General features: G+C 46.1%; 3 protein-coding genes across 3 annotated transcripts; 1 reads left to right on the top strand and 2 right to left on the bottom strand.

Moving 5' to 3' along the window:
* The first annotated feature begins 7,908 nt into the window (after positions 1 to 7,908).
* On the top strand, positions 7,909 to 9,494 carry RXFP3 (relaxin family peptide receptor 3). Its single transcript, XM_075262363.1, has one exon. It carries the CDS (start codon positions 8,247 to 8,249, stop codon positions 9,492 to 9,494), a length of 1,248 nt encoding a protein of 415 aa, XP_075118464.1. The 5' UTR covers positions 7,909 to 8,246.
* A 32,599-nt stretch (positions 9,495 to 42,093) lies between these two features.
* Positions 42,094 to 89,851, bottom strand: SLC45A2 (solute carrier family 45 member 2). Its single transcript, XM_075268025.1, has 7 exons — positions 89,375 to 89,851; positions 86,451 to 86,633; positions 75,933 to 76,252; positions 56,658 to 56,801; positions 55,578 to 55,701; positions 52,611 to 52,816; positions 42,094 to 42,328 (listed from the first exon to the last, which is right to left on the bottom strand). Exons 1-7 carry the CDS (start codon positions 89,817 to 89,819, stop codon positions 42,107 to 42,109), a joined length of 1,644 nt encoding a protein of 547 aa, XP_075124126.1. The 5' UTR covers positions 89,820 to 89,851; the 3' UTR covers positions 42,094 to 42,106.
* A 4,627-nt stretch (positions 89,852 to 94,478) lies between these two features.
* Positions 94,479 to 117,449, bottom strand: AMACR (alpha-methylacyl-CoA racemase). Its single transcript, XM_075268140.1, has 6 exons — positions 117,358 to 117,449; positions 115,374 to 115,622; positions 114,594 to 114,737; positions 111,877 to 112,037; positions 103,854 to 104,040; positions 94,479 to 94,983 (listed from the first exon to the last, which is right to left on the bottom strand). The coding sequence occupies exons 2-6, from the start codon at positions 115,618 to 115,620 to the stop codon at positions 94,574 to 94,576; spliced, it is 1,149 nt and encodes a 382-aa protein (XP_075124241.1). The 5' UTR covers positions 115,621 to 115,622; positions 117,358 to 117,449; the 3' UTR covers positions 94,479 to 94,573.
* Between the last annotated feature and the right edge of the window lie 26,730 nt (positions 117,450 to 144,179).

Genomic DNA, 144,179 nt, shown 5'->3' with positions numbered 1-144,179 from the left:
CCCCGCAGCCTCTCCTACCTACACCTGCTGTCCCTCTCCCTGCTCCTCCTTACTTCTGGAGACATATCTCCTAACCCTGGACCTCCACAGCAAATCTCCACTGTCAGCCGTTTCCCCACAACTGGCGCTAGAGCACGGAACCCCCGAAATCTCAAACCAATCTCACTCACTCCTACCCCTCCCCCTGCCCTCCCCGGTGTACTATGGAATACCCGCTCTGTATGTAATAAACTTACCTACATCCACGACCTTTTCATTCTCAATGATTTTACATTTCTTGGTCTCACTGAAACATGGCTGACACCCTCAGACACAGCCTCCCCCGCTGCACTCGCCTATGGAGGTCTGCAATTCTCACATACTCCCCGCCCCAACAACAAACCTAGCGGAGGCGTAGGCATCCTCCTGTCAGACAAGTGTTCATTTGCCCCTATCCAGGCGCTACCTGCCCTTAGCCCCCCCCTCCTTTGAAGTGCATTCTGTTCGTATCTACTAACCCTCCAACCTCCAACTGGCCGTCATATACCAACCGCCAGGACCTACCGCTGCCTTTATCGACCACTTCACCACCTGGCTTACACACTTCCTCTCCACAGACACCCCCACCATCATCATGGGGGATTTCAACATCCCCATTAACACAGACCACCCTTCCGCCTCCAGTCTCTTGTCCCTCACCACGTCCTTTGGTCTCTCCCTCTGGTCCTCTTCTGCCACCCACACAAAGGGGGGCACACTAGACCTAATATTCACCCGCCTCTGCTCCATATGCAACCTCTCTAACTCTCCATCCACGCTCTCTGACCACAACCTGCTAACGTTCTCTGCCCTCTCTTCTCCAACGGACCCCCCACTCTCTAAACCACCACGCCCCCGCAGGAACCTCAACCGCCTTGACACCTGCACCCTCTCAGACTCTCTCCTACCACTCGCTGACATATCCTCACTCCAGGACACAGATGCCGCTGCTGCCTTCTATAATACCACCATTACCTCAGCCCTTGATTCTGTAGCCCCCTACACAAACTCCAGAGCCCGACCAACCAATAGACAACCCTGGCACACTGACCAGACTAAAAAACTGAGACGTGCCTCGCGGGTTGCAGAACGCCTCTGGAAGAAAAGCCACTCCCAGGAGGAGTTCCTCAGGTACAAAGAAGCAGTTCTCACATTTAAGAACGCACTTACCGCCGCCAAGCAGGTCTACTTCACCACACTCATATCCGCACTCTCTCGCAACCCCAATCAACTATTCTCCACCTTCAACTCCCTCCTCCGTCCTCCCGCCCCCCCTCCGACATCACTTATCTCAGCTGACGAATTCGCCTCCTACTTTAAAACTAAAATTGACACCATCAGAGACAGCCTCACCCTACTCCCCCGACAATCCATCCACCCAACTACTCGCTGCTCCCCATCCCTGACCTGTTTCTCCTCCATCACTGATGAAAAACTCTCCTCCCTTATCTCCAAATCCCACCTCACCTCCTGCGCGCTCGACCCGATTCAGTCACATCTCATCCCCAAGCTCACTGAAGTTATCACTCCAGCCCTAATCCATCTCTTCAATCTATCCCTAACCAATGGATCCTTCCCCTCAGCCTTCAAACACGCCACTGTCACTCCTATACTTAAGAAACCATCCCTTGACCCGTCCTCTCCTGCCAACTATCGTCCCATCTCTCTGCTCCCGTTCGGCTCAAAACTTCTTGAGCAACACGTCCACTCAGAACTCTCCTCCTATCTCTCGTCCAACCTGCTCTTTGACAGACTTCAGTCAGGCTTCAGACCCCAGCACTCCCCTGAAACTGCCCTAACAAAAGTCACTAACGACCTGCTAACCGCCAAAGCCAAGCGCCATTACTCTGTCCTCCTCCTCCTCGACCTCTCCTCTGCCTTTGACACAGTTGACCACTCCCTCCTGTTAGAAATTCTCTCATCCCTTGGTATCTCAGACCTGGCCCATTCCTGGATCTCCTCATACCTCACCGACCTCACATTCAGCGTCTCCCACTCGCACACCACCTCCTCACCTCGCCCTCTCTGTAGGTGTCCCCCAGGGCTCCGTCCTAGGACCCCTCCTGTTCTCCATCTACACCCTTGGCCTGGTCCAACTCATAGAATCTTATGGCTTTCAGTACCACTGCTATGCCGACGACACCCAAATATATATCTCTGGACCAGACATTACCTCCCTGCTGGCCAGAATTCCAGATTGTTTAGCAGCCGTAGCCTCCTTCCTCTCCTCCCGCTTTCTCAAACTCAACATGGAGAAAACAGAGTTTATCATCTTCAGCCCATCCTGTATGGCCCCACCACCTGACCCATCTATCAAAGTTAATGGAACCACAATTACCCCTGTCCCACAGGCCCGATGCCTTGGGGTAACCCTGGATTCCGACTTATCCTTCAAACCACATATTCAAACCCTCAACACTTCCTGCCGCCTCCAACTCAAGAACATCCACCGAATCCGCTCCTTCCTCACCCCAGAAACTACCAAGATGCTCGTCCAGGCCCTCATAATCTCCCGCCTAGATTACTGCAACACCCTTCTCCATGGACTCCCAGCTAACACCCTCGCCCCCCCTCCAGTCCACCTTAAACTGCGCTGCTCGCTTAATCCACCTCTCCCCCCGCTCCTCATCGGCCGCTCCCCTCTGCCAGTCCCTCCACTGGCTACCTATAGCCCAGCGAATTAAGTTCAAGCTACTAACGCTAACATACAAAGCCATCCACAACCTGTCCCCTCCGTATATCTCTGACCTCATCTCTCGCTACCTGCCCACACGTAACCTCAGATCCTCCAATGACCTCCTACTCCGCTCTGCTCTCATCCGCTCCTCACACAACCGTCTCCAAGATTTCTCCCGTACATCCCCCATACTCTGGAACTCCTTACCAAGACACATAAGACTGACCCCCACAATCACAGGATTCAAGAAGGCCCTGAAGACTCCCCTATTCAGGAAGGCCTACAACCCCCAATAACACTATCACCGCACCCCCATCTGTACAGTCTCCCCCTCTCCTTCTGTCTCTACCCCCTTCCCTCATAGATTGTAAGCCCTCGCGGGCAGGGCCCTCTACCCCACTGTGCCAGCCGATCACTGTTAGTATTATATCTACCTGTATATTCTGTGTATTGTATGTAACCCCCAAATGTAAAGCACCATGGAATTAATGGCGCTATACACTCACCGGCCACTTTATTAGGTACACCTGTCCAACTGCTCGTTAACACTTAATTTCTAATCAGCCAATCACATGGCGGCAACTCAGTGCATTTCAGCATGTAGACATGGTCAAGACAATCTCCTGCAGTTCAAACCGAGCATCAGTATGGGGAAGAAAGGTGATTTGAGTGCCTTTGAACGTGGCATGGTTGTTGGTGCCAGAAGGGCTGGTCTGAGTATTTCAGAAACTGCTGATCTACTGGGATTTTCACGCACAACCATCTCTAGGGTTTACAGAGAATGGTCCAAAAAAGAAAAAACATCCAGTGAGCGGCAGTTCTGTGGGCGGAAATGCGTTGTTGATGCCAGAGGTCAGAGGAGAATGGCCAGACTGGTTCGAGCTGATAGAAAGGCAACAGTGACTCAAATAGCCACCCGTTACAACCAAGGTAGCCAGAAGAGCATCTCTGAACGCCGCACAGTACATCGAACTTTGAGGCAGATGGGCTACAGCAGCAGAAGACCACACCGGGTGCCACTCCTTTCAGCTAAGAACAGGAAACTGAGGCTACAATTTGCACAAGCTCATCGAAATTGGACAATTGAAGATTGGAAAAACGTTGCCTGGTCTGATGAGTCTCGATTTCTGCTGCGACATTCGGATGGTAGGGTCAGAATTTGGCGTCAACAACATGAAAGCATGGATCCATTGTGCCTTGTATCAACGGTTCAGGCTGGTGGTGGTGGTGTCATGGTGTGGGGAATATTTTCTTGGCACTCTTTGGGCCCCTTGGTACCAATTGAGCATCGTTGCAACGCCAAAGCCTACCTGAGTATTGTTGCTGACCATGTCCATCCCTTTCTGACCACAATGTACCCAACATCTGATGGCTACTTTCAGCAGGATAATGCAATGCCATGTCATAAAGCTGGAATCATCTCAGACTGGTTTCTTGAACATGACAATGAGTTCACTGTACTCCAATGGCCTCCACAGTCACCAGATCTCAATCCAATAGAGGAGCATCTTTGGGATGTGGTGGAACGGGAGATTCGCATCATGGATGTGCAGCCGACAAATCTGCGACTGCAACTGTGTGATGCCATCATGTCAATATGGACCAAAATCTCTGAGGAATGCTTCCAGCACCTTGTTGTATCTATGCCACGAAGAATTGAGGCAGTTCTGAAGGCAAAAGGGGGTCCAACCCGTTACTAGCACGGTGTACCTAATAAAGTGGCCGGTGAGTGTATAAATAAACAATAATAATAATAATAATAATCGGGCGCAGAAAGTCGGACAATGGGAGCAATGGGTGATGGGATATGTAGCGAATCCATTGGTCAGGCTTCCCTACACGTCACCACTTCATGGATTCGCTGCATATACCTTACCTACAATACCCGGAGGGCCAGCCCAAATCCTTCTACTATACTGAGGCTGTTTTTGGGGTGTGTGGTCAGCCCCCCATGGTGATCGTGCACCCTCAGTGCCGTCCTAAACATGTAGAAGTAGATCTAGAGTATTACATTGATTCGTGGGGGGTGAATCCCAAAAATTTAAAGGGATTGTCCACTTACAGAGCAATGTTGAGACAAATATTACTGCTTGTAAAATAACAAGTTGTACAATATCCCAATATACTTTCTGTATCCATTCCTCACAGTTCTCTAGATCTCGGCTCGCTGTCAGTCATTCTGCTACTTTCAGTGGATAAAAATCAGTCCATGGTCATGTGATATACAGTCTATGGTCATGTGATATACAGTCTATGGTCATGTGATATACAGTCCATGGTCATGTGATGTACAGTCTATGGTCATGTGATGTACAGTCTATGGTCATGTGATATACAGTCCACGGTCATGTGATATACAGTCCACGGTCATGTGATGTACAGTCTATGGTCATGTGATGTACAGTCCATGGTCATGTGATGTACAGTCCATGGTCATGTGATATACAGTCCATGGTCATGTGATGTACAGTCTATGGTCATGTGATATACAGTCCATGGTCATGTGATGTAAAGTCTATGGTCATGTGATATACAGTTCATGGTCATGTGATGTACAGTCCATGGTCATGTGATGTACAGTCTATGGTCATGTGATATACAGTCTATGGTCATGTGATGTATAGTCCATGGTCATGTGATTGGCAGTCCATGGTCATGTGATGTAAAGTCTATAGTCATGTGATATACAGTCTATGGTCATGTGATGTATAGTCCATGGTCATGTGATATACAGTCCATGGTCATGTGATGTAAAGTCTATGGTCATGTGATATACAGTTCATGGTCATGTGATGTACAGTCCATGGTCATGTGATTGGCAGTCCATGGTCATGTGATGAACAGTCCATGGTCATGTGATGTACAGTCTATGGTCATGTGATGTACAGTCTATGGTCATGTGATGTACAGTCTATGGTCATGTGATGTACAGTCCATGGTCATGTGATGTACAGTCTATGGTCATGTGATATACAGTCTATGGTCATGTGATATACAGTCCATGGTCATGTGATGTACAGTCCATGGTCATGTGATGTACAGTCTATGGTCATGTGATATACAGTCCATGGTCATGTGATGTACAGTCTATGGTAATGTGATATACAGTCCATGGTCATGTGATGTAAAGTCTATGGTCATGTGATATACAGTTCATGGTCATGTGATGTACAGTCCATGGTCATGTGATTGGCAGTCCATGGTCATGTGATGTACAGTCTATAGTCATGTGATATACAGTCTATGGTCATGTGATGTATAGTCCATGGTCATGTGATTATACAGTCCATGGTCATGTGATGTAAAGTCTATGGTCATGTGATATACAGTTCATGGTCATGTGATGTACAGTCCATGGTCATGTGATTGGCAGTCCATGGTCATGTGATGTACAGTCCATGGTCATGTGATGTACAGTCTATGGTCATGTGATATACAGTCTATGGTCATGTGATATACAGTCCATGGTCATGTGATGTACAGTCTATGGTCATGTGATATACAGTCTATGGTCATGTGATATACAGTCCATGGTCATGTGATGTATAGTCCATGGTCATGTGATGTACAGTCTATGGTCATGTGATGTACAGTCTATGGTCATGTGATGTGCAGTGCATGGTCATGTGATGTGCAGTGCATGGTCATGTGATGTACAGTCCATGGTCATGTGATGTACAGTCCAAGGTCATGTGATGTACAGTCCATGGTCATGTGATATACAGTACATGCTCATGTGATGTACAGTCTATGGTCATGTGATGTACAGTCCATGGTCATGTGATATACAGTTCATGGTCATGTGATGTACAGTCTATGGTCATGTGATGGACGGTTTATGGTCATGTGATATACAGTCCATGGTCATGTGATATACAGTCTATAAGGCCCAGGCCATACATGTTCTAGGTCATAGTAAGGGTGGTCAGAGCTGTGATCTACTGGACATCATCATAGCGGAGGGGACTCGGCACAATCCTGTTATATGGCGGCCACTTCATTAGAATGGGTGCCATGCAGGACCATATTGTGGGTGAGCCCTACAGGACCTGTAGTAACCATTGCTTTCAATGGGGAGCTGGTTGGGCAATCTGTGCCCCTCCATTCATTTGAATGGGACCACTGGAGATGGTGAAAACACAGCATTTGGCTATATCCTAAGGCCCCTTGAAATAATTGGGGTATCACAGGTCACCCACCCAACTCTCCATTGAAAGCACCCCAGTTCTTGTTTCTTGTCATGTGACTGCATTGTTACTGTTTTGCTTCCAATAGCTCATAGACTAGTGTTTAAGTATATTGGGCGCAATCTCAGATTGCAAAATAAACACAAGGCAAAAAACATAGTGTGAACTCCGTCCTAGTGACTGCTCATCCTGACTCAGAGAAGGAAATTCCAAAGATGTCCGTATAATATCCATCTAGATAGGGGCTCTCATATATCCAAACACCTGGAGAAATCAGAGACAGGAGCTGAGTCTTGTACACAGATGTAGCAGAGCTGAGTATGTTATCTGCCCTGATTGATGCCAATCTATTTACAGCACAGTGGAATAGGTTGGCGCTATAACGTATGCTATAAATCATGGGGCTTGTTCATCTATAACCATTCACCAAGCCATTTTATGATCTCGCCTCTTATGGACTTTCCGATACGATCGTAAAAGCGCGCAGCGTTCGCCGTCCCGGATTATTATTCCAGCAATGATCAATTCCAAACAATCATAAAACTTGACATAACAGCAAAAAAAATAAATAGATTTACAGTCCAAAAATTCCTAGATCCCCCCCCCCCCCCCCAACACACACTATTTCGAGGAACTTACAACAAGATCTCCCCCTAGTGGCCATTTGAGATTTTGTTTCTTTTTTTTCTTCTGTTTTGTCTAAACTATCTCAAGCTTCTGCATTTGCAAATCTGCACTAAATCTTTTGCCTGCCCCCTATTACCTAGCACGATGCATCCCCCACCCAGAGAGGGCAGCCTACTCCAGCCATAGACCCTCCCCATAACATGCAATGGCTGTTATGTAGGATCTCCTAGCCACTCACCATGGCTTTTTACTTTGCACCACCTCCAGCCTCCCCTCCTTGCTTGCACATAGACAGTGCTCAGTGCAGGTTAGTACCTAGGAGGCTGCAGTCAGCACCTTGGAAAGCACCTGTCACATCTGCTCAGCACCCTGGACAGCTCCTACCACGTCTGCTCAGCACCCTGGACAGCTCCTGCATCTACTGCGCATGCTCCGGTCCAGAGCTAGACCTGAATGAGGAGGGTTCAATGTGCAATATAAGTTGGAGACATGAAGAAGTCATGCAGACTTTGTGCATAGACACATATGGCTGTGCAGCTGCTGGAGGATTGATCACAGGGACTCCCACAGCTCTCCCCATTGACTTTGATGGACTCTCTCCAGCCTAGGAAGGATCTTGCACACATTGGATAATTCCATTGCTACAACCTAAGATTTGGAGATGCCCTGGGAAGTGAGGATCCATCCTTGCCTGTGCAGATGAGACCTGTAAACCTTCCAAACATTGGTACCATGGAATGGGTTTCAACTGCTCAGTAGCAGGCACCATGCAGGAGGCAGAGCAGAGGATGTTCCCCTTGTTCTTTGAGGAGAGACAACTCAACAGGAGCAATGATTCCTTCCAAGACTTCTTCTGGGGCTTCAACTTTGAGAAATCTGAGATCATAGGAGACAGCTCTGCCATAGTCAGGATCATGATCTCCATTGTGTACTCCGTGGTGTGTGCTCTTGGGTTGGTGGGCAATGTCCTTGTGCTGTACCTCATGAAGACCAAGCAAGGGTGGAAGAAGTCTTCTATTAACCTCTTTGTCACCAGCCTGGCAGTGACAGATTTCCAGTTTGTGTTGACTTTACCCTTCTGGGCAGTGGAAAATGCTTTAGACTTCAGCTGGTTGTTTGGCAAAGCCATGTGCAAAATAGTGTCCTACGTGACCGCCATGAACATGTACGCCAGCGTCTTCTTCCTCACGGCCATGAGCGTGGCCAGGTACTACTCCGTGGCTTCGGCGCTGAAGTCTAAGCGCAGACCTATAGGATGCTCCGCCAAGTGGGTGAGTGTCTTGATCTGGGTCTCGGCCATTGTCGCCTCTTTGCCCAATGCCATCTTCTCCACCACCGCCACCGTCTCCAGTGAGGTCCTCTGCTTGGTCAGGTTTCCGGTCAATAATGGCAATGCCCAGTTCTGGTTGGGGCTCTACCATGCGCAGAAGGTTCTGGTGGGCTTTGTCATCCCCTTGGCTATCATCACCATATGTTACTTACTTCTGCTTAGGTTTATCAGTGATCGAAACGTAAGTTCTTCCAGCACCAAGAGGAGGTCTAAGGTGACCAAGTCGGTGACCATTGTGGTCCTGTCCTTCTTTCTATGCTGGTTGCCCAACCAAGCCTTGACTACTTGGGGGATCTTGATCAAGCTGAACGTTGTCCAGTTTGGCTACGAGTACTTCACCACCCAGGCTTACATCTTCCCCATCACGGTTTGCTTGGCGCACTCCAATAGTTGCCTGAACCCCATTCTCTATTGCTTGATGCGCAGGGAATTTCGGAAAGCTTTGAAGAACCTCTTCTGGAGGATGACCTCTCCATCCTTGACCAACATGAGACCTTTCACTGCCACCACCAAGCCAGAGCAGGACGAGCAAGGGCATGGCTTAGTGCCCCTCAACCCGGTGGAGCCCGATGTTATCTGCTACCCTCCCGGAGCTGTGATATACAATGGCAGATATGACCTCCTACCCAGCAGCTCCACCGGGCTGCGCTACTGACCCCCCATCTACGACGTGGAACCTTCAACCAGTAGGATGTATAGAGGACCCTCAATATCTTACTATAGAATCTATCATTTATGCTGAAAGGATATTGCAAATTGTCTATACAGATATAGCAGAGCTGAGTTTGCAAACCAATGTATAGAATAACAAAATGCAAAAAAAAAAAATACAAGGTTTAGGTGACAAACTCAGCTCAGCTACATCTGTATCCAAGATCTAGATCGCCAAGGAGCCGGAGACAAGCGATTATTTCCGATATTTCTTGTACAAAGTCGTTTTTATCGCCTTCTTTTGGATACGATCAATGTCACTGGGTATAACATTGTATTTATCACCTTTTAGCTTTTTATATTTGTGTTTATTTTTTTGCATAAAAATGGGAGAGGGGCTTCTAAAAATATATGACTAGAGCTATGACTGATGATGAATGTTTGGGTTTAGATGTAGCAGAGCTGACTGTGTTCTACGTTCACTCTGCAATCTTATGTCAAACGCAGATGTCGCCATGATTTGAACATACTGAGCTCTGCTACATCTGTGTCAGGACAATGTAAAAACACTTCACAAGATTACACAGCAGAGCTATCATGTTGAACGTTTAGATGTAGTAGAGCTGTGTGTGTGTCAAACCTCTGGTGATGTATAAGATGTGGTTAAATAGACAAGATACATGATGGATAAGGTTAGATGACATACTCAGCTCTGCTACATCTGTGTCAGGACAATGTAAAAACACTTTGCAAGATTACACAGCAGAGCTATCACGTTGAACCTTTAGATGTAGTAGAGCTGTGTATGTGTCAAACCTCTGGTGATGTATGAGACGTGGTTGATACATGATGGATAAGGTTAGATGACATACTCAGCTCTACTACATCTCTATCCAAGACGTTTTGTCTTCGATGTTACTGGATATAAAGTTGCAGGTATTGTGGTTTTTGCATAAAAATGGGGGAAAGGGCTTGTAAAAAACAAAAAAAACTCAACGATATGGAACCAGAGATCGCTGCGACTCCAGCTATTCGCTTCCATGCATGATTGATTGGATTGATAGATGTAGCAGAGCTCACTGTGTCATTCACCAGTATGTACTGTATGATATGCCCTGTATACAAGTATATCACTATGATTTGTGCTAAATAACACACTCAGCTCTGCTACATCTGTCTTAGAACAAGGTTAGATACCTGTAGAAACAGGGCAACAGCATTGTGAAAGCCCGACATATGACATTGCCCACCATGCTGAGCTTCATATAATGTACAGATGTAGCAGTGCTGAGTTTGTCACGTGGCACAAGGTGATGTTATTCTTATACCACAATTCTACCTTTGTGTAGCTACTGTGGCGAAGGGTGAAGCCCAATGACTCGCTCTGCTCTGCTACATATATATATACGCTCATGTTCCATATATACCGTGTGCACGCACTGACAACAGGAACGCTTTTCTTCTGACCCCGGGATGTGCAGTGTAAATACTCAGTTTATGTGCCATCTGCTCATTGCCTTTTATGACCCATTCAGCCGTATAGCAACCTCTTAAAGGCGCGGCGCAGCGTGCGGTGGATTTATGTACGGCCCATTCTCCGTCATCTTCGGAGGTTTTCTAATGATTTCACTTTTGTTTAAATAAAGAAATATTATTTTGTTAATGAAGATGCAATAAATTGTCATTTTTGGTACAAACGTCTCAAGGCTGTGTGTGTCCGTGTAGCGGAGCTGGGTTTGTCGCACATGGCGTTGTGATATCCGAATATGTTACCGGTGACTTTATGAAGAAATCTTACTGCGATCTATAATTCAGCGACACAACCGATTCAGCTCTGCTACATCTAAATAATCGTTGAGGAATCTCACATTCAAGAATCCTGGAAGGGAATTTCTGGTTAATAGGGGTTGGGGGTCCACCATTCCGGACCCCTCCCCATTATTATGCAGAGCTCCCAATCTATTCACTAACATAAAGGGGTATGTAGACTTTTGCAACCAAAGTTTGATTCTTCTAATGCATATAGAAAATGCTGCCGCCTTGCAAATAGTATTAAATAAAACCTGTTTTGTGTTCACAGCTCCTATGCAGACCTATGTGTCTCCACATTTACAATGAACCCTGTATAGTCTAGATGGGAAGTATTTGATGCCTCCTTCTATTTTAAGGTGCAGAGTAACACTGCGGAATCTGACTACACAGGGTCTGTTTGTAGTCTGTTTCCATTTAGATATAACACAGATACAAACTGTTTATTTTCTATATTAGATACATTGAAACAATAAGTATGACTCTGAGCCCTCCAGGACATATATATATATATATATATATATATATATATATATATATATATATAGGATGGGTCCTGTCACATGACGTGTCGGTATATTATGGTTTATGGTATAGATTGTCATCTACAAGTATTAATTTAGATTTCAGCGTTTGTAAAGGGTAGACCAAAGACTAGGGGTGTCCAAACCTCGCCTCGCACGTTTCGTTTAGTTTCGTACAGTTTAACTAATACCATTTAAATAGTTACATGGGTTCCCTCTGTCACCCCATCAGCTCCTCCTGTGATGGCATGGGAAATGAAGGGTTAACATGGCAATTTGGGGTCTAAAGAAGGTTCCCGGGTCTGTCACATATGGAAGCCTACTAGGCCCCAAATAGTCCAATGTACTCCAAAATGATTCCTATAAAACTGCAACCTGTCCTGCAAAAGTCAAGCCCGTGCCCAGCTCAGATGATGGTAAAAAGGAGAAATTCTGATAGATAGATAGATAGATAGATAGATAGATAGATAGATAGGAGATAGATAGATAGATAGATAGATAGATAGATAGATAGATAGATAGACTCCCCCTATGGCTCACCATGCAGAAGAGGGCGCTATCATTCTGGACACACATACAGGGCAGCAGTCCTGGCTCTTACCACCACCAAGCATGGCTGAGCCACAGAGCCCTGAGCAAACCCGATACCCCCAACCAAGCATCAGCCATCTGCCAAGCCAAAACCCCCAACATGCCCTGAACAAGGCTCAAATAAGGAGTCATTGAGAGAGACAGAGAGCGGTACATGGAGGAATGGAGAAGCGCAATAAATAACTCCAAGAAATACTCACCGTGTACCAGTCACTGCAAAGAGACTACACCATGGCCACCTACCTGGAGAGAATACGCCACCCCAAACACAGACAGACCCTGAGCCGGTACAGACTGAGCGCCCACAACCTAGAGATAGAGACGGGGCGATACAGGCAGACGTACAAGCCACGGGAGAACAGACTGTGCCAGCACTGTGACCAGGGGGCCCTAGAAGACGAGACCCACTTCCTGCTACACTGCACCAAATACTCAGCTGTGAGGGCCGTCTACTACCAAAGACTCTCTGCCCACATCCCAGACTTCATATCTGCAGACGAGAAGAGGAAACTCTACATCCTACTGGGAGAAGAAGAGGCCACTGTGGAGATCGCTGCCCAATACGTGTCCAGCTGTCACCAAACAAGAGGAAGATGAGACTCCACGGACTGTTATACCCCAAACGACCAACCCCACCCCCCCATACCCACCGCTCTTTCCCCCCCCCCAACCCCCAACTCTCCCCCCGTCTCCAACTCCCATCCACACTTTATTAGCTTTGGCAATGCCAAATATCTATTCAAACGTGCCAATAAAGCTTGTTTGATTTGATAGATAGACAGACAGACAGACAGATAGATAGATAGATAGATAGATAGATAGATAGATAGATAGATGGATAGTGTGAGAGAGTAAAGGGTGTGGTCTGGGAAGACAGGTACATTCCAGCCAGGAAGCTAAAGAGTGTTTGGTAAAGACTCACACCAGGGAGGTCAGCTGACTAATCAGGAGCAGGGTGGCACCACACTGACAGAGCTGATCTCTCCATACCAAACCTACAGAGCAGGTACTGTGCCACCCATTGTTGTTGCCAAGGTGGGAGACTGGTAGCCAGTCCCCTGTATAGTCAGGGAAAAGTGTTCCTATGTTCAAGTCAGTTCTCAGCCAAGAAGGTGTTTGTTTTTGTTATTTGGTGCCTTTGCAAAGACAGTTAATGCACTACAAGTGAATAAAGACTGAACCTGTGTGCAACCCAGTGTCTGTGTCCTTGTTTCCTGCACTGCTACAAGCATCTACCTGAGCGAATCCCCACAATAGAGATAGATAGATAGATAGATAGATAGATGATAGATAGATAGATAGATAGATAGATAGATAGATAGGAGATAGATAGATAGATAGATAGATAGATAGATAGAAGGATAGATAGATAAATAGATAGGAGATAGATAGATAGATAGATAGATAGGATATAGATAGATAGATAGATAGATAGATAGATAGATGATAGATAGATAGATAGATAGATAGATAGATAGATAGGAGATAGATAGATAGATAGATAGATAGATAGATAGATAGATAGATAGATAGGAGATAGATAGATGATAGATAGATAAGAGATAGATAGATAGATAGATAGATAGATAGATAGATGATAGATAGATAGATAGATAGATAGATAGATAGATAGGAGATAGATAGATAGATAGATAGATAGATAGATAGGAGACAGATAGATAGATAGATAGATAGATAGATAGATGATAGATAGATAGATAGATAGATAGATAGATGATAGATAGATAGGAGATAGATAGATAGATAGATAGATAGATAGATAGATGATAGATAGATAGATAGATAGATAGATAGATAGATAGATAGATAGATAGATAGATAGGAGATAGATAGATAGATAGATAGATAGATAGGAGATAGATAGATAGATAGATAGATAGATAGATAGATAGATAGATGATAGATAGATAGATAGATAGATAGATAGATAGATAGATAGGAGATAGATAGATAGATAGATAGATAGATAGATAGATAGATAGGAGATAGATAGATAGATAGATAGATAGATAGATAGATAGGAGATAGATAGATAGATAGATAGATAGATAGATAGATAGATAGATAGGAGATAGATAGATAGATAGATAGATAGATAGATAGATAGATAGATACTGTAGATAGATAATTTGGTATTGCAATAATCGTCCAGGATGTTTTACAATACATAATACTAATGTACGTAAAATAATATAGGAAATAAAAATATAACTTGTCCCACAAAACACAAGCCCCCTCTGTCTATTTATTGGTGACAGAATTGTAGATTAACTTTTTTTTGCTACATTTTTTGTGACATAATATTTAACTTACGTTTCGATTGACCCGGAAACCTCTTCACTTTCCGCCTCCATCACTGCGGAGATCACACGGATTACGCACGAAATGATCAAAGAGCTTTGAAGATTTTTCTACATTGCAATTTCCCCTTTAATATCCAGAACAAACCTTTCCAAGCGTCAGGAAATTGATGACCGTGAGGGAGCCCAGGTGAGGGATAGTGGGAATCCAGAGTATAGTAGGGAATACTGGTGAGTCAACCCCAACAATTTCATGTTCTGTAGAGCCCCAAATTTTTTAATACTTTGTAATGGATTCCGTTTTTTACGCACTGGTTCACTAATCTTTAGTTTTAGCTTGTTTTTGTGTTATGATCTTATTAGAGATGAAATGTCTCATTGACTTGTATTGGAGATACTGTGCAGGGAGAGGGAGGAGGGAGATGGAGCTGCACCATCACTTACTGACAGCTGTGTGACAGAGGTGGCGAGGTCTCCTCAACTGGAGCAAAGCTTCAATTCACTGCAGGATAAGTGATAATTGACTCCTGGACCCCCAACTGATCACAAAAACAGGGGTCCTCAAAGGCGCTGTAGTGTATGTGCCTGACCAAAGAAGAGAGTCTGTGGCCCCGGGGGCCCCGTGGCAAACTTTTGACATGGGGCCCCCTCCAAGAGGGGTACATGGGCGTGTAGGCTGTATGTGAATACGAGGTTGACGTGGGGTGCAGGGTGTGTATAAGCAAGAGGGGAAATGGGGGTGCAAGCTGTGTGGGAGCAAGAGGGTGATGTGGAGATGAGAACCCCCCATTCCACCACACTCTTGCTCATCCACAGCCTACACCCCCATTCCCCCTTCTTTCTCACACACAGCCTGCGCCCCCAGGTCACCCTCTTTGCTCACATGCAGCCTGCACCCCCATGTACCCCTCTTGCTCACACATAGCCTACACAATGGGGGGTGCAGACTTTGAGAGGGGTGCATGTTAGTAGATTAAAGGACCTTTGATGACGTCATGTCTTAGGTCCTTTAATCTACTAGTATAGATGCCAGCACAGGGCTTGGTCGCAGCCTTGTGTATCTTTATCTTATTACATGGGTCTATTTTGGAGGTCATTTTTAGCCCTGAGTTAGGAAATAAAACTATGTCCCATAGTACAATGCACCCGAAAATACAAAGACACATATGTGGATACTCTATGCATACACTTCTCAAAAACATAAAGGGACCCCTCCAATAACACCTCCTAGATCTGAATGAATGAAATCTTCTCATTGAATACTTTGTTCTGTACTAAGTTGAATGTGATGATAACAAAATCACACAAAAACCATCAATGGAAATCACATTTATAAACCAATGCAGGCCTAGATGTGGAGTCTCCCCAAAATTAAAGTGGAAAAACCCACTACAGGCTGATCCAACACATTGCATGGTCCTGATGAGGTTGCGGATGTTCTCCTGAGGGATCTCCTCCCAGACCTGGACTAAAGCATCTGCCAACTCCTGGACAGTCTGTGGTGCAACGTGACGTTGGTGGATGGAGCGAGACATGATGTCCCAGATGTGCTCAATTGGATTCAGGACTGGGGAACGGGCGGGCCAGTCCATAGCTTCACTGCCTTCATCTTGCAGGAACTGCTGACATACTCCAGCCACATGAGGTCGGGCATTGTCCAGCATTAGGAGGAACCCAGGGCCAACCGCACCAGCCTATGGTCTCACAAGGGTCTGAGGATCTCACCTCGGTACCTAATGGCAGTCAGGCTACCTCTAGCAGCACATGGAGGGCTGTGCGGCCCTCCAAAGAAATGCCAAGCCACACCATTACTGACCCATGCCAAACCGGTCATGCTGAAGGATGTTGTAGGCAGCAAATCGCTCTCCACGGCGTCTCCAGACTCTGTCACGTCTGTCACATGTGCTCAGTGTGAACCTGCTTTCATCTGTGAAGAGCACAGGGCACCAGTGGCAACGTTGACAATCCTGGTGTTCTGTGGCAAATGCCAAGTGTCCTGTATGTTGTGGGACTGTGAGCACAACCCCCATCTGTGGACACCGGGCCCTCATACCATCCTCATGGAGTTGCTTTCTAACCATTTGTGCAGACACATGCACATTTGTGGCCTGCTGGAGGTCATTTTGCAGGGCTCTGACAGTGCTCCTCCTGTTCCTCCTTGCACAAAGGCAGAGGTAACGGTCCTGCTGCTGGGTTGTTGCCCTCCTATGGCCTCTCCACTTCTCCTGGCCTGTCACCTGGTAGCGCCTCCAGCGTGTTATGTTGCACCACAGACTGTGAAGGAGTTGGCAGATGCTTTAGTCCAGGTCTGGGAGGACATCCCTCAGGAGACCATCCGCAACTTCATCAGGAGCATGCCCAGGCATTGTAGGGAGGTCATACAGGCACGTGGAGGCCACGCACACTACTGAGGTTTCTGGTCTTCTTCTGGATGAGCACTTCAGTAGGATATGATGGTTTTCTAACTATCACCATGACCATGACCATGACCTCTCTGTATTGGTAGATCACTTTCGGAGTCTTATGATACACAATTGTAGACTTCACTGACATAGAGAATTGGTTCAGGATAATATACAAAGGATCCGGTGTCCGCTTATCTGCACCCCGGGAAGCTGGGTGCTGTAGGTATGTAAGTGAGACCAGAGCCACAATGTCTGTTTATCTGTGTCCTGGGAAAACCAGATACAGTATCTACTGTACAGAGTCTTGCGTATTATGAAGGGCACCAGATGTGATCGTGACGAGAAATGTTCCCAGTATATGACCGGTTCCGATCCTTCAGTTTTGCCTCACTATAAGCAGCGTTCTCAGTTCAGTAATTTCCTATGATCATTTTTGTCCGCAGAACATAGCGCCTCATAAAAGTAAGACAAACTGAAATATAAGACACAATATGGATGTGCAGGAGAGCGTACCAGACAAGGCGGCGTTATCGGATACGGCAATTGTTTATTTCCAGCTTTTATTGGCCTTTATTTCGCCTTCTTTATGGTCTGCTGGACTTTTACTGGGATTTTAAAGCCTGGAGGTGACACATCAGGATAGTCTGCCGTGTGTGTACATGAGAAGTAACACTATACTGGGCAATATGTGACTTATTGAAAAATTTTTAAAGAGGACCTTTCACCATCTTCCAATTCCAACTGTGGAGCTGCACCTATAAAGAGATGCTAAGTTCTAGAGTTGGTGGAGGTGGTGAAAGGTCCTCTTTAAAATGTTACCAAAAAAATTTCCTTAAGAAAGGATTGTTCGCTAACAAGACTGTCAGTAAAACGTATGATCAAACTCAAGGTGAAACTGCTCTACTGCACAACAGCCTTAGACAAAATTAGATTATTAGTAGTGAAAGGGTTAAACTATCCTTTGTCTGTATATTACTGCAGGCTTCTATTGTCAGGCTCACACAGCACAGATATTCTCCCTCATGCCTAATATCTAATATGCCGCGCTACAGACGTGTCAACCGCTACCTTAGCGCAAGGTGGGTTAAAGACTTAACATGAAACCAATTCAATGGCTGCAGGCGGCTGCTGCATCTTCTTGTCAAGCATTAACAACCTAAAAGCCATCCTTGTAGTGTACGGACAAGACCCTTCCTGAGATAGATCCCCATTACAAAGCCTCTGCTCCATCTAATGTCGGTGAGACCCCAATATATGTGACCTAACAGGACGACCCCCCTCAATACTCGTCCTACTGTCTCAGTGAAGCCCGAGGATAAACCCGCAGAATACCGTGACGGTATAATAGTAGCACGCAGGTTCATTATTTAGATGCCGCAAAGCTCCAGGGAAAGTCATGGAAATTAATCAGAAGAGTAAACAGAAAACCGCAGCATCCTCTCCGCGGTCCGAGCAGCGTGCAGAGGGAATGTCTATAGACTGTGCACACACAGTGATAATCCCTCTGATCTCTACATATTTACAAGACATATATGTGTGACTATTATATTGGTGAAAATGATGCGACTGCTCCATCCTCGGCACCATCTGTTGCTACGCACAGCGACTGCAAGGTGTTCACTGTAATATGCAGTAGGTGACGAGCCCCGCAACGGTGCTGACTACACTAATGGTAATGGAGCCGCACATAACCTGTATACAGGAGGGGCGCTGTTCATGTATGGAGGCAGCTATACTTTTCTAATCTTATATAACCACTTTAATGTTGTTGGAGGGGCTATGTACCACTCATGCAGGTGGTTGGGGGCTTACCTGTACCCCTGTTACTCAGGTTACTTGCAGTTTGTATCTTTCCCTCCGTGCCTTTCACATCCTCCTTTCTCCTGTGTATCCGCTCTTTATGTCTATAGGGTATGCACTTGCCTATGCTAAGATCAGTGCATGTGCAAGCAAAGGTCCGTGTCTGACCCCGGCTTGTTCCTGACTAGAGATGACTGTGTCTGACCCCGGCTTGTTCCTGACTAGAGATGACCGTGTCTGACCCCGGCTTGTTCCTGACTAGAGATGACTGTGTCTGACCCCGGCTTGTTCCTGACTAGAGATGACTGTGTCTGACCCCGGCTTGTTCCTGACTAGAGATGACCGTGTCTGACCCCGGCTTGTTCCTGACTAGAGATGACTGTGTCTGACCCTGGCTTGTTCCTGACTAGAGATGACCGTGTCTGACCCCGGCTTGTTCCTGACTAGAGATGACTGTGTCTGACCCCGGCTTGTTCCTGACTAGAGATGACTGTGTCTGACCCCGGCTTGTTCCTGACTAGAGATGACTGTGTCTGACCCCGGCTTGTTCCTGACTAGAGATGACTGTGTCTGACCCCGGCTTGTTCCTGACTAGAGATGACTAAGGGGGCATTCACAAGGAGTAACGCGGTGCTGATTCTGCCACGATAACTCGCGGCAGAATCAGCGCTGATAAAAAGACTCCGTTAAACGGAACCCATTGAAGTCAATGGGATTCTGTTTTGAAGTGCTGACTCTAACATGTGTTTGAGCGCCGCGTTACATCGTGGGAATGGGCCCCTAGGGGATCAGCACACGACCAGTGACATACTGTCCCGCACTGTAATTGATAGGGGGCAGTATGTTGCTAGGAGGCCAGGACTCCTATTATTATAGATGACTATACTGCCAGGAGTCCCACTCTCAGCATGAAGTGCATGCTTGTAAATCTGGCTGTCATACAGACCGTGTGTCACATGTCGTGTGCTGCACCTCTTAAGCCTCCCACACAAAACATGGCACCGATGTAGTTTTCTCTGACTTATACATGACAAATGAATTGGCAGGGCTGCAAATGCAGACACATACAGGACAGGTATAGGACACGTATAGGACACATATAGGACACATATAGGACACGTATAGGGTACATACAGGACACATACAGGACAGCTATAGGACACGTATAGGACACATATAGGACAGCTATAGGACACGTATAGGACACATATAGGACAGCTATAGGACACATACAGGACAGCTATAGGACACGTATAGGGCACATACAGGACACATACAGGACAGGTATAGGACAGCTATAGGACACATATAGGACAGCTATAGGACACGTATAGGACACATATAGGACACATACAGGACAGCTATAGGACACGTATAGGACACATATAGGACAGCTATAGGACACGTATAGGACACATATAGGACAGCTATAGGACACATACAGGACAGCTATAGGACACGTATAGGGCACATACAGGACACATACAGGACAGGTATAGGACAGCTATAGGACACATACAGGACAGCTATAGGACACGTATAGGACACATATAGGACAGCTATAGGACACATACAGGACAGCTATAGGACACGTATAGGACACATATAGGACACATACAGGACAGCTATAGGACACATATAGGACCTGCACCATCATTTGCAGCTCTTCAATTTTGGCCCAGACACACGGCAGTAAAAACATCAGCTGTGTGTACATTACCTCCATATGTCTTATATATTAGTAACCCTTATGTGAAGCACACAGGGGTTAATATGAAAGACATGATGGGGTTAATTGCTATTAATGGGAGGCACATGGAGTTAGTAAAACTAAATTAATAGCCCAAAATGCCTGACAGTACTAAGAATAGTAATAGGCATAGCGCAGCATGTACCTGGTGTGTTTGTTTTTTATACTTTCACTTTGCTCCGAGCTTCTTTCACCAGTGGCGGATTCAGGCTTTGCGGGGCCCTGGGCAATTGCCTTTGACAGGGCCCTCCTTACCGGGGGGTCTGGGGGTCCTCCCCAGGATTTTTTGAAAAAATTAGCCCTAAAAATGCATTCTATGTTCAATTCGAATTTAGGCCCAGGAGGGCTCTACAAAAAAAATAATAACAATAAATACCAGATTGTGGTTTTATTTAAGTATTTCACATTGATTCACTCTTTGCTTGCTTATGGGGCTGGTTAAGGGGTCGCGCTTCTAACCGACCTGCGTTTTTCGGTTAGGTCTGGACAGCGCCGTGGGGCTGCGGGCGGTTGCCCTACACTTTCTTTCTTTCCTACACTTTCTTCATACACCAGATTGGCTGTTACCTGCACCAATCTACTCCCTACAAGTTGCAACCAGATGGTCTCCTGCAGCAAAGACCAGGTCCCTGTATAATGTTTAAAGACTAAAAATCAGGGGACTGGCCTTTAGGTGTAACCCAAAGACAAACAGTTTAGGTGGCACAGCAAGTGCACCTCATGGCAAAATAGGAGCAATGGTCGAGGGTTTGTCAGCACGTCCTGGCATTGTATTGAATTTGTACTGCAGAAATTGGAGTATTTAAAGGTGTTTTCCAAGGGATAGGGGAAAAGAGTCCAATCACAAGGGGGTGGCTGTTGGTTCCTCTAGTAATCTGGGTAACGAGTGACTGAAAATCCTCCTAAAGCATCATTGCACTTCATTCACGTCTATGGGGTTTCCAGGACTGTAATCTCTGAATGGAGCACCGGTCAAGCAAGTGCATTCCATCACCCGTCCTCGATCGCGGAGTTGGGCCCCCAGCGATTGGACTCTTATCCCCTGTCCAAGGGATAGGGGATAAGAGTCCTTAATGGCACAATTTAGGTAAAGGGAAGAGGGGATACATCAGTAGGCGGGGCCCGGACCACCACCCTTTAGTAAACATTCACTTAAGCCGGGTTCACACGGAGTTACGTGCCGCGAGATTTGGCACGTAGACGCCGCGTGACCCTTTGCGTGCCGTACACGCTCCCATTCATTTCAATGGGAGCGGGGAGCATATGCGCCGCGCTAGTTTGCGGCCGTGAATAAATGCACGGCCGCAAACTAGCGCGGCGCATACGCTCCCTGCTCCCATTGAAATGAATGGGAGCGTGTACGGCACGCAAAGGGTCACGCGGCGTCTACGTGCCAAATCTCGCGGCACGTAACTCCGTGTGAACCCGGCCTTAGTATATCAATCTTGGGACCGTCCAACGCATTTCGTTGACTGCTACCAGCCCCATCCTCGCCGCCAGCCATTGTCTCTATGATCGGTTATTCCTTATTGTTGTTTTCTAACATGTTAAACCCATTAACTTTAATTATCATCTTCTTTCTCTTCCATCCGTCTCGCCTGTTGCTGTTTATGAGAAAATCACACTTGTGTAGCCGAGGCTGAAATGACAAGATGTGCAGCGAAATAAACTGCAACGAGAAGATGGAAACAATAATTAACTGGGATTCCAGTAATAGACGTGATGAGCGGCAACCCTCGGCGGCGCGCACAATGGCTGCTCGGGAGGGACATGCAATGTTGTCGTAGTCTGGCTCGCTACCAAGTCTAGTGTTTTTGTATCTTTCGTAATCGTCCCAAATCACTCAGTAAATGGCCGTCCATTCGTACCTACTGATGTGAACGTCTTTAAGTCAATTCCAAAGACGCATCAAGAATAGCCTTGGCCAGAGACGAATCGAGGAGGTTGTTGCTAAGAAACTGATGGGATGATGAGCGCTCATGGATGTATTGGGTGCTGTCACCTTCATCATGGATGTGTTCCATGTGATTTTTTCCATGTACTTGGATGCATGTGGTTGTACTGTATAGGATCTTCACCACAGTTGCGTTTGCACAATGTTCCTCCAAAATGTTGGAAGTTCACCACCCACGATTATACTCTAGGGTCTACAAAGATAAGAGGAGGCCCAAAATGTAATAACCAGTTATACTCCCCTTCCTTCACCTCACCTGGGCTCAATGCAAGGTCTGGTGGTTTAGCCAATGTCCTCCAGACTCCTTGATAACAGATAAACAGCCCCAGGGTCCTCTGAGGCCAGAGACTGGGCCTCAGGAGCAACACACCCACATGACCATTGAGACTGACCCAATCACAGGCCTCAATAGTCCTCCAAGGCTGGAGTCATCACTCAAGAGGCCAGAAGACATCTGGAAGAGAACGTCCAATGCCTCCAGAGTGCCCAAGAGAGCTGAGGGAAGGTGAGTATTGGTGTTTATTAGGTTTCCGCTCATCTTCCAGTGTGGGACGAAACAAAGGCTGGGAGTTGTAGTATTTGCAGTGATCACAGTAGCTATAAACCCTAGGATTTCCTCCAGCTCTTCTCCCAGGCTGGTGCAATGTTGAGGGGGCCTACAGGGTAACTGATGGTGTTGGCAATGTTTCACTTGGGGTTGTTCTTAATCTTCCTGATCCTGATGGAGGTCGGAGTGGCCATGATGATTCTGAAGGAATAAGACTCTGGAGAAAAGAGGTTTGCGGTACAGGGTAACTTCAAGGGCAACCAATTTCAGGAGATACCCTTAGGGTGCATTCAGACTACGTAACGCCGGGCGTGTATGAGAGCCGTACACGCCGGCATTACGGCAGACTGCCGAACACTTCCCATTCACTTCAATGGGAGCACTCGTAAACGCCGCTGTTACGAGCGCTCTCATTGAAGTGAATGGGAAGTGTTCGGCAGTCTGCCGTAATGCCGGCGTGTACGGCTCTCATACACGCCCGGCGTTACGTAGTCTGAATGCACCCTTATAGTGTTACCACTGGAGGCTATTGGTGCACCCATCTCAATGTCCACATCTCCTTTCACTTAAAGGGGTTGTCCGGGATTCAAGAATATGTCTACTCTATGCTAAACAACCTTCCCCTGCCTACTGTCTAACTTCTTTAGTGTACAAAATTGTATATTTACCCAGATCGCCGTGACCGCCCCAGGCACATTTTCAGATTTTGGAAACAGAACGTCACCTATACTGGGGCCACACAGTGGCTCAGTGGTTAGCACTGCAGCCTTGCAGCACTGGAGTCCTGGTGTTCAAATCCCACCATGGGCAAAAAACCATCTGCAAGGAGTTTGTATGTTCTCCCCGTGCTTGCATGGATTTCCATCCCATATTCCAAAAAAATACATACTGATAGGGAAAAATGTACATTGGGAGCTCTATGTGGGGCTCACAATCTACATTTAAAAAAAAAAAAAGAACGTCACCTATACTAACCCCTACATCACCCACCACTCTATACTTACCTGTCTTATGGTCCAGATCTTCGGGGCATGGGACATCACTTCTTTTAGGGGAGCCGGCTCCTACTCTTTTTGAGGTCTGCTGGTTACAGTGCATGTTGTCAAGAAGAAGAGGAGCTGGCCTCGGGATCTAGGTTAATCCTCTCTAGGTTCTGGCTCGGTCTCTCCTCACATTCTACAATTCCTTCTTCCAGACCCCTCTACCTCTGGGTTGTACCATCTATCATCTCCAGGTCCAGGAGTAAGTTACACAGCATACATACAATAGTGCAAACAGACCCCTCAAAGCCATGGTCATGCATTGGACAGGTTGTCTTCTCCTACAAAGAACTTTACTTCCACTTTATCCTTTCCTTCCAGTTGGGTGTACTGAGACATGTTCCACATTGCTCCTGAATCTTCAGAATCCAAGTCCATCAGTCTTTCTCAATCTACAGAAATGAAAGGCTGCAATACACAATACAACCACTGGGAGGCCACATAAACACATATAGGATAGATATCTTTGGACGAAATCATGTTGTTCTGACAAGCTGGTCATCTCATGCGACACATACAGTATCAGGGTGGAAATACGACACATCTATATGTCATCTTGCAAACCAAAACAAAACAGGGCACACCAGGATTGGTTTTCTTGTCTAATCCTCAGTAAACCCTACTTATAAATGTCACCCTACCCTACAAGAAGATGCCTGAGCAATATAGGATCCTAGCATGCTAACCTTCTTAGGTTTGTGTTCTACTTGTATCTGACAACCCGCTTTGTTCCTGCTACCTGATCTCTGATCTGCTATATATCTGTGTCTGACCCTGGCTTGTTCCTGACCACTGATCGTGTTGCCTGGACCTCTAACATGGAATGATCTCTACCAGCCCTGACCTTGTTCACAAACTCCTTTAGATGTCTTCAATACTCTTTTTGCCTCATGAATGACATCGGCAGCCCCAGGGAACTGATCAAAGGTCTAAGTGCTTCCCCAGGACCATGAAGGTCATCAGGCGGCCAGACAGAAGAGGACTGAAGATTCCCTATGAAGAAGCACTGGAGCCCAGGAGAGGTGAGGCGAGTATAAGTGTGTATTATTTTTACTCACCTCCCCTGGGTTCCCACTTATTATACTCCAGGTCTGAAGACAGCAGGGCCCACGCAATGCAGAAATAATCACAAACTCTTTTGGCAACGTTTCAGCCCCGTTCATGAATACAGGAGTGAAATGAAAACATGAATGGAGGACTGATATTATAAATAACAGTGAATAGAAAAGCAAAATTACCTAAAGCCAGAAGCGTCCGACGTGCCTGGGCTCTGGCTCCGCAGGATCGCAGATATGGAGAGCGCTGCTGATGTTCTGTTCCCAATCTATCAGCTCAGGTTAGTCTTGTTTTGTAAAAATTAATCCTCCCAGAAATACAGCAGCAGAGATTAGGATTTGTTTCTCAGGAGCAGGACAGAAGATTTATAGAATTTCTCTTATTAAACAGAACATTTTGCTAAAATATAAATGAGGATAAATATGCAAGAAATCTGGGAACCGAGCCTGCAAAAACTCATGTCCTAGCCTGATAGGAATACACACACTCCATAGTGAGAAGAAGCAAGAGAGAAAGACAAGGATTCATGGGAAGAATATGTGTGCTGTAGTATATAGAGGACCTGTCCTGTGTGGTATAGTATATAGAGGATCTGTCCTGTGTGGTGTAGTATATAGAGGACCTGTCCTGTGTGCTGTAGTATATAGAGGACCTGTCCTGTGTGGTATAGTGTATAAAGGATCTGTCCTGTGTGGTGTAGTATATAGAGGATCTCTCCTGTGTGGTGTAGTATATAGAGGATCTGTCCTGTGTGGTGTAGTATATAGAGGACCTCTCCTGTGTGGTGTAGTATATAGAGGATCTGTCCTGTGTGGTGTAGTATATAGAGGATCTGTCCTGTGTGGTGTAGTATATAGAGGACCTGTCCTGTGTGCTGTAGTATATAGAGGACCTGTCCTGTGTGGTATAGTGTATAAAGGATCTGTCCTGTGTGGTGTAGTATATAGAGGATCTCTCCTGTGTGGTGTAGTATATAGAGGATCTGTCCTGTGTGGTGTAGTATATAGAGGACCTGTCCTGTGTGGTGTAGTATATAGAGGATCTGTCCTGTGTGGTGTAGTATATAGAGGACCTGTCCTGTGTGGTGTAGTATATACAGGATCTGTCCTGTGTGGTGTAGTATATAGAGGACCTGTCCTGTGTGGTGTAGTATATAGAGGATCTGTCCTGTGTGGTGTAGTATATACAGGATCTCTCCTGTGTGGTGTAGTATATAGAGGACCTGTCCTGTGTGGCGTAGTATATAGAGGATCTGTCCTGTGTTGTGTAGTATATAGAGGACCTGTCCTGTGCGGTGTAGTATATAGAGGATCTGTCCTGTGTGGTGTAGTATATAGAGGACCTGTCCTGTGTGGTGTAGTATATAGAGGATCTCTCCTGTGTGGTGTAGTATATAGAGGATCTGTCCTGTGTGGTGTAGTATATAGAGGATGTGTCCTGTGTGGTGTAGTATATAGAGGACCTGTCCTGTGCGGTGTAGTATATAGAGGATCTGTCCTGTGTGGTGTAGTATATAGAGGACCTGTCCTGTGTGGTGTAGTATATAGAGGATCTCTCCTGTGTGGTGTAGTATATAGAGGATCTGTCCTGTGTGGTGTAGTATATAGAGGACCTGTCCTGTGTGGTGTAGTATATAGAGGATCTCTCCTGTGTGGTGTAGTATATAGAGGCTCTGTCCTGTGTGGTGTAGTATATAGAGGACCTGTCCTGTGTGGTGTAGTATATAGAGGACCTGTCCTGTGTGGTGTAGTATATAGAGGACCTGTCCTGTGTGGTGTAGTATATAGAGGATCTGTCCTGTGTGGTGTAGTATATAGAGGATCTGTCCTGTGTGGTGTAGTATATAGAGGATCTCTCCTGTGTGGTGTAGTATATAGAGGACCTGTCCTGTGTGGTGTAGTATATAGAGGACCTGTCCTGTGTGGTGTAGTATATAGAGGATCTGTCCTGTGCGGTGTAGTCTATAGAGGACCTGTCCTGTGTGGTGTAGTATATAGAGGACCTGTCCTGTGTGGTGTAGTATATAGAGGACCTATCCTGTGTGGTGTAGTATATAGAGGATCTGTCCTGTGTGGTGTAGTACATACAGGATCTCTCCTGTGTGGTGTAGTATATAGAGGACCTGTCCTGTGTGGTGTAGTATATAGAGGATCTGTCCTGTGTGGTGTAGTACATACAGGATCTCTCCTGTGTGGTGTAGTATATAGAGGACCTGTCCTGTGTGGTGTAGTATATAGAGGATCTGTCCTGTGTGGTGGAGTATATAGAGGACCTGTCCTGTGCGGTGTAGTATATAGAGGACCTGTCCTGTGCGGTGTAGTATATAGAGGATCTGTCCTGTGTGGTGTAGTATATAGAGGACCTGTCCTGTGTGGTGTAGTATATACAGGATCTCTCCTGTGTGGTGTAGTATATAGAGGATCTTTCCTGTGTGGTGTAGTATATAGAAGATCTCTCCTGTGTGGTGTAGTATATAGAGGATCTGTCCTGTGTGGTGTAGTATATAGAGGACCTGTCCTGTGTAGTGTAGTATATAGAGGATCTGTCCTGTGTGGTGTAGTATATAGAGGATCTGTCCTGTGTGGTGTAGTATATAGAGGATCTCTCCTGTGTGGTGTAGTATATAGAGGGATCTGTCCTGTGTGGTGTAGTATATAGAGGACCTGTCCTGTGTGGTGTAGTATATAGAGGATCTGTCCTGTGTGGTGTAGTATATAGAGGATCTCTCCTGTGTGGTGTAGTATATAGAGGACCTGTCCTGTGTGGTGTAGTATATAGAGGACCTGTCCTGTGTGGTGCAGTATATAGAGGATCTGTCCTGTGTGGTGTAGTATATAGAGGACCTCTCCTGTGTGGTGTAGTATATAGAGGACCTATCCTGTGTGGTGTAGTATATAGAGGGATCTGTCCTGTGTGGTGTAGTATATAGAGGACCTGTCCTGTGTGGTGTAGTATATAGAGGATCTGTCCTGTGTGGTGTAGTATATAGAGGATCTCTCCTGTGTGGTGTAGTATATAGAGGACCTGTCCTGTGTGGTGTAGTATATAGAGGACCTGTCCTGTGTGGTGCAGTATATAGAGGATCTGTCCTGTGTGGTGTAGTATATAGAGGACCTGTCCTGTGTGGTGTAGTATATAGAGGACCTGTCCTGTGTGGTGTAGTATATAGAGGATCTGTCCTGTGTGGTGTAGTATATAGAGGACCTCTCCTGTGTGGTGTAGTATATAGAGGGCCTGTCCTGTGTGGTGTAGTATATAGAGGACCTGTCCTGTGTGGTGTAGTATATAGAGGATCTGTCCTGTGTGGTGTAGTATATAGAGGACCTGTCCTGTGTGGTGTAGTATATAGAGGATCTGTCCTGTGTGGTGTAGTATATAGAGGATCTTTCCTGTGTGGTGTGGTATATAGAGGACCTGTCCTGTGTGGTGTAGTATATAGAGGAGCTCTCCTGTGTGGTGTAGTATATAGAGGACCTGTCCTGTGTGGTGTAGTATATAGAGGATCTGTCCTGTGTGGTGTAGTATATAGAGGATCTGTCCTGTGCGGTGTAGTATATAGAGGACCTGTCCTATGTGGTGTAGTATATAGAGGACCTGTCCTGTGTGGTGTAGTATATAGAGGACCTGTCCTGTGTGGTGTAGTATATAGAGGACCTGTCCTGTGTGGTGTAGTATATAGAGGACCTGTCCTGTGTGGTGTAGTATATAGAGGATCTGTCCTGTGTGGTGTAGTATATAGAGGACCTGTCCTGTGCGGTGTAGTATATAGAGGATCTGTCCTGTGTGGTGTAGTATAAAGAGGATCTGTCCTGTGCGGTGTAGTATATAGAGGACCTGTCCTGTGTGGTGTAGTATATAGAGGATCTGTCCTGTGTGGTGTAGTATATACAGGATCTCTCCTGTGTGGTGTAGTATATAGAGGACCTGTCCTGTGTGGTGTAGTATATAGAGGATCTGTCCTGTGTGGTGTAGTATATAGAGGACCTGTCCTGTGCGGTGTAGTATATAGAGGATCTGTCCTGTGTGGTGTAGTATATAGAGGACCTGTCCTGTGTGGTGTAGTATATACAGGATCTCTCCTGTGTGGTGTAGTATATAGAGGACCTGTCCTGTGTGGTGTAGTATATAGAGGATCTCTCCTGTGTGGTGTAGTATATAGAGGATCTGTCCTGTGTGGTGTATTATATAGAGGATGTGTCCTGTGTGGTGTAGTATATAGAGGATCTGTCCTGTGTGGTGTAGTATATAGAGGACCTGTCCTGTGTGGTGTAGTATATAGAGGACCTGTCCTGTGTGGTGTAGTATATAGAGGATCTCTCCTGTGCGGTGTAGTATATAGAGGCTCTGTCCTGTGTGGTGTAGTATATAGAGGACCTGTCCTGTGTGGTGTAGTATATAGAGGATCTGTCCTGTGTGGTGTAGTATATAGAGGATCTGTCCTGTATGGTGTAGTATATAGAGGACCTGTCCTGTGTGGTGTAGTATAAAGAGGATCTGTCCTGTGTAGTGTAGTACATACAGGATCTCTCCTGTGTGGTGTAGTATATAGAGGACCTGTCCTGTGTGGTGTAGTATATAGAGGATCTGTCCTGTGTGGTGTAGTATATAGAGGACCTGTCCTGTGCGGTGTAGTATATAGAGGATCTGTCCTGTGTGGTGTAGTATATAGAGGACCTGTCCTGTGTGGTGTAGTATATACAGGATCTGTCCTGTGTGGTGTAGTATATAGAGGACCTGTCCTGTGTAGTGTAGTATATAGAGGATCTGTCCTGTGTGGTGTAGTATATAGAGGATCTGTCCTGTGTGGTGTAGTATATAGAGGATCTCTCCTGTGTGGTGTAGTATATAGAGGGATCTGTCCTGTGTGGTGTAGTATATAGAGGACCTATCCTGTGTGGTGTAGTATATAGAGGATCTGTCCTGTGTGGTGTAGTATATAGAGGACTTCTCCTGTGTGGTGTAGTATATAGAGGGCCTGTCCTGTGTGGTGTAGTATATAGAGGACCTGTCCTGTGTGGTGTAGTATATAGAGGATCTGTCCTGTGTGGTGTAGTATATAGAGGACCTGTCCTGTGTGGTGTAGTATATAGAGGATCTGTCCTGTGTGGTGTAGTATATAGAGGATCTCTCCTGTGTGGTGTAGTATATAGAGGACCTGTCCTGTGTGGTGTAGTATATAGAGGAGCTCTCCTGTGTGGTGTAGTATATAGAGGATCTGTCCTGTGTGGTGTAGTATATAGAGGATCTGTCCTGTGTGGTGTAGTATATAGAGGATCTGTCCTGTGTGGTGTAGTATATAGAGGATCTGTCCTGTGTGGTGTAGTAGAGGATCTGTCCTGTGCGGTGTAGTATATAGAGGATCTGTCCTGTGCGGTGTAGTATATAGAGGACCTGTCCTGTGTGGTGTAGTATATAGAGGACCTGTCCTGTGTGGTGTAGTATATAGAGGACCTGTCCTGTGTGGTGTAGTATATAGAGGATCTGTCCTGTGTGGTGTAGTATATAGAGGACCTGTCCTGTGCGGTGTAGTATATAGAGGATCTGTCCTGTGTGGTGTAGTATATAGAGGACCTGTCCTGTGCGGTGTAGTATATAGAGGATCTGTCCTGTGTGGTGTAGTATATAGAGGACCTGTCCTGTGCGGTGTAGTATATAGAGGATCTGTCCTGTGTGGTGTAGTATATAGAGGACCTGTCCTGTGTGGTGTAGTATATACAGGATCTCTCCTGTGTGGTGTAGTATATAGAGGACCTGTCCTGTGTGGTGTAGTATATAGAGGATCTCTCCTGTGTGGTGTAGTATATAGAGGATCTGTCCTGTGTGGTGTAGTATATAGAGGATGTGTCCTGTGTGGTGTAGTATATAGAGGATCTGTCCTGTGTGGTGTAGTATATAGAGGACCTGTCCTGTGTGGTGTAGTATATAGAGGATCTGTCCTGTGTGGTGTAGTATATAGAGGATCTGTCCTGTGTGGTGTAGTATATAGAGGACCTGTCCTGTGTGGTGTAGTATATACAGGATCTCTCCTGTGTGGTGTAGTATATAGAGGACCTGTCCTGTGTGGTGTAGTATATAGAGGATCTCTCCTGTGTGGTGTAGTATATAGAGGATCTGTCCTGTGTGGTGTAGTATATAGAGGATGTGTCCTGTGTGGTGTAGTATATAGAGGATCTGTCCTTTGTGGTGTAGTATATAGAGGACCTGTCCTGTGTGGTGTAGTATATAGAAGACCTGTCCTGTGTGGTGTAGTATATAGAGGATCTCTCCTGTGTGGTGTAGTATATAGAGGCTCTGTCCTGTGTGGTGTAGTATATAGAGGACCTGTCCTGTGTGGTGTAGTATATAGAGGACCTGTCCTGTGTGGTGTAGTATATAGAGGACCTGTCCTGTGTGGTGTAGTATTTAGAGGATCTGTCCTGTGTGGTGTAGTATATAGAGGATCTGTCCTGTATGGTGTAGTATATAGAGGATCTCTCCTGTGTGGTGTAGTATATAGAGGACCTGTCCTGTGTGGTGTAGTATATAGAGGACCTGTCCTGTGCGGTGTAGTATATAGAGGATCTGTCCTGTGCGGTGTAGTCTATAGAGGACCTGTCCTGTGTGGTGTAGTATATAGAGGACCTGTCCTATGTGGTGTAGTATATAGAGGATCTGTCCTGTGTGGTGTAGTACATACAGGATCTCTCCTGTGTGGTGTAGTATATAGAGGACCTGTCCTGTGTGGTGTAGTATATAGAGGATCTGTCCTGTGTGGTGTAGTATATAGAGGACCTGTCCTGTGCGGTGTAGTATATAGAGGATCTGTACTGTGTGGTGTAGTATATAGAGGACCTGTCCTGTGTGGTGTAGTATATACAGGATCTCTCCTGTGTGGTGTAGTATATAGAGGACCTGTCCTGTGTGGTGTAGTATATAGAGGATCTCTCCTGTGTGGTGTAGTATATAGAGGATCTTTCCTGTGTGCTGTAGTATATAGAGGATCTCTCCTGTGTGGTGTAGTATATAGAGGCTCTGTCCTGTGTGGTGTAGTATATAGTGGACCTGTCCTGTGTAGTGTAGTATATAGAGGATCTGTCCTGTGTGGTGTAGTATATAGAGGATCTGTCCTGTGTGGTGTAGTATATAGAGGATCTCTCCTGTGTGGTGTAGTATATAGAGGACCTGTCCTGTGTGGTGTAGTATATAGAGGATCTGTCCTGTGTGGTGTAGTATATAGAGGATCTGTCCTGTGTGGTGTAGTATATAGAGGACCTATCCTGTGTGGTGTAGTATATAGAGGATCTGTCCTGTGTGGTGTAGTATATAGAGGACCTCTCCTGTGTGGTGTAGTATATAGAGGGCCTGTCCTGTGTGGTGTAGTATATAGAGGACCTGTCCTGTGTGGTGTAGTATATAGAGGATCTGTCCTGTGTGGTGTAGTATATAGAGGACCTGTCCTGTGTGGTGTAGTATATAGAGGATCTGTCCTGTGTGGTGTAGTATATAGAGGATCTCTCCTGTGTGGTGTAGTATATAGAGGACCTGTCCTGTGTGGTGTAGTATATAGAGGATCTGTCCTGTGTGGTGTAGTATATAGAGGATCTGTCCTGTGCGGTGTAGTATATAGAGGACCTGTCCTGTGTGGTGTAATATATAGAGGACCTGTCCTGTGTGGTGTAGTATATAGAGGACCTGTCCTGTGCGGTGTAGTATATAGAGGATCTGTCCTGTGTGGTGTAGTATATAGAGGACCTGTCCTGTGCGGTGTAGTATATAGAGGATCTGTCCTGTGTGGTGTAGTATATAGAGGACCTGTCCGGTGCGGTGTAGTATATAGAGGATCTGTCCTGTGTGGTGTAGTATATAGAGGACCTGTCCTGTGTGGTGTAGTATATACAGGATCTCTCCTGTGTGGTGTAGTATATAGAGGACCTGTCCTGTGTGGTGTAGTATATAGAGGATCTCTCCTGTGTGGTGTAGTATATAGAGGATCTGTCCTGTGTGGTGTAGTATATAGAGGATGTGTCCTGTGTGGTGTAGTATATAGAGGATCTGTCCTGTGTGGTGTAGTATATAGAGGACCTGTCCTGTGTGGTGTAGTATATAGAGGACCTGTCCTGTGTGGTGTAGTATATAGAGGATCTGTCCTGTGTGGTGTAGTATATAGAGGACCTGTCCTGTGTAGTGTAGTATATAGAGGATCTGTCCTGTGTGGTGTAGTATATAGAGGACCTGTCCTGTGTGGTGTAGTATATAGAGGATCTGTCCTGTGTGGTGTAGTATATAGAGGATCTGTCCTGTGTGGTGTAGTATATAGAGGATCTGTCCTGTGTGGTGTAGTATATAGAGGATGTGTCCTGTGTGGTGTAGTATATAGAGGATCTGTCCTGTGTGGTGTAGTATATAGAGGACCTGTCCTGTGTGGTGTAGTATATAGAGGATCTGTCCTGTGTGGTGTAGTATATACAGGATCTGTCCTGTGTGGTGTAGTATATAGAGGATCTGTCCTGTGTGGTGTAGTATATAGAGGATCTGTCCTGTGTGGTGTAGTATATAGAGGACCTGTCTTGTGTGGTGTAGTATATAGAGGATATCTCCTGTGTGGTGTAGTATATAGAGGACCTGTCCTGTGTGGTGTAGTATATAGAGGATCTGTCCTGTGTGGTGTAGTATATAGAGGATCTCTCCTGTGTGGTGTAGTATATAGAGGATCTGTCCTGTGTGGTGTAGTATATAGAGGACCTGTCCTGTGTGGTGTAGTATATAGAGGATCTGTCCTGTGTGGTGTAGTATATAGAGGATCTGTCCTGTGAGGTGTAGTATATAGAGGATCTGTCCTGTGTGGTGTAGTGTATATAGAGGATCTGTCCTGTGCGGTGTAGTATATAGAGGATCTGTCCTGTGTAGTGTAGTATATAGAGGATCTGTCCTGTGTGGTGTAGTATATAGAGGATCTGTCCTGTGTGGTGTAGTATATAGAGGATCTGTCCTGTGTGGTGTAGTATATAGAGGACCTGTCCTGTGTGGTGTAGTATATAGAGGAACTGTCCTGTGTGGTGTAGTATATAGAGGATCTGTCCTGTGTGGTGTATTATATAGAGGATCTGTCCTGTGTGGTGTAGTATATAGAGGATCTGTCCTCTCTCCTGTGTGGTGTAGTATATAGAGGATCTGTCCTCTCTCCTGTGTGGTGTAGTATATAGAGGCTCTGTCCTGTGTGGTGTAGTATATAGAGGACCTGTCCTGTGTGGTGTAGTATATAGAGGACCTGTCCTGTGTGGTGTAGTATATAGAGGACCTGTCCTGTGTGGTGTAGTATATAGAGGATCTGTCCTGTGTGGTGTAGTATATAGAGGACCTGTCCTGTGCGGTGTAGTATATAGAGGATCTGTCCTGTGTGGTGTAGTATATAGAGGACCTGTCCTGTGTGGTGTAGTATATAGAGGACCTGTCCTGTGTGGTGTAGTATATACAGGATCTCTCCTGTGTGGTGTAGTATATAGAGGACCTGTCCTGTGTGGTGTAGTATATAGAGGATCTGTCCTGTGTGGTGTAGTATATACAGGATCTCTCCTGTGTGGTGTAGTATATAGAGGACCTGTCCTGTGTGGTGTAGTATATAGAGGATCTCTCCTGTGTGGTGTAGTATATAGAGGATCTGTCCTGTGTGGTGTAGTATATAGATGACCTGTCCTGTGTGGTGTAGTATATAGAGGATCTGTCCTGTGTGGTGTAGTATATAGAGGATCTGTCCTGTGTGGTGTAGTATATAGAGGACCTGTCCTGTGTGGTGTAGTATATAGAGGACCTGTCCTGTGTGGTGTAGTATATAGAGGATCTGTCCTGTGTGGTGTAGTATATAGAGGTCCTGTCCTGTGTGGTGTAGTATATATAGGATCTGTCCTGTGTGGTGTAGTATATAGAGGACCTGTCCTGTGTGGTGTAGTATATAGAGGATCTGTCCTGTGTGGTGTAGTATATAGAGGATCTGTCCTGTGTGGTGTAGTATATAGAGGATCTGTCCTGTGTGGTGTAGTATATAGAGGATGTGTCCTGTGTGGTGTAGTATATAGAGGATCTGTCCTGTGTGGTGTAGTATATAGAGGACCTGTCCTGTGTGGTGTAGAATATAGAGGATCTGTCCTGTGTGGTGTAGTATATACAGGATCTGTCCTGTGTGGTGTAGTATATAGAGGATCTGTCCTGTGTGGTGTAGTATATAGAGGATCTGTCCTGTGTGGTGTAGTATATAGAGGACCTGTCCTGTGTGGTGTAGTATATAGAGGATATCTCCTGTGTGGTGTAGTATATAGAGGACCTGTCCTGTGTGGTGTAGTATATAGAGGATCTGTCCTGTGTGGTGTAGTATATAGAGGATCTCTCCTGTGTGGTGTAGTATATAGAGGATCTGTCCTGTGTAGTGTAGTATATAGAGGATCTGCCCTGTGTGGTGTAGTATATAGAGGACCTGTCCTGTGTGGTGTAGTATATAGAGGATCTGTCCTGTGTGGTGTAGTATATAGAGGATCTGTCCTGTGTGGTGTAGTGTATATAGAGGATCTGTCCTGTGCGGTGTAGTATATAGAGGATCTGTCCTGTGTGGTGTAGTATATAGAGGATCTGTCCTGTGTGGTGTAGTATATAGAGGATCTGTCCTGTGTGGTGTAGTATATAGAGGATCTGTCCTGTGTGGTGTAGTATATAGAGGACCTGTCCTGTGTGGTGTAGTATATAGAGGATCTGTCCTGTGTGGTGTAGTATATAGAGGATCTGTCCTGTGTGGTGTATTATATAGAGAATCTGTCCTGTGTGGTGTAGTATATAGAGGATCTGTCCTCTCTCCTGTTTGGTGTAGTATATAGAGGATCTGTCCTCTCTCCTGTGTGGTGTAGTATATAGAGGCTCTGTCCTGTGTGGTGTAGTATATAGAGGACCTGTCCTGTGTGGTGTAGTATATAGAGGACCTGTCCTGTGTGGTGTAGTATATAGAGGACCTGTCCTGTGTGGTGTAGTATATAGAGGATCTGTCCTGTGTGGTGTAGTATATAGAGGATCTGTCCTGTGTGGTGTAGTATATAGAGGATCTCTCCTGTGTGGTGTAGTATATAGAGGACCTGTCCTGTGTGGTGTAGTATATAGAGGACCTGTCCTGTGCGGTGTAGTATATAGAGGATCTGTCCTGTGCGGTGTAGTATATAGAGGACCTGTCCTGTGTGGTGTAGTATATAGAGGACCTGTCCTGTGCGGTGTAGTATATAGAGGATCTGTCCTGTGCGGTGTAGTATATAGAGGACCTGTCCTGTGTGGTGTAGTATATAGAGGATCTGTCCTGTGTGATGTAGTATATAGAGGATCTCTCCTGTGTGGTGTAGTATATAGAGGACCTGTCCTGTGTGGTGTAGTATATAGAGGACCTGTCCTGTGTGGTGTAGTATATAGAGGACCTCTCCTGTGCGGTGTAGTATATAGAGGATCTGTCCTGTGTGGTGTAGTATATAGAGGACCTGTCCTGTGTGGTGTAGTATATACAGGATCTCTCCTGTGTGGTGTAGTATATAGAGGACCTGTCCTGTGTGGTGTAGTATATAGAGGATCTCTCCTGTGTGGTGTAGTATATAGAGGACCTGTCCTGTGTAGTGTAGTATATAGAGGATCTGTCCTGTGTGGTGTAGTATATAGAGGATCTGTCCTGTGTGGTGTAGTATATAGAGGATCTCTCCTGTGTGGTGTAGTATATAGAGGGATCTGTCCTGTGTGGTGTAGTATATAGAGGACCTGTCCTGTGTGGTGTAGTATATAGAGGACCTGTCCTGTGTGGTGTAGTATATAGAGGATCTGTCCTGTGTGGTGTAGTATATAGAGGACCTGTCCTGTGTGGTGTAGTATATAGAGGATCTGTCCTGTGTGGTGTAGTATATAGAGGACCTGTCCTGTGTGGTGTAGTATATAGAGGATCTGTCCTGTGTGGTGTAGTATATAGAGGATCTCTCCTGTGTGGTGTAGTATATAGAGGACCTGTCCTGTGTGGTGTAGTATATAGAGGAGCTCTCCTGTGTGGTGTAGTATATAGAGGACCTGTCCTGTGTGGTGTAGTATATAGAGGATCTGTCCTGTGTGGTGTAGTATATAGAGGATCTGTCCTGTGTGGTGTAGTATATAGAGGACCTGTCCTGTGCGGTGTAGTATATAGAGGACCTGTCCTGTGTGGTGTAGTATATAGAGGACCTGTCCTGTGTGGTGTAGTATATAGAGGACCTGTCCTGTGCGGTGTAGTATATAGAGGACCTGTCCTGTGTGGTGTAGTATATAGAGGACCTGTCCTGTGTGGTGTAGTATATAGAGGATCTGTCCTGTGTGGTGTAGTATATAGAGGATCTCTCCTGTGTGGTGTAGTATATAGAGGATCTGTCCTGTGTGGTGTAGTATATAGAGGATCTCTCCTGTGTGGTGTAGTATATAGAGGATCTCTCCTGTGTGTTGTAGTATATAGAGGATCTGTCCTGTGTGGTGTAGTATATAGAGGGTCTTTCCTGTGTGGTGTAGTATATAGAGGATCTCTCCTGTGTGGTGTAGTATATAGACGATCTGTCCTGTGTGGTGTAGTATATAGGGGATCTGTCCTGTGTGGTGTAGTATATAGAGGACCTGTCCTGTGTGGTGTAGTATATAGAGGATCTGTCTTGTGTGGTGTAGTATATAGAGGATCTCTCCTGTGTGGTGTAGTATATAGAGGATCTGTCCTGTGTGGTGTAGTATATAGAGGATCTGTCCTGTGTGGTGTAGTATATAGAGGATCTGTCCTGTGTGGTGTAGTATATAGAGGACCTGTCCTGTGTGGTGTAGTATATAGAGGATCTCTCCTGTGTGGTGTAGTATATAGAGGATCTGTCCTGTGTGGTGTAGTATATAGAGGATCTGTCCTGTGTGGTGTAGTATATAGAGGATCTCTCCTGTGTGGTGTAGTATATAGAGGACCTGTCCTGTGTGGTGTAGTATATAGAGGATCTGTCCTGTGTGGTGTAGTATATAGAGGATCTCTCCTGTGTGGTGTAGTATATAGAGGATCTGTCCTGTGTGGTGTAGTATATAGAGGATCTGTCCTGTGTGGTGTAGTATATAGAGGACCTGTCCTGTGTGGTGTAGTATATAGAGGATCTGTCCTGTGTGGTGTAGTATATAGAGGATCTGTCCTGTGTGGTGTAGTATATAGAGGATCTCTCCTGTGTGGTGTAGTATATAGAGGATCTGTCCTGTGTGGTGTAGTATATAGAGGATCTGTCCTGTGTGGTGTAGTATATAGAGGATCTGTCCTGTGTGGTGTAGTATATAGAGGATCTGTCCTGTGTGGTGTAGTATATAGAGGATCTGTCCTGTGTGGTGTAGTATATAGAGGATCTCTCCTGTGTGGTGTAGTATATAGAGGATCTGTCCTGTGTGGTGTAGTATATAGAGGATCTGTCCTGTGTGGTGTAGTATATAGAGGACCTGTCCTGTGTGGTGTAGTATATAGAGGACCTGTCCTGTGTGGTGTAGTATATAGAGGATCTCTCCTGTGTGGTGTAGTATATAGAGGATCTGTCCTGTGTGGTGTAGTATATAGAGGATCTGTCCTGTGTGGTGTAGTATATAGAGGATCTCTCCTGTGTGGTGTAGTATATAGAGGATCTGTCCTGTGTGGTGTAGTATATAGAGGACCTGTCCTGTGTGGTGTAGTATATAGAGGACCTGTCCTGTGTGGTGTAGTATATAGAGGATCTCTCCTGTGTGGTGTAGTATATAGAGGATCTGTCCTGTGTGGTGTAGTATATAGAGGATCTGTCCTGTGTGGTGTAGTATATAGAGGATCTCTCCTGTGTGGTGTAGTATATAGAGGATCTCTCCTGTGTGGTGTAGTATATAGAGGATCTGTCCTGTGTGGTGTAGTATATAGAGGATCTGTCCTGTGTGGTGTAGTATATAGAGGATCTGTCCTGTGTGGTGTAGTATATAGAGGATCTGTCCTGTGTGGTGTAGTATATAGAGGATCTGTCCTGTGTGGTGTAGTATATAGAGGATCTGTCCTGTGTGGTTTAGTATATAGAGGACCTGTCCTGTGTGGTTTAGTATATAGAGGATCTGTCCTCTCTCCTGTGTGGTGTAGTATATAGAGGATCTGTCCTGTGTGGTGTAGTATATAGAGGACCTGTCCTGTGTGGTGTAGTATATAGAGGATCTGTCCTGTGTGGTTTAGTATATAGAGGATCTGTCCTCTCTCCTGTGTGGTGTAGTATATAGAGGATCTTTAAGATACATGAGGATGAATCCACTTGCTGCTATAACTTGCCTGTCTCTATCTCTTCTGTGTCTGATAATATATATATGACGTATTCACCCCTCCCTATAGGTGATTATCACATTACTTGCTGACGCTACAGATTCCCTGTAATTTAATGCATTCGCTCCTTATAGAAGGAGACCTGGTATAATCCAATTCCAGTATTGACTCTTCAGCCGGGCGATAACAATCTGCAGGCGATATTCTTTAATGATATGGAGGTAAGTGAATTATTTCTTCTTATTCCTCCGCCCAGACCTACAGGATATTTCATTTTCCAAGTAACAATCCATCAGGTTCTATATTAAATATATTTCACACCAACAATTTTTTTTTCCTAAAGGAAATAAGTTCGCGGTCCGGTATTAATAAGCTGTGGGAGAGTCACAGGGGAGGGACAATATAGAATATGGAAGGATTTTCCAATCAATGGATCATAACATAAGCCACGGAGCGGCGAGGTAAGCCAAGTCCGTCAATACTGCCACGAGATTGTGTGCGTGTTATCCATGGCCGCCATAGTGCAGGATACACCTACAACAAGGGGAGTAGATATCATGGCGCAGAGGTGGCAGGAACCTAACCAATCGAGATGGCCCACCCTCACAAGATACATTTCTTTAATATTCGCCATGTCCGTTTGCCTGTTTCCAAAGTGCTATTACTATTCTCCTCGGTCCGAACGAGCAAGATGGAGGATTTCAGGTGGAATTCGAGGCCGATTCAGAGTCAAAATCTGTGTCAAATACAGTGCCAAATTCCTACTTGTGAGTTTACCCCAAAGAGTAGTTGCAGGTGCACCCAGCAATTCCCAACAGGGGGCCCTTGGAGACCTCACCAATTGGCTGTGACACTCAAGTTGGAATCCTTGGTAAGTTTTTGGTATTTTCCTTTAAATTATTTGGTAGAGGTTCCCCAAGGAAATTCTGTTTTCCGGGGTGCCCTGCATCTGAAAAGCTTGGGAAACTTTGCCCTTTTTGGGGGCGCCAAAAGCGTCTATGAGTCCTGGGGGGGTCCAAAAAGTCCCTTTGACATACAGTAAAATCCAAAAGTTTTAGATAGGTGTGGAACCCATGCTGCAAAGTTAGAATACTTCCAGAAATAGAAGTGTGAAAAATGTTGTCAATTGACAAAAATAATCTACTAGCTTTTACCCGCGACTTCGTCCGCGGAACTCTGACCCCCTGCGGACCCACCTGGTACGGTGAGCAGGTTTGTTCCTTTGCCTTGTGTCCTCCTCTCCCTCCTGGCGCCCGCCAAACCCCTTTCTCCCTACCCGCTTCCCTATGTGATCACTCCTTCCACCTACCCCGTGCCCCTTTGCCCCCCAGGAACGTGCCCCCTTCCCCCCCCCTAACCCCATGCCCCCTTCTCCCGTGTTACCTACTCCGTGCCCCCTTTTCCCCCTACCCCATGCCCCCCTCTCCCGTCTAACCTACCCCGTGCCCCCCCACCGTGCGGCCCGCTGGAACTCTTTACCTGGTCTCCCTCCTGGCGCCCGCCACCCCCCTTTGTCCCTACCTGCTTCCCCATGTGGTCACTCCTTCCTCCTACCCCATGCCCCCTTCCCCCATCTTACCTACCCCGTGCCCCCTTTTCCCCCCACCAGACCCTGCTGACCGTGTGTCACCTTTCCCCCTACCAACCTGTGGCCCCATCCTCACCACACCCTGGGCTTCCTGTGCACCGATGTTCCTACTTGCAGTGCCCAGAGACGGCAGACGCTGCGGGACAGCAGGCCGAACCGGCGTTCCAGAGCATGGCGCAAGCAACCCCCTGTCCGGCCGCGGCAGAGTACTGCGGTCCCGTGGTGAGGCCACACAGGTGGGGCAGCGTATGGACTTGTCGCTGCCCCAGAGTAGAGGCCCTTGTGCAGGACGCTCCAGACCTCTCAGAGACGTCATGTTGGTGTGGACGGCGGCCGGACGATAACTCCGCCCACATAGAGAAGCGGCACCCAATCAGGTGAGCTGCTGAAAGGGCTGGGATGACGTCATCCCAGGTCCTACAGCGTGCCAGGTCCTGCAGCGAATTGAACCCTGAGAATCCCCGGGCACGGGAGTGAATTGCGGTGGTGTACGGGAATTTCATGTAGCCTATCGTTCAATCCGGGACCCAAGGTATGTATGTGCGCATTTTCAGACAAATCCATTCTCCCGTGTAGGTGTGATTGAGGAACAAACATCCAAACATACAAACATCCAAACACACAAACATCCAAACACACAAACATCCAAACACACATACATTCACCTTTATAATATTAGTAGGATGATTAACCCTTCTATTTCTGAAAGCATTCTTACTTTGCAGCATTTTCCCCACACCTGCCTAAAACATTTGCACAGACTGAGGAGACAAACCATATAATCGAGCATGATAGCTGTGGGACAGATGTTGCAATGGCAAAGTTGCACTTTTTGGAAAAGTTGGAAATTTTGTAACTTTTTTTATTTTTTAACAAAAATTTTTGAATCGATTTTTAAAATGACAAATAAGCAGCTGGAGGGACATCAGGGCTTCGGTTTATTCAACGTATCTGACAAACACAGCAACAAAGCAGCAGCCAACCAGGGACACAGCCGAAGCAGAAATGACGACCACCACCACGCTCCCGGCGAGACTGACCAAGAATCCGAGACCACCGCCCACAAGGATCTGAGCCAGCTGAACCATGCAGGTAAGAGCCGCACAGTCGATTCCTTTCCCTCGGTGAACTTTGCTCTTCCCATCCAGCGAGGCTTCATTCTGAAAGATCAAGCAGCAGGGAATCAGGATGAGCGAGTCTGTTGTAGGGTCAGGGGGCCGCGGGTTATGGAAAACAAGTCGTATTACATCACATAACTCCGAGGCTCCCTGCCAGTCCCAGAGATTGTGCATTAGGCGCCTCATCTTTTTGCCCAGTTGGGTGCAACCTGCGTTCTTACAATTATAGTTAACCCTTCCCATTGGGGAGAATTTTTTCTTTTCCTCCCTGCCTTCTGTAACCCATAACTTTTTTTATGGATTTGTTTTTACGTTGAGACAATTTTACTTCCTGATGGAACCTCTTATAATTCCATATCATGGTGTGCCATGTTCTTGTGGGATTTGTTATTATGGTTCTCGCTGTATGATAAAATATTTCACATTACCTTTGTTCAGTAAAATAATAGAAATCATGGTCTCTTTCTATAAGAGCTTATACTCTACAGGAGAGAGGACCCTGCCCATAAGAGCTTATACTGTACAGGAAAGAGGACCCTGCCCATAAGAGCTTATACTGTACAGGAGAGAGGACCCTGCCCGTAAGAGCTTACACTCTACAGGAGAGAGGACCCTGCCCATAAGAGCTTACACTCTACAGGAGAGAGGACCCTGCCCGTAAGAGCTTACACTCTACAGGAGAGAGGACCCTGCCCGTAAGAGCTTACACTCTACAGGAGAGAGGTCCCTGCCCATAAGAGCTTATACTCTACAGGAGAAAGGACCCTGCCCATAAGAACTTACACTCTACAGGAGAAAGGACCCTGCCCATAAGAGCTTATACTCTACAGGAGAAAGGACCCTGCCCATAAGAGCTTACACTCTACAGGAGAGAGGACCCTGCCCATAAGAGCTTATACTCTACAGGAGAGAGGACCCTGCCCATAAGAGCTTACACTCTACAGGAGAGAGGACCATGCCCATAAGAGCTTATACTCTACAGGAGAAAGGACCCTGCCCTTAAGAACTTACACTCTACAGGAGAAAGGACCCTGCCCATAAGAGCTTACACTCTACAGGATAGAGGACTCTGACCATAAGAGCTTACACTCTACAGGATAGAGGACTCTGACCATAAGAGCTTACACTCTACAGGAGAGAGGACCCTGCCCAACAATTTGACAGAATGGGTGTAGCACAAAAGTGATAGGATTTAATAAGTGAAGATGAAAAACCTAGATCATTGGATAAGTGAAGGGTCTGATATCCAAGGAGGATATTTGTGTTACAGATGGTGGTGGAGATGGAGGAGGTGGAGGTTTAGGTGAAGGAGATGGTGGAGAACATAGAAACAGCATGGTACATCCTAGATTTCTCAGGCGTCAGGTCACCAGTGAAGCTACTATAAATATATTCTGGACATCAGGGATGGCCTGGAGAAAGATTTGAGTGTGTATATACTGGCTACTTAAAAGTCAGCAAGGGGGATGTGGAATGAAGTTTGTGTACGGGCCCGCGAGGGGGTGGTTTGGATGAATCAGTTGGTCGGGGTTGGGGGGTCCCCATATCAAATGTTTGCCTTGGGGCCCAGTCATTTCTAGTTAATCCACTGGAACACTATACCGGGGAAGAGGAGAAGCCCCTTAGCGTTCGTTCTGCCTTCGGGCAGGAGGTGCTGACATTACAAGCAGGGCAGGATTCCACCAGTGACCATAGGTATCTTAGCGTTACAATCCCATGACTTTACCAGTCTTTGTAGCAGCTGCCTGGCATTGGTTGCCACCATATATCCATTATCTTCTTATATTGAACTCCTTCTCCAGGTCAGTTCTCCTCACCATACATCACAATCTCTCCCCCGAACAACCTAGAACAAAGTTTATCTGAATCCTTGAGAACTTTTTCTTACCAATTGTGCGGATTATGGATCTATTTTTTACCGCAATGACTTCTCCGCAACCTGACCTAAATAAAGTCCTCGCGCACTTCCCAGGTGAGATTACAATTACGTAATATAATAAACCATAAAAGCAACAAGAACACGTTTGATATCACAGAGGCGTTCAGACAAGAGGTGCCGGGTAATGGGATAATGGAGACCATTCCACCTCAGCGACTACAATAATTCCGCTCATGTTGTTTTCCGCCAAAAACATTCATTTCCAGATCAATTTAAAAACCCATAAGGCCGGCGATATGAAAAAGCGAGTTGGGCTCGGCGTCGGAGATGGAAATACATGCAGCTTAAATTAAAACCCTGTTTGCCAGAAATGCGCGAACGGAGATCGCTAATAACAGGCTTGGCAGGAGCGCGGCTGGGAGGGAGAGGAGGACACCCAGGGAGAGACAAGAGGAGGATGGAGAGGAGGACACCCAGGGAGAGACAAGGGGAGGATGGAGAGGAGGACACCCAGGGAGAGACAAGGGGAGGAATGGAGAGGAGGACACCCAGGGAGAGACAATGGAAAGAGGGAGAGGAGGACACCCAGGGAGAGACAAGGGGAGGATGGAGAGGAGGACACCCTGGGAGAGGCGAGAGGAGGACACCCAGGGAGAGACAAGGAGAGGATGGAGAGGAGGACACCCAGGGAGAGGCGAGAGGAGGACACCCAGGGAGAGACAAGGGGAGGATGGAGAGGAGGACACCCAGGGAGAGACAAGAAGAGGACACCCAGGGATAGGCGAGAGGAGGACACCCACGGAGAGACAAGGGGAATAGAGAGAGGAGGACACCCAGGGAGAGACAAGGGGAAGAATGGAGAGGAGGACACCTAGGGAGAGACAAGGGGAAGAATGGAGAGGAGGACACTCAGGGAGAGACAAGGGGAAGAATGGAGAGGAGGACACCCAGGGAGAAACAAGGGGAGGATGGAGAATAGGACACCCAGGGAGAGACGAGAGGAGGACACCCAGGGAGAGACAAGGGGAAGGATGGAGAGGAGGACACCCAGGGAGAGACAATGGAAAGAGGGAGAGGAGGACACCCAGGGAGAGACAAGGGGAAGGATGGAGAGGAGGACACCCAAGGAGAGACAAGGGGAGGATGGAGAGGAAGACACCCAGGAAGAGACAAGGGGAGGAATGGAGAGGAGGACACCCAGGGAGAGACAAGGGGAGGAATGGAGAGGAGGACACCCAGGGAGAGACGAGAGGAGGACACCCAGGGAGAGACAAGGGATGAGGGAGAGGAGGACACCCAGGGAGAGACAAGGGGAGGAATGAAGAGGAGGACACCCAGGGAGAGACAAGGGGAGGAATGGAGAGGAGGACACCCAGAGAGAGACAAGGGGAGGAATGGAGAGGAATGGAGAGGAGGACATCCAGGGAGAGACAAGGGGAAGAATGGAGAACAGGACTCCCAGGGAGAGACAAGGGGAAGAATGGATAGGAGGACACCCAGGGAGAGACAATGGAAAGAGGGAGAGGAGGACACCCAGGGAGAGACAAGGGGAAGAATGGAGAGGAGGACACCCAGGGAGAGACAAGGGGAGAAATGGAGAGGAGGACACCCAGGGAGAGACAAGGGGAGAAATGGAGAGGAGGACACCCAGGGAGAGACAAGGAGAAAAATGGAGAGGAGGACACCCAGGGAGAGACAAGGGGAAGAATGGAGAGGAGGACACCCAAGGAGAGACAAGGAGAAGAATGGAGAGGAGGACACCCAGGAAGAGACAAAGGGAAGACTAAAGAGGAGGATACCTGGGGCAACACAGTGGCTCAGTGGTTATCACTGCAGCCTTGCAGCACTGGAGTCCTGGGTTAGAATCCCACCAGGAACAACACCTGCAAGGAGTTTGTATGTTTTCCCCGTGTTTGTGTGGATTTCCTCCCATTCTTCAAAGACATATTGATAGCAAAAAAAAAATAAAAATGTACATTGTGATCCCCATATGGAGCTCAAAAAATGACTGCAGATGTTGAAACATAGGGGGAAAAGGGCTTTAGAGAAAGACACTAAGAGGGGCCAAGTGGAAGGCTGAAGAGGCAGATGACAACCAGATGACACAAAGGCTCGCGTAAGCGGCCACAAAAAAAATGGCCATGGCCATGGCCATGCTCATGTGCAGTCGGCTCTGCCCGAGGCCCAATGGCAGAGCCGACTGCGCATGCTTAGAAGTTTGACCCCTCGCACCGGAAGAAGATGCGGGGAGACGCCGTTCCAGAAGAAGATGGAGGCGGCGCTGGGGAGTTCTCGCAGCATTGGGGACGCCTCCAGTGCTGTTTGAGCGCTGACGATCGCTCCCAGTGCTGCGAGAGAGCTCATTTACATACCAAAGAAAACCTGGATTTCTACCGAACGGTGGCGCGGAGAAGACTTCTAAAGGTAGGAGAAGAATAGCCTTTCTTAAGGCTATTCCTACGTGCTAGTCAGAAAAAAAAAAAAAAAAAAACATTTTAATGATAGGATCCCTTTAAGAGCCAAGGGAAAAAAGCCCCATATGGCAGCAGATGTATTGCTTATGGCTCTGTAGTACGGGATGCAGTATGGGACGTCATATGGCATCGTACAGCTTCCATGCCTAATTTTGTATAGGTGGTAGCACTTACTGAGTTCTTTCCTATGGCAATATACATACAGTATAAAAGGACTTATCAGTTCATTTCACTTCATCGATCCTTCCAATATTTGCTATACATCTAATCCCATAGGATTCTCATCTGCACCGCTAATGTGACCCCTTGTGATGAGCGGGTTTGGAGAGTTCCCATGGGTCCACTCTCTAGAATTACCTTATTAGAGGAAAGTGGTCTCCCCCCTTCCCCTTCTTCATGCCGCAGCCAGTGGACGCCCCTACCCATTACATCGATTGTCTTCTGGTCTCTTACAATCTATTCAGCAGATCCATTGTCGTGTGGAACAATGAACCCGATTTACTTCCCTTTTGTTGATCTTTATTCTCTCCCGTTCTGTCTGCTCACATTGTCATACGGTTACAGAATCTCTCGTTACATGAACATTATCATCTATTCGTGATCCTCATCCACAATGTGACCATAAATAAAATATAATAAAAAATAAATAAATAATAATAATAAATAATAATAATAGGGTCCAAAAGTCCCCCATTCGCCATTCACTTCTATGGGGCTGCTGAAACTGCAAATACTGAAAGCCCCGTAAAAGTGAATGGAGGGCAGGTGTGGGTCGCAAGGTAGAAAATGCCTAAATGATGCCCCCTTCTCTGACATCACTTCCTGCTCTCCAGCTATTGGCTGAGGCTGCACCTCACAGACTTCCTGTTCTGCCCGCCCTCTGCATGTACCAAAGAATGAACTCACTGGTCAGATATAGCTACCAATACACACACTCCCAAAGACTCCCCACCGTAATCTTTAAGCCCTGGGCAACTATTTTAAGAAAAATTATAGGGACTCTGTACCTTCAAACTTTACAGCCCATTCCTATTCACCCCATAAGTAGGTGATCAGTGAAGGCCTGAACACTGGAGATCGACCCTATAGATAAAAAAAAAGGAATCTTCTTAGGTAGGGTTGAGCCGATTTTGAGATTTCAGGATCGATTTTAAAATCCGAATTCCGATCATTTTCCAGCCGATCCCGATCGTGAAATTTGCTCGATCGACGATCGGGATCCGATCCTTCCCGATCGCTCAACCCTATTCTTAGCTCCTCCCAGGCCAAGTTATTCATCAACATTTAATCTATAAGGGTTTATTAAATAGACTCCTACCAATCGTAACAGAAGGGGCTTCGATCCTCCACCTCTCACTCATGATTTACCAGCCACAGCACCCTACTTTGGGTAGTGGTCATTTCTGGTACTGCACCCGTCTCAAATTCAACTGAACTGCAATACCAGGCACATCCACTACTAGCATATGGCACTGTAACTGGTAAACAATGAAGATCACACCTTCAGTAAGTAGGGATGCTAAGGATTGGGATCTACAGTCTGTATATTTACTTCCAGATAGTCCCTTTAACTCCATTTTAAGGTGATGTTAGATCCTTGCATTAGGCAAAACAAGTTTTAGGAGTTTTCTGGTCTAATAATAGGTCATCAATATAATTTTGGTGGGGGCATGACACTTAAGGCCCCAATTTCATTAGTTGTTCTCAATAGCTGAGACATAGAGAATGGAGCAGGAAGTAGACAGTGCTGTTCTCTATGTAGTGGCCAGACAAGGTACTGCAGATCAGCTCCCATTCTATTCTATGGGATCCATGCAAGCTGCAATGACTCATTTCTGCCACTACATAGAGACCAGTGCTGTCTACTTCCTGCTCCATTCTCTGTGTATCAGTTACTGAGAACAACCAATCAATTAGGGTCTTGAGCATCAGATTCCCACTAATCTGATACTGATGAGCTATTGGTATCAATATTTTTAGCCCAGAAAGCCCCTTTAAGAAAGAAAATCAGCAGAACAATAATGCACAATGGAGGATTACTCCCTATCGGAGTATTAGACGCTGCTTTGCTTACGTTAGACAGTCAGCATGTCCATGTATTATAAGGACGGTCCATTCATTTCGGTCTGAGCTGTGAAAGTCTTCATTTTCCCTGCAGAGTCACAGCGGGATACCCCGGGGAAGGGATGTGAATGTGAACAGGAGCTCATTAAAGCAAATAACACCCTGCAAAGACCTGATATTACCGCCATATAGTAGACACAATCTATGTGATGTTTGCTAAGCCACAAAGCAACCCTGCACTAAGGTGGTCTCCGGCTGCTGAAAAACTAAGACCCCGGTAAGCCCTATCATCTGCGCGACATTGGAGTAAATAGGTTTTTGGCTAAACCCTCAATAGTCACATCGCCCAGGATCTCCTAGAAGTAGGATTCAGCTCCATAGGAACATTCCCGCAGTTCCATGTATTACACTACGTCTTTGACACCTATGTCTCTAGACTAAACACAGTCAATACCGTCATTATGTCTAAACGCCATATGTGCGCTCTGAGAAGAAAAAAAACATTATGAATGATTTATAAGCTGGAAGCCAAAACATGACCTAGTTCCCCTGATTTAACAGGCACTACCTGGCAGCCATGCTGTCTAGATAGCAGTGGATTGATAGTCTGTCGTAGAGGGGGAGATATTATAGTATTAGTAGCGAGACCACACACTCCAACGATGGAAGGAGGAAGACAGAATACATCTTTTATATAGAAAAATGAGTTTGTCTGTTCTCTATGCGCAAACAAACCACTGGTCCGATCCTCACCAAATTTGGCACACAGGTGCATCAGGTGTCCGGGAAGGTTTTAGACCGGGTTTCAGCTTTCTAGGACGTACTGTTCCTGAGATACAGTATTCCAAAAAAATTGGGGGGTTATTAAGTTTTTTCCTCAATATATTTCTATGGAAAGTGTGAAAACCGCAGCAAAAACGCATGTGTTGCCGAAACTCTGCAGAAACGCCGTGGAAAAGCATCAGAATCCACAGACAAAAACTCACTGTTTTGCTTGGTTGAGACTAAGGCCCCAAGGGCCGGAACGCCGCGCTAAAGCGCTGAGGGAACAACCGCGGCGTGAACGCATTGTGGTTCTTCCCACTGCGCTTTGAACAGAAAGTTCACAGAGTTTTCCTCCGCGGACTTTCTGTTACAATTATATCTATGGGAAAGCCGCCGGCGTTTCCGTAGATATAATTGACTTGCTGCGGTTTTCAAAACCGCTACGGTTTTGGAAATCGCAGTGTGTCCGCACAGCAATTTTTTCCGCAATGTGGGCATGGGGTTCACATGAATCCCATCCACTTTGCAAGTACTGTAAAACACCGCGATTTTTCCCACGGCGTTTCCACCCTGGCCTAAATAGCAGAGGACCATAATTCCTTAGGATTTTCAACATGTCATTCAATCACCTTTATTGCACATGAGAAAGTTGAGAAAAAATGCAATGAAAAGCCCAACAGAAAACTCATATGAATTTTCGCAGCACAAAACTGCAAAACGCAACGAAAAACGCATGTACATGCCCGTTTTTTTCCGCTGCGGTTTTCTGCTGCGTTTCTGCCCAGTGGTGCCTTAGCCTAAGTTCAGATGGGGTTTTTTGGACCGAAACCTGAGGCAGAGGCTGGCTCCTGAAAAAACTCCTGAGCGGCTCCCAATGATTTCAATGGGAGCCGTCTTTTTGGTCAAAAATCTCCGTGTGGACTTACCCTAAGGCTGAGTTCACACGGGGTATTTTGGTCAGTTCTTTTTTCCGGGAGCGGTTTGTTCCGGCTCCTGGAAAAAAAAGAAGCGACATGTTCATTCTTCGGGTGGATTTGCCTTGCGACATCCGCCTGAAGACACTCCTGACTAGGTCCATTCATTTGGGCCTATTCCAGAGCAGAGTGCCGCGACTGGATGCCGATGCATTGCAGCTACCGTTTATTTGGCCTCCACCTCAAATTCCGGACCAATAAACCCCGGGCAAACTCAGCCTTATAGTGAACCTGGTGGAGAAAAGCACCCCTGCCCCGGCCCACACCACCCACTATCTAAAAAAGTGGCAAATGGGCAACGGGGGTTGAGTGTGCCAAGAATGTATCATGCGAGCCATATTTATGGCCACCTCCTATGCACATTTGCCTTTGTGTGGGCCACTGTATAGCGTCAGTTGCATAGATCAGGTTTCATGATAGTTTGCATTTTTTCTACTTTATTGTATTTTAGTTTTTTGGGTTCTTACACTTCTGTTTTAGCTATTTCTTTAGCACATTTTTTTGCATCTTGCAAGTTTCCAATATAAATGGGGTATCTATCAGAGCCGTCAGGGGACAGACCTAGCACCTCTGCCACGCCAGGAAGGATTCCCGGGTCCCATAATGTCCCTGATTCTTTTCACAATATACCGCTCATCAAATGCTATATAGACTGCAACAGTGACCATCTAAACATCTCCTATTGGGCACCGGGCCTCCTATGACCCTGCAGTTCGGCCATACATATATGGTGCCTACTGTTATTAACCCTGAGGTTTCCAGCACGTTCCGGCTAACGTCCTCTGCAGTGACGGCACCTTCTTCCCATAAGACGACAAAGGCTTCCAATTTGCTATTCTGCCCATCCCCCTGCCGATTATCCCTCATTTGCATGTTTTTGTTAGCCGGCCATTATAATAGCTCTGGCCATATGTTCTGAAAAGGGAACAGGACAAGCATTAAAAGCAGCTGCCATAACAAATGCGCCGCTTTTGGGGTCATTTTAGAGGCGGATTCTCTTCCCGCAAAATTTGGCATTTATTCCAAGCTAATAAAACGTTTTGCGATAACGTCCATTGTTACCGTCCAAGGACACTGAATGCATTAGCGAGCCGCGACCGGCATCAAAGACGACAGACGCAGGTAACCTTATCTGTACAATGGCGCGCATCGAGCCTTCACGAAAGCTTTACAGAGGAAAGAAAGTCTCTAAAAGAAGAGAACCGGAGACAGCGGTCTGCTGGAGCCGACGCTAATAGTAACTGGCTCATGACCAGAAGTCGGCCGTAGATCCTAAATCGCCGTCAGCTGAATACTTACTTGGTTGACAGCTATTCCTTCCATCTCCTCCGTACACATGCATGCTGGGTTTGGCCGAGTATGCATGTGTCTTCAATAGAGATAGTTATAATTTACTATGTCAGCTCAGATTAGCGGGGAATATGTGCTATATACATCCCCAGCCGTCCCCGTATACAGACTGCAGAGCGCTCTGTATCCATCATAACTGGATTAAACAGAATTACTCGATTTCCAGGCCTGTAAATGTTAATCTCCTCTCCGGACCTGTCTGTAGCCTCCTGGTATTGAGCGTAAGATGAAAGGAAGGAGAAGGAGCATGGCTAATGGAAGGAGATGGCTTTACCCCGATGCCTGCGCACTTCTTGTAACCAATTCACATATAGCGCCACTGGGGAACCTGACACTCAGAAAATGGAACAAAAAGTGATCAAAAAACTGTACCCTGCACCGAAAAACGAAAAACACACTTGACAGCAGCGTGACATAAAATGTAAAAATATGATAAAATATCCCCTGAATCCGACTCCACTCGCTTCATTCCACACAGAGCAATGAGAGAATCTTAGAAGACGTCACACAATGAAGTGTTACCAAGATAATGGTGCCATAATATTGTATTGTAGTGATATAGTGGGTAACTAGAAATTTTCTAATATTACCATCCTCCATACCATAATCCAAAAAGTTTAGAAGTTCACAGACACCCACCAGTGTTCCCCCTCACCCCACCATCTATGTAAGCATCCTCACATATCAGATTTGGACCAGATAATGGTTGTACCCATAAGTAGAAGGTCTATGGATGACCCAGTAGACCAGTTCATAGCCATAGGTATCTGAGATGATACAGTATATGAGGGGTTAATGAATACATCCTGGTAACTCACCTCTTCTTCTCTATGGTACTCGGAGATGAGATTAAATGGCACAGTATACAGCGTACTTGACATCACCCCAAAGAGGGAACACAGGACCAGAGTGGAGTAAACATTGGGGAACAATCCTATAAAGCCTGTTCCTAGTCCAAATAGGAGGTAGCCGATAAAATAGAGACCCTTTAATCCAATGTATGGAAGGAGCGCCTTCTGGAGGTCTGCAAAAGAAAAAAACCACTTAATAGTAGGACATACAGAGATATCCAATAGACACAGTCCTAGGGCTGGTGCAGCACACATAGGGTGGTCTGGATGTGGCAGCCATATTAAGACTTTAAAATAAAAATAAAATAATAATAATTCAAGTTCGAAAGGTTTATTCTTATTATTACCCTAGAATATAGTCTCATGTGCGCCCCCACTCTGAATCATACAGCTCTCTCTGCCTTGTCTAAGATCATTGCTGATGTCTTTCCTCCTTTCCACCTGAATGTTCCAGACCAGTAAACTGCCAAAACTGCTTTTAGAGAGGTGGTCACACTTACTGAGGATCACTAAAAGGCATTTGCTTAACCTGAAGAATTTAGTGGAATAGGTCAGTCTAGTTTGGATGGGGTTACCCAACTCTTTCCAGTTTGGGAACGCATCGGGCATGTTGGATTTTAACATTACTCGAGCTCATAGAGAGGTTTTGGATCAGGTAGTGTCATTCCTGTGCGCTCTATTATGCCTCATAGTGGCACCTGCACTTAATATTATGCCTCGTAGTGGCCCCTGCACATACTATTAAGCCCCATAGTGGCCCCTGCACTTAATATTACGCCCCATAGTGGCCCCTATACACAGTATTTTGCTTTATTGTGAACAGCCATGAACAATTGTTATACTCTGAGGTCTTTTCAGGCCCCGGAGTATAATAATTGGAGACCGGGGGGGGGGGGGAGGACAACATAAAAAACACTGTCACTTACCTATCTCCTACTCCTCGATGGTGTCGGCCACCTTCAATGACGTCAGGGACGTCACACAACTAGGCTTGAAGCCTGCCCGGATTGGTAGGTACTACTATTTTTTATGTTCTCTTACCTCTCCTGGGCCTCCAATCATTATACTCGGGAGTATAATGATAGTGTTTGTGGGGCACCCACGGCGTGACTTACCAGGCCCCTGTCTGTCAGTAAATAGGGCCCGTTACTGGCTGGAGTAACTATTAAGGGAAAAAAATGGAGCAGTAGCGGCTGTCGCTGGGCCCCCTACTGTCCCGGGCCCTGTGGCAGGTGCTACCCCTGCTACCCCAGTAGTTACGCCCCTGACTCTACCCAACTGCAAAAATCCTGCATGAATGGTCTGAGGAGTGTGAGAAAGAGTTCAGGGTGGGTGTTAGAGGGGGACCTAATATTTGGCAGGGCCCGGGACATTAGGGGGCCCAATGGGTCTTTGAAGGTTTTCTTTCTAATAGGCCTTGGGGCCCAGCCATTCCTTAGTTATGCCACAGCTGGGGCCCAATTACAATATGTACCCGCATGTTTTAAAAATAGTCAGTTCCTATGAAGGAAACATCTTAAGACGAGTCTATCAGACCTTCCGGAGACATCTTAAGAGTCCATCAAACCTTCCCACTCCGTCAGGAGAGATCACTTATCTGGCAGAGATTAAAAGCTCGCCTTCACTCCTAGTCAAGATCAAATCTTTTGATCCATGTGGTCTCTCAGGAATGGATATTAAATGGATGAAAAAAAAACATCAAGAGCAAATGAAGGACATGGAAGAAGCGTCCTAACTTGTAGAAGTGCAGGCCTCAATGTTAAACAGGGATGACAATGTTTAGTGCTTGTGAATCAAAAAATTACAAAAAGTTTTGGAATTGTCTGAATTGATCGGACATGAAATATTTGCTAAAAAAACCCCTTAAAATTAGTCTAATTGTGATATACAAACCCATCATCACATTATAAGGAGAAATTGCTTAGGGTTCTTCTCCCCTATAGAAACTTCCACCCCACAATTCCCACCACCAATTTCTAGACATGGGGTTTACTATTAAGCACTAAGGGTCGGAGCTCCAGTCTCTTGCCGGAGTTGAGGGTCAGCCATGTATATTGATTGCCATAGACCTTGTACATGCTGCCTAACAATCGGCAGATCACCATTTACTCTGCAGTGGCCTCTATGGGAGAAACGTGGTATTACATGTTGTCCATCGAAATTAGAAAGTGACCATACAGTACCAGAGTGGGTCAAGTCAAGAGCCAAAAGTCATTCTGGAGTCCATATCCAACCCAAAAAGTTAACGTCTATTCACCATATATATTAAACATACCTACCGGCCATTAGAGTTTGTTTTTGGCAGCTCTTGGAAGACATTAGTTCTCCTTGTGGAGATCTTACAGGTAATACTTCCAGGCAAAAATACGCAAATTACCCATCTTATAAGTCAAAGTACTGTTGGCCGACAATCAAGCAGCTTGGCATGTTTTTTTGGAAAGTGTAATCATCTACAGCAATGAGCTGTAATCTGGGATGGAGCTCAGCAAAAAGTGTTCAGTTCTTCTGCAGCACCCCCACAGGAGGGATTAAGCATTACACCGATTCCTTTGAAATCTATTGGTTGTCCATAAACAACAATCTCTGAAGAGAGATGTGGAGGCATGGCCTCACTAGACAGGGGATAAGATGTGCTCCTATAGCACCCCCACAGGGGAAATGAAGTATTACATGGTCCTATTTGAAATCAATGGGTTGTCCATATGTATAACTCTCTAAAGAGACATGAAGAAGTAGCCTGGCTAGGTATGTAAGTGGAGATAAGAGCTTCTAATATGTAGAGACAACCTCAATAGGTTCCAATGAAGGTATATGATAATGGGGTACATCCAAGAGACCGTATAAAAAAAAAACCTTCCAAAGCGAAACCCTTCCTTCCCGTAACAAGACATCTTCATATTTATAATCAGAGAAGACTTACAACACATCACTTACAAGAGTACAAGGAGGACGAGATGGCATTAATACACATGCCCCAGCACCCGACTTCCACCCCGCGCTCATAGATCAGGTACGCCGTAGAGTTATGCGGTGCGTAGGGATTCCCATGGTAAACAATCTGCGGATTAAAAAAACAAAAAGAATCATCGAGACGTTTCCAATAAAAGAAAAATATTCATCTGCATTCGTTGTACAAAGTCTGTTCTATTCCCGCACCTCTACCTTGTTTTTTATTTCCTTAAAGGGGTTGATGCATTAAGGACACTTATCCTTTATCCACAGGTTGGGGCCAAAGTGATCAGGACAAAGTCCCCGTAAAACCTCCTTGTGAATGAAGCACCGGTGCGCGTTGCTGTACGACACTCCATTAACTTCTATGGGTCTGCTGGAGATTACAGTCCTGGTGTTGGACCCCAGCGATCTTCAGTTGATGACCTTTCTTTAGGATAGGTCGTTAATAGGGTTGAGCGATCGGGATCGGAAAAGATTGGATTCCTATTGGTGATCGAGTAAATTTCACGATCGCGATCAGAATTCCGATCCCGATCTTTTCCGGCAGGATCAAGGTCGGAGGTTATCTCAAGATTGGCTCAACCCTATTCCTGTATATATCATTAATAGGGTTGACCTATCGGGATCGGATCCTAATCGGTGATCAAGCAAATTTCACAATTGGGATCGGCTGGAAAATGATCGAAAATCGGATTTTAAAAACGATCCTGAAATCTCAAGATCGGCTCAACCCTAGTGATTAAGTGTTGTAAAACTCATTTAAAGGAATTGTCCACTTTTGTTAAAAGAACCCCCAAAAATCAGATGTTCACAGGGTATTCCTCCGCTTCCACCCTAACAATCAGCTGTAATTTACTACGGATTTGGGAAGTTCTATTTCTATTCCTGGTTCTGTCCCACACACCCAGCTCTGCTACATCTCTAGCACCATACCCTGCATTGTCTTATTACTCTCCAATACTAATTCTGTCCCACACATCCAGCTCTGCTACATCTCCATTAACCTACCCAACATTGCCTGACTACTCTCCTACCACTTCTGACTTGGTTGTCAGAACTCACCTGTCCCATATAATCCGTAAAGAAAAGCATATTTGAGAGAAAAGCCGTCCATCCGATGAGGTGGCTGACACACAGGTATCGGTAATGTGCAGGCATGGTCAGGAGAGTGCCGATCAGAGACTTCAGGGTCATTCGCTTCTGTGTCTGAAACATAGAAACAATACAGAGCTGAAAAAGCACAAAACAGGTGTAAACAATGTAGTTTTACTTCAGACTGGGGGGGGAGGCTCCTGCTGCAGCCAGTTGTCTTACAGCAGCCAAAGTGACATGTCACCTGTATTCTATGGGTTGGTACGATTTGAGAGATAACAAATGTATGTAGTTTATATAATTTTTTAAAACCTTAAAGAATATCCCAAAAATTCCTTGGATTTACCATATACTGACACCAGTAACTTCTTTCTATTTCCATTTTTCCATATTTTTGGTTTTTTTGCAGAGGCTGGAAGTGGAGCTGCATCATGGCGGCTACCATGGCTGTACACAGGCTATAAGAAACAGCATCGACATCTTACAACTGCTCAACTTTACAAGGACATATAAAGTCAACGGGCAGAACAAATAAAGCTGTCATGTTTTCGAAGTTCTGCACAACCTGATTAAGAATGTATTCACATGGTGCTGCTAAAACTGTGCTGGAAGAAACTGAATGCAGAGTGGTAGTGGTTATTGGTGCAGTTCTGTAATAGTAAAAGAAAAACACATTTCACCTATAAAAACATAAATGGCAACAAAAAAGACATAAAATGCACCAGAACCAGCATATCACCTCAGCCCTGCAGATAGATAGGTTACTGTCACCAGACCCAGCATATCACCCCAGCCCTGCAGATAGATAGGTTACTGTCACCAGACCCAGCATATCACCCCAGCCCTGCAGATAGATAGGTTACTGTCACCAGACCCAGCATATCACCCCAGCCCTGCAGATAGATAGGTTACTGTCACCAGACCCAGCATATCACCCCAGCCCTGCAGATAGATAGGTTACTGTCACCAGACCCAGCATATCACCCCAGCCCTGCAGATAGATAGGCTAGTGTCACCAGAACCAGCATATCACCCCAGCCCTGCAGATAGATAGGTTACTGTCACCAGACCCAGCATATCACCCCAGCCCTGCAGATAGATAGGTTACTGTCACCAGACCCAGCATATCACCCCAGCCCTGCAGATAGATAGGTTACTGTCACCAGAACCAGCATATCACCCCAGCCCTGCAGATAGATAGGTTACTGTCACCAGAACCAGTATATCACCCCAGCCCTACAGATAGATAGGTTACTGTCACCAGAACCAGCATATCACCCCAGCCCTGCAGATAGATAGGTTAGTGTCACCAGAACCAGCATATCACCCCAGCCCTGCAGATAGATAGGTTACTGTCACCAGAACCAGCATATCACCCCAGCCCTGCAGATAGATAGGTTAGTGTCACCAGACCCAGCATATCACCCCAGTCCTGCAGATAGATAGGTTAGTGTCACCAGAACCAGCATATCACCCCAGCCCTGCAGATAGATAGGTTAGTGTCACCAGAACCAGCATACTCCCCAGTCCTGCAGATAGATAGATTACTGTCACCAGAACCAGCATATCACCCCAGCCCTGCAGATAGATAGGTTAGTGTCACCAGACCCAGCATATCACCCCAGCCCTGCAGATAGATAGGTTAGTGTCACCAGAACCAGCATATCACCCCAGCCCTGCAGATAGATAGGTTACTGTCACCAGAACCAGCATATCACCCCAGCCCTGCAGATAGATAGGTTACTGTCACCAGACCCAGCATATCACCCCAGCCCTGCAGATAGATAGGTTACTGTCACCAGACCCAGCATATCACCCCGGCCCTGCAGATAGATAGGTTAGTGTCACCAGACCCAGCATATCACCCCAGCCCTGCAGATAGATAGGTTAGTGTCACCAGAACCAGCATATCACCCCAGCCCTGCAGATAGATAGGTTAGTGTCACCAGACCCAGCATATCACCCCGGCCCTGCAGATAGATAGGTTAGTGTCACCAGACCCAGCATATCACCCCGGCCCTGCAGATAGATAGGTTAGTGTCACCAGACCCAGCATATCACCCCGGCCCTGCAGATAGATAGGTTAGTGTCACCAGAACCAGCATATCACCCCAGCGATGCAGATAGATAGGTTAGTGTCACCAGACCCAGCATATCACCCCAGTCCTGCAGATAGATAGGTTACTGTCACCAGAACCAGAATATCAACCCAGCCCTGCAGATAGATAGGTTAGTGTCACCAGACCCAGCATATCACCTCAGCCCTGCAGATAGATAGGTTACTGTCACCAGACCCAGCATATCACCCCGGCCCTGCAGATAGATAGGTTACTGTCACCAGAACCAGCATATCACCCCAGCCCTGCAGATAGATAGGCTAGTGACTCTCTCTTCTCCTTGTGAATTACTTCCTCCATCGTAGAGATATCACTGTTTTGTCACTATGCAAATACATTCTTTGAGGTAACAAAAGCATAACTGCTTTCTAGAAATGCTGCAATCCTCGTTGCTTTAAAGAAGTCATTTGCATATTGACAAAGCCATAATATCTCAGTTATGGAGGTAGTGATGCACAAGGAGAAAACGGAGGTTAGGGTCACCTAAAGCAAACAATCTGCAGGGCTGGGGTGATATGCTGGAGTCTGGTGACACTAACCTATCTACAGTGTTGGCCAAAAGTATTGGCGCCCTCAGCCTAATACTTGGTAGCACAACCTTTAGACACAATAACTGCGCACAACCGCTTCCGGTAACCAGCAATGAGTTTCTTACAAGGCTCTGCTGGAATCTTAGACCCTTCTTCTTTGGCTCCTGCTCCAGGTCCCCCCTGAGATGTGAAGGGGGCCTTCTCCAAACTGCCACCAAGAGATCTCTCCCCCTCCCCCACAGGTGTTCTATGGGATTCAGGGCTGGACTCATTGCTGCCACTTTACAAGTCTCCAGGGCTTTCTCTCACCACCATTTTCTAGTGCTGACCTGAAGTGTGTTTTGGGTCCTTGTCCTGCTGGAAGACCCCTGACCTCTGAGGGAGACCCGGCTTTCTCACACTGGGCCCTACATGATGCTGCACAATGTGTTGGTCGTCTTCAGACTTCATAATGCCATGCACACGGCCAAGCAGTCCAGTGCCAGAGGCAGCAAAGCAACCCCAAAACATCAAGGACCTCCGCCATGTCTGACTGTAGGGGGCGTCTTCTTTTCTTTGAAGGTCTCTTTTTTTCCTGTAAACTCTATGTTGAGGCCTTTTCCTACTTTTGTCTCATCTGACCAGAGAACATTCTTCCAGAACGGTTTTGGCTTTCTCAGGTAAGTTTTGGCAAACTCCAGCCTGGCTTTATGTCTCTGGGTAAGAAGTGGGGTCTTCCTGGGTCTCCTACCATACAGTCCCTTCTCATTCAGACGCCCCCGGATAGTACGGGGTGACACTGTTGTACCCTCGGACTGCAGGGCAGCTTGGACTTGTTTGGATGTTAGTCGAGGTTCTTTATCCGCCATCCGCACAATCTTGCGTTGAAATCTCTCGTCAATTTTTCTTTTGCGTCCACATCTAGGGAGGTTAGCCACAGTGCCATGGGCTTTACACTTCTTGATGACACTGCGCACAGTAGACACAGGAACATTCAGGTCTTTGGAGATGGACTTGTAGCCTTGAGATTGCTCATGCTTCCTCACAATTTTGCTTCTCAAGTCCTCAGACAGTTCTTTGGTCTTCTTTCTTTTCTCCATGCTCAATGTGGTCACACAAGGACACAGGACAGAGGTGGAGTCAACTTTAATCCACTTCAACTGGCTGCAAGTGTGATTTAGTTATTGTCACCACCTGTTAGGTGCCTCAGGTAAGTAACAGGTGCTGTTAATTATACAAATTGGAGAAGCATCACATGATTTTCAAACAGTGCCAATACTTTTGTTCACCCCCTTTTTTATGTTTGCTGTTGAATTATATCCAATTCGGCTTTTTGACAATTCTTTTTGTGGTTTTCCATTGAAGACAAATTAAATGAAGATAATAATACCAAAGAATTTGTGATTGCAATCATTTTCTGGAAGAACATGAGTATTATCTGACAGAATTGCAGGGGTGCTGATACTCTTGGCCAACACTGTATCTGCAGGACTGGGGTGATATGCTGATCCCTTCCACTGCTCCATGTGAATGCACTCACAGAGTCAATTCTTCTACAATGCTGTGTATGGACAGATCTGCCTATTGTCTAACACTTCTGCAGTACATTTCTCATCGCGCACCATGTTTAGAGCTAGTCCTTTTGTTGTCCTATTGTTCTATTCTTCGCTACATGTGCTCCATTACTTTTATCCTCAGCTCTCTGATATGAAGACGTCTCCATATTGGGCTTTTATCCTCTCTGTACGCTGTATGATCTGGCGCCACTTATTGCTGTATAGCGGCAACTATCAGGACTTCATCCTTAATGTCTATTCAGTGTAATCTCCATTCAGACCTTAGAAAACAGAACACTTGAGAGCCATAAGGAATATACATGTATGCATAGAAATGGGAGACATTGTCTGTCTATTATAGGAAGCCTATGGAGAAGAGATTAGAACAGTCCAATGGTTATTGTAACTATTACAAAGAGACGATACAAGAAGCGACGTTCATTCCCCATTACCTTGGGGGAAGTTTATAGTGTCCTATAATGGGAGACATATATACTGTACATGTGCAGGTCTATAGCTGCACATATACGTTCAGCGCCAGTATTCAGACCTATAGCCTGAGATGTATACAGCCCTGCTCAATATCTCTCATTTGCTACACCCAAGGCCATAAATCAGATTTAGGAATGAATTAGAACCACAAAAAGGAGTAAGAGAGCAGGGACTGTGCAAGTCTATAGATCCCAGGGAATGAGGATATGTATTACACAGTGTTTTTGGTAATTCGCAAGCACAGCGCCATCCATTGAACTGTGGTTAAGCTTGGTATTGCAGCTCAGCACCATTCAATTGAATGGGACTGAGCTGCAGCATGGCCATGTGACCAATGACCTGAGAAGAGGAAGCGGAGCTCGATATCATAGTCCTTTGAGTGATCAGGGCTCACCCATAAGGTTAGGGGCTCGTGCACATGACAAAGGGATGCGTTCTGAGTCTGCACCACAGTGCACAGAGCAGCACAGCCTCTGTTTGCTGCTGTAAAGGCTCCATCAGGGGGTCGTATATTCTATAGAAATTAGTATAAGGAATGTAGACGGCTCATACTGAACTCTGCAATAGTTGTGCAAATTTCTGAAAATTATAAGCTCCCCCTAGTGGCCACAACAGGCAGAAAAATCACTTGACTAGCACTACGACTTTTGCATCCCTCTTGAAGGCCAGGGCTCTGCACCTAAAATGAAGATCAATGTTCTCATGGGCTCAGGTTATTTTGGGACATTGTTTTCTTGACACAATGCAGAACAGTACATTTCAGGGGGTGCTGTGAACACAGAACGAGGCAAGCGCAGCGGCTGCTAATACAGAACAAGTCTGGCTTTTTACACTTTCTGGACTTTTTCACAGCCTCGGGCCTGGGATTTTTCCATTTCACACTGCTGTACCCTCAGACACCTTGGGATTTACACGCAAACTTCTGATAAAACGTGTTCTGCAGAGTATCGCGCCTCAGGCGTTGCAGGAAAGAAAACCTGAAAAGTAAGTGACCCTGCGATAATCTGTCATTAGTCGCCCGCTCAGCCCATCCACCCCCATTCCCGGCTCCCCTGAGCTTTTACTAGAACTCTTCTCTGCTCACGAAGTGTTAGGGTGAATTCACACTGAGTAAACGCTAGCTTATTCTGAACGTAAAACACGTTCAGAATAAGCGGCGTCTAAAGCAGCTCCATTCATTTCTATGGGAGCGGGGATACGAGCGCTCCCCATAGAAATGAATGGGCTGCTTCTTTCACTCCGTGCAGTCCCATTGAAGTGAATGGGGAGTGCCGGCGTATACGGCAAGCTCTGCTCATGCCGGAGCGTACACGCCAGCACTCCCCATTCACTTCAATGGGACTGCATGGAGTGAAAGAAGCAGCCCATTCATTTCTATGGGGAGCGCTCGTATCCCCGCTCCCATAGAAATGAATGGAGCTGCTTTAGACGCCGCTTATTCTGAACGTGTTTTACGTTCAGAATAAGCTAGCGTTTACTCAGTGTGAATGCACCCTTAAGTGTTGGAAACTCAAGATTGTGGCCGAAGTCTAAGAATGACAGGAGATGCCAGAAATAGCAGAGTGGAGTTTGTCACCTGTCACCATGTGCTGTGATATTATACAGTATGTTATCTTGGGCCTGTATATATAGCGTGACCTGCCTCTATACACTTATCTCAATGAGCGCAGCTCTGGGGTATAATACAGGATAAGTAATGTAATGTATGTACACAGTGACTGCACCAGCAGAATAGTGAGCGCAGCTCTGGAGTATAATACAGGATAAGTAATGTAATGTAATGTATGTACACAGTGACTGCACCAGCAGAATAGTGAGTGCAGCTCTGGAGTATAATACAGGATGTAACTCAGGATCAGTACAGGATAAGTAATGTAATGTATGTACACAGTGACTGCACCAGCAGAATAGTGAGCGCAGCTCTGGAGTATAATACAGGATAAGTAATGTAATGTATGTACACAGTGACTGTACCAGCAGAATAGTGAGTGCAGCTCTGGAGTATAATACAGGATGTAACTCAGGATCAGTACAGGATAAGTAATGTAATGTATGTACACAGTGACTGTACCAGCAGAATAGTGAGCGCAGCTCTGGAGTATAATACAGGATAAGTAATGTAATGTATGTACACAGTGACTGTACCAGCAGAATAGTGAGCGCAGCTCTGGAGTATAATACAGGATAAGTAATGTAATGTATGTACACAGTGACTGTACCAGCAGAATAGTGAGCGCAGCTCTGGAGTATAATACAGGATAAGTAATGTAATGTATGTACACAGTGACTGTACCAGCAGAATAGTGAGCGCAGCTCTGGAGTATAATACAGGATAAGTAATGTAATGTATGTACACAGTGACTGTACCAGCAGAATAGTGAGCACAGCTCTGGAGTATAATACAGGATAAGTAATGTAATGTATGTACACAGTGACTGTACCAGCAGAATAGTGAGTGCAGCTCTGGAGTATAATACAGGATGTAACTCAGGATCAGTACAGGATAAGTAATGTAATGTATGTACAGAGTGACTGTACAGGCAGAATAGTGAGCGCAGCTCTGGAGTATAATACAGGATAAGTAATGTAATGTATGTACACAGTGACTGTACCAGCAGAATAGTGAGTGCAGCTCTGGAGTATAATACAGGATAAGTAATGTAATGTATGTACACAGTGACTGTACCAGCAGAATAGTGAGCGCAGCTCTGGAATATAATACAGGATAAGTAATGTAATGTATGTACACAGTGACTGCACCAGCAGAATAGTGAGTGCAGCTCTGGAGTATAATACAGGATAAGTAATGTAATGTATGTACACAGTGACTGTACCAGCAGAATAGTGAGTGCAGCTCTGGAGTATAATACAGGATGTAACTCAGGATCAGTACAGGATAAGTAATGTAATGTATGTACACAGTGACTGTACCAGCAGAATAGTGAGCGCAGCTCTGGAGTATAATACAGGATAAGTAATGTAATGTATGTACACAGTGACTGTACCAGCAGAATAGTGAGCACAGCTCTGGAGTATAATACAGGATAAGTAATGTAATGTATGTACACAGTGACTGTACCAGCAGAATAGTGAGCACAGCTCTGGAGTATAATACAGGATAAGGTATGTAATGTATGTACACAGTGACTGTACCGGCAGAATAGTGAGCGCAGCTCTGGAGTATAATACAGGATAAGTAATGTAATGTATGTACACAGTGACTGTACCAGCAGAATAGTGAGTGCAGCTCTGGAGTATAATACAGGATGTAACTCAGGATCAGTACAGGATAAGTAATGTAATGTATGTACAGAGTGACTGTACAGGCAGAATAGTGAGCGCAGCTCTGGAGTATAATACAGGATAAGTAATGTAATGTATGTACACAGTGACTGTACCAGCAGAATAGTGAGTGCAGCTCTGGAGTATAATACAGGATAAGTAATGTAATGTATGTACACAGTGACTGTACCAGCAGAATAGTGAGCACAGCTCTGGAGTATAATACAGGATAAGTAATGTAATGTATGTACACAGTGACTGTACCAGCAGAATAGTGAGCGCAGCTCTGGAGTATAATACAGGATAAGTAATGTAATGTATGTACACAGTGACTGCACCAGCAGAATAGTGAGTGCAGCTCTGGAGTATAATACAGGATAAGTAATGTAATGTATGTACACAGTGACTGTACCAGCAGAATAGTGAGTGCAGCTCTGGAGTATAATACAGGATGTAACTCAGGATCAGTACAGGATAAGTAATGTAATGTATGTACACAGTGACTGTACCAGCAGAATAGTGAGCGCAGCTCTGGAGTATAATACAGGATAAGTAATGTAATGTATGTACACAGTGACTGTACCAGCAGAATAGTGAGCACAGCTCTGGAGTATAATACAGGATAAGTAATGTAATGTATGTACACAGTGACTGCACCAGCAGAATAGTGAGTGCAGCTCTGGAGTATAATACAGGATAAGTAATGTAATGTATGTACACAGTGACTGCACCAGCAGAATAGTGAGTGTAGCTCTGGAGTATAATACAGGATAAGTAATGTAATGTATGTACACAGTGACTGCACCAGCAGAATAGTGAGTGTAGCTCTGGAGTATAATACAGGATAAGTAATGTAATGTATGTACACAGTGACTGCACCAGCAGAATAGTGAGCGCAGCTCTGGAGTATAATACAGGATAAGTAATGTAATGTATGTACACAGTGACTACACCAGCAGAATAGTGAGCGCAGTTCTGGAGTATAATACAGGATAAGTAATGTAATGTATGTACACAGTGACTACACCAGCAGAATAGTGAGCGCAGCTCTGGAGTATAATACAGGATAAGTAATGTAATGTATGTACACAGTGACTGTACCAGCAGAATAGTGAGCGCAGCTCTGGAGTATAATACAGGATAAGTAATGTAATGTATGTACACAGTGACTGTACCAGCAGAATAGTGAGCACAGCTCTGGAGTATAATACAGGATAAGTAATGTAATGTATGTACACAGTGACTGTACCAGCAGAATAGTGAGCGCAGCTCTGGAGTATAATACAGGATGTAACTCAGGATCAGTACAGGATAAGTAATGTAATGTATGTACACAGTGACTGTACCAGCAGAATAGTGAGCGCAGCTCTGGAGTATAATACAGGATAAGTAATGTAATGTATGTACACAGTGACTGCACCAGCAGAATAGTGAGCGCAGCTCTGGAGTATAATACAGGATAAGTAATGTAATGTATGTACACAGTGACTGCAGCAGCAGAATAGTGAGCGCAGCTCTGGAGTATAATACAGGATAAGTAATGTAATGTATGTACACAGTGACTGTACCAGCAGAATAGTGAGTGCAGCTCTGGAGTATAATACAGGATGTAACTCAGGATCAGTACAGGATAAGTAATGTAATGCATGTACACAGTGACTGTACCAGCAAAATAGTGAGCGCAGCTCTGGAGTATAATACAGGATAAGTAATGTAATGTATGTACACAGTGACTGTACCAGCAGAATAGTGAGCGCAGCTCTGGAGTATAATACAGGATAAGTAATGTAAAGTATGTACACAGTGACTGTACCAGCAGAATAGTGAGTGCAGCTCTGGAGTATAACACAGGATGTAACTCAGGATCAGTACAGGATAAGTAATGTAATGTATGTACACAGTGACTACACCAGCAGAATAGTGAGCGCAGCTCTGGAGTATAATACAGGATAAGTAATGTAATGTATGTACACAGTGACTGTACCAGCAGAATAGTGAGCGCAGCTCTGGAGTATAATACAGGATAAGTAATGTAATGTATGTACACAGTGACTGTACCAGCAGAATAGTGAGCACAGCTCTGGAGTATAATACAGGATAAGTAATGTAATGTATGTACACAGTGACTGTACCAGCAGAATAGTGAGCGCAGCTCTGGAGTATAATACAGGATGTAACTCAGGATCAGTACAGGATAAGTAATGTAATGTATGTACACAGTGACTGTACCAGCAGAATAGTGAGCGCAGCTCTGGAGTATAATACAGGATAAGTAATGTAATGTATGTACACAGTGACTGCACCAGCAGAATAGTGAGCGCAGCTCTGGAGTATAATACAGGATAAGTAATGTAATGTATGTACACAGTGACTGTAGCAGCAGAATAGTGAGCGCAGCTCTGGAGTATAATACAGGATAAGTAATTTAAAGTATGTACACAGTGACTGTACCAGCAGAATAGTGAGTGCAGCTCTGGAGTATAACACAGGATGTAACTCAGGATCAGTACAGGATAAGTAATGTAATGTATGTACACAGTGACTGTACCAGCAGAATAGTGAGTGTAGCTCTGGAGTATAATACAGGATAAGTAATGTAATGTATGTACACAGTGACTGTACCAGCAGAATAGTGAGCGCAGCTCTGGAGTATAATACAGGATAAGTAATGTAATGTATGTACACAGTGACTGTACCAGCAGAATAGTGAGCACAGCTCTGGAGTATAATACAGGATAAGTAATGTAATGTATGTACACAGTGACTGTACCAGCAGAATAGTGAGCGCAGCTCTGGAGTATAATACAGGATGTAACTCAGGATCAGTACAGGATAAGTAATGTAATGTATGTACACAGTGACTGTACCAGCAGAATAGTGAGCGCAGCTCTGGAGTATAATACAGGATAAGTAATGTAATGTATGTACACAGTGACTGTAGCAGCAGAATAGTGAGCGCAGCTCTGGAGTATAATACAGGATAAGTAATGTAAAGTATGTACACAGTGACTGTACCAGCAGAATAGTGAGTGCAGCTCTGGAGTATAACACAGGATGTAACTCAGGATCAGTACAGGATAAGTAATGTAATGTATGTACACAGTGACTGCACCAGCAGAATAGTGAGTGCAGCTCTGGAGTATAATACAGGATAAGTAATGTAATGTATGTACACAGTGACTGTACCAGCAGAATAGTGAGTGTAGCTCTGGAGTATAATACAGGATATAACTCAGGATCAGTACAGGATAAGTAATGTAATGTATGTACACAGTGACTGTACCAGCAGAATAGTGAGTGTAGCTCTGGAGTATAATACAGGATAAGTAATGTAATGTATGTACACAGTGACTGTACCAGCAGAATAGTGAGCGCAGCTCTGGAGTATAATACAGGATGTAACTCAGGATCAGTACAGGATAAGTAATGTAATGTATGTACACAGTGACTGTACCAGCAGAATAGTGAGCGCAGCTCTGGAGTATAATACAGGATAAGTAATGTAATGTATGTACACAGTGACTGCACCAGCAGAATAGTGAGCGCAGCTCTGGAGTATAATACAGGATAAGTAATGTAATGTATGTACACAGTGACTGTAGCAGCAGAATAGTGAGCGCAGCTCTGGAGTATAATACAGGATAAGTAATTTAAAGTATGTACACAGTGACTGTACCAGCAGAATAGTGAGTGCAGCTCTGGAGTATAACACAGGATGTAACTCAGGATCAGTACAGGATAAGTAATGTAATGTATGTACACAGTGACTGCACCAGCAGAATAGTGAGTGCAGCTCTGGAGTATAATACAGGATAAGTAATGTAATGTATGTACACAGTGACTGTACCAGCAGAATAGTGAGTGTAGCTCTGGAGTATAATACAGGATATAACTCAGGATCAGTACAGGATAAGTAATGTAATGTATGTACACAGTGACTGTACCAGCAGAATAGTGAGTGTAGCTCTGGAGTATAATACAGGATAAGTAATGTAATGTATGTACACAGTGACTGTACCAGCAGAATAGTGAGCGCAGCTCTGGAGTATAATACAGGATGTAACTCAGGATCAGTACAGGATAAGTAATGTAATGTATGTACACAGTGACTGTACCAGCAGAATAGTGAGTGTAGCTCTGGAGTATAATACAGGATATAACTCAGGATCAGTACAGGATAAGTAATGTAATGTATGTACACAGTGACTGTACCAGCAGAATAGTGAGTGTAGCTCTGGAGTATAATACAGGATAAGTAATGTAATGTATGTACACAGTGACTGTACCAGCAGAATAGTGAGCGCAGCTCTGGAGTATAATACAGGATAAGTAATGTAATGTATGTACACAGTGACTGTACCAGCAGAATAGTGAGCACAGCTCTGGAGTATAATACAGGATAAGTAATGTAATGTATGTACACAGTGACTGTACCAGCAGAATAGTGAGCGCAGCTCTGGAGTATAATACAGGATGTAACTCAGGATCAGTACAGGATAAGTAATGTAATGTATGTACACAGTGACTGTACCAGCAGAATAGTGAGCGCAGCTCTGGAGTATAATACAGGATAAGTAATGTAATGTATGTACACAGTGACTGTAGCAGCAGAATAGTGAGCGCAGCTCTGGAGTATAATACAGGATAAGTAATGTAAAGTATGTACACAGTGACTGTACCAGCAGAATAGTGAGTGCAGCTCTGGAGTATAACACAGGATGTAACTCAGGATCAGTACAGGATAAGTAATGTAATGTATGTACACAGTGACTGCACCAGCAGAATAGTGAGTGCAGCTCTGGAGTATAATACAGGATAAGTAATGTAATGTATGTACACAGTGACTGTACCAGCAGAATAGTGAGTGTAGCTCTGGAGTATAATACAGGATATAACTCAGGATCAGTACAGGATAAGTAATGTAATGTATGTACACAGTGACTGTACCAGCAGAATAGTGAGTGTAGCTCTGGAGTATAATACAGGATAAGTAATGTAATGTATGTACACAGTGACTGTACCAGCAGAATAGTGAGCGCAGCTCTGGAGTATAATACAGGATAAGTAATGTAATGTATGTACACAGTGACTGTACCAGCAGAATAGTGAGCACAGCTCTGGAGTATAATACAGGATAAGTAATGTAATGTATGTACACAGTGACTGTACCAGCAGAATAGTGAGCGCAGCTCTGGAGTATAATACAGGATGTAACTCAGGATCAGTACAGGATAAGTAATGTAATGTATGTACACAGTGACTGTACCAGCAGAATAGTGAGCGCAGCTCTGGAGTATAATACAGGATAAGTAATGTAATGTATGTACACAGTGACTGTAGCAGCAGAATAGTGAGCGCAGCTCTGGAGTATAATACAGGATAAGTAATGTAAAGTATGTACACAGTGACTGTACCAGCAGAATAGTGAGTGCAGCTCTGGAGTATAATACAGGATGTAACTCAGGATCAGTACAGGATAAGTAATGTAATGTATGTACACAGTGACTGCACCAGCAGAATAGTGAGTGCAGCTCTGGAGTATAATACAGGATAAGTAATGTAATGTATGTACACAGTGACTGTACCAGCAGAATAGTGAGTGTAGCTCTGGAGTATAATACAGGATATAACTCAGGATCAGTACAGGATAAGTAATGTAATGTATGTACACAGTGACTGTACCAGCAGAATAGTGAGTGTAGCTCTGGAGTATAATACAGGATAAGTAATGTAATGTATGTACACAGTGACTGTACCAGCAGAATAGTGAGCGCAGCTCTGGAGTATAATACAGGATGTAACTCAGGATCAGTACAGGATAAGTAATGTAATGTATGTACACAGTGACTGTACCAGCAGAATAGTGAGTGTAGCTCTGGAGTATAATACAGGATATAACTCAGGATCAGTACAGGATAAGTAATGTAATGTATGTACACAGTGACTGCACCAGCAGAATAGTGAGCGCAGCTCTGGGGTATAATACAGGATAAGTAATGCAATGTATGTACACAGTGACTGTACCAGCAGAATAGTGAGTGTAGCTCTGGAGTATAATACAGGATAAGTAATGTAATGTATGTACACAGTGACTGCATCAGCAGAATAGTGAGCACAGCTCTGGAGTGTAATACAGGATCAGTGGCGTAACTAGGAATGGCAGGGCCCCATGGAAAACTTTTGACTTTTTTTTTTTTTTTTTTTTTTTTTTGGGGGGGGGGGGGGTCTCCATGATGAATATCGCTGCACCCCCCACCCAGCTTTATTATGACTGGGTAGGCTCCCATTCCCGGGCTCATCTCATCCTGCACTATAACAATACAGTCCCGTCCCCTAGATCAGCTAAATATTACTGCACACCACGGCACATGTGGAGACAGTAGACATATACGTGTGCTGCAGATGATATCAGGATGACCAGATCTAGGGGGAAGTACCTACGGTATGTTCTCTGAAAATTCTGATTACACCTGCAACAGATACAAACCTGTAGGGTAGGGACTACTCCCTCCCTATCTGATTGACATCAGTATCAGATTGGTGAAAATCTGACACCCAGCAAGACCCAGGATCTGTTGTTGGTTTCCCAGTGAGCACCATATCTGCACAACAGGAGAGTAACATCGCCTTCATCTGTCACATGGCCTGTATACAGCTCAGTCCCATTCAAACAAATGGTGCTGAGCTGTTATACCAAGCATGGCCACTATACAATGTAAGGCGCTTTTCTTGGTAAGTAGCAAAGGGGCCGCGGCGCTCACCTGAACAACTGATAGGTTGGTGTGTCCGACCGCAGCACCCTTTGGCGTCATGGTGTAGACGTGCCCCATGTGAAACTTAATCACGGGCCTAAGTGGTGCAAGAAATTCCCCAATAGGCCAGAAGAGGATCCAGAGGAAGTGGGTTTGTGTATTGTGTAAGTGTGTACGTGTGTGTACATGCATCACAATGTTTAGACGTGTGTGACTCTGCTCCATCACATGTTCCATCATTTTATAATAGGTGGCCTCAGATCTTGTTTGAAATCCTAGAAATAGATCAAGGGGGATTTATCTAGGGCAGACGCCCTCCATATATGTAATACTGACGATGCAATGGCGGATTTTCTACAGTTCATGGACATTACTTATCATAGCAGCCACGCTCTGTTTACTACTGCTCAGAAGATGAATGATAAGACGCAAGTAAACACATGAAATATCAATTGTACTTATATGGATGATTGTGAAACGGAGCCAGAACCCAACATATCAATCCAGCCGTGCAGATAGTTCTGGTATGATTCAGGTGACCCTAACCGGTTTTCCACTTGTGAATCTCTGAATCTTAGCAGGAGAGATAGTGATTCACAAGGGGCAAACATCACCTGACGCCGGTGACCCTAACCTATCTATCTGCAGGGCTGGGGTGATATACTGGGTCTGGTGACACTAACCTATCTATCTGCAGGACTGGGGTGATATGCTGGTTCTGGTGACACTAACCTATCTATCTGCAGGGCTGGGGTGATATCCTGGTTCTGGTGACACTAACCTATCTATCTGCAGGGCTGGGGTGATATACTGGTTCTGGTGACACTAACCTATCTATCTGCAGGGCTGGGGTGATATGCTGGTCCTGGTGACAGTAACCTATCTATCTGCAGGGCTGGGGTGATATTCTGGTTCTGGTGACAGTAACCTATCTATCTGCAGGGCTGGGGGGATATCCTGGGTCTGGTGACACTAACCTATCTATCTGCAGGGCTGGGGTGATATGCTGGGTCTGGTGACAGTAACCTATCTATCTGCAGGGCTGGGGTGATATGCTGGTCCTGGTGACACTAACCTATCTATCTGCAGGGCTGGGGTGATATGCTGGTTCTGGTGACACTAACCTATCTATCTGCAGGGCTGGGGTGATATACTGGATTATGGTGACACTAACCTATCTATCTGCAGGGCTGGGGTGATATGCTGGGTCTGATGATACTAACCTATCTATCTGCAGGGCTGGGGTGATATACTGGATTATGGTGACAGTAACCTATCTATCTGCAGGGCTGGGGTGATATGCTGGTTCTGGTGACACTAACCTATCTATCTGCAGGGCTGGGGTGATATACTGGTTCTGGTGACACTAATCTATCTATCTGCAGGGCTGGGGTGATATGCTGGTTCTGGTGACACTAACCTATCTATCTGCAGGGCTGGGGTGATATGCTGGGTCCGGTGACACTAACCTATCTATCTGCAGGGATGGGGTGATATGCTGGGGTCTGGTGACACTCCCTTTAAGGCGAGTTAGTCAATAGTGCTTATTGGTTAGTCAATAGCTATCCCCCACCCCATTTACTTGCACATCCACTTACCAAATATGTCAAGTCATTCTAAAATGGTGTTAATAAAAAATACAGCTCATGCCACAAATAATGAGCCCCAAATTGCTCTGTTAATGGAACAATTGGGAAAAAAAAGGTTGACATCTTTTCCCCACCGATCCCCCAGTCCCATTTCCTTCCAACCCCATATTCTCCCCACATGAGCAGTTCTTGAGGCCAAGATGGCGGCCAGCCTGCCATACCTGTATTGTAGAGTCTACTTCTACTCCTTTCCCAGCTCCCTCCTCAATAGCTGTCCAAGGCAGCAGCCTACATTGCCCAGCCCTGGCTCACCACGTAAACTCAAAATCTGCTGTGAATTTCCAATGTGAATGGATGTTAAAGCTAAAGATAAACTTCAGTTTCCTGTGTAGGAGTATTGCAAGCGTCTACTTACCCGGGCCAGGGAGACGACGTTCTATCTCCATTGTGTAGAGGCAAATACGGCGTGTTCTTTTTAGGCTTCGCCTCAGTCTTTTTTTGTGCAGAGTAAGAAACTCTGTTATTATGTGAAAGTGAATAGACAATGGACAAAACTGCTCATTTTGTCTCCGAGACGCAACCTTCTCGTACCCATGACTCACACTGCGGCAAATTACACAATGGTATATCCTTTCATTTTAATATACTACATTACACATGAGGGAATCTTCATATGAAAGCTCATAATATGTTTAGCGTGGGCATCCAATTGCATAGGGATCCATAAACCTTATGAAGATTGAGAGATTGTCTCCTTGGCATCCCCTGGTCAGGTATACCTTGTCTATTGTATACAGAAGTATATCTACCCGGCCTTCTCCTATACAGTGGGCCCTAGTTACATGGGAAACATTCAGCACATACTTCGGGAGATGAACAGAGCCCAACATGATCATTTAGTGACTGTACTTCCAATGAGCAGCGGGTTGGGACCCTCGCTTTGGGTCACCCCAAGGGCATTGTCCAAGTAGTCTCCAATAGCCCCTTAAGAACCATAGGGGAATGTGGACTTCACTGCAGATAGACCACCAGGCAGGTCAGAGACTACAGTGCAGAGCACCAAGAGATCAGGCCAAGGCAAAATATGAATACTGGTCGAGGTCAGGGCTGGCAGTGCGTGTGAGAGGTCAGAGGATAGGCATATAGTCTGAACTGGCAGAATTAGTGCAAAGAATGGAAACAAGCAACTGGTCAAGGTCAGGGATGGCAGTGCGTGTGAGAGGTCAGAGGATAGGTCTATAGTCTGAACTGGCAGAATTAGTGCAAAGAGAGGAATCAAGCAACTGGTCAAGGTCAGGGCTGGCAGTGCGTGTGAGAGGTCAGAGGATAGGTATATAGTCTGAACTGGCAGAATTAGTGCAAAGAGAGCAAACAAGCAACTGGTCGAGGTCAGGGCTGGCAGTGCATGTGAGAGGTCAGAGGATAGGCATATAGTCTGGATTGGCCGAATTGGTGCAGAGAGGAAACAAGCAAGAGGTCAAGGCTGGCAGTGCGTGTGAGAGGTCAGAGGATAGGCATATAGTCTGGATTGGCCGAATTGGTGCAGAGAGGAAACAAGCAAGAGGTCAGGGCTGGCAGTGCGTGTGAGAGGTCAGAGGATAGGTATATAGTCTGGATTGGCCAAATTGGTGCAGAGAGGAAACAAGCAAGAGGTCAGGGCTGGCAGCACAAGTTCAGTGGTCAGGAGCAGTTAGTCAGAGGTCTGAAACAAAGGCAAGGAACAAGCCGAGGTCAAACACAGTACATCAAGTAGTACACAGAAACATCTTAGATGAATTATAGAAAGATAGGAGCCCCGTGCTCAGACAAGGTGTGGCAGGTGAAATAGACTTTTATTCCTGCACACTGACAGAGATAGTGTAGGCTGGAGAAGGCTTGTGCAGCCCCATCAGGTGTACCCTCAAAGCAGTGTATACTTACAGGTAACAGACCACATGGCATGAGTCCATGAAAGACAAGGCCATGACACGAGTTGGTCGTGTGACTAGAGCATTACCACCTAAGCTTCTTATGTATGGTGTCCAGAAGGTGTCCTCCAGACAACAACACATTAAGTTCCCGATGTTTACGTTCCAATATTACATTACGTGATTTATCAGGGGTCAGCGATGAGCAAATACTCCTGTCTGGGTAATAATTAAACATACCGTACCTTGTTGCTATAGATCCTAATGCAAAGGTAAATATTAAAACACGAGGGACGTGCCTATGGCCATGTATAGAACACGCATACGCAGCCTGTGTAAAATACTAATATTTATGGGATTTGTCGTAATCCCATGACGACAGGGTCAAAATAGACTTCTACCAACTCCAAAGAAAATCAAGGAGCCGCTGCTGGGTCAGAGCAGATCTCAATGGAAATCATAAGAACTGGGGATGGACAAACCTTGCAAAATTTGTACACAAGGTTACCCAACCTATACACAGTCATACTCACTTTCCCTCGCTGATCCTGGGCTCCCTCACGGACATCTTTGGTCTTCTTCTGGCCTCCTGAGATGACATCAAAGTCTCTCGTGGACCGCTAAAGCCTCAGCAGCCATGTGGGACGTGCAGATGTCACGAGGCTTTCTTGCAAGCGTCATAAGGTGGTGCACCCCAAGTGACCGCAGAGGTATTTGAGATTACCCAGGAAGCTGGAAGAAGACAGAAGACACCTGCAAAAGAGCACCGGATGCCACGATAGAGCCCCTCCACCTAATATACTCTGAAGTGAACCCAGAGTATAAGAAGGATTCCAAAAAATTCAGGTTCAGAACCCAAAATTTCCATCACAGGTCTACTGGACCACATCGTCTGTAGCTTTCAGATTGGCACTAGTGTATGTTATGGTCATAGGGTGAGGGGTGACTTTGGGTTTGGTCATCCCATCACAGCCATCCTAAAATTTGGCTTATAAATGGGAACAATAGATAACATAACATCATACGTTGCAACTTTCGTACCTCTGTCTCATCATCTTCATCGCCTTCTACATAGGACAAGGATCTTAATTTGGGTTCTTTCTTCTCGACATTGTTATTCTGGGTGTTGTCTATAGATCCATAAGCCTTAATCCCTTCATGTTTCAGGAGGAGTTTGGTATCGGACGTTTCATCTCTTAGCGGAGTTTCCGGAATGCTGCACAAGTGGACGGCAAGGAACAGAAGGAAGACCGAAGCCGAGAAGAAAAACATGACTTGAAATTCTGAACCCATCCATCTTCCGAGGAACGTAGACCCCCAGTCTATCGCTCCAGTGAGGTAACCCAACGCCCCGCCAAGGCCTGAAGGACAAAAGCAGAGATATGTGAAGGTTACATTTACCAGATGGTTTCAGTCCACATGAGAAAGATGGTCACAATCAACTGATCGCTGCAGATCTGGCTCTATGGTCTGCTAGCCGTTCCTTTTCCTGCAGCAGCCTCTACAGGTGAATTGCGGTATTACCAGTAACCAATCTATTGGCCCTCCATGGACAAGAATGGGCACTGATTCTGAATCAAGGAGGGGGGGGGGCAGCCTTTCATTTTCGTTACGAGTTACTTATAAGTGGATATAAGAAGGTTCTGGCAAGTGAGATTATCGAAAGTTAAAAAAATAAATAAATGTAAAAAAAGAACTCAAAAGTGTTTCCAAGGGAATTTGTGCAGGATTGAATAATGATATTTTTATCTTTACATTTCAAGACAGCTTATAGTCTGGTGACGCAGCGTGAGTCGGCGTCGCTGAAATTCTGAAATTATATATTGTGAAGACCGGGGGTGGAAAACCGAGAAGAGCTGGAAACTGGAAAATGAAAGGAGGAGTATGAGGATAAGGAGTAGTATGGAGTAGGATAAGGAGGAATATAAGGATAAGGAGGAATACGGAGTAGGATAAAGAGGAGTATGAGGATAAGGAGTAGTATGGAGTAAGATAAGGAAGAGTATGAGGATAAGGAGGAATATGGAGTAGGATAAGGAGTATAAGGATAAGGAGGAGTATGGAGTAGGATAAGGAGAAGTATGAGGATAAGGAGGAATATGAGGATAAGGAGGAGTATGAGGATAAGGAGGAATATGGAGTAGGATAAGGAGGAGTATGAGGATAAGGAGGAATATGGAGTAAGATAAGGAGGAGTGTAAGGATAAGGAGGAATATGGAGTAGGATAAGGAGGAGTATGAGGATAAGGAGTAGTATGGAGTAGGATAAGGAGGAGTATGAGGATAAGGAGTAGGATAAGGAGGAGTATGAGGATAAGGAGGAGTATGGAGTAAGATAAGGAGAAGTATAAGGATAAGGAGGAGTATGGAGTAGGATAAGGAGGAGTATGAGGATAAGGAGGAGTATGGAGTAGGATAGGGAGGAGTATGAGGATAAGGAGGAATATGGAGTAGGATAAGGAGGAGTATGAGGATAAGGAGTAGTATGGAGTAGGATAAGGAGTATAAGGATAAGGAGGAATATGGAGTAGGATAAGGAGGAGTATGAGGATAAGGAGGAATATGGAGTAAGATAAGGAGGAGTGTAAGGATAAGGAGGAATATGGAGTAGGATAAGGAGGAGTATGAGGATAAGGAGTAGTATGGAGTAGGATAAGGAGGAGTATGAGGATAAGGAGGAGTATGGAGTAAGATAAGGAGAAGTATAAGGATAAGGAGGAGTATGGAGTAGGATAAGGAGGAGTATGAGGATAAGGAGGAGTATGGAGTAGGATAGGGAGGAGTATGAGGATAAGGAGGAATATGGAGTAGGATAAGGAGGAGTATGAGGATAAGGAGTAGTATGGAGTAGGATAAGGAGGAGTATGAGGATAAGGAGGGATATGGAGTAGGATAAGGAGGAGTATGAGGATAAGGAGTAGTATGGAGTAAGATAAGGAGGAGTATGAGAATAAGGAGTAGTATGGAGTAGGATAAGGAGGAATATAAGGATAAGGAGGAATACGGAGTAGGATAAGGAGGAGTATGAGGATAAGGAGTAGTATGGAGTAAGATAAGGAAGAGTATGAGGATAAGGAGTAGTATGGAGTAGGATAAGGAGGAGTATGAGGATAAGGAGGAGTATGGAGTAGGATTAGGAGGAGTATGAGGATAAGGAGGAGTATGGAGTAGGATAGGGAGGAGTATGAGGATAAGGAGGAATATGGAGTAGGATAAGGAGGAGTATGGAGTATGAGGATAAGGAGGAATATGGAGTAGGATAAGGAGGCGTATGAGGATAAGGAGGAATATGGAGTAGGATAAGGAGGAGTGTGAGGATAAGGAGGAATATGGAGTAGGATAAGGAGGAGTATGAAGATAAGACGGAATATGGAGTAGGATAAGGAGGAGTATGATAGTGGGGGAGTATGAGGATTAGGAGGAGTATGATAGTGGGGGAGTATGAGGATAAGGAGGAGCATGATAGTGGGGGAGTATGAGGATTAGGAGGAGTATGATAGTGGGGGAGTATGAGGATAAGGAGGAGCATGATAGTGGGGGAGTATGAGGATAAGGAGGAGCATGATAGTGGGGGAGTATGAGGATTAGGAGGAGTATGATAGTGGGGGAGTATGAGGATAAGGAGGAGCATGATAGTGGGGGAGTATGAGGATAAGGAGGAGTATGATAGTGGGGGAGTATGAGGATAAGGAGGAGCATGATAGTGGGGGAGTAGATCATGGTGGTTATTTAAGAAAAGCTACAGTGGAATGTCCCATAGACTTATAATGGACTCCATTTGGATTTCATTACGGTTTCTGATCTTTGATGTCTAAGCTACGAGGTGACAGAGGGGCCAATACAAGGGTGAACATATAATCACAACGTTACATCCTCAACATATCTATGGATTTAAAGACAACTTCCTGACTACCTATAGCCACCACTAGAGGGAGCTCTCTGCACAAAACTCACACTTAAAGGGGTTGTCCCATTAACACTGTTTAGCAATTAATCCATAGGATAGGGGATAAGTGATAAATAAATGGAAATCCAACAGCTGTACTATGGCCGCCATACTATTTTTTTAACATCTATCACTTTTTTGTTCTATTTCCTGTACGATGATGGGGGCGGCCATCTTGCCTGAGCTACGTCTCTGCTGTGTTAGCAGCATTTAGTGATCTGCTTTACTGCATAGTCAAGGCCAAAGGCAGGTATAGTTTGGAGTGAACTAGGTGAGGTCTATAGGTGAGTTTTCTCAGGGAGGGGGGGAGGGTGAGATAAACTGTGACATCGTCTATTGTCAGTACTGGATGTAATGTTGAGTCAGTGGTGTTATCTTCTATTGTAATCCTGTCTGTGATAAATGAGGTAACTGCTGCAAAGAAAACTTGTACAGAATCTGCAAATGTAGCTCTATTATTAGGCTTTGTGGCCAGAGTGAAAGTTTCAGGTACTAAAAAAATATTATATGTATAGTGAACTGAAATTTTAACAAAAAAAATTATCTTAAATGTTCTTTAAAAAATGTTTGTTTAAAAATGAGGCCATTGTCCGTTGACACTTTCCCTTTAAGAAAGCATTTTATACAGACATTTCCTTTAACGTCTCTGCGTCTTTTCGTATTTCAGCTCTATCAATGATGGCGCTCCACATCCTTTCCCCGGTCCCTCCTTACAATAGGCAGCCACCATGACACATTACACAATTACTTGCAGACCATCACCCTAATAAGCCTCATTTGTCAGGTGCGTATTCTTTGTATTAGCCGGTCCCTGCGGAGCATCAATCATAGTTCAGCCACGATTTACTGTTATACTACATTATGCAAATGCCACACTGAAAAAATAAATCAAGGTGAAAACAAGTGGCGGAGAGACCGATCCATCAATGAGATAATGCCTGTGTTATGTAAGGAGGGTTTCTAACACGGTCAGTCCTGGCTTGCGTTGCTTTTTTGGGGCTCACACTTGCAGCAGATGCATATAGGTCAAAGTGTCCAGTGTTCAGACTGGTGATGTGCTGCAGACGGCCCATGTCTCACTATAATATAATATGGCGGGACTCCTGCAGTGTTATTACCCAGTCATGGTATGGCGGTATTCTTCACTTACATTATGGAATATACAGGAGCCCGGCTCATCTCTGCTCAGTCACTATTGTCTGCGCCAGACACTTCCTATAGAAAACCATTCACACTTCTCACTGTCACCCACAGTACTGCAATAAGGAAAACATTCCTGCAAGTCTGCTCTCATCTCTGTCAAGGCTTTCTATTCTGCCAAGGAAAAAAAATCTAACAATCCTCTCCTCATAGATTGTAAACTCTTGTGATCAGGGCTCTCACTCCTCTTGTATCCTCTCCTATCTCCTCATAGATTGTAAGCTCTTGTGATCAGGGCCCTCACTCCTCTTGTGTCCTCCTATCCCCTCATAGATTGTAAGCTCTTGTGATCAGGGCCCTCACTCCTCTTGTGTCCTCCTATCCCCTCATAGATTGTAAGCTCTTGTGATCAGGGCCCTCACTCCTCTTGTGTCCTCTCCTATCCCCTAATAGATTGTAAGCTCTTGTGATCAGGGCCCTCACTCCTCTTGAGTCCTCCCATCTCCTCATAGATTGTAAGCTCTTGTGATCAGGGCCCTCACTCCTCTTGTGTCCTCCTCCTATCTCCTCATAGATTGTAAGCTCTTGTGATCAGGACCCTCACTCCTCTTGTGTCCTCCTATCTCCTCATAGATTGTAAGCTCTTGTGATCAGGGCCCTCACTCCTCTTGTGTCCTCCTATCTCCTCATAGATTGTAAGCTCTTGTGATCAGGACCCTCACTCCTCTTGTGTCCTCCTATCTCCTCATAGATTGTAAGCTCTTGTGATCAGGGCCCTCACTCCTCTTGTGTCCTCCTATCTCCTCATAGATTGTAAGCTCTTGTGATCAGGGCCCTCACTCCTCTTGTGCCCTCTCCTATCTCCTCATAGATTGTAAGCTCTTGTGATCAGGGCCCTCACTGCTCTTGTGTCCTCCTATCTCCTCATAGATTGTAAGCTCTTGTGATCAGGGCCCTCACTCCTCTTGTGTCCTCCTCCTATCTCCTCATAGATTGTAAGCTCTTGTGATCAGGGCCCTCACTCCTCTTGTGTCCTCCTATCTCCTCATAGATTGTAAGCTCTTGTGATCAGGGCCCTCACTCCTCTTGTGCCCTCTCCTATCTCCTCATAGATTGTAAGCTCTTGTGATCAGGGCCCTCACTCCTCTTGTGTCCCCCTATCTCCTCATAGATTGTAAGCTCTTGTGATCAGGGCCCTCACTCCTCTTGTATCCTCTCCTATCCCCTCATAGACTGTAAGCTCTTGTGATCAGGGCCCTCACTCCTCTTGTATCCTCTCCTATCTCCTCATAGACTGTAAGCTCTTGTGATCAGGGCCCTCACTCCTCTTGTGTCCTCCTATCCCCTCATAGATTGTAAGCTCTTGTGATCAGGGCCCTCACTCCTCTTGTGTCCTCCTATCTCCTCATAGATTGTAAGCTCTTGTGATCAGGGTCCTCACTCCTCTTGTGTCCTCCTATCTCCTCATAGATTGTAAGCTCTTGTGATCAGGGCCCTCACTCCTCTTGTGTCCTCCTATCCCCTCATAGATTGTAAGCTCTTGTGATCAGGGCCCTCACTCCTCTTGTGTCCTCCTATCTCCTCATAGATTGTAAGCTCTTGTGATCAGGGCCCTCACTCCTCTTGTGTCCTCTCCTATCTCCTCATAGATTGTAAGCTCTTGTGATCAGGGCCCTCACTCCTCTTGTATCCTCTCCTATCCCCTCATAGATTGTAAGCTCTTGTGATCAGGGCCCTCACTCCTCTTGTGTCCTCTCCTATCTCCTCATAGATTGTAAGCTCTTGTGATCAGGGCCCTCACTCCTCTTGTGTCCTCCTATCTCCTCATAGATTGTAAGCTCTTGTGATCAGGGCCCTCACTCCTCTTGTGTCCTCTCCTATCTCCTCATAGATTGTAAGCTCTTGTGATCAGGGCCCTCACTCCTCTTGTGTCCTCCTATCCCCTCATAGATTGTAAGCTCTTGTGATCAGGGCCCTCACTCCTCTTGTGCCCTCTCCTATCTCCTCATAGATTGTAAGCTCTTGTGATCAGGGCCCTCACTGATCTTGTGTCCTCCTCCTATCTCCTCATAGATTGTAAGCTCTTGTGATCAGGGCCCTCACTCCTCTTGTGTCCTCCTATCCCCTCATAGATTGTAAGCTCTTGTGATCAGGGCCCTCACTCCTCTTGTGTCCTCCTATCCCCTCATAGATTGTAAGCTCTTGTGATCAGGGCCCTCACTCCTCTTGTGTCCTCCTATCCCCTCATAGATTGTAAGCTCTTGTGATCAGGGCCCTCACTCCTCTTGTGTCCTCCTATCCCCTCATAGATTGTAAGCTCTTGTGATCAGGGCCCTCACTCCTCTTGTGTCCTCCTATCCCCTCATAGATTGTAAGCTCTTGTGATCAGGGCCCTCACTCCTCTTGTGTCCTCCTATCCCCTCATAGATTGTAAGCTCTTGTGATCAGGGCCCTCACTCCTCTTGTGTCCTCCTATCTCCTCATAGATTGTAAGCTCTTGTGATCAGGGCCCTCACTCCTCTTGTGTCCTCCTATCTCCTCATAGATTGTAAGCTCTTGTGATCAGGGTCCTCACTCCTCTTGTGTCCTCTCCTATCTCCTCATAGACTGTAAGCTCTTGTGATCAGGGCCCTCACTCCTCTTGTGTCCTCCTATCCCCTCATAGATTGTAAGCTCTTGTGATCAGGGCCCTCACTCCTCATGTGTCCTCTCCTATCTCCTCATAGATTGTAAGCTCTTGTGATCAGGGCCCTCACTCCTCTTGTGTCCTCCTATCTCCTCATAGATTGTAAGCTCTTGTGATCAGGGCCCTCACTCCTCTTGTGTCCTCCTATCTCCTCATAGATTGTAAGCTCTTGTGATCAGGGCCCTCACTCCTCTTGTGCCCTCTCCTATCTCCTCATAGATTGTAAGCTCTTGTGATCAGGGCCCTCACTGCTCTTGTGTCCTCCTATCTCCTCATAGATTGTAAGCTCTTGTGATCAGGGCCCTCACTCCTCTTGTGTCCTCCTATCTCCTCATAGATTGTAAGCTCTTGTGATCAGGGCCCTCACTCCTCTTGTGCCCTCTCCTATCTCCTCATAGATTGTAAGCTCTTGTGATCAGGGCCCTCACTGCTCTTGTGTCCTCCTATCTCCTCATAGATTGTAAGCTCTTGTGATCAGGGCCCTCACTCCTCTTGTGTCCTCCTATCCCCTCATAGATTGTAAGCTCTTGTGATCAGGGCCCTCACTCCTCTTGTGTCCCCCTATCTCCTCATAGATTGTAAGCTCTTGTGATCAGGGCCCTCACTCCTCTTGTGCCCTCTCCTATCTCCTCATAGATTGTAAGCTCTTGTGATCAGGGCCCTCACTGCTCTTGTGTCCTCCTATCTCCTCATAGATTGTAAGCTCTTGTGATCAGGGCCCTCACTCCTCTTGTGTCCTCCTCCTATCTCCTCATAGATTGTAAGCTCTTGTGATCAGGGCCCTCACTCCACTTGTGCCCTCTCCTATCTCCTCATAGATTGTAAGCTCTTGTGATCAGGGCCCTCACTCCTCTTGTGTCCTCTCCTATCTCCTCATAGATTGTAAGCTCTTGTGATCAGGGCCCTCACTCCTCTTGTGTCCTCCTATCTCCTCATAGATTGTAAGCTCTTGTGATCAGGGCCCTCACTCCTCTTGTGTCCTCCTATCTCCTCATAGATTGTAAGCTCTTGTGATCAGGGCCCTCACTCCTCTTGTGCCCTCTCCTATCTCCTCATAGATTGTAAGCTCTTGTGATCAGGGCCCTCACTCCTCTTGTGTCCTCCTATCCCCTCATAGATTGTAAGCTCTTGTGATCAGGGTCCTCACTCCTCTTGTATCCTCTCCTATCTCCTCATAGATTGTAAGCTCTTGTGATCAGGGCCCTCACTCCTCTTGTGTCCTCCTATCTCCTCATAGATTGTAAGCTCTTGTGATCAGGGTCCTCACTCCTCTTGTGTCCTCCTATCTCCTCATAGATTGTAAGCTCTTGTGATCAGGGCCCTCACTCCTCTTGTGTCCTCCTCCTATCTCCTCATAGATTGTAAGCTCTTGTGATCAGGGCCCTCACTCCTCTTGTGCCCTCTCCTATCTCCTCATAGATTGTAAGCTCTTGTGATCAGGGCCCTCACTCCTCTTGTGTCCTCCTATCTCCTCATAGATTGTAAGCTCTTGTGATCATGGCCTTCACTCCTCTTGTGTCCTCCTCCTATCTCCTCATAGATTGTAAGCTCTTGTGATCAGGGCCCTCACTCCACTTGTGCCCTCTCCTATCTCCTCATAGATTGTAAGCTCTTGTGATCAGGGCCCTCACTCCTCTTGTGTCCTCTCCTATCTCCTCATAGATTGTAAGCTCTTGTGATCAGGGCCCTCACTCCTCTTGTGTCCTCCTATCTCCTCATAGATTGTAAGCTCTTGTGATCAGGGCCCTCACTCCTCTTGTGTCCTCCTATCTCCTCATAGATTGTAAGCTCTTGTGATCAGGGCCCTCACTCCTCTTGTGCCCTCTCCTATCTCCTCATAGATTGTAAGCTCTTGTGATCAGGGCCCTCACTCCTCTTGTGTCCTCCTATCCCCTCATAGATTGTAAGCTCTTGTGATCAGGGTCCTCACTCCTCTTGTATCCTCTCCTATCTCCTCATAGATTGTAAGCTCTTGTGATCAGGGCCCTCACTCCTCTTGTGTCCTCCTATCTCCTCATAGATTGTAAGCTCTTGTGATCAGGGTCCTCACTCCTCTTGTGTCCTCCTATCTCCTCATAGATTGTAAGCTCTTGTGATCAGGGCCCTCACTCCTCTTGTGCCCTCTCCTATCTCCTCATAGATTGTAAGCTCTTGTGATCAGGGCCCTCACTCCTCTTGTGTCCTCCTATCCCCTCATAGATTGTAAGCTCTTGTGATCAGGGTCCTCACTCCTCTTGTGTCCTCCTCCTATCTCCTCATAGATTGTAAGCTCTTGTGATCAGGGTCCTCACTCCTCTTGTGTCCTCCTCTCTCCTCATAGATTGTAAGCTCTTGTGATCAGGGCCCTCACTCCTCTTGTATCCTCTCCTATCCCCTCATAGATTGTAAGCTCTTGTGATCAGGCCCCTCACTCCTCTTGTGTCCTCCTATCTCCTCATAGATTGTAAGCTCTTGTGATCAGGGCCCTCACTCCTCTTGTATCCTCTCCTATCCCCTCATAGATTGTAAGCTCTTGTGATCAGGGCCCTCACTCCTCTTGTGTCCTCCTATCTCCTCATAGATTGTAAGCTCTTGTGATCAGGCCCCTCACTCCTCTTGTGTCCTCCTATCTCCTCATAGATTGTAAGCTCTTGTGATCAGGGCCCTCACTCCTCTTGTGTCCTCCTATCTCCTCATAGATTGTAAGCTCTTGTGATCAGGGCCCTCACTCCTCTTGTATCCTCCTCCTATCTCCTCATAGATTGTAAGCTCTTGTGATCAGGGCCCTCACTCGTCCCATTATCTCCTCCTAAGTAGTAATATTAGTATTCATCTATATTATTGTGATATTATTTAGTCACTATATGGCGGTATTATTCAGTCACACTGGTGGTATTATTTAATTATAGAATGGCTAAGTACCATGGTTGTGTTATTTAGTAATGTATGGGGTTATTATTCAGTCATTGTATGGCGGTATTATTTAGTAATGGTATAGGGATATAGTTAAGTCACTGTATAGAGGTATTATTTACTGATGGTACAGCTGTATCATTCAGTCATAGTATTGTGGTATTATTCAGTCATCGCATGGGGGTAATGTTTTGTGATGTACTGTATAGTAGTATTACTCAGTCATGGTATGGCAGTATTATTTAGTTATGGTATGGTGGCATACTTCAGTCACTGTATGGCGGTATTATTCAGTCACTTTATGCTGGTAATATTTCATTGTTTTGTGGTAATATTGTTCAGTCATTCTATAGCGGTATTTCTCAGTCTTTGTATGGTGGTATAGTTTGATGACACTGTATAGTATTATTCAGTTACGTTATGGCGATATGATTTGGTGATAATTCAGTACCTCTATGCTGATACTATATGGCAGTATTACTTAGCTCCATCTTTTATTCCTTACAGGTAGGGTTATTCTCTGTATACAGGTTGCAGACTGGTACAGTATAGCGTGCCCTGTATTTCCCAGTATAGTATATATAGGAGTCTTGGGGCGCACAGTCTGCCCCACTGACCACCAGGATTGGGCTGTGCCTTAGGCAGTGATACGTTATATATTACGCCATTGAGCGAGTGTAATATTAGTGTGGACCATCTCCTCTGTTGTGTCTTATAGAAGATTTATTCACATGTGTAGTTGGCAGCAGACAGGAAGATCAGACAGCAGTGGTGCCGCTACGTTGCGCAGCCTGCAGGTCAGAGGTCAGAGTAGTCTCGGTTGCGTTGGTGTGAATACAATCATAAGCTGAACATGTGCGACCCCATCATATGATGAGAAGAGGGAAGCTCTTACCAGTGAGCAGCGCGTGGTAGTGCAGACCTCTCTCTTTATCCTGGTGTGAACACACATCAAACAGATAGGCTTTGATCGGTCCATCAATGAAGTCTGCCGCAAAGTCAAAAGCTACAACTCCCAGCATTGTGATGACAATCGCCCACGTCCTCTTCTCAGCGCCGCTGCCGTCCCTGAATACAGCTGCAATAGAAGAAGGATTGTTACAATGGTTGGACTAGATGTAGCAGAGCTGATTGTGATAGGTTAGCGTTTGTCATCTGCACTTACATGATGGTCCTGGGACCCAATGCAATATATTGTATTGTGTATAGTATTGGGCTGCTCATATTGGGAAGAGGCGCCATATGGACCCCTAATACCGTATGACGTGACAGGGAAAAGGAACGCGATTACATGTCCATTTTCAGGACAATAGAAATCAATGGGTGTATTCACATGATGGGGAATGATGTCCAAAAATAGGACCTAATACAAGCTTAGGGGTCCATTCAGTGAGCGTTAAAAAATAGATTAGTGGGTTGGATCAAAAAAATTCCTATTTTTTTTATAGGACGATTAAAAATGGGTGACAAATGTCCATACACGAATAGAAAAGAGTCGCTAAAATGGACCAGTCCATTAGTTTTTATGGTGCTTGTGCGTGAGGCCTAAGAGATTACCCAAAGTAATCACGTCACAACCCGCAATGGAAGACCTCAGCAATCCATTTACATACATATATAGCCTCTCACCCCAGGGTGTAGCTTGTGCTCCCAACACTCTTGTAGGCAGTCGACTCTCCATGCAGTCCCAACACTCTTGTAGGCAGTCTACTCCCCATGTGATCCCAACACTCTTGTAGGCAGTCTACTCTCCATCTGTTCCCAACACTCTTGTAGGCAGTGTACTCTCCATGCAGTCCCAACACTCTTGTAGGCAGTCTACTCCCCATGTGATCCCAACACTCTTGTAGGCAGTCTACTCCCCATGTGATCCCAACACTCTTGTAGGCAGTCTACTCTCCATGCAGTCCCAACACTCTTGTAGGCAGTCTACCCCCTATGCGCTCCCAGCACTGTTGAAGGCAGTCGACTCTCCATGAGCTCCCAACACTCTTGTAGGCAGTCTACTCTCCTTGCAGTCCCAACACTCTTGTAGGCGGTCTACTCTCCATGCAGTCCCAACCCTCTTGTATCCAGTCTACTGTCCATGAGCTCCCAGCACTCTTGTAGGCAGTCTACTCTCCATTCGGTCCCAATACTCTTGTAGGCAGTCTACTCTCCATGTAGTCCCAACACTCTTGCAGGCAGTCAACTCCCTATGTGCTCCCAACACTCTTGTAGGCAGTCGACTCTCCTTGCAATCCCAACACTCTTGTAGGCAGTCTACTCCCTATGCGCTCCCAGCACTCTTGTAGGCAGTCTACTCTCCATCCAATACCAGTCTTGTAGCCAGTCTACACTCCAATCATTACCCACTGGTAGACCATTTTAAACTGCTTGCAACATTTTTGCTGCAGCCTTTCCCCATGAACCAGCTCACTATACATCTAGGGGCATGGTCATCATTACCGTATATGGCCCCCTCCCCCATTGGCAGGAAGGGCAGCCCCTTATAAACATTAGCCACTTGGCCATACTTTCCCAGAGCCACCTTGAAAGGACCATGGCCAAATAGCCATAGCCTATACATGAAGATGCAACAATTACACCCCTTTTGATACCAGATCATTGTCCTATGAAATATTGCAAACATTTCAGTTTCAGCAGAAGCTGGGGGTACACCACCCATGTACTATTATTATACTCTGGGGTCCTTTCAGGCACCAAAGTATAATGAGCAGAGGCCCAGGGCAGTTGACAAACATAAAAACCAGTGGTACTCACCTCTCCTGCGCTCCTGCATATGTCCATTCTGCTTTCTTCAATGATGTCACAGACGTGGGATACAGTGGCATCCTTATCCATCGTGACCCTGACACACGTGATGTCTCTGATTTCACTACAGAGGCCTGAAGACAGAAAAGATCAGCACCGGAGCCCAGGAGAGGTGAGTAACACTGGTCACTCACCTCCCCTGGGCCTCTGATCATTATATTCGGTGCTGATACCCCTCCAGAGTATAACAATCGCATTATTTGTTGGGGTTCGCTCGGGGATATTTATAGCGGTAGTATATTTCCAGTAATATGCTGTGGGGACCTGACAGCAGAGGATTGGGAACAGGTACGTCTGGTTTTTTTGGGGTTTTTTCTTCCTCACCCTCTGCCGCAATACTAAAATATGGTGTACAAAGCCTGACCGTGATTGCTAGGGCTGTGCTACCTGACAACAGAGGCCTAGCTATAGGGGGTGCCATGATAGAAGTCGCTACCAGGGACCTGAACACACCCCAAAGGTCCTTCTGCCTTACAAAATATACCACTATTCTAAAGGGAACACAATAGGGGCCCCCATTACAGATTGTGCATCGGGGCCCACAAGCTTCATATAGCACCATGTAGTTGTCAGGTGGTGTATCCATTGCAACCCAATTGTACTGGTCACTTAGAGGTCCGGCCTATATACAAAAAAAAGGCAACGGAGGAATTCAGAGCATGTTGTGGTTGCCCATAGGAAACCACGCTGGGTTATGACAAATACACACCTGTACCTTATAGTAAACCAAGGAGGGGAAGGTTTAGGAAGACGGACATTGTCATATCCCCTTCAGTGGCGACGTTTGGGTCTAATTTATGAAGAGGCGCTGGGCCGGGGTCCGGAGCTGAAATCTGCACCGGGGGGTCAATGTCAGGCATCCGTTTTCTAACGTAGATGGTGATAAACGGTGGCGGAAAATTCCAATTGTGACAATTTTGTTGAAAAAGTTATGAACCCGAGATTTTGGGGGTTTTAACATCAAAAACAGGCTTAGAATAAATGTAAATAAATGCGTCCACTTACCGGTTATCACCGTGTCGCCATTGAGGTACAAGGTCATCCCTAAAAGCATCAAAACCCCCAACACAAGAATATAAGGTCTCCGTCTTCCCCAGCGAGAGCGACAGTGATCACTGGCAGATCCCACCACTGGCTGTAGAATGAAACCCAAGATGGGGCTGATGAGCCAGACCAGGCTGTACAGGCTCTTGGGGAGTCCAACGCTCAGCAAAACGGGGGTGACGTACGCAGCCTCCACCGCGTAACAAAACTCCCTGCCAAACATGGCCATGCCGTGCATAAGGAGCCTGCCCGTGGACCTTCTGGGGGGCTCCACCAAGTCGAAGACCCCCTCCATCTGCTCCAGGCTGCTGCTGTAGTCCATGCCGTGCGGGGAGGGCTGCGTACTGGTGCTGGCGATGGGGGTAGTAGTGGCGGCATGATACTCAACATCCTTGGAGAGAGTCATTGTAAGTTAGTGAGGGTCGGACGGTTTCTTCTTTGTAGTAGAGCAGCTCTCAGCTGCAGTCTTAAGGAAGGCGTGACTCCTTACATAGCTGCGAGATCACAAGTTTGGGAGAAAGGGGGGGAAAAAAAAAGTCATGTGAATGCCATAGTAAGACGTCTTAGCTGCACAATGTTCACTTGCTTCCTGTTCAGATGGAGGTCTTTACAGGTCAGGTGAGGTATCATGTGTAACGTGCCTCATCGCAACGCTGGAACCTTCTTATATAACGTGCGGATCATTTTATAACAACCACACATAATAACAAAGTCATATTCCAATAGGGGCCCATTCACACAACTGTAATATAGCCGTATTCCTAATACAGCAACACCCCTCCTACAACTCCATAGGGCAGGGTTTACGTATTTGGCTGGTCACTATGTGTATGTTATAATGTATGTATACGCTAGCCTCTGCCCGCAACTTTGTCTGTGTGTTGTTGGCGTTGATGATCCGCCTGCTCTGACAAGCTGTCCTGCTGCTGAACTTGTTCCTTGCGTTGTGCCTGTGATTGTTCTGGCATCTGAGTAGCTCACTGGGATGCCATATAATGAGCGTATTGTTGGCGTCGATGATCCCCCCACTACTCCAGTGTTTTGGCAGCTCTCAAGCTGGCCTACCGCTCAACTTGTTCCTTGAGCCATGCCTATGATTGTTCCAGGATCTCAGCAGCTCGCAGGGACGCCATATAATGAGCGTGTTGTTGGCGTTGATGATCCAACTGCTCTGGCGTTTTGGCTGCTCTAAGATCTGCTTGATGCCTAGCTTGCTCAATCGCCCTCAGCTCCGCTTGAGGAGAACTCTCTGACTTCTGGCTTCCTTCATAGCTCTCGTTGTTTGCGAGAAATTAGTTTTCTTTTTCCCGACATGTTTAAAATTGGCAAACTGCCAATTTGGATTAAAAGTGTTTTCCCATCCAGTGTGTCAGATCATATAATATGCAAATGCATGTACACAATGGACTCAGTTATCTGTGCGTTTACATAGAGAGGTAACAGACCTGGCTTTATCAGGCTGCTGCCAAGAGCAGTGTAATATAGTATGTGAACATAAATTCATAACAGTTGTGAAGCCGTGTCATTTATTGGGATAAAAAGTTGTGTTTTAATCGAGGTTACAAACTATCCTATGTGCCAAATTTCATCCAAATCATTGAGTAACAAACATCCAAACTTTCACATTTTATAATATTAGTAGGAAGGATATATTATGTGATACTATTTGTGTATAGGGGTATTTTTATATATGTTTTAAAACATGTATAATGTGTTTTTGCATCTAATATGCACATAAGTGAGTGTAACCCTAAATGTGTGCATTACTATTGGTGTAATATGTATGTCCAGCACATACTGTATGTGTAATGTATGTAATATATGTCTGTGATGTGTTCATGTGCATGTAATATGCATATAAAGCACGTATACATAAATATGTGTGTAATACGTATTCATATATGCGTGTAATAGGTAAGTATATACTGTATGCATGTACTAACATTTGTGCAATATGTAGGTATATATGCATGTAATGTGTTAAAATACATGGGTAATGTGTTTATGTGCATGTCACGCTTCATTCACACTAGCTATGGCCTATTCATTGTGGAGGACAAGAACAACGGACATGGTAATAGTGATAGTGGTTTTACACAGAGCCCTGCATTATAGTCAGTGGGCAATAAACTACCGTATATACTCGAGTATAAGCCGACCCGAATATAAGCCGAGGCCCCTAATTTTACCACCAAGAACTGTCCCCCATTCACTTGTATAGGAGCTTTTCCTCCTCCATATAGTTATACTACTGTCATATAGCGTAGATGATATCTATATATAAAAGATAAAACATGACAAGTTCCGGCACAGACAGCGGAGTCTTCATGTTGTCTCTAAGATTTCCTGACAGTACAGTCCTGAATGCGGATCTTAAGATGTCTTCTCACAAACTTCAAAACTCCTCTATAGTCATGGTAACATTCATTTAGAAACCTAAAAAGTAATGAAGGCCGTATAGCAGGGAGCCTCATATATATATCCGTCCCGGTAATTGACACTACAGTATATAATGTCTCGGAGCGATGCGTCAGCCTTCTGTATATCATGTGTATAAGGCAGCCCGAGGACTAGATCTGCCCCCACAATGTCAGAGGCAAAAACTTCAGGTCTGACGGATATTCCCAGCACTAATTGACAAATCTTGTTTCTATATCCAAGAAAGAGTCAGAGAAGTAGGAAACCTGCCAAAACTTCTCATGCGGATGTCAAGTTGTAGCAGAGCCGAGTTTGTCTTTCGGCTCTTTGGAGCCGCAGTGTGATCAGCTGAGATACATAGAAGAGATATCTGCTTCAGCCATCCATTGCTTGCTCTATGGTCTTTGAGTAACTGAGCAGTAGTGCCGAATATCCCTGGTGGACAGTGAAGACGTCCATTGTCCCTGGTGGTCAAGAGGAATATTGTCCATGGTGGTCTAGGGGATACGTGAAGGTTTCTATTATTACTGCTGGTCTAGGAAATCTATGAAAATATCTATTATCCCTGGTAATTTATGAGATAACCATTATCCCTGGTGGGCTAAAGGCTTAGAGGGATCTCCATTATCCCTAGCAGTCTAGGACATTTGTGAAGAAGTCTATTATCCCAGGTAATTTAGAGGATTTCTGGAGGTAAGCTTTATCCCTGATGGCCTAGGAGATTAGTAGAGCTTCTCAATATCCCTGGTGGTCTAGGACATTTGCAAACTGAGCTTTATAAGGATTTTTTAGGTTTACTTTTTACCTACACCAACGTTCCCCAACCAGTGGCTTTTAGGGCTCCTGCACTTGGGTCTCCAACTGATGAGAGCTCTGGAAGCTTGTATGCACTGGTGAAACCAGGGAGGTCATGGTGTTACCAAACCTCAAAAATTGAGGATGGTTGCCCAAGACAATCTCCACTAACCCATGACTATCCTCATCCACCAGTAATATTGTGTGGCAACCCTTTAGACTTGTCATGATGACCAATAGTAAAACTATTATAGGAAACCACCAGGGAAGATGGATCTCTCTATTAAACCTCTAGACCACCAGGTAAAATGATCTCTCCACTATTCCCCTAGACCACAAGGAAAGATGGAACTCTCCACTAATCCCCTAGACCAGCAGGAATGATGGATCTCTCTATTAGTCCCCTAGACCACCAAAAAAAGATGAATCTCTCCATTGATCCCCTAGACCATCAAGGATAATGGAACTCTTCTCTAATCCCCTGGACTACCAGGAAAGATGGAACTCTCCACTAATCCTCTAGATCAGCAGGAATGATGGATATCCATATTAAGCCCCTAGACCACCAGGAAACATAGAGCTCTCCACTAATCCCCTAGACCAGCAGGAATGATGGATCTCTCTATTAACCCCCTAGGAAAGATGAATCTCTCCATTGATCCCCTAGACCATCAGGAACAATGGAACTCTTCTCTAATCCCCTAGACTACCAGGAATGATGGCTCTCTCCACTAATCCCCTAGACCAGCAGGAATGATGGATCTCTACATTACTCCCCTAGACCACCAAGGATAATGGAACTCTTCTCTAATCCCCTAGACTACCAGGAATGATGGATCTCTCTACTAATCCCCTAGACCAGCAGGAATGATGGATTTCTACATGAATCCCCTAGACCACTAGGAAAGATGAATCTCTCCATTGATCCCCTAGACCAGCAGGGATAATGAAACTCTCCTCTAATCCCCTAGACTACCAGGAATGACGGCTCTCTCCACTAATCCCCTAGACCAGCAGGAATGATGGATCTCTACATTAATCCCCTAGACCACTAAGAAAGATGAATCTCTCCATTGATCCCATAGACCACCAAGGATAATGGAACTCTTCTCTAATCCCCTAGACTACCAGGAATGATGGCTCTCTCCTCTAATCCCCTAGACTACCAGGAATGATGGCTCTCTCCTCTAATCCCCTAGACTACCAGGAATGATGGCTCTCTCCTCTAATCCCCTAGACTACCAGGAATGATGGCTCTCTCCACTAATCCCTTAGACCACCACGAATGATGGCTCACTCCACTAATCTCCTAGACTACCAGGAATATTGGAACTCCCCTCTAATCCCACAGACTACCAGGAATGATAGATCTCTCCATTAGTCCCCGAGGGCATCATGGTTAAAGGGTATCTCCACAAATCCCTTAGAACAAGTATAAAAATTACCTCAAGAAATCTGTCATTTCATAGTAGAATCAGATTACAACTGCACATAGAAGTTTATGGAGAGGGAAGGGGAAAAAGGGAGAAGAGAAAAATAAAAACAGGCCGATGGGCTGCTGCTGCAGAAGATAGTAAGTTTTCCATCTGAAAATTCAGGCTGCCTTCAGCCACCACTAGGTGGAGCTCACTGCATAGGAATTTACACAGCATCTACTAAGCTGAATATTATGCAGGGAGCGCCCCCTAGAGGGTAAATTAAGGTTCATTAAACTTAATGGTTTCAGTAGGGCTGTCAGAGGGGGAGACTCTAGGCAGTAGACACAAACAACAACATAAAAAATATTCTCTTTCCAGATTATAGGAAACCAAAATGTACAAAAATACTGATTTTATTAAAATCCATTTCCCATTTCTCAAAAACAAAAATTTTATCTATTATTTCATATTAGTTTTACAATAATTACAAGTGAATCGCACGTCTGCTCGCCCGTCCGAGGACACAAGGCTATAGCTGTGATTTCGGGTTGTTGCACGCTATGGCGCCAGAAGACTTAAGATCAGAGATTTCTTTAGCAGTAAAGCCGTATTCTGTGAGCACTTCGTAGGTGTGTTCACCGACAAACGGATCCCTGCTGGGCGATGGGGCCGCGGGCGTCCTGGAGAGGAGCGGGGCAGGCCGCGGACTCACCTCCCCTTCATCATCACTGAGGAACGATCCTCGCTCCTTATTGTGTTCGTGCATGGTCACATTGTCAAAGGTTAAGACCGGCGTCACGCACGCATCCGTGCCATCAAAAACCTGACACCACTGCTCCTGGGTCTTCTCCAAAAACTTTTCAGTAAATCGTTTCCTCATTTCGGGCCAATCGGTAAGGCTCATCTGGTTGGGGAGGTCGGAGGAATCGAGGCCAAGTCCTGTGGGGGAGAAGAAGATGGTGCTGTTATTTATTGTTTAGTGTAGTCTATAGAAGAAAGTCTAGAAAATGTCACAAAGAAGGTGATTGAGCAGTAACGTCACGTTCATCTGCCACATGGCTTGATCGCAGCTCAGTCCCACTCAAGTGAACTGCAATACAAAGTAAAACCACTTGGTAAGCAGCCTCTTCAGACAGCGGACAGACCTCCAATAATCTGATAGTGATGACTTATCCAAAAATTGACCCTCAGTACTATACATATATGGAAGCAATGGCATTCCTTACTCTTGTAACACCTGCAGCTTCATCTCCCCACTACCCCCTCCTTGCAGATTATAATGCTTTGTCCCATACCTACTTCACCTAGCTCCTTCTGCTAATGATGAGTTCAGACTCCAAGGATCTATTTGCCATTTCTACCCTGGTGGCGCCCCGGTGGACAATCAATAACACCAACACGCTGCAGCTTCATCTCCCCAGTACCCCCAGTACAGATTATAATTCTGTTCCCTACCTACTTTGTCTCAGCACTACTGCCGCTGATGGTTCCAAACTCCGAGGGTCTATTTGTCATTTCCATCTTGGTGGCCCTTTGTGGCCCATGTGGACAAGTGATAACACCTGGGCTCTGCATCTCCCCACTACAGATTATAATGCTCCTCACTATCCTGTCCCTTACCTACTTCGCCTCACTCCTTCTGCTATTGATGGGTGCAGACTCCAAGGGTCTATTTGCCATTACTAACTTGGTGGCCCATCTTGACAGACATTCAAGTGACCTCCCTATACCCCCCAGTATTGTACTTTTGGTGGGTCTGTACCACCCTCACAGTGTGGGGGATGATTGGACGTTTTCCCAATGGCTTCTGAACTGTACAACAAAGAGAATTCCAAAACTAAAAGCTAAAAAGAATCTTTGCTCATGTCATGACCGTGTCAGGGTCTGCTCATAGAAGTTCTGCATGTGACGGCTCGGAGACAGTGAGACTCTTATTCAGGTCTATCAGCGGACCAGGCCTCCCTCTCCCCTTCTTTTATTTCTGGAACATTCCATCTGATGAGATAGATATGTATGTATTATATATACAATGTAGCAAGCGCTCGGTGTTGAGTTGTACCAGTTTAAAGGCTCCGTAACGCAACGGTTAAAGGGATCCTATCATTCAAACTCAATTTTTTTCTGCCTACCACGTAGGAAGCTAGTAGAAGAAAACACGAGAGGAACATCCATTTTGGACCTAAACCTAACCAACAAAGAGCACATGGTTGAGGGACTACGGGTAGCAGGGACACTGGGATTCAGCGATCATGCTATACTTGAGTTTGGGGTTGCAAGAAGAAGAAGACCTGAGAAGACACAGACTTCAAGGCTCGACTTTAGCAGGGCAGACTTCAAGAGCCTGAAGGCAAGAGTTAGCAGAATTCCATGGTGCAAAATTCTTAAGCACAAAAATGCACATGAAGGGTGGGAAATCTTCCGTAGGGAAATCATTAAAGCACAGGAACTAACAATACCTAGAAGGAAGAAAAATGGGAAGCACCTAAAAATATCAGGATGGATGACCAAAAAATTACATAACCTGCTAAAAAGGAAACATACAAAAAGTGGAAGATGGGAACTATACCTAAGGAAGCGTACACAGCAGTCTGCAGACTCTGCAAGACATGCATCAAAGGAGCTAAGGCTGAACACGAATTGAAGCTTGCAAAAGAGGCAAAGAGTAAGGTAAAAGGATTTTGGGGATATGTTAAAAGCAAAAGAAAAGTGAAGGAGACCATTGGAGTCCTGAAGAATGACAAAGGAGAAACAGTTAACATGGTGGAACAGCAGGTGGAGCTACTAAATTCATATTTTGTATCCGTCTTCTCCCAAGAAACTAATGGAAATACCGACATTAATGGAGATGGAGATGAGGGGAAGGAGGACTCCAAGCTGACTATAAGCGAAGGTCTGGTAAGAGAGCACTTAGCCAAGTTACAGGAAACCAAGTCCCCAGGACCAGATGATTTACACCCTAGAGTCCTGAAAGAGATAGCAGAGGAAATAACAGAACCCCTTGCTATAATCTTCGGTAAGTCATGGGAAACAGGAGTGGTCCCTTTAGATTGGAAAAGGGCAAATGTTGTCCCCATCTACAAAAAGGGGAAAAGGGACGATCCAGGAAATTACAGGCCGGTAAGTCTGACCTCGATAGCAGGAAAAATCTTTGAGCAAATTGTCAAGGAACATTTACTTCGGTACCTGGATGGGAAGGCATTAATTAACCAGAGCCAGCACGGCTTTATGACCAATAAATCTTGTCAGACTAACCTGATTTCCTTCTACAACAAAATCACTGAATGGTTGGACCAAGGGAATGCCGTGGACATAGTATATCTTGACTTCAGTAAGGCATTTGATAAAGTATCACATAACCTTCTTATTGAAAAAATGATTAAGTATGGCTTTGACAAAAAATCAGTTAGGTGGATTCACAACTGGCTTAATGATCGGGCACAACGAGGAGTAATACTAAATGGCTACACATCGAACTGGAAGAAAGTCAAAAGCGGGGTGCCGCAGGGCTCTGTTCTGGGCCCAGTACTTTTTAATATCTTTATAAATGATCTGGACGATGGAATTATTGGGGAACTCATAAAATTTGCAGATGATACGAAGATAGGAGGAATAGCCAACACTAGAGAGGAGAGAGAGTGTATTCAAAAGGACTTAGACACACTGGAACAATGGGCTGAGGCCAACAAAATGGTATTTAACAGGGACAAATGCAAAGTTCTACATCTGGGTAACAGAAATGTAAAAAACATATATAGTATGGGAGGAATAGAACTAAGTGATCGCATAGGGGAAAAGGACTTGGGCATAATAGTAGATCACAAATTCAACATGAGCCAACAGTGCGGTGCTGCTGCAAAAAAGGCGAATAAAATTCTGGGATGTATTAAGACAAGCATTGAATCTAGATCAAGAGAGGTCATTATTCCGCTGTACTCTTCCCTGGTCAGACCACACCTGGAATACTGTGTACAGTTCTGGGCGCCTCAATTCAAGAAAGACATCGATATATTGGAGCAAGTCCAGAGAAGAGCAACCAAAATGGTGGAAGGTCTGCAAACCATGTCCTATGAGGAGCGGCTAAAAGAACTGGGATTGTTTAGTTTGCAGAAGAGAAGGCTGAGGGGAGATTTAATAGCAGTCTACAAATATCTGAAAGGTAGTCACAGTGCAGAGGGATCTCCCCTATTCTCATTAGCACAAGGAAGTACAAGAAGCAATGGGATGAAACTAAAGGGAAAGAGATACAGATTAGACATTAGGAAAAACTTTCTGACAGTGAGGGTAGTGAGAGAGTGGAATAGGCTGCCACGGGAGGTGGTGGGCGCTCCATCAATGGAAATCTTCAAGCGGAATCTGGATAAACATATAGCTGGGATGATTTAGGAAAACCTGCACTCGCAGGGGGTTGGACCCGATGGCCCTTGAGGTCCCTTCCAACTCTACCATAAGATAAGGAATAGCCTTAAGAAAGGTTATTCTTCTCCTACCTTTAGATGTCTTCTCCGCACTGCCGTTTGGTATATAATCCATTTTTTGTTGATATGCAAAGGAGTTCTCTTGCAGCACTGGGGGCGGGGCCCATCACTCAAACAGCACTGGGGGCGTCCCCATTGCTGCGAGAGAACTCTCCAGCGCCGCCTCCATCTTGTTCAGGAACGGGGTCTACACGCGTCTTCTTCCGGCAGTGGCTTCAAACTTCTAGGCAAGCGCAGTCGGCTCTTCCCGATGCCTGAAGCCACCGCTGGAAGAAGACCTGTTCCTGAACAAGATGGAGGCAGCACTGGAGAGTTCTCTCGCAGCATTGGGGACGCCCCCAGTGCTGCGAGAGAACTCATTTGCATACCGGTGGAAAACGGGATTTTAACCGAAAGGCGGCGTGGAGAACACCTCTAAAGGTAGGAGAAGAATAGCCTTTCTTAAGGTTATTCCTACGTGGTAGGCAGAAAAAAAAAATGTTTTATTGATAGGATCCCTTTAAGTAGAACAACACAAGGGTACACGGTGGCCCGGCATCCCGACGGGTAAGCGGCCGAGGCACAGTAATCTAATAAGGTGTGTTACGGCGAGATAACGCAAATCCGATGCATTAACTTCACACTGACAACCGGTTATTCCACTAACATCAAGCAGATTTATTGCCGCAAAACAGCAAAATTATTTTGTCTTCAGTTGTTCGAGACAATTGGATCCTGGGCAGAAAATGGCTGAGACTGTAAATGGAAAGAGGGAGATTAAATCCGAAAAATGTCTGTCGCCCAGCGGGTACCGCACAGACGTGGAGTGGCGGAAAATTACTGACAAATTAATACACTGAATATTACGGGAAAATAAACTTCTGTACTCAGGATGGAGCACGTCATCCAAGTAGGTCACATCAGGACGAGGCTGGCGGCTGCTATATTAGTCCTGGGGGCCTAGGGGTTAAGAGTCGAGATCAGCAAAGCAGTAGGCGACTAACCGGGGTCATTACGAATTTTCCAAATCATTAGTAAACTTTGAGGTCTCTTCAGGCTCCCGAGTATAATAATCAGAGACCTAAAGGAGATGCGGAGGAATAGTAAACACTCCGACTCTCCTTCCTTCACCTCTCCTGGGCTCCCTTGTGCTGTCCAGGGTCCTAATGGCCTCTTTAGATCTACCGAGTGTAGTAAGTGACCCCAGGGGACCTTTGAGCCTGTGATTAGGCCTCAGTGGTCAGGTTAGGAACCTTTGACTCAAGTCAGTCTGGAGCCCAAGAGACATAACCAAGAGAGAACGTTGGACGCAGCGAGGGAGCCCAGGAGAGGTGAGTATGACCCCAATAAGTGAGGGAAGGGAAGTATAACTGCTTGTTAGGTTTCCGAACACCCCAGGCCTCAATTTCACTTCTGGTTCGTGGGTGACAAACTTAAAAAGCTTTAGGTTGGGGTCAAGTTATTGGAAAAATGGTGTCAAATTGGTTTAGAACTGAACCAGATGATTCAAGTCCCAAGTGACTGTTGGTTCCAAACCCTGTGCTATGGGACAGCACTGCATTACCCACACCTACTGCTACACCGGGGCCCCCCATAGATCTAACACTGAGGACTAGAGATGAGCGAGTATTATTCGAAACTATTCCCAGGAATGGTCCTTAGTAGGGACGAGCGAGTACTATTTGAAACGGCCGTTTCGAATAGCACGCACCCATAGGAATGAATGGATGTAGCCGGCACACAGGGGGTTAAGCAGCCGGCCGCCGGCAAAGTCTGCGTGCCGGCCGCTTCCATTCATTCCTATGGGTGCGTGCTATTCGAAATGGCCGTTTCAAATAGTACTCGCTCGTCTCTACTGAGGACCATTCCTGGGAATCCTACTATTATAAAGGTGAAAGTATGTGTGTTTGGAGGTTTGTGTGTTTGTATGTTTGTTCCTCAATCATGCCCAAACCGCTGAACGGAATGGCGTGAGATTTCACACATACCCAGATGGCCACCAGGAAGGATTGATAGGCTACTTCGTATACTGCTCCAGCCCCCGAAAGACCGAACGTTACCAGCGAAAGTCTGCTCCGGCTCCGCTGCAGGACCTCAGATGACGTCAGCCCGGTTCTTTCAGGTGGCCTCTGATAGGTTCGTGTCACATGTGGGGCGGGGCGATGGACACTGTGTGCTACAGAGGGGGCGGAGCTATAGACGCACAAGCCGGCCGCCTAGCGACAGGAAGAAGATGGCATCGCGTATGCGGAGGACAGAGCAGGCAGCTATCGGTGGAGCCCGCCACCCGGGCTGGAGAAGCAAGTCCTCCGGGGCCCCTGGGGTGGGAAACTGAAGGAGTGACTGGGACACACTTCCCCAAGCCGCCGTCTTTCCCTAGCACGGCATGTATGGCCTGCAGACCCTATGTACACCATCACACTAGGCTCACGGAGGGTGAGGAGGAGAAGGCCAAGGCTTGGGGGTGGGGAGGGGAGTCCGCGGTCGCGGGGGTGGCGGCTTCCTGTAAAGTGGGACACAGTATGGAGGGGTGGAGAGGGAACATGGGTAAGGGGGGGCCAGGTTGTGCAGAGGGTGCAAAGGGGGCCAACTCCGGGGTCGCAGGAAAGGAAAGAGGGCCGGGGTTGTAGAGGAGGGGTGGTGGAAAGGGAGCCCGGGGTTGCTTAGGTGTTGGAAAGGGGGTTGGGGGAGAGGGGTTGGAAAAGGGACCCAATGGGGGGCCGGAGCCCGCGCTGCAGGTGGGTTGCGCAAAGCGGGAATGCTGCCGTGGACGAAGTCACGGGTACTGCTAGTAGGCTATGAATAGTAGAAAATGGACAACCCCTTTAAAAGCAGAAACAGATGTTTGGTGCAACAGATAATCATTGCGGCACATTTGCAGCATATCCTGGATTGTAGGGGTTTTTTTTTCTCTATTTTCTGTATATGATTATGGGGGCAGCCATCTTGCCTGCTCCTCTGCTCTGTTTACAACATTTAGCGATCTGCTTTACGGCAGTCTCATGGCCATAGGCAGTAATAGGCTGGAGGTCTATGGGAGGAGCTCTGTGCAGGGAGGGGGAAGAGATAAGTTGTGACATCATCTATTGTCAGTAGATGATGTAATGATGGGTCAGGTGTGATTGTCTATTGTGATCCCGTCTGTGATGTAAATGAGGTGACTGCTGCAAAGAAGACCCCCCCCCCCCCTAGAGAATTGAGAAATGTCAGTCGATTATTAAAATTGGTGTCCAGAATGGAAATTGCTAGACATGGTAAAAAATAAAAATACACGGAAACATTTTCTTTAAAAAAATTATCAAAAAAAATAAGGCGACACGTCCCCTTTAAAAATTCTACACTTGCACAATAACCTTGGCACTTGGCGTGACCACACGAAGAACACGTCATCTCCATCTGTAGAGGTTATAGCTGGAGACAGGACAATTCCTGTGTCACTTGGCACTTTTACAATAGCAGCGCTGATTGCCAATGTGAACGGACACAAAGTGCTCAAGTGTTTACTTAGCAGCAGAATTCTATATGGCGGAGATGAGCGGGCGGCTGATTCCTCGCCTCGCTGTAGCTAAAAGTCATTGAATGTCATTACTGTGGCCTGCCTGACATGTTACACCACGCTCCTTATCTTCTGTGCTCTGGAGCGAGGAGACGTCGGACATGTCCTGTCATTGCCACCACTTCGCTCTTAGCAATCCATCAGCCTCCTGATCCGCGCCCTCTCTGGATACCTGAGCATGTGAAGTACCAAGAATGAAGCTCTTGTCTAACCTGGAGGCCATATGCATTGAGATGCTTACACCATGGCTACCCCTTAGCTGTGACCGCTATGCGAGATCGCTCTTTGGACAGCAAATGTTAAAGGACCCCATTGACTTATAATGGGCTTTTTCGGAGGGGGGGGGACGGACGGACAGAATACCAAACACACTGGAAAGCGGTGTGCAGTGAAAGCACATGGACCCCATAGATTATAATGGGGTCCGTGTTCTTGCCGTGAGATCTCCGCAGGGAACATGCGGACAGGAAAGCAGGAAAGTACTTCACAATCTGCTTTCCTGGCTGCATGTCCCGTGCAGAGATCTCACGGCAAGCACACGGGCCCCATATAGTCTAAGGGGTCCATGTGCTTTCACTGCACACCGCTTGCAAATGCGTTCGGTGGTCCGTTCCAGGGAGTCCCCATGCAGATTCCCCAAATGGATTACCAAACACAGATGTGAATGAGGGGTAAAGCTGTGAGCTCAGTCACTGTTACCCATAAAGCTGGAAGCTGTGAGCTCAGTGGTTGTTGCATGTGAATATAGAAGCTCTATAGCTCCTAGGATATTGTAGATGTCACATAACCAGTAGGTATGTTAGGATTCTGGCTGGAGTCTCCGCCGTGGCATGTGGGGGTTGCTGGTCCTTTCCTTTCTCTGTCCGCGGCCCTCTTCTTCTGGGTCCATAAGGGGGCGGGGCAGAACCTCCGTAGCAGCATGTGGGGGTTGCCGGCCTGCTCCTGATCTGGACCGTGGCCTTCTCCTCCAGGGGTCATACGGCGTGCCGGAGCCTACATATGTTTAGTGTCCGTTCCGGTTCAATGCTGGCTATACAGTTTACCCTGAACGTTAGCTCTCTCTGCCTGTGTCCCGTGTGCCTCTGCCTTGATCTCCTGGTTTGGTTTTTGACTCTGCTTTTACCTCCCGTATTCTGCTCTCTCATGTTGATGACCCAGACTACGGCTTCTTGAACCCGATTTTGTACCGCTCCTGTTACTGACCCGGCCTGCTTGACCCCTCTCCTGGATTACCCCTTTGTACCGCGCTAACCTTTTACCTCCCGTATTCTGCTCTCTCATGTTGATGACCCAGTCTTGCCTTCAGACTATGGCCTCTTGAACCCGATTTTGTACCACTCCTGTTACTGACCCAGCCTGCTTGACCGCTCTCCTGGATTACCCCTTTGTACTGCACTAACCTCATGATGACGACTTGGATTGGACGACTACTCTTTGGTGCACTGCTACCATCTACTGGCTACCGCCAACCGCTGCTATCTGGTTCTTCAGACCTTCATCTCAACTCTGAAAACCTTCTGGGAAGTGATTCTAGTTTTCGGGTCTGATGTGACTAGTGGTGCGCTGTGCGTGCGGCTCTCCCTGACTCGTACCACCCTGCCCGATGGTAGCCTCCAAGTCCATTCCCACCATCAGTGGCTCTGTTGAACATCTCTGGAGGATAGGGGTGGCTTGAGGTGCACAGGACGTTCAGCGCATTGTTGTGCCATTTTGATAAGTGCGCCCAGTACTGGTGCTCACTATTTGCTTGGTCATCCATACAAATAGACAACTCACAAGTGCAGGCGATAACCACTTACCCTTCAAAAGGTCTTTATAGAATTGGGGCTCAATAGCGCCCACCGCCATGTACTTTCCATCCGCAGTCTTGTAAGTGGTATAGAACGGCGCTCCGCCATCCAGCAGGTTCTCCCCCCGGGGTCTGCTCCACAATCCCAATTTCTGTGACTTCCATACGAATGACCCCAGGTACGCAGCCCCTTCCACCTTCAGGAGAAGTGACAGATAGGGTTAATGGTCACGCAGAAGATCATTTATTATTAGGCTGGGCTTGGACAGTAGATCATAAGGAGGCCAGGAGAGGACTGAAGATGCCCTCGAAATAGTGTGGAAGTGAGGGAGGACCTCTCCCAGGGCCACTACTTATTATACTTTGGGGTCTGAAGAATCCCCAGTGTAGAATAATAATTCGTGGGTGACAAATCCCAAAATTATACTCGAGTATATACGGTAGATTACTACATGTGGATTATAAATTGATCTCTCGCTATGGACGACATTGTGTATATCCCGCACTGGTTATTTATAAGACGATGAATTATTTATGGGGTGTCGGGATTGCTTTATTATTATCGTCCTTTATTATTTATTCCTTCTTTGTTGGTATTTAATAAACCCATCCCCCGTTCTGGTCTCATAGATGTGTATGTTATAGCACTAGCTTTAGTTTTCGTCTGCTATGGGGATCCTTATTCCATCACTCTCTGCCCATGGTCGGGGGCACGCTCGGTACTACTGATACTTCCTATGTATATGGGGTTATTAGTATACTATAGTGACATTGTTACTGATGTCGCCCCCGAGCTTGGCAGCGCTTACAATGCTTTCCTAGATTTGTCAGATCATACTACTGGGCCTATATGGACGTCTGCCATTGATTCTATTGTCATATCCACGTGACAGACCCAGACACCATGTACAATACTGTACATCCTATATGTGAATCGCCTCCATACTTGTGTCCGTCCTCTCAATGCAAAGCAGGGACATAACTAAAGTCACACGGGCCCTGGTGCAAAATCTCAGCTTGGGCCCCTTGTGCAACTTCTCCTCCCAACCATCATTTATGTTTCCCTTTCCTTCTCCATCTAGCCCAGACCACCATGATAACTTCTCCACAACACATCTGTACACACAAAGCTTCCAGTGTCATTCCCCCCCCCCCCCCATATCATGATTGTACCCTTTTTGTATCACAGCCTCCCTCACAGTATCCCTCCTCCTGACTGCTATTAAAGGGTTAATCTCCTTTCTGACAGTGGAAGGCTGTGTGTCATGAATCTTCTCACTCCAGTGCACCAGAGGGCAGGGGGGGATACATTTATGATGCACAGATTGCTTGGCCATCAAAGGAGATCTTGAGGGTAAGTTCACACGGGGGGATTTTGAGGCCTCAAAAACCTGACCAAAAAACCGGCTCCCGTTGAAATCAAGCTCCTGGAATAAAGAAGCGAGGTGCTCATTCTTTCAGGCGGATTTGCCTCACGATTTGGCCTGAAGACACTCCCTCCTCCCAACTACGCACATTCATTTGGGCCTAATCCGGAGCAGAGTGCGCAGCTATATGCTGCTGCAATGCACTGGCATCTACAGCTACCCGTATTTTGGACAGGAATCTGAACTTACCCTTAGTGTGGTGATAGAGACCTTGTTAAACCCCCCCCCACACACACACAGCTGGGCCCATATGGGCGCAACAATGTGAGGCTTTAAAGGCTATTCATCTCTTACCTTTAGATGTGATCTCCGCCGCGCCGTTCCTTAGAAATACCCATTTTTACCAGTATGCAAATTAGTTCTCTTGCCGCAATGGGGGCGGGTCCCAGCGCTGGAAATGTGATGGGGGCGTCCCCACTGCTGCTCGAAAACAGGCACCAGCCACGCCTCTATCATCTGCTGGATCCTCCCCTTCTTTCTTCAGCGTCACCTCCGACGCCTGCACAGTTGGCTGTCAGTGAGACACTAGTAGAGCCGACTGCGCATGCGCTCAATTACGGTGTCAGAACTATGGCTCGGGCATGCGCAGTTGGCTCTACTAATGTCTCACTGACAGCCAACTGCGCAGGCGTCGGAGATGAAACCGAAGAAAGAAGGGGAGGATCCAGCAGATGATAGAGGCGTCGCTGCAGTTGGTTTTTGAGCAGCAGTGGGGACGCCCCCATTGCATTTCCAGCGCTGGGGCCCGCCCCCATCGCTGCCAGAGAACTAATTTGCATACCGGTAAAAATGGGTATTTCTAAGGAACGGCGCGGCAGAGATCACATCTAAAGATAAGAGATGAATAGACTTTGTAAAGGCTATTCCGACAACTTATCTACAAAAAAAAAAAAGTTTTTACTCATGGGGTGTGCGCACCCCAATTACCCGTCCTCCTAGTGCGTACCGTTTGTGCTGGTATTATTTCTGTACCATCCTCCAGTGCCAGCCTTCCTTCTACTATTCTTCTTGCAAGGAACCTAATAACATCATTGCTAAAATTTGGGCCTTGGCAAACACGACATTACCGGGCACCTTGCAATTCATTTTTCATGTCTTCCCCCCCCCCCCCCCCCCCAAGTCTTCCCATCCCTCTGTACAAATGACTGTTTCTTTGGAATCCCCATGAGAACATTGGCCAGCATGACCCGCGTTGTCCTCACTCAGAGATTTTCTCGGATTTCCTTCCTTTGTAGCTATTTTTGAGGTCAATGGTTCTTCAGACGTTCCAGCCGCAGCCGTATCTTATTAGGCCGTTCATTAGCTACAGATTCGCCTCTGCCTGCACCGAGACATGACACTTCGTGTCTTGAGCAAAAGGTTACCTATAAGACTCTAATTGATCGGTAAAAGGTACAGAGAGAGGTCTAGAATTCTGGTACATGTGCACACACACTATTATGAAGCACTTCATCAGGTCTGGCTTCTCAAATCCCAGGTGATCATTTGTGATCGCCATGGCTGATGATAGGTTTGCTCTGCAGTGGCCACTAAAGGGCAAATTGAGTATTACATGTAAACCATTCCAAGTTAGACAATGGGGTGAGATCAACAGGGGTTGTCCCCACAATCTAAAAGGGTAACCATTGGAAAACTCAACCAAAGGCTTTTTAGTGGTGGACTCATTTTTTTGAAGGGGTTTTCTAGCTAAGGCAACCCTACAAATAAAACAGATAGATTATTATCCCTATTGCAGGGCCTGAAGGGGAGCAGCTTGACACGGAGGCGGTTCTTGCGGTAGATATAACACAATGGGGCAGATATTTTAAGACTAGCGTATCATATGCCAGTCTTAATAATCGCACCAGTGGGTGGGTGCAGGGTATGACCGATTTATGAACTGGCGTGAGTCATAATAAATATATTGGGCCAAGGTGTCCCCACATTTGTGGCGAGGAAGGTGCAGAAAGCTGGCGTAGAGGGATTGATATTACTTCGACATGGAGTGTTCCTTTAATGTTAGGGGCTATTTTGAGTCAAGCCTTCTCATAGTCAGCAATAATATGCTCTACCTGTGGACAAGGGCGGCGCTAGTTCTTAAAAAATTTTAAATAAAGAAAATATAATCCTACTATAATATTATAAATGTGATTGTGGGTTTGGGTGTTTGTTCCTCAATCACGCCTAAACGGCCGAATGGATTAGCCTGAAATTTGACACATACATAACTTGGGTCCAGGATTGAAACATAAGCTACTTTCGATCCACGTACACCATCGGACTTCATCGCCGCAACTGGTGATTTTCACAGCGTAATTCGCTGAAGGACCTGAGATGTTATCATCGTAGGCCCTTGAGCCTCTCACCCGGTTGGCTCGCAGTCGCCCAGCAAGCAGAGGAACATGGTGTGTCTCAAACCTCCGGAACGTTACGAACAAGCTGCCGTAGTGTGTGACCGCCAGAATTTCATCGCCTGCGCTGGCTGTGTGCGCTTACTGGGATCCCACCTGCGCCGCTGCCGGGAAGGTCTGTTCGGCCTGCTGTTCCGCAGTGGCTGCGGCCTATGGCGTTTGCATGTCAGTTGGCGATGTAGCGGCCATGCAGCCTATGTCTGCAGTCGCGCACAGTGTCACCTCCCAGAATTGGATGTGTACGCGGCGTTATTCGGCCACGGGGGAGGTGGTGTCACGGCAGGGGAGTTTGGGGAGGGGGGGTTGCTCAGGGGTGGTGGTTGGGGGGGGTGCCTGTCCGGTGGGGGCCACGGGAGGGGGCATGGGGAGGGAGAGCATGGGACTGAGGAGGGACAGCCGGGCGGGGCCATGGGAAGGAGAGAGGAGCCGGTGCGCCACGGAATGGGGTGCAGGGAGCAGGGGATGCCCCGGGGGAGGGGCCGGGGACGCCAGACAGAGAAGGAGCATGATCGCGGGGGACAAAAGGGGCGGAGGAGAGGGGGGCGCCAGGGCCAGGCAGAAGGTGCAGAGGCCGCGGAGACAGGTGAGAGGCAAACGGGGTCGGGGTGCGCAGGGGTGGACGTGGGGGCTACACGGCGAATCATAACCAAATGCATATGGACTTTAGGAGCTAAACCACAGGATGAAAATGCCTTAGTGCTCACCTTCAGACTCGCACTCCCTTCAATACGTTACCCAGCACAGCACCACCAACCCAAGTGTGGCTGTACCTGGTACTGCAGCTCAGTCAATTAGGTAGAGGGTCTCTTCTAGGCTGAAGGTGAGGATACAAAGATATCTACATCACCTCTAGCTGAGCGCCGACAGTCTCACACCAACCCGCTATGCAAATAATGGAGTTAATTGACTCAGTCCTGTAAATTTCCTGAGCCGTAACGAACGTGCCGTGTGTTATTGTGTTATTAATGAGCGCACGTTCTCCGCTCTCAGACAACCCGTGCCATGTGAAAAACTGCATAAATTACCAGGGTCGCACATCTCGAACCGCAGGATCGATAATAATTAGTCGTAAAACAAATTACGGTGACAATTTAAGGCTCTAAATAAAGTAATAATAAACTTTCCATCGAGACGTCTTCTCCGGAGAAAGTGATTTCGATAGATTAGATAAAAGAATACTCCCTAGAGCTCCGAATTCTCTCGACATATGTGATAGAATGTTATCCATCTACCGGCAGCCACCACTAGAGGTAGCTCAGGAGCCCAGTGCATATTGTTTACACATTCTATGATAACACAGTATGCAGTGCGCTCCTGAGCTCCCTCTAGTGGTGCCATGCAAGGGACTTGGAGTTCTGTATCAGTCCCTATACTGATATATTGCGAAATAAACCAGCAGTATATGAGGAATTCTACAAGTACATCTCCGCATGTAGGTCCAGATATGAGTGCCAAGAGATGAGCAGCTTTTCAAAACAACATGTTTAATAAGCTCTGCTACATCACCATACTCTGCACTGTCTGACTATTCTCTAAATTACTAACTCTGTCTCCTGTACAGACTGTGATATATCACTACTTCCATACCTTATACTATCTCTCTAACTTACTGCTTCTGTTCCACACACCCAGCTCCGCTACATTCCCATTACCATACCCTGCATTGCCTGACAACTCTCTGAATTGCCACTTCTATCCACACTCCCAAGCTCTGTTACATTCCCATTACCATGCTTGGCATTGCCTCATTATTCTCCGAATTGCCACTTCTATTCCACACACCCAGCTACGCTACATTCCCATTACCATACCCTGCATTGCCTGAATACGCTCGGATTTGCCACTTCTATCCACACTCCAAGCTCTGTTACATTCCCATTACCAAGCTTGGCATTGCATCACTATTCTCTGAAATACTACTTGTATCCCACACACCCAGCTCCACTACATTCCCAATTACCAAACTTGGCATTGCCTGACTACACTCTGAATTGCCACTTCTATCCACACTCCCAAGCTCTGTTACATTCCCATTACCATGCTTGGCATTATTTCACTATTCTCTGAAATACTACTTGTATCCCACACACCCAGCTCCGCTACTTTCCCATTACCATACCCTGCATTGCCTGACTACTCTCTGAATTGCTACTTGTAGCCACACTCCCAAGCTCTGATACATTCCCATTACCATGCTTGGCATTGCCTCACTATTGTCCTAATTGCCACTTCTATTCACACCCCCAGCTCTGCTAAATTCCCATTACCATGCTTGCGATTACTTCACTATTCTCTGAAATACTACTTGTATCCCACACACCCAGCTCCGCTACATTCCAATTAACATGCTTGGCATTGCCTCACTATTCTCTGAAATACTACTTCTAGCCCACACACCCAGCTCCGCTACATTCCCATTACAATACCCTGCATTGCCTGACCACTCTCTGAAATACTACTTCTAGCCCACACACACCCAGCTCCGCTACATTCCCATTACCATACGCTGCATTGCCTCACTATTCTCTGAATTGCCACTTCTATCCCACACACCCAGCTCTGCTACATTCCCATTACAATATCCTGCATTGCCTGACCACTCTCTGAATTGCCACTTCTCTCCACACACCCAGCTCCGCTACATCCATATTACCTCAGTAAATTCATAAGAACTGCAGCAGAACAGTCCACATCACAACCACCACCACTACTAATACAATAAGTGGATACTGATGTGGGTGACATATTAGCCGCACATGAGGTCATTAGAACCTAATCCTGCTCCAACAGCTGCAAGACTCGTTACAGGGAACATTCTAGAAGGAAAGCACATAATGGTTATTTTTAGCCATTTGGAGATTATTTGGGGCTATTTTACAACTTCTTTGTCGATGGGGGAGGATTTGGAGCTCTGTACCAAGAAAACAGTGGGTCGAAGGTCATGATGATCAAAGATGGAGGTTGATTTAAATGGGTACTCCGCTCACAGTAAGTTACACACTACCCATAGTGCTGTGTTCCAGCATTTATACCCCCACCGATCAGTAAAGTTGGGTTTTCGTGACTTGTTACGAGCGCAATACCCCTTTAAATTACCAAGTAGTACTGATGTCCCTTGTATACTGTCCAGATATAGCAGAGCTGAATACACAAGGCTGCTTGTGGTCGGCTCCATAAAAACGTCACTGGCTCCCCGAGTCTGAACTTTACCTTAATCCTCTAAAGCAAGCAGCGAGCGTCTCAAGGCAAGCGCGATCTGCGGTGAGATGCGGAAGCAAACACCGCCAACGAGGGGAAAAAAAATAAATAAATCAATTAACTGTTTAATATACCCTGACAGCCAGCGGGAGAGTCGGCGTGAGATAGGTCACCAACTATGATGGGAATAGTAGACCTCAGGGAGCCGCTCGCGATAGGATTAGCGCCTCGGATATTGATCTTAAGTCATTTTTAACGACAAATCCCAATCCGGTGTGCGATTAGTGATGTCTGGTGATAGGGGAGGTGTAATAATACATCTGTATTGTGCAAAAACCCGCACCAATGTGCTGTTGTACATACAGATGTAGCAGAGCTGAAATTGTCATTATCACCTCTGGGGGCAGCATTGTGTGCTTGGAGTAAGTTTATTGGTAACTCTATGATATATTCTACCGCCATATAGGAATGGACAGACTATCCGGCCTGATCTTGGGAGGTCAAACAAGTTATTAACCCCCGCCACACCGATCTTTATGGATCTGACAGCCCCTTAGATCCAGGTGTCATACCCTGCTATGTTACCCACAGTCTTATGTAGATGTATACAGCCACTATTCACTATTCATGGGTAGTTGTATATATCAGAATGCATGGAGCTCCCCCTAGTGGTGGCAGACAGAATTGTATTTTTAAAAATAATGCAGGAATATTAAGTGCTCCCCGCTAATGCACCCCAGACTTCCAGCGATTTGGGGTATTAATGCATTGTATTTACCCTACAACATGGAAATTACCTTTAACCCCTTCAGTCTAAACCATGGGCCCCAATAAATATGTAAACCCCCCTCTAAAATTTTTGCTTTGTCCTTGAATATGATAAAATGTAGTACATGACGCCACCTACTGCTCGACTGGTTATACAGCAGTCTGCATTAGTACATTTCAGTTTAGGTTGGGGCCCATTCCTAAATTTGCGATGGGGCCCCATAATCTTTAGGGGGCCAGAAATACTTACCATACTCGAGTCAATGACTTGCCCTTGCCCCGATCTTGTACGCTCAAACAGGGACATGACAATCCCCAGCGCACACATGTAGCCGCCGCCGGCAAAGTCCGCAAGGAGGTTCAGAGGGAAAGTTGGGTTTTCGTGGTTATTACCAAGGCGGGACAGCAAACCTAAAAAAACAAAACAAAAGTCTTAGGTTTTCAGCCATTCTGTATTGTACTAGTGAGAATCCAAAAACAAGACTGCTTTATTCTAAAAACAGCGCCACCCCTGTCTACAGATTGTATGTGGTATTGCAGTTCAGATACACTAATATGAATCACACAGAGGTGTAATACCAAACCCAGCCTGTGCAGAGGGGTGGCGCTGTTTCTGGAGGAAAGCAGCCATGTTTTTCTAATCCGGGACAATTCCTTTCAGCTTGGTGACAACACCAGTGGCCATAATGGTTGTCCATGATATTTAAGACTCGCTTTATTCCTTCCACCTGGCTAAGCCGAACAATAACCGCGCTCCTGGACGAAGTGTGGCCACTCTCCTCGAAATCCATTAGTATGCACTATAAAAGTTGGTAATACTAATCGCCGTCCGCTAATGGGCCATTATGTATTCAGTAATACTGCGACCTTTACATGACCTTTAGTCTAATTCATGATGATGGGCAAATATGACAGAAATACATTATTATTTCATCTAGGAGCGGACAAGCCGAGCGTACACTTGGACAGTCCACGCAGGGTTAATGACCTAAAGGACAGATATATGGAAAGGAAACCTAATTGCTGTACATGTGAAAAAGTTCTCCGGACTGATACATTGTAGCAAACTAGCAGAGAGATTTGTGCTGGTGCTGATGATGTATCCAGTCTAGACAATGCTCTGTGAGCTCAACGGCCCGGACTCCAGACTGATACATTGTAGTGAACTAGAAAAGAGATGGAGCTCACAGAGCATTGCCTAGACCGGATACATCAACAGCTGCACAGATCTCTCTGCTAGTTTGCTACAATGTATCAGTCTGGAGTCCAGGCTGTTGAGCTCACAGAGCATTGTCTAGACTGGATACATCAGGAACTAATTTTGTGGCATAAAAGAATGAAAAATATAGAAGTGACTTCTAGGAAGCCCCCCATCCTTTTTATGACACACTAGCATCTGCCCGCGACTTTGTCCACGGGACGGTGTTGAGTTGCATACATTTATTCAATTGATGTTGGTTGTGATCTGCCATTTGTGGGCGTGTGGGTGCCACGAGAGTCCACGGGCGGGCGGGCAGACTCCCGTGGCACCCCCCTTTTCCCGTGGTGGCCCAGCTTGACCCTGTGTACCTTTTGCGCGCCACCCCTCCTGCCGCAACTCCCGCGGCCCCCCACCTGCAGCCTACTCCCGCAGCAACCCCCAGACTTATCCTTCCCCAGGTCTCCTCCTCACGCGGACCCCCCCCTTCCCTTTGACCCCTGCTCCCGCGGCCACACTGCACACATCCCTCCCGCGGTGCCCCCCACCCCCCTGGAACCCCCTCCTGCGGACTTCTCCCTTCCCCGCATGACCTGCCGGCCCCCGGTCTCCTCTCGTCCGCATGACCCCGGCTCCCCCTCCCCTGGTGCTACCCGCAACCACCGTCCGTGGCCCCGGGCCTCGGCACTCTGCCACATAGTGTCGTGGCACAAACGTCTAAACACACAAACTTTCACATTTATAACATTAGTAGGATTGTAATGTGCGGACGGGAGGAACAGAATATTCCCTCAGAGCTGCACTTCGTATGACTTACTTATTAACTGTGTAACTGCTGATGTATAACAGCCCACAACTCCTTCTATTACCCCGTCACACCACCGTTTCTACATTATAGCAGCTTAAAGTGTAAGTCAAACTTTATTTATTTCTTTGCTATTGTGTCTGGAGCTGTGAGAGGAACATTTTTGTAATATACTTTGTTAACCTATCTAACTTTCCTTTCATATAAAGCAGGCTGTAATCTACCAATGTTGTCTGTACACTTGTACTCAACACAGCATGGAGAGAGGTATTCTAAATGGCTGTATCTCTGGTATTATACCACCTAGAAAAATGGTTCTCCGCTTTCATACGTCGCTAAGATTTCAGTGCTGGCTATAGAGAATTAGAGATATCACTAATTAAAAACTCAATTAGGAATGCGATTCTACGTCTGCAGCATGACCTTTGCTATAACTAGTGATATCTCGGGTTCTGTTATAGATAAAACTTCTACAGACCTTTCTTGAGCTACTAGTACCATTTTTCTAGGTAGTATAAAACCAGAGATACCGTCAATGGAAGTGACCAGCGCCCCCCTTTGGTAAATGCTTCAGCTCATGTGTACAGACTTTCCATAGTGGCAGCTCAGTTAGAAGATTGCTAAGGAGAATGTAACAACCTGCTTTACAATAAAAAGGAAGTTAGATAGGTTACTAAAGTATATTACAAAAAAAATGGTGTCTAAATACCTCCCCACCCTCGGCGCAATACCGCTGCCAAAAAAATTTCTCAAACTGTCATGTGACAACTAAGCTCCACCCATGGTGTGATCTTAGCTGGAAGTTGGAAATGATGCAACTTTATCAAAATAACACGCGCGCTTCCCATTGAAATCAATGGGCTCCGTTTTGAAGCGCCGCGCTCGGACACGTGTATACTCGCTTACGCCGTGTGAAGGGGCCCTTAGACTCGATTCACCCCTACGGTATATGTTATATACATACCTGAGATAGAAATGTAATTTATGTCATGACCCGCTGACTTTGCGTATTTTCCAGACTGACCAAATCCAGTGAGCCGTGCGTATATGAGCCGTGGATTTTCCTTCAGTATGACCTCAGGACCCAGACCCAGCTTCTCCATCACACCTGTCAATCAGATCCCAAATACATATTATCAGTTCAGAGCTGTACCCAACTTTCCCAGAAACAGATGCAAGTGAGATATTGTAAATCGGACAAGAACTGGTCTCTCCCGCCCCCCTCCAAAAGGAATCTAATCATTTCTTGGGAACAGCTGCCAGCGTCCTAGTGACATCATTAGTCTGCGCCTGCTGCCCAATGGCAATGCAGTGCCCGGTGAGGGCTCCAGTGCACCAGCCGAAGGTGAGTGCAAAGTCCCAGGGCTGTGGTGCAGTGTACAAGGTCCAAGATGGAGGTCACTCACTCCTAGTATACTAGTCGGTAGTAGAGATGAGCGAGTGCTGTTCGGATCAGCCGATCCGAACAGCACGCACGCATTGAAATGAATGGATGCATCTGGTACTTCCGCTTTGACGCCGGCCGGCCGCTTAACCCCCCACGTGCCGGCTACGTCCATTCATTTCAATGCGAGCGTGCTGTTCAGATCGGCTGATCCGAACAGCACTCGCTCATCTCTAGTCGGTAGCACTCACTTTTTCTACTCCAGACATCCCAAACCGTCTGCAAGGGGCAACATCAGGGTTCAGAATTAGGACCCCCTCACCTTTCCCTAAGACTACTCCTGTCATTGCAAGGACTTACCGTGTCGGAAAGGCTCAATAAGAACATCGGACTGCTTACACAACGTCTTCAGGACGCCAATCCCATTTGGGCTCTTCAGATCTACAGCGATGGATCTTTTACCCCGCCCCATAGAGTCACTGGTATACGTAGTATTGGCTTTATCCACCCGGATGACTTTGGCCCCAAAGTCCGCAAGTATCATTCCACAGAAGGGGGCCGGGGCCAGTCCCGCCAGCTCCAGCACTCGGACTCCAGCCAAGGCCATTACTGCCAAAACAAAGGTTAAAACAATTAGCGCCGGGCGTCCTACGGGACCAAGAAATCCGCCGCAATCCTGGAAGACGGGACCTATGACACCAGACTACACATTTTTGTAGCCTGGTGCGTTCATTGGTTTCGTGCTTCTTGCCAAACTACATTTAGGATAGGCAAGTGATGGCAAACACTGACATCAAAGGGCCCCCGAGTGAGAATGGGATTTGGACCCCTTTAAAGGCTCATTATGGGGCGGTCCATTATGGTTAGGGTCACGCAGGGACCCGCAACGTGCGCCCAAAGACTGCGGTCACGGCCATGAAATTATTTGCAATCATTGTTTCAGCAAGACCTCACTCGTGGCTACTCCATCCGACTTCCCCACACACATGCACACTCGGCTCCACTTATCTGGGCAGCTGAAATGTAACTGCCCAAGGGATAGTCGGGAGACCCCTATACATATGATGGACTCCCGCCCATACACACGGGGGACTCCCGCCCATACACACGGGGGACTCCCGCCCATACACACGGGGGACTCCCGCCCATACACACGGGGGACTCCCGCCCATACACACGGGGGACTCCCGCCTATACATACACGATGGACTCCCGCCTATACATACACGATGGACTCCCGCCTATACATACACGATGGACTCCCGCCTATACATACACGATGGACTCCCGCCTATACATACACGATGGACTCCCGCCTATACATACACGATGGACTCCCGCCCATACACACGGGAGACTCCCGCCTATACACATGTCTCATGTGTGTGATCACTTTGACCTTTCTCTTCTAGGTATCCGGCAGACTGGAGCATACACTTTATACTTTGCCCTGATCTCCGAATATTTATGGACGCGCCATCAATGATTAATATCCGTCCGCCACAGACAGGCGTCTTCAGAGACTGCGCTCCGGTTTATGGTAAAATCTGCAGCTTTTCAGGTTTCACCGCAATTTGATGCAGGTTTACTATCCCAAAAATCGGTCGTGCGTTTTTATATGTAAAACATTTCGGGTGGGAATCCTCAAATCCCATACACCGGAATAATGGCGCAAAAACTGGGGCGTTGTGACTATTTTACACCAGTTCCCACTGAAGTCATCGCAAGTGGCGTTTTTCCAAAAGTGGGCAGGCCCCCACCCTTCATAAACGCGGCAACTCCTCCGCCTGCGCGGTGACCGATGCCAGATTATAGATGGAGTCGATTTCTTCGGCGCGTAAACTGGCGTGACCGATATTGAAGGGATTGTCCAGGAAAGGCGTCACTGGTCCTTAGGTCAAGTGCTGCGAGGACTTCTAACGGCACAAGCCCCCCCCCAAAGCTCCTCCCGGAAAATGGCGTTGGAGGCGGAGACACGGCTTATAAGTCGCCTATACCTGGGGGTGTTGGATTTATTAAAATGGTGAAATATCAAAACTGCCGTAATCACCCATACCAGCCAATCACAGTACATACTAACCAATTGCAGTACACAGCAGCCAATCACAGCACAGCTTTCATTTTCCAGGCACAGAATACAAACTGAAAGCTGTGCTGTGATTGGTTGTTATGGGCAAGTCCTAGCAGTCCCTGCTATATACATCCTATATACAGGAGATCAGCACACAGCAGTATATAGGGAAGCTCTGTATACATAGTGTATGATTCCTATATACCAGCACTCAGCCTCTATACACGGTACAGCCTCCTGTATACAGCTATGTGTCATATATACCAGCAGTACCTGCAGTGTGCACAGCTCTTGTCCTAGCAGACACTTCCTGTCACCTCCGGAGGACGCTGCTCTGCCCCAGTCACAGCTGATCCGCCATAGGAGGTCATAGTGCAGGGGGCGGGGCAGGGGGCGGAGCATGGGCGAGACCAGCCAGCGGCAGCCTCAGCTCCTCCTCCATGTTCACACCACACTGTTTACCTGCGTATTAATAGCCGGAGATCTGCAAGGAAGCGCGGAATAGCACGTGACTGGGGCTAGGACTGTCTGCACTCTATATACTGTATACTGATCCTATATACTGTATACTACACTAATATACTGATCCTATATACTGTATAGTGGGTGGCTATGTATACTATATACTACACTGCTGTACTGATCTTATATACTGTATACTGATCCTATATACTGTATACTGATCCTATATACTGTATACTACACTAATATACTGATCCTATATACTGTATAGTGGGTGGCTATGTATACTATATACTACACTGCTGTACTAATCTTATATACTGTATACTGATCCTATATACTGTATACTGATCCTATATACTGTATACTACACTAATATACTGATCCTATATACTGTATACTGATCCTATATACTGTATACTGATCCTATATACTGTATACTACACTAATATACTGATCCTATATACTGTATAGTGGGTGGCTATGTATACTATATACTACACTGCTGTACTGATCCTATATACTGTATACTGATCCTATATACTGTATACTGATCCTATATACTGTATACTACACTAATATACTGATCCTATATACTGTATAGTGGGTGGCTATGTATACTATATACTACACTGCTGTACTGATCCTATATACTGTATACTGATCCTATATACTATATACTACACTGCTGTACTGATCCTATATACTGTATACTACATGGATGGCTATGTACAGTGTTGGCCAAAAGTATTGGCCCCCCTGCAGTTCTGTCAGATAATACTCGTGTTCCCCCAGAAAATGATTACAAGCACAAACTCTTTGGTAATATCTTCATTTATTTTGCTTGCAATGAAAAAACACAAAAGAGAATGAAAAAAAAAGTCAAATCATTGATCATTTTACACAAAACTCCACAAATGGTGCGGACAGAAGTATTGGCGCCCTCAGCCTAATACTTGGTAGTACAACCTTTAGACACAATAACTGCGCACAACCGCTTCCGCTAACCAGCAATGAGTTTCTTACAAGGCTCTGCTGGAATCTTAGACCATTCTTCTTTGGCAAACTGCTCCAGGCCCCCCCTGAGATGTGAAGGGGGCCTTCTCCAAACTGCCACCAAGAGATCTCTCCCCCTCCCCCACAGGTGTTCTATGGGATTCAGGGCTGGACTCATTGCTGCCACTTTACAAGTCTCCAGTAGAGATGAGCGAACACTAAAATGTTCGAGGTTCGAAATTCGATTCGAACAGCCGCTCAATGTTCGTGTGTTCGAACGGGTTTCGAACCCCATTATAGTCTATGGGGAACAGATACTCGTTAAGGGGGAAACCCAAATCCGTGTCTGGAGGGTCACCAAGTCCACTATGACACCCCAGGAAATGATGCCAACACCTCTGGAATGACACTGGGACAGCAGGGGAAGCATGTCTGGGGGCATCTAACACACCAAAGACCCTCTATTACCCCAACATCACAGCCTAACAACTACACACTTTACACACTCAATACCACCTCTCTGACAGTAGGAAAACACCTTGAAACATGTGTATTTGGCACTTGCAGTGAGGAGAGCTTGTCACCAGCAGTGAATTTGGCCCTTGTAGTAAGTTGAGGTTGGCACCAACATTTGTTTTGAAAATCAGGGTGGATTGAGCCTCTAACCAGCAGAGTTTGGGCAAATTCATGGTGGAGGGAGCCTCTAAAAACCCCAGTTTGGACCAATTCATGGTGGAGGGAGCCTCTAAAAACCCCAGTTTGGACCAATTCATGGTGGAGGGAGCCTCTAAACAGCCCAGTTTGGACCAATTCATGTTGGAGGGAGCCTCTAAAAACCCCAGTTTGGACCAATTCATGGTGGAGGGAGCCTCTAACCAGCCCAGTTTGGGCAAATTCATGGTGGAGGGAGCCTCTAACCAGCCCAGTTTGGACCAATTCATGGTGGAGGGAGCCTCTAAAAACCCCAGTTTGGACCAATTCATGGTGGAGGGAGCCTCTAAAAACCCCAGTTTGGACCAATTCATGGTGGAGGGAGCCTCTAAACAGCCCAGTTTGGACCAATTCATGGTGGAGGGAGCCTCTAACCAGCAGAGTTGGTGGAAATCAGGGTGGAGGGAGCCTCTAACCAGCAGAGTTGTGGGAAAGCAGGGTGGAGGGAGCCTCTAACCAGCAGAGTTGGTGGAAATCAGGGTGGAGGGAGCCTCTAACCAGCAGAGTTGGTGGAAATCAGGGTGGAGGGAGCCTAGTATTAGCAGAATTGTGCAACGCTTATGGTGGATGAGTATGAGGATGCGGAGGAATTGGAGAGGTTGAGTACAGACATGGAGTTTCATGTTGGGGTGCTTTACACAGGTGGGCACAAAAATGAAGGCTCTATCCAGTGGTGGTTCATTTTTATCAAAGTGAGCCGGTCGGCACTCTCAGCTGACAGACGGGTGCGCTTGTCAGTGATGATGCCACCAGCTGCACTGAACACCCTCTCAGATAGGACGCTGGCGGCAGGACAGGACAGCACCTCCAAGGCATATAGGGCAAGTTCAAGCCACAGGTCCAACTTTGACACCCAATACGTGTAGGGCGCAGAGGGATCGGAGAGGACAGGGCTGTGGTCGGAAAGGTATTCCCGCAACATGCGCCTATACTTCTCACGCCTGGTGACACTAGGACCCTCCGTGGCGGCACTTTGGCGAGGGGGTGCCATCAAGGTGTCCCAGACCTTAGACAGTGTGCCCCTCGTTTGTGTGGACCGGTGAGAACTTGGTTGCCTACTGGAGGAACTGCCCTCCCTGCCGCCAACGTCACATGCTGGAAACATCTCCATCATATTCTGCACCAATTGCCTGTGGCAAGCATTGATGCGATTGGCCCTCCCCTCTACCGGAATAAAAGACGAGATGTTGTTTTTATACCGGGGGTCAAGGATAGCAAAGATCCAGTACTGGTTGTCCTCCATGATTTTGACAATACGCTTGTCGGTTGTAAAGCACCCCAACATGAACTCAGCCATGTCTGCCACAGTGTTAGTTGGCATGACTCCTCTGGCCCCACCGGAAAGTTCAATCTCCATTTCCTCCTCATCCTCCATGTCTACCCATCCGCGCTGCAACAATGGGACGATTCGAAGTTGCCCGGAAGCCTCCTGTATCACCATCACATCATCGGACAACTCTTCTTCCTCCTCCTCCTCCTCCTCCTCCTCCTCCATTAAACGCAGTGAAGCGGACAGATGTGTGGACCTACTCTCCAGCTGTGACGGATCGGATGCTATCCCTAACTCCTCTGTGTGATCTGAGTTATCCCTGATGTCAATCAGGGATTCTCTCAGAACACACAAGAGCGGGATTGTAAGGCTCACCATCGCATCCTCAGAGCTCACCCTCCTTGTGGACTCCTCAAAGACCCGTAGGATGTCACAAAGGTCTCTCATCCATGGCCACTCATGGATGTGAAACTGAGGCAGCTGACTTTGTGGCACCCTAGGGTTTTGTAGCTGGTATTCCATCAAAGGTCTCTGCTGCTCAACCACTCTATTCAACATCTGAAACGTTGAGTTCCAGCGTGTGGGGACGTCGCACAAAAGCCGGTGTTGTGGCACATGCAGGCGTTGCTAAGCTAGCAGCGGCTACTGTCGACTTGCGAAAGTGGGCGCACATGCGCCGCACTTTCACCAGTAGCTCTGAAACATTGGGGTAGCTCTTTAGGAAACGTTGCACCACTAGGTTGAAGACGTGGGCCAGGCATGGAACATGTTGGAGTCCGGCAAGCTCCAGAGCTGCTACCAGGTTCCGGCCGTTATCACAAACGACCATGCCTGGGCCCAGGTGCAGCGGCTCAAACCATATTGCCGTCTCATCGAGGAGGGCATCCCTCACCTCGGAGGCAGTGTGCTGTCTGTCCCCCAAGCTGATCAGCTTCAGCACAGCCTGCTGACGTCTACCAACGCCAGTGCTGCAACGTTTCCAACTCGTAGCTGGGGTCAATCTAACAGCGGAGGCGGTGGCGGAGGAGGAGGCGGTGGCGGAGGAGGAGGCGGTAGAGGAGGAGGAGGAGGGGGGTGTTCTTCTCGTGTCCCTGCCAGGAATGTTAGGCGGGGAGATGAGGTACACCGGGCCAGTTTGGGAAGCAGTCCCAGCCTCAACTACATTCACCCAGTGTGCCGTCAGTGAAATGTAGCGTCCCTGTCCGCATGCACTTGTCCACGCGTCGGTTGTCAAGTGGACCTTTGTGCAAAGCGCGGAACTAAGGGCCCGCCTGATGTTGAGTGACACGTGCTGGTGCAAGGCGGGGACGGCACACCGGGAGAAGTAGTGACGGCTAGGGACGGCATAGCGAGGTGCCGCAGTTGCCATCAGGTCCAGGAAGGCGGGAGTTTCAACAAGCCGGAACGCCAACATCTCCTGGGCCAGCAGTTTAGCGATGTTGGCGTTCAAGGCTTGCGCGTGTGGGTGGTTAGCAGTGTATTTCTGCCGCCGCTCCAATGTCTGAGAGATGGTGGGTTGTTGTAAAGAAGCGCCTGATGGTGCCTTTGATGGTGCAGGAGAAGGAGATAAGACAGGAACAGGGGAGGATGAGGGAGAAGTCAACAAAGTGGCGGAGGCAGATGAAGTGGTGTCCTGGCTCGTCCTCTGGAGTGCATCGCCAGCACAGTCGGCAGTGGCAGAGGCAGTGGCAGTGGCGTGAACGGCAGGCGGCCTTTGTCTTGCCGTTGCTGCCTGCCACTGATTCCAGTGCTTGGATTCCAAATGACGGCGCATTGAAGTGGTGGACAGGTTGCTCTTCTCAGAGCCCCTAATCAATTTCGAGAGGCAAATTGTGCAGACAACACTATATCTGTCCTCGGCGCATTCCTTGAAAAAACTCCACACCTTCGAGAAACGTGCCCTCGAGGTGGGAGTTTTTCGGGGCTGGGTACGAACTGGAACATCTTGGGAGATTCCGGGTGTGGCCTGGCTTCGCCTAAGCTGCTGACCTCTGCCTCTAGCTACCCTTTTTGGTGCTCCACCTGCCTCAACATCCACACTACTTTCCCCGCTTGACATCCCCCCTGTCCAGGTCGGGTCAGTGTCCTCATCATCCACCACTTCCTCTTCCAACTCCTGTCTCATCTCCTCCTCCCGCACAATGCGCGGGTCAACTGCATGCCCTGACGGCAACTGCGTCACATCATCGTCGATGAGGGTGGGTTGCTGGTCATCCACCACCAAATCGAATGGAGATGGAGGAGACTCTAGTGTTTGAGCATCTGGACACAGATGCTCCTCTGTTAGGTTCGTGGAATCGTGACGTGGAGAGGCAGGTTGAGGGACAATGAAAGGAGCGGAGAACAGCTCTGGGGAGCAGGGACAGTTTGGGTTATTGTTCTGTAAAGCTTCGGAATTTTGGGAGGAAGGAGGACAAGACTGTTGGGTAATAGGAGGAGAGGAGGCAGAGTCTGACTGGCTGCTGGACAATGTGCTGTAAGCGTTCTCTGACAGCCATTGCAAGACCTGTTCCTGGTTCTCGGGCCTACTAAGGTTTGTACCCTGCAGTTTAGTTAATGTGGCAAGCAACCCTGGCACTGTGGAGTGGCGCAATTCTTGCTGCCCCACAGGAGTAGGCACGGGACGCCCTGTGGCTTCACTGCTACCTTGCTCCCCAGAACCATTCCCCCGACCTCGCCCACGGCCTCGTCCACGTCCCTTTCCGGGAGCCTTGCGCATTTTGAATTCCCAGTTAGAAATTGGCACTATATACCAGTAGCAAAAATTGTGGGTGCACGTAAACCCAATATATTCTTTGAATTACCAGTCAGAAACTGGCACTATATGGCAGTAGCAAGAAATGAGGGTATTTGTAACCCCAATATATTCTTTGAATTCCCAGTCAGACAATAGCACTATATACCAGTAGCAAGAAATGAGGGTATTTGTAACCCCAATATATTCTTTGAATTCCCAGTCAGACAATGGCACTATATACCAGTAGCAAAAATTGTGGGTGCACGTAACCCCAATATATTCTTTGAATTACCAGTCAGAAACTGGCACTATATGGCAGTAGCAAGAAATGAGGGTATTTGTAACCCCAATATATTCTTTGAATTCCCAGTCAGACAATGGCACTATATACCAGTAGCAAAAATTGTGGGTGCACGTAACCCCAATATACACTCACCGGCCACTTTATTAGGTACACCTGTCCAACTGCTCGTTAACACTTAATTTCTAATCAGCCAATCACATGGCGGGAACTCAGTGCATTTAGGCATGTAGACATGGTCAAGACAATCTCCTGCAGTTCAAACCGAGCATCAGTATGGGGAAGAAAGGTGATTTGAGTGCCTTTGAACGTGGCATGGTTGTTGGTGCCAGAAGGGCTGGTCTGAGTATTTCAGAAACTGCTGATCTACTGGGATTTTCACGCACAACCATCTCTAGGGTTTACAGAGAATGGTCCGAAAAAGAAAAAACATCCAGTGAGCGGCAGTTCTGTGGGCGGAAATGCGTTGTTGATGCCAGAGGTCAGAGGAGAATGGCCAGACTGGTTCGAGCTGATAGAAAGGCAACAGTGACTCAAATAGCCACCCGTTACAACCAAGGTAGCCAGAAGAGCATCTCTGAACGCCGCACAGTACATCGAACTTTGAGGCTACAGATGGGCTACAGCAGCAGAAGACCACACCAGGTGCCACTCCTTTCAGCTAAGAACAGGAAACTGAGGCTACAATTTGCACAAGCTCATCGAAATTGGACAATTGAAGATTGGAAAAACGTTGCCTGGTCTGATGAGTCTCGATTTCTGCTGCGACATTCGGATGGTAGGGTCAGAATTTGGCGTCAACAACATGAAAGCATGGATCCATCCTGCCTTGTATCGGTAACGGTTCAGGCTGGTGGTGGTGGTGTCATGGTGTGGGGAATATTTTCTTGGCACTCTTTGGGCCCCTTGGTACCAATTGAGCATCGTTGCAACGCCAAAGCCTACCTGAGTATTGTTGCTGACCATGTCCATCCCTTTATGACCACAATGTACCCAACATCTGATGGCTACTTTCAGCAGGATAATGCAATGCCATGTCATAAAGCTGGAATCATCTCAGACTGGTTTCTTGAACATGACAATGAGTTCACTGTACTCCAATGGCCTCCACAGTCACCAGATCTCAATCCAATAGAGCATCTTTGGGATGTGGTGGAACGGGAGATTCGCATCATGGATGTGCAGCCGACAAATCTGCGGCAACTGTGTGATGCCATCATGTCAATATGGACCAAAATCTCTGAGGAATGCTTCCAGCACCTTGTTGAATCTATGCCACGAAGAATTGAGGCAGTTCTGAAGGCAAAAGGGGGTCCAACCCGTTACTAGCATGGTGTACCTAATAAAGTGGCCGGTGAGTGTATTCTTTGAATTCCCAGTGAGACAATGGCACTATATACCAGTAGCAAAAATTGTGGGTGCACGTAACCCCAATATATTCTTTGAATTCCCAGTCAGACAATGGCACTATATACCAGTAGCAAAAATAGTGGGTGTATATAGCCCCAATTCTATTGCTAGGGGACTTGCAGGGTATTTCTGAGGTGAAGGTGGGGGGGCACACCGTTGGAACGGGGATTTGGGGTGTATATATGGGGTATACGGGAATACACTGTCAGTGTATTCCATTCAGGATCCTGGGAAAGCTGGGTTGCGGCGATTGAGCCCGTCAGTGCCACGTTACACTGACAAGCTTCTCCCTGGAATTTAGCTCTTACAAGAGCTGTTGGTTGTCTTCTCCTTCCTATCCTAGCCTGTCCCTGCCTACCCAGAATCTAAGCCCTAGCTAGCTGGACGGAAACCTCCGTCCCCGGTGAATTGCAAGCTCAGAATGACGCAAACCTGGGCGGCGCTGTTCTTTTAAATTAGAGGTCACATGTTTTCGGCAGCCAATGGGTTTTGCCTACTTTTTTCAACGTCACCGGTGTCGTAGTTCCTGTCCCTGGAATCGAGTAATGGCGCACTTTACCACGCGGTGTTCGATTCGATTCGAACATGCCGAACAGCCTAATATCCGATCGAACATGAGTTCGATAGAACACTGTTCGCTCATCTCTAGTCTCCAGGGCTTTCTCTCACCACCATTTTCTAGTGCTGACCTGAAGTGTGTTTTGGGTCCTTGTCCTGCTGGAAGAGCCCTGACCTCTGAGGGAGACCCCGCTTTCTCACACTGGGCCCTACATGATGCTGCACAATGTGTTGGTCGTCTTCAGACTTCATAATGCCATGCACACGGCCAAGCAGTCCAGTGCCAGAGGCAGCAAAGCAACCCCAAAACATCAGGGACCTCCGCCATGTCTGACTGTAGGGGGCATCTTCTTCTCTTTGAAGGCCTCTTTTTTCCTGTAAACTCTATGTTGAGGCCTTTTCCTACTTTTGTCTCCTCTGACCAGAGAACATTCTTCCAGAACGGTTTTGGCTTTCTCAGGTAAGTTTTGGCAAACTCCAGCCTGGCTTTTTTATGTCTGTGGGTAAGAAGTGGGGTCTTCCTGGGTCTCCTACCATACAGTCCGTTTTCATTCAGACGCCCCCGGATAGTACGGGGTGACACTGTTGTACCCTCGGACTGCAGGGCAGCTTGGACTTGTTTGGATGTTAGTCGAGGTTCTTTATCCACCATCTGCACAATCTTGCGTTGAAATCTCTCGTCAATTTTTCTTTTCCGTCCACATCTAGGGAGGTTAGCCACAGTGCCATGGGCTTTACACTTCTTGATGACACTGTGCACGGTAGACACAGGAACATTCAGGTCTTTGGAGATGGACTTGTAGCCTTGAGATTGCTCATGCTTCCTCACAATTTTGCTTCTCAAGTCCTCAGACAGTTCTTTAGTCTTCTTTCTTTTCTCCATACTGAATGTGGTCACACAAGGACACAGGACAGAGGTGGAGTCAACTTTAATCTGTTTCAACTGGCTTCAAGTGTGATTTAGTTATTGCCACCACCTGTTAGGTGCCTCAGGTAAGTAACAAGTGCTGTTAATTACACAAATTAGAGAAGCATCACATGATTTTTCAAACAGTGCCAATACTTTTGTCCACCCCCTTTTTATGTTTGCTGTGGAATTATATCCAATTTGGCTTTTTGACAATTCTTTTAGTGGTTTTCCATTGAAGACAAATTAAATGAAGATAATAATACCAAAGAGTTTTTGCGTGCAATCATTATCTGGAAGAACGCGAATATTATCTGACAGAATTGCAGGGTGCCAATACTTTTGGCCAACACTGTACGGTAGCTTTTTGTATGTAAAACCAAAAAAAAAAAAAACAACAGAGATGCTCGGGAGTCAATAACCATTATTCAAGGGCCCAAACATTGGGTCATATTCAGACTGTATGCCATATTTTGCAAAAATAGCTAAAAGTAAGTGTTGTTTATTAGAAAAAAAAAGGCACTTTTTTTTGCAATTTTTTCGTAGCCAGAGCCAAGAGCATCGAAACCCAAGAAATATAAATTTTTTCCAAAATATCCAATTACAGTTTATTTCTTTCCTATCCAGTAAAATCCGTCTGCGGACGAGCGACTTTCTACCCGTGGCAGCATTTTTTGGAGACGGCGGACAGCCTGGCACTTTTACACCCTCCCTAGTTCACAGCTTTGTGTGAGAGCCAGCAGGGAAATCACATCACAAGCCATCAGCGTCTGAGCTGTCGGGAATCCGACAGGAAGAAGCCGCAGCGCAAAATAAGTGAGAGCAATGAGACAGCGACATGCCAAAAGTGACAGCCAGAATCTAGTGACAAAACGCTTCACATAATCCCTGTAATTTAGAAGAACCGCTAAGAACTTGGATAGGTTTAATATTCAGCGAGACGCCTCAGAGGGGAGCGATTCTGCCAACGCTCGGGGAAAGTTTGTCAGGGACTTTAAGGACGTCTTATGATGGAAAGAAAAAGAATCTGGTGGAGAAAGAGACACTTGTGGCTGGATCTGGTATTGCAGCTCCGTTGAAATGAATTGGGAGTAAAATGCAATACCAGGTACGGCCTGTGGACAAGGGAGGCACTGTTCTCTGAAAAAAAGATTTCAATTGAAGATCAATGGGGACTGACATTGGCTTGGAAGAGGCTGAGCGTTTGTGCAACGTCTTCACTGAATTCCAAGCACAGTGCCATACATGGTATAGTGGCTGAGCTTGGTATTGCAGCACAGCCCATTCACTTTAATGTGACTGAACAGCCAACAGGCCATGCGATCAATGAATGTAGCCTATTTCGCCCAAGTTTGGTATGGGGGAGGTCCAAGTAGGTCAAAAGGACGCTTATTTATAGGACATATAGACATAGAGTATACCAATAGAAACCCGATCCCCTGGGTATAATCCCATGCACAGTAATGGCGGCATGTCCATACAGCAAGTAAGCACTAGAGAACCCACTACCATATAGTCAGAGCACATAGATAGCGGGAGTATATAAAAACTGAGCCTCGGATCAAGGGCACTGCATAAAATACTTATGAAGAACAACCCCCCGGGTATCCGCGAACTCCATATCGGCTGGGCAAAACCATGTATACTAAAGAAAAACAAGAGGCGCAGAATGGAAGCGCTCTAAGCCAGGCATGTCAAACATGCGGCCTGCATGCGGCCCTTTACAGGCATATCTGTGGCCCGCACAAAAGTCTCAAACTTTGTCTCTAAAGTTTAGAGACAAAGTTTGAGACTTTTGTGCGGGCCGCAGAGGTGCAAAACTCACGCTACTACTCACTGTGTAGACGCTATGTGATGACGTCACATCGCGTCTACAACTGTTAGCGCAAGAGAGAGGGAGAGTGCGGTGGGGGAGCGAGGACTCGGAGTCGTCGGAGAAGGTAAGTTTAATGTGTGTACACATAGAGGTGGAACGTGAAACTGGGGGCAGATGAAGGAGGGGACGGCATGACACTGGGGGCAGAGATGGAGAGGACATGAATCTGGGGACAGAGATGGAGGGACATGAATCTGGGGCAGAGATGGGGGGGGACATGACACTGGGGGCAGAGATGGAGAGGACATGAATCTGGGGGCAGAGATGGGGGGCATGAATCTGGGGGCAGAGATGGAGAGGACATGAATCTGGGGGCAGAGATGGGGGGCATGAATCTGGGGGCAGAGATGGAGAGGACATGAATCTGGGGGCAGAGATGGAGAGGACATGAATCTGGGGGAAGAGATGGGGGACATGAATCTGGGGCAGACATGAATCTGGGGGCAGAGATGGAGGGGACATGAATCTGGGGGAAGAGATGGAGAGGACATGAATCTGGGGACAGAGATGGAGGGGACATGAATCTGGGGGCAGAGATGGAGAGGACATGAATCTCGGGACAGAGATGGGGGGACATGAATCTGGGGGCAGAGATGGAGGGGACATGAAATTTGGGGCAGAGATGGAGAGGACATGAATCTGGGGGCAGAGATGGAGGGGATATGAATCTGGGGGCAGATGTGGAGTGACATGAATCTGGGGGCAGAGATGGAGGGGACATGAATCTGGGGGCAGAGATGGAGGGACATGAATCTGGGGGCAGAGATGAAGGGACATGAATCTGGGGGCAGAGATGGAGGGACATGAATCTGGGGGAAGAGATGGGGGACATGAATCTGGGGGCAGAGATGGGGGCATGAATCTGGGGGCAGATGTGGAGTGACATGAATCTGGGGGCAGAGATGGAGGGGACATGAATCTGGGGGCAGAGATGGAGGGACATGAATCTGGGAGCAGAGATGGGGGGACATGAATCTGGGGGCAGAGATGGAGGGACATGAATCTGGGGGCAGAGATGGGGGACATGAATCTGGGGGCAGAGATGGGGGACATGAATCTGGGGGGCAGAGATGGGGGCATGAATCTGGGGGCAGAGATGGAGAGACATGAATCTGGGGGCAGAGATGGAGGGACATGAATCTGGGGGCAGAGATGGGGGGACATGAATCTGGGGGCAGAGATGGAGAGGACATGAATCTGGGAGCAGAGATGGAGGAGGGACATGAATCTGGGGGTAGAGATGGGGGGCATGAATCGGAGCAGAGATGGAGAGACATGAATCTGGGGGCAGAGATGGGGGATATGAATCTGGGGGCAGAGATGGAGGGGACATGAATCTGGGGGCAGAGATAGAGGAGACATGAATCTGGGGGAAGAGATGGGGGGCATGAATCGGGGCAGAGATGGAGGGGACATGAATCTTGGGGCAGAGATGGAGAGGACATGAATCTGGGGGCAGAGATGGAGGGGACATGAATCTTGGGGCAGAGATGGAGAGGACATGAATCTGGGGGCAGAGATGGGGACATGAATCTGGGGGGCAGAGATGGGGGGCATGAATCTGGGGGGCAGAGATGGAGGGGACATGAAACTGGGGGCAGAGATGGAGGGGGGACATGAAACTGGGGGCAGACATGGGGGGACATGAATCTGGGGGCAGAGATGGGGGGACATGAATCTGGGGGAAGAGATGGGGGACATGAATCTGGGGGGCAGAGATGGGGAGGATATGAATTTGGGGGGCAGAGATGGGGGACATGAATCTGGGGGCAGAGATGGGGGGGACATGAATCTGGGGGCAGAGATGGGGGACATGAATCTGGGGGGCAGAGATGGGGAGGATATGAATTTGGGGGGCAGAGATGGGGGGACATGAATCTGGGGGCAGAGATGGGGGGGACATGAATCTGTGGGCAGAGATGGGGGACATGAATCTGGGGGGCAGAGATGGGGAGGATATGAATTTGGGGGGCAGAGATGGAGGGGACATGAATCTGGGGGAAGAGATGGGGGGGACATGAATCTGGGGGGCAGAGATGGAGGGGACATGAATCTGGGGGCAGAGATGGAGGGGGGACATGAATCTGGGGGAAGAGATGGGGAGACATGAATCTGGGGGCAGAGATGGAGGGGGGATATGAAACTGGTGGCAGATGAAGGGTGTATATGTAAACAGATAATTTTCTTTTATGAAACTAACAAAATCTTCTCAGAGAACAAGACTGACTGATCACCACTTATCATCTATGATCTAAGTAGGCACTGCGTTGTCATTTCAGCCTGATATACCAGCAATTGTTAGCACAAAGAGGTGTCAAGCCTCAGGACAAAACACTAAAAAAGATTGAAAAAAAAATGATAGCAAATAAATGTTTAGTTTTTAATTGCTGTATTTTTGTTAAATATATTAGTTGCTGTTACATATTACTACTTCATATCTTGTTTTCATGACTGCTGTTAAAACACGTGTGTGACATTAGCTGCTGTGTGCGGCCCTCGCAACAACCTCTGGTTACTCATGTGGCCCTCGGGGTACCCTGAGTTTGACATCCCTGCTCTAAGCCATGATGAATAGCATAACAAATACAAACCATGCTAATAAGTGTCAGTGCGTAACGTATACAAAGAATATTGACACTAATGTATAATAAGTACACGTGCACTCCCTGGTTGAATCATAAATGCTATCTGGTGCACACTCTGATCTTCTACTACCAATCCCTGTCACCCTGAAACACATTTCAAGTTATTTCACTGTGCACCCAACTCCTGAGTAACATAGGTTCCTGTGAAGGTCTACTGCATTCGCTGGCTTCTCTATGTTTTGTCTTATCTGAGATCTGCTGATCTCCCGTGTATGACCTTGTCTTGCCTCTGACTGTTCAACCTGTGCTGTCCTCCCTGACTTACTGCCTGCTGTGACTCTGAATGGTACCCACCTGCTCATGAACTGGGACCATATTTGCTACACTCTTAGCTGACCCTCTGGTGCATTGCACTGATACGGCCAGCTGCTACCTATACCAGGACCACTCCAAGAGGTAGCCAACCTAGTAGCCCTCCTGCAGTGAAGACGATATCCCTGTATGGGGGTTAAAGGATGGATAATGGGAGGCTACTGAGACAATGCCTTTGGAAGTGGCTAAAAGTGAAATTGGTTAGGTGGAGTGATGGGTCCACAAGATACTGTGCATTACAGACATATACAGTCCTATGAAAAAGTTTGGGCACCCCTATTAATCTTAATCATTTTTAGTTCTAAATATTTTGGTATTTGCAGCAGCCATTTCAGTTTGATATATCTAATAACTGATGGACACAGTAATATTTCAGGAGTGAAATGAGGTTTATTGTACTAACAGAAAATGTGCAATATGCATTAAACCAAAATTTGACCGGTGCAAAAGTATGGGCACCTCAACAGAAAAGTGCCATTAATATTTAGTAGATCCTCCTTTTGCAAAGATAACAGCCTCTAGTCGCTTCCTGTAGCTTTTAATCAGTTCCTGGATCCTGGATGAAGGTATTTTGGACAAACAATTCAAGTTCAGTTAAGTTAGATGGTCGCCGAGCATGGACAGCCCGCTTCAAATCATCCCACAGATGTTCAATGATATTCAGGTCTGGGGACTGGGATGGCCATTCCAGAACATTGTAATTGTTCCTCTGCATGAATGCCTGAGGATTTGGAGCGGTGTTTTGGATCATTGTCTTGCTGAAATATCCATCCCCGGCGTAACTTCAACTTCGTCACTGATTCTTGAACATTATTCTCAAGAATCTGCTGATACTGAGTGGAATCCATGCGACCCTCAACTTTAACAAGATTCCCGATGCCGGCATTGGCCACACAGCCCCAAAGCATGATGGAACCTCCACCAAATTTTACAGTGGGTAGCAAGTGTTTTTCTTGGAATGCTGTTTCTTTTTGGACGCCATGCATAACGCCTTTTTTTATAACCAAACAACTCAATCTTTGTTTCCAAAATGAAGCTGGCTTATCCAAATGTGCTTTTTCATACCTCAGGCAACTCTGTTTGTGGCGTACGTGCAGAAACGGCTTCTTTCTCATCACTCTCCCATACAGCTTCTATTTGTGCAAAGTGTGCTGTATTGTTGACCGATGCACAGTGACACCATCTGCAGCAAGATGATGCTGCAGCTCTTTGGAGGTGGTCTGTGGATTGTCCTTGACTCTTCTCACCATTCTTCTTCTCTGCCTTTCTGATATTTTTCTTGGCCTGCCACTTCTGGGCTTAACAAGAACTGTCCCTGTGGTCTTCCATTTCCTTACTATGTTCCTCACAGTGGAAACTGACAGGTTAAATCTCTGAGACAACTTTTTGTATCCTTCCCCTGAACAACTATGTTGAACAATCTTTGTTTTCAGATCATTTGAGAGTTGTTTTGAGTAGCCCATGATGCCACTCTTCAGAGGAGATTCAAATAGGAGATCAACTTGCAATTGGCCACCTTAAATACCTTTTCTCATGATTGGATACCCCTGGCTATGAAGTTCAAAGCTCAGTGAGGTTACAAAAACAATTTTGTGCTTCAGTAAGTCATTAAAAAGTAGTTAGGAGTATTCAAATCAATAAAATGATAAGGGTGCCAATACTTTTGCACCGGTCAAATTTTGGTTTAATGCATATTGCACATTTTCTGTTAGTACAATAAACCTCATTTCAATCCTGAAATATTACTGTGTCCATCAGTTATTAGATATATCAAACTGAAATGGCTGCTGCAAACACCAAAATATTTAGAACTAAAAATGATTAAGATTAATAGGGGTGCCCAAACTTTTTCATAGGACTGTATATATATATATATATATATATATATATATATATATATATGCCCATGTCCCACCCTGGGGAGTGGTAAGGAAGGACACATTGCAAGGTGTAGATTTTACTATGCCCAGGATAGTCATGTCTTTGGTATAGTCCAAGCCCCAGATACTACTGCTATTACCCTGTGTGCATGAGCCCTATATTTGGTGCAGGACACTCCATACTATAAAACAATTGCTTTCCACTCCTTGCAGTGCAAATAGAGGCAAAGCAAGTGTCTTCTGCTAAATTGAAGGGAAAATCAGTGTATTGCTCAAGTAAGAGCCCAGCGGTTCTATTCTGGACTATTGCTGAGCTCCAACAGTCTGCTTTCATCATCCGTAGATATTACTGGCTGCAGGGAGCTCTCATCTACAATACACAGACTCTCCAGGATCTACTATGGCAATTTCCCTTTGTTGGTTAACACTGTATCAGCTGCAGCAAATGCCATGGACTCCCCTGTGTGGAAAATGCCAATTTCAGGCTTCAAGGGACTTCTCTCCAGCAGAGGCTGAGGTCCAGGTAAACCTCTACAACCTCAAGCATTCATTGGTCTAGAACCTGGAAAAGGCACTTTCTGCAATTTGTTTTCCTTTCCCTATCCCTCCAGAATTATCTACAACATTGTGTGCATGAATGTTCATTATTATTTTGGTTATGCTTTTTAGATTAGACTGTGCAAAAGGGCAAAACGTCCAAGTCTTCAGGAAAGGCAGATCACAGAGTATGTATCAGAGTTTAGAAAGACAGTCTGCAAAGGGAGGAAGGAGGAATCCCACAGGATACACATATGTACAGAGAAAAAGAAGAGCGCCCACTGCAGAATGGTCCAGGGATAGCACATTACTCAGTAACATTGCTATGGATGAAAATCTGCAGCGTTTTATTCCTTTTGTACTCTTCTTTTCATTGGTGTGGCCTTGCCCAATTTTGTTTATCAACTCATTTTGTGTGTGATTTTTCACTATCATTTAGGTTTTTGTGGTTTTATACAATGTAGTAAGTAGAAGAAAGCAACACATCCAAGTCTTCAGAGGGGGCAGCTCACAGTCTGTACTATATCATTGTTTGGAAAGGCAGCCTACAGGTTAAGAGAGAGGGAATCACACATGATATGTATGGGAGGAGAGAAAAAGAAGAGCACCCATTGCAAATTTTGCAAGGGAAAGGGATAACACATTCCATAGCAAAATTGCTATATACTGTATGTGATTGAAATCTGTGGTGACAATCTGTAGTGTTTCCGCAGTTTCTCTTACTTTCATTATTATTTAGGTTTTTAAGATGTTTATACAATGTATAGAGTAGATCAGAGTGTGAAGAGGACAAAGCATCCAAGTCATCAGGCAGGGCAGATCACAGAGATTAGAAAGGCAGCCTGGAGGGGAAGGATGGGGGCATCACACAGGGTGCGCATATGTAAAGAGAAATATAATAGCAACCACTGCAGACTCTGCAAGGACAAGAGATAACACCTTCCTCTTCAAGGTTGATCTGGATATGGATGAATTCAGACTGTAAAGAGAGCAAAACATCCAAGTCTTCAGGAAGGGAAGATCACAGAGGCTATACTGGGGGAGGCAGGGGGAATCACACACTATGTGTGTAGAAATAAAGAAGAGCGCTCACTGTGGACTATGCAGAGGAAAGGGATATGATGCTCCTCAGTATCAGTATAGGAGATCCCTCTGGGAGGATATCAGTGCTGAATTGTGGCCACCTGCAGCCACCAGATCATATGTATGCACCCTAAGGTGAAGCTCACTTACATTAAAATTGCACTTCTTAAGGGAACTTTGTCATGTTAGTTTGGTGGTCAGAGTTAATTTACAGTAAGATTAGAAGATGAACATAACACTTATTCATCCTGCAGCAGAGACATCAATAAGTCTTATAACCAGAGCACATGGATTAGTCATTCTATACACGCAATACTACCCCGCAGGTTAGATAATACGCAGAGATAACTGGCGACCACATGTCCCGCTATTGGGTGGGGAGGGTTGTAAGCAGACAAGGGGTCATAGCCATCCATAGAAATGCAACACGCAGCTATCCAACCAGTGATAGTGTCCGGATGTATGTAACACACCTTCAGCTCCCCCACACAGTATAACACCCCAATTAGTGCCCCCATATATTATTATACCTCTATAATGCACTCCCTTTGTTTCATCCTCTGTTTTTCTCTCTTGTATTCTCTCTCTCTCTCTCTTCCTCTCTCTTTTACTCTCTCTCTTCCCCTTTCTCTGCTCTTCTTCTCTCTGTCTTCCTCTCTTTCATCCTCTTCTTCACTCTCTCTTCCTCTTTCTTCCTATCTCTTATTTTGTCTCCTCTTTCCTATCTATTCCTTTCCTTCTATCTCCCTTTTCTTTCTCTTCTTCTCTCTTCTATTTCTCTCTCTTCTTTTCACTCCTCTCTCTTCTTATCTCTCTCTCCATCTTCTATCTCTCTTCCTCCCTCTTTCTTCCCCTCTTCTTATTTTTTCTCCTCTCTTCTCACTCTCCCTCTCTCCTTCTTTTCTTCTCTCTCTCCCTCTTTCTTCCTATCTCTCTCTATATTCTTCTTTATCTCTCTTCCTCTACTTTTTTTTCCTCCTCTCTTCTTATTTTCCTCTCCTCTCTTTTCCCTCTCCCTCTCTCCTTCTTTTCTTCTTCTTAGGTCTATTTTTTTCTGTCTCACTTTCTCTTCTCTTCTTTTTTTCTTCTTCCTCTCCTTCTCCTCTTTCTCCTTCTCCTCTACCTTCTCCTTTTCTTTCTCCTTCTCTTTCTTCTCCTCCCCTTCCTTCTCGTTTCCCTTCTCTTTCTCCTCCTCCTTCTCCTCTTCCTTCTCTTCCTCCTTCTCCTCCTCCTTCTCGTTTTCCTTCTCTTTCTCCTCCTCCTTTTCTGTTCCTCCTTCTTCTCCTCCTCCTTCCCCTCCTCCTCCTCCTCCTTCCCCTCCTCCTCATCCTACTCCTCCTTCTCTTTCTCCTCCTTCTTCTCCTCTTCTCTTCCTCCTTCTCTTTCTCCTCCTCCTTCTCTTCCTCCTTCTCCTTCTCATTTTCCTTTTCTTTCTCCTCCTCCTTCTTCTCCTCCTTTCTCCTTCCTCTCCTCCTCCTCCTCATCCTACTCCTCCTTCTCTTTCTCCTCCTTCTTCTCCTCTTCTCTTCCTCCTTCTCTTTCTCCTCCTCCTTCTCTTCCTCCTTCTCCTTCTCATTTTCCTTTTCTTTCTCCTCCTCCTTCTTCTCCTCCTTTCTCCTTCCTCTCCTCCTCCTCCTCATCCTACTCCTCCTTCTCTTTCTCCTCCTTCTTCTCCTTCCCGTTCTCTTCCTCCTCCTCCTATAACCATCTTGATTCAGCTCCCCCTAGTGGTGTCTGTGGTCCTCCACAATTATATCATTTAAGCTGTATTCTAACAAGAGACATTTATGACCTCTGCACAGAGATGTTATTTTTTGCATTTTGTGAAACAAGTTCCTTAGCCTATGTTCTTAAGATGACAGTGCTGGACCAGTTTGTTAAGAGGTTTTTCTTAGCACAGACAACTCCTTATATATGAGATCAGATGATGAACGCAGAAGGACATCATGGCCAGCCAGACATTTACCCTTTTGGACTGACCCCTGTTGTGGCTTATAGAGGAGGGTGCTTAGTGGCAACCCCCACCTCAATAACAACTTGACATATGGGCAGAGGTTATCTTCATAGCCCCCCCCATCTCTTATTTTATGCCTCATTTGTATTACAGACAGCTTTGCTAAGTTCTTAGTGTAAACATTTGTTGAAAAGTGGAGTTTTCCTTTAAATATTAAATGTCTTTTTCTTTTAAGAAGTCATTGACAGCTTCTTTGCAAGATGCATCTTCCAGATCACATGGGACCACGTAAGGAATAATAATAAGCGTCTTTTATTTATCACAAAGAATTAAAAAAAATTAGGTGCGCAGACAGAGGGAATGCCGCTCACGTATCTCAGGCTAAGAAATATTTATTTCTGTTATCCCCATGGAGAATTCTCCTAGCAGGAGCGTAATGTAATGACACAATACGATAGCGCTTGTTACTGAGATGCGTCTGGTCTGTCCCCTGTGAAATGCACATCATCCATAATAACAAAGAAGTAACAAAGAGCTGTAGAGTTCGGTGCTAAAAAACATTGGCATACGTAGATAAGAGACGGCCCCATGGCAGATATCGAAATTGGCCCCCATTTGAGTTCTGGGTTAGACCCACAGGACAGACGGACCTGGTGGAAATTTCCCTCTTTAGCCCAAGACCATAACCCTTAGGTCGGTTCCCCATTCTGTTCTTTACTATCATGCAGTTTCCCCTACTGACAGGATGCCATTTGATCCTGGTGGTCTGTGCAAGTTTGCATTTGTTCCTGGTTTACTCCTATGTGGTTCTTGCACACCCTACAGTGCCGGCAAGCAATGGTTGACTCTTTCTAATCCTAAGCTCTGGTTTTGCCTCCGATGAGTTTATGAAGGTATACTATATACACATATACAGCTACTTCGTTTATTTGCTAGAGGCTCGGGGTACAGTTCACATGGCAATTCCTGATACGGTCCCATCTGACCACTGTTCCTGTGGACACCATGTCCAAATATGTTTCTACCCAAGTTTGTTCCTAGTCAATATGTATCATGTATTGTGCAAAAGAAGGACCCCCAACCTATAGATATGTCCCCCCTTAAATTTTATTAAAGACTCCAATTTTCCATGGAATGATTTGATACGATATCTTAACATTGCCTTGTCGAGCCAAGACCCACAGCACAACCACTGGGTGGCCACAATCCAATTTGTAAATCTTGTGACAAAATCATGTTGTTTGGAAAAGCTGATCATCTTGTGACAGACATATCTGTCAAGCTAACAGTAAAGATAAGGAAGAGCACATGTCTATACCTAAGCCCTCACTCAAGCTTAAGGAGAACTTGACAGACACACACACAGACAATTAGAAAGCCATTGTACCTTGAGGCTGCCGGCGTTTAACCCCTTGCTGTTCGCCTGCTCCCATTCATTCCTATGGGAGCAAAGTATTCGAAACTATGTTTCAAATACTATTTGAATCAACCCTAGTAATTGACAAAAATTAACTTATTAACCCTTCTATTTCTGAAATCATTCTTATGTTACAGCATTTTTTGCACAGTACTGTACTTAAAAGAGGTCAATCAAGTGTGGGGGAGGGGCATTGATGAAAAGTAATGTTTCTGCTGGGGATTCTTTAAGTGGCCTCCTAAGTGTTTGCCCCCTTCTGTGAATACGTACAGCCTCAGCTCGGCTCTCTCTTTCCTGGTGTGAACATGTATTTTTTAGCAACTCCATCTATTAGTTTGATATTTAGAAAGGTCAGGGACAAATGTTCGCCGGTGACAATAATGGATCATTATTACTGTCGGCAAAGATCAGTCATCAATTAAAATTCTGCTGCCATAATTGTCATTTTCTCTACATTCCGACCTGTCACATATATAACAATGAAATGTCCTGGTAACAGTTTTGTCAGGTTGACATCAAACACTTGATAAGTTGAAGAAGGCAATGGGTTTCATGACCACGGAGTTTAAGGTGGCATACCTTGGCAATGACCATATGTTCCCATGAAGTCTATGTTATGCCCACAATTAGAGACCTCTCAGGATTTGGTTTGGGTGGTTCAGGTCCAAGATTAATTTCAGGTCAAACAATTTTGATACAAACCATACCTTATGTTAGCTTAAAACATAGTGTATAACACTGTCAGGGCTCCTAGGAACCTATCTATAAAACATAGTGTATAACACTGTCAGGGCTCCTAGGAACCTATCTATAAAACATAGTGTATAACATTGTCAGGGCTCAGAGGAACCTATCTACAATACACTAGCTGGTACCCGCGACTTCGTCTGCGGTGATTGTAGCAGTGGGTATATACAGGCGCGGGTAAGGTTTTCGTACTGTGTATAAGGGATGGGATATGAAATGTAACTTTGTATCTTGTTTTTGCTGTAATTCAGAGAATACGTGAGACTTTTGTGTTGAAGTTACTTTGTATTAGAGCTGCTATATATACGGTGTTGTGAGAAACTTTACATAGTGACTTTGGGACAGAAGTATTTGAAGTTAACCCTTTCCCACCGATGGCATTTTTTGATTTTCGTTTTTGACTCCCCTCCTTCTAAACCCCATAACTTTTTTATTTCTCCGCTCCCAGAGTCATATGAGGTCTTAATTTTTGCGGGACAGATTTTTCTTTATGATGCCACCATTATTTATTCTATATAATGTACTGGGAAGCAGGGAAAAAATTCAGAATGGGGTGGATTTGAAGAAAAAATGCATTTCTGCGACTTTCTTATGGGCTTTGGTTTTACGGCGTTCACTGTGCAACCAAAATGACATGTCCCCTGTATTCTGTGTTTTGTTTCGATTCCGGGGATACCAAATTTATATGGTTTTATTTACATTTTGACCCCTTCAAAAAAATCCAAAACTGTGTTAAAAAATAATTTTTTGAAAAGTCGCCATATTCCGACCGCCGTAACTTTTTCATACGTGTGTGTACGGGGATGTATAGGGTGTCTTTTTTTGCGGGACCAGGTGTACTTTGTAGTTCTACCATTTTCGGGAAATGTTATTGCTTTGATCAGTTTTTATTCAAATTTTTATCAGAATCAAAACAGTGAAAAAATGGCGATTTGGCACTTTTGACCATTTTTCCCGCTACGGTGTTTACCGAACAGGAAAAATATTTGTCTAGCTTCGTAGAGCGGGCGATTTCGGACGCGGGGATACCTAACATGTATGTGTTTCACAGGTTTTAACTACTTTTATATGTGTTCTACGGAAAGGGGGGTGATTTGAATTTTTAATCCTTTTTATTTATTTTTATTTTTATTTTTTTACTTTTTTTAAAAAAATTTTTTTGCATTTATTAGACCGCCTAGGGGTATTGACATGGGTGGGCGGTGTCGCGGATTGTCATAGCGGTGGGGGTTGGCAAACATGGCTGCTCCGGAGCGTTAAAGAGAGCCTCCTGGAGTATCGTTAAGGTGAGGGGCAAAGTGGTAAAGTATATGTATATGTGATTGTGTGGGGTTAGGGGCAAGGCTGCAGAGGGCAATAGGAATTTTGTGGCTGGCTATGGTCCAAAGTGTGTGAGATTGCAGAGATGGTGGTGTGAGTTTGGGTTTTGTGGGGGTCCTGGCACAAACGTATGTGCGCTATTGTGACGAAAAGTAGCCTATTGTTTAATCGGGTGTATTAACTATGTTTGTGGAAAATTTCAGCCAAATCGGTGGAGCGGTTTTTCCGTGATTGAGGAACAAACATCCGAACATGCAAACATCCAAACACACAAACTCACAAACTTTCACATTTATAATATTAATAGGATAGTGTATGACACTGTCAGAGCTCCTAGGAACCTATCTATAATACATAGTGTATAACACTGTCAGGACTCCTAGGAACCTATCTATAATACATAGTGTATAACACTGTCAGGGCTCCTAGGAACCTATCTATAAAACATAGTGTATGACACTGTCAGGGCTCCTAGGAACCTATCTATAAAACATAGTGTATAACACTGTCAGGACTCCTAGGAACCTATCTATAAAACATAGTGTATAACACTGTCAGGGCTCCTAGGAACCTATCTATAATACATAGTGTATAACACTGTCAGGGATCCTAGGAACCCCAATTCAAAGTTTGGCTCAAAACACCCCAATTCCATGATCCATGGAGGGTCCCAGTGGTCGAATCCCCACTGATCGGCAAGAATTGTGAGCAGAATACCCCATTAAAGCAAATACTGTCTAGAAAATTGTAGGAGAAAGTAGGTCAAGGAATGTGAAAAAAGTTTACGAAAGAAAGTGGAATATCTGATAGTGAAGGAAGATGCTGAGTTGCGAGTGGCTTCGGCGCATTGTTCAATCCAAGATGTGATTGAAATAAAATAATGCAACCAAATCCCTCCGGCTTCTCCGTCTTTTGTATGTTGTCTGTGTATTTGTGCAGGGAAATTCTATGTTCAATGGATATCCTAAAAAGAAACAGAGATCTTCAATTGAGAACGGCGCCTCCTGGAGATTCCTTCCAAATATCTGTAATCAGAGACTATTCACAGACAGAATACAATCAGAGACATTTCAAGCTCAACACGGCAGCCATCATGGCGGTGCGAGGGAGGTCGGAGAATATCTGTATCCATATAGGGATCTCTTCAGGGTAATAGATTAGACTGTATCTGTTATCTGTTCAGGATTTGGGGCCGTTCACACTGCTCTGCACAGGCTTTCCATTTTCTAGTAATGTCATGAAATGGGTTTTTTCATCTCCAGCCTGCGCTAGAAAAAATGAGAACTGTAAATTGGCCGTCTAATGAACAGGAACAAGAGCCAGAAACGGCAAAACCTCAAAGCTCAAACAGTACAAGGTCTGATGTAGAACTAGAACCGGACAAGGTTCAGTGGTCACCACTTCATTGAGAGTGGTCACGTGATACAGGACCCCATTCTCAAGATAACTGCGGGTCCTAGAGGGTGGACTTGTCTCTATCAAAGATTATGGTGTGTCCTGTAGAAGGGAATAGCAGTTTAATTTCTGAAATTCCGTCTGCTTACATCCACCACACGAGGGAGCTCCTGACCTTGCTGCAAACTGCTTCATTATTGGGTCTGCAGTTAGCTCCCTCTAGTGGCGGTGTAAGTGACATCAGTTAGATTTATGTAGGGTATAAAGGTCTGATTACACTGTGATCCATGGCTTGGCTTCCATTTGCCTGCGTGTTTGGTTAGTGGTGAGGTCCTTAGCCCATTCTAGCACCTGGTCGGGGGAGTCAGTCCAGATATAAGTCATTAGAGATTGGGTAGCTCTGGGCAATGGCAAATGTAAAATGGACTACTGTATCCTACTGGTACACTAGTCCGGCTGCCATGTCCTTGGATAGATCAGAGTAGGGGGAGGCGAGCCTGGATAATGCTGACTTGTCTCAGTCAATGCATTGAAATGTAAGGCTAGTCGATAGATCCCTAGGTCATAGGTCACAAGGAGGCGGATATGACATACTGTATGGAGTAACTCATGAGGGTAGACAGGTGAATTGTATCTCCGTTCCCAAAAAAAACATCACATTACAGATACTAAGATAAGAAGGTAGTCAGCCCCAAATTCACCATATCTGACAATAAATCCTATGTGTGGCGTACAACACCTCTGCACATATTCACATGACGCAGCGTATTATCATTTCTCTTACTTGCTGTTAATGGATTCCCATCAATGTGATAGATAGCAGGGGCCTAAATCTTTAGGAATTGTCATTTTGTTACCGCCTAAAGCCCCAGCAGTCAGCGCAGCGCCAACGCACTATTGGATTTGACTAAAAGTAATGGTTTGCTTTCGCCGAGAATGTGAGCGCCATCTGTCATGTCATGTACCGTTCATTCATAAAGCGTTCCGAGCCCCCCCGCTGCCGTCTGATATCCAAGCATTATAATGTATGACATTGATAGGTTACCTTCTAGGGCAGAAACTACAACTCTCAGCATGCCCAGCGAGCCTGACACTACAGCAGATGGCTCTTGGTTGTCAGATGAAATGTTCTCAAAACCGGGAACAAATGGAAGTCTCCTGGTTCAGCCAGAAAAGAAGGGGGAATGAACCCCATTGTTTACCAGGGACCCAAGGAGTGAATGGTTCTACTCAGTACTCACCGCATCAGGTCTGTGGTCCCTATCATGTCTCTGAGGACCACAGAGTGGTGAGTACTGGGAGAAACCATACTGCGGGCACCACAGAGCAGTGTGTACTGGGGAAAACCATATTGTGGGAACCATAGAGCAGTGAGTACTGAGAAGAACCATACTGCAGGGACAACAGAGAGGTGAGTATTGGTAAGAACCATAGTGCAGGGACCACAGAGTGGTGAGTATTGGTAAGAACCATAGTGCGGGGACCACAGAGAGGTGAGTACTGGAACAGACCATAATGCAGGGACAACAGAGAGGTGAGTACTGGGAAGAACCATACTGCGGGGACCATAGAGCGGTGACTACTGGGAAGAACCATACTGTGGGGACCACATAGCGTTAAATACTGGTAAAAACCATACTGCAGGCACCATAGAGCAATGAGTACTGAGTAGATCCATACTCCAGTGATCATAGAGCAGTGAGTACTGTGAAGAACCATACTGCAGGGACAAAAGATAGGTGAGTACAGGAAAGAGCCATTCTGCATGTACCATAGAACAGTGAGTACTGGGAAAAACCATACTCCAGGAACCACAGAGTAGTGAGTACTGGGAAGAACCATATTTTGGGAATCATAGAGCAGTGAGTACTGAGAAGAACCATACTGTGGGGACAGACTATAGAACAGTGAGTACTGGGAAAAACCATACTCCAGGAACCACAGAGTAGCGACTACTGGGAAGAAGCATACTGCGGGGAACACAGAGAGGTGAGTCTTGCAAAGAACACTACTGCGGGGACCATAGAGCAGTGAGTACTGGGAAGAACCATACTACGGGGACCACAGAGTGGTGAGTACTGGAAAGAACCATACTGTGGGGACCATAGAGTGGTGAGTACTTGGAAGAACCATACTGTGGGGACCATAGAGTGGTGAGTACTGAGAAGAACCATACTGCGGGGACCATAGAGCGGTGAGTACTGGGAAGAACCATACTCTAGGGACCACCGAGAGTTAAATACTGGGAAAAACCATACTGAGGGTACCACAGAACAATGAGTACTGGGAAGAACCATACTGTGGGGACCATAGAGTGGTGAGTACTGAGAAGAACCATACTGCGGGGACCATAGAGTGGTGAATACTGGGAAGAACCATACTGAGGGAACCATAGAGTGGTGAGTACTGGGAAGAACCATACTGTGGGGACCATAGAGTGGTGAGTACTGGGAAGAACCATACTGCGAGGACCATAGAGCGGTGAGTACTGGGAAGAACCATACTGTGGGGACCATAGAGTGGTGAGTACTGGGAAGAACCATACTGTGGGGACCATAGAGCAGTGAGTACTGGGAA

The sequence above is a fragment of the Leptodactylus fuscus genome, chromosome 1 (genome assembly GCF_031893055.1).
Source record: "Leptodactylus fuscus isolate aLepFus1 chromosome 1, aLepFus1.hap2, whole genome shotgun sequence".
NCBI classification, from domain to species: Eukaryota; Metazoa; Chordata; class Amphibia; order Anura; family Leptodactylidae; genus Leptodactylus; species Leptodactylus fuscus.
Note: the sequence above shows the minus strand (reverse complement) of the source record. Positions and strands in the feature narration are given on the sequence as shown.

Excerpts from the sequence above, each read along its gene's own strand:
- AMACR (XM_075268140.1), bottom strand. The coding sequence starts at position 115,620 with ATGGCCTTGGCTGGAGTCCGAGTGCTGGAGCTGGCGGGACTGGCCCCG. Across the intron at positions 112,038-114,593 it reads AAATTACATTTCTATCTCAG|GTTTGCTGTCCCGCCTTGGT; the intron begins GTATGTATATAA and ends TTGTTTTTTTAG. Across the intron at positions 104,041-111,876 it reads AAGTCATTGACTCGAGTATG|GTGGAAGGGGCTGCGTACCT; the intron begins GTAAGTATTTCT and ends CTTCTCCTGAAG.
- SLC45A2 (XM_075268025.1), bottom strand. The coding sequence starts at position 89,819 with ATGACTCTCTCCAAGGATGTTGAGTATCATGCCGCCACTACTACCCCC. Across the intron at positions 86,634-89,374 it reads TGGCGACACGGTGATAACCG|CTGTATTCAGGGACGGCAGC; the intron begins GTAAGTGGACGC and ends CTTCTATTGCAG. Across the intron at positions 42,329-52,610 it reads AGTACCATAGAGAAGAAGAG|AATGAAGCCTCGCTGGATGG; the intron begins GTGAGTTACCAG and ends TTGATCTTTCAG.
- RXFP3 (XM_075262363.1), top strand. The coding sequence starts at position 8,247 with ATGGGTTTCAACTGCTCAGTAGCAGGCACCATGCAGGAGGCAGAGCAG.